A 117,576-nucleotide genomic window follows, 5' to 3' on the forward strand; every position below is an offset into this window, starting at 1 on the left:
TCCTCACCCTTCTGGTTTCCACAGATATATTTTTTAATTTTAACCGCATATAACTACATAGATCAAACTTTCATTAAATCCTTATTTAATCCTTTAAAGGTAAAGGGACCCCTGAGCATTAGGTCCAGTCATGACCGACTCTGGGGTTGCGGTGCTCATCTCACTTTACTGGCCAAGAGAGCCGGCGTACAGCTTCTGGGTCATGTGGCAAGCATGACCAAGCTGCTTCTGGCGAACCAGAGCAGTGCATGGAAACGCCGTTTACCTTCCTTTACCTGTTAAAAGAGACGCGGGTGGCTGTGGGTTAAACCACAGAGCCTAGGACTTGCTGATCAGAAGGTCGGCGGTTCGAATCCCCACAACGGGGTGAGCTCCCATTGCCCGGTCCCAGCTCCTGCCAACCTAGCAGTTCGAAAGCACGTCCAAGTGCAAGTAGATAAATAGGTACCGCTCCGGCGGGAAGGTAAACAGTGTTTCCGTTTCTTTCTTTTTTTGAATTTGCATTTTATTTATTTGTTAACATTATTTTATTACATCGGTAAATGTTGTCATATTACATTACAGGACTTACTATCATTTCCAACATGTATACAAAAAATTATATACAAATTTTATATACCTAGAAAGAAAATGAAACAAAAAAGAGAAAAAACAAAAACAACCCCCCCAAAATCATACACATACCACTAGACTTCCTGTCTTTCCCGTTATATCTTCCTTTTTTTTTACAAATGAATGTACTCTTATTATTGTATATTTCTTTACATCTTATCTAATACATTCCTATATCAATATGCGCTTTTAAGTCTTATTTCTCAACTCAGTCTCACTCCAACGTCAATCAGATGCTAGCATCCGGACCCGGGCTTGCAGCTGTCGCCCCTCTCTTTCCAGACTAGTCCCACGCCTTTGGGGGGGCCTCGCGTGGCGCAACCCGCTTGCAAGGCGACCCCGAGGGGGCGCGCTTGCAGGCTCGGGGCGGCGCGTGTCACCCGAGCCGGGGCGGAGCCCTGCTTGCCCGGCTGCCTGGTGCAATCCGCGCCGCCTGCCGCATCAGCCGGACCGAGGCGGAGCCGCGGCTGCGGGAGTTACATCATCCCCGACGGCGCGGCCAGGAGCCGCAGCGGCCGCGCAGACAAAGGCGCTCGCCGCTCGGGGACGGCGCATTCGCTCGCTGCGCTGCGCCCTCGCCGCTTGCACCATGGAGCGCCGCTGCTGCTGTTGCTCTTAGGCGGGGAGGGACGCAGGATCCCACCCTACCCGCCGCCCCGAGGTGGGGGTCGTCTGGATTGGGTGCTCCCCTCCATTTGGATTCCGCCTACCCTGCAGGATCGTCGGGCAAGGAAGGGAAGAAAAGCACTCCGGAGTTGGGGGGGCGAGAAGGCAAGAGAAGGAGCCCCTCTCCAAAATAAAGACCCGCATACAGGGAACGCCGTCGAGGCCGCCGCCGCCGCCAAAGGTACAGAAGGGTGCTAAGAAGGACGTGTGGGGTGGGTTATTGGCCCCACCTGGATTTCGGGGGGAGGGAGGGCGAGAATCGCTTAGCCCCCGGACCTGATTGCTAGGAACGACCCACAGGGTGGGGATATCTCTGGCGAACCCCTACCGTCTTTGCTGCAACAGGCTAAAAAAGGAGCTCCACTCTGGCCATGCTCAGAGGCACCCTCGGCATCCAAAGCGCCTTTCCTTCAGCGCCAAGGGGCCAAACTGTGTCCCACCAGGGGCACCCAGGCGTTTGGCAATAGGAAGGAAGCATTCTAGGCAAAAGGACTGCAGACCCAGCAGACAGGGCATCCGGGCATAATCCAGGGGTAGAGGAGCTGTTTTGCTTGCAGAAGGACCCAGGTTCAGTGCCAATCATCTCCAGATAGGTCTCTCTACCTGAAACCCAGGAGAGCTGCTGCCAGCCAGTGTGGGAGGTGCTGAGCGAGTCAGGGGTTCTTTAGCCTCGCAGAGGGTTGGACTAGATGCCCTTTGGAGATCCCTTCCAGCTCTACGGCTCTGATTGTGTGACTGGCTGGGAATAAGGCATCTTTGCATATTTGTTCTCGGTTTGAAAAATGAGTCCAAATTGCAACCATTTAATTCACAGGCATAGGATTCCAGCAAGGCTGTTGCTTTCTGTTCCTTATGGGCTGCAACTGCAGAAAGTGGATTGGGGGGCCTGACATGTGGCCCCTGGGCTCAGCTAAGGCCTTTCCTGGAGAACAGCCTCTTGGATCCTGCAGCTGAGGAGCAGCAGCTTTCCTGGGGCTGATTAAATATAGACATCTCCGTCAGTCAGTATCACATCATGGAGTGACTCGCAATGAATCTTCAGACTTCCTCCACAGCAAACAATTGCGGTTGCCTCGGGTGAGGCCAGGCAATTCAGAAAATGTTTGATGCAACAGGCGAGTAAGAGCCTTTAAAAAAAAAGCCGTGCAAATTAGGTCCACAAAAACGATTAGCCAATAAAACCTTTCTTACTAACATACCTGCCTTAGTCATAACCAGCTGTTGCGCAACTAAATGGCATTAGCTTTCCCCTCTCTGGTCGCCTGGGGCGATTCTAAACTAGTCACAGGTGACCAAGTGAGTGGCAGCCTCTTTTAAAGGAGGGTGCCCAGTGCTCAGAGGCCTGACCCAGACCACTTTTCCCCCAAGGCTTCCATGCGGAGTCTGCAGTATCTGATTTGGGTCAGACCAAATCTGTGCATGTGCAGAGTTTCTTTTTGAAATTGGAGCAGGGTGGGGTATCTTTGTAACAAACATAGTTGTGAGTGGGGAAAACAGCTGAGGAACAGCAATGCCCACCTTTCCCCCTCCCCAAAATCTTGTTGCCATGACAGATACTGTGACGGAGCCCATAGGATACAACTGCATGTCGGTCTGGATCAATAATCCAGGAACAGCATTGACACCAGCAACGAAGGACAGAAGTAAAAGATGGTGTGGTGATAAACGGTGTAGCAGCTGCAAAAGGCAAAGGGCACATTGTATGTGAAGATGTGTATGGCTGTGCTGGCTTGGGCTGATGGGATTTGTAGTGCAAAACATCTGGAGGGCACCAGGTTGGGGAAGGTGGGCTTAGAGCTTCCTCCTGGCTGGTCTCTTGTTCCAAATTGCCTCCAGCTGCACCAGGATTGCAGGTGTATTTACCACTGCAAAGCCACACCTGGGAGCTTAGGTTGAAAGCAGCAGCTGACAGGGAAGGGGTTAAATACCCCTCTTCTGCTGCTTTGCCACTCAAAACTGCCCTTTGCAGAAACTGCTGTTTTCCTAGGAAGGGGAAAATTGAGGGCTGGTTTTAAACAATGATAGTTTTCCATAAGGTGGCGTTTGCCCCCTGGAGATTGAGTGGGAATTGGGAAGTCACTGAGCCAAATCTCAGGAACCACGAACTTGGAGGCCTTCAGCAAACCTGGGTCCCCACTTGTAGAATGGAGGTGGTGACATTGGTCTACCCTACAAGACTGTTGTAAAAGTTACTGATATAATGCATGTAACGCACTCTGGGCACTTAGGAAAGGCTGATAGTGGCTGAGTTCCTGGTTCCAGGCTTTCCCAGTGGGGCAATTCATCTAGGTGGATGTCTGGATTTCATAGAATTGCAGCCTTGGAAGGGACCCTACGGGTCATCTAGTCCAACCCGCGGCAATGCAGAAATCTTGAACCCATGATTAGAGTCTCATGCACTACCGACTGACTTAGTGATTTCAGCTACTGATTTGGAATGGAAGTTTTATTTCTTCTGTTACCTGTTGTGTTTGCAATCTTACTGTCCATCTTTATGCTGTTTAATTGCCACAATAATTTTTAAAGAGGGGTGGCATTTTTAATTTATTTTTTGCAAGTGAGTAAATATAAGCAAACCTTTATAACTGTACTTTTAAGGGTGACTATACCCTGTGTGTGTATATACTAAAGCACAGTTCTGGAACTGCACTGAGTTCGTAATACGTGTGAAACAGAAACCAAGGGAGCGGGGGCTTTGAGCATAGACAGAGTGTTTCTTTCCTTGCTTTGTTTTGCAGAGCTCACAGCCTTTTCTCAGGAAATCCAGGTTGGGGAATGCAGAGATCATGTTGCCAAGAGGAAAGGTGTGACCTCAAGGCAACCTTGTTCCTGGGTCAGCAGAGGGGCGGGTGGAGGTTGGAGGACTTGCGCTCTGTTTGCATCATCCACTTATTTTCCTTGCTGATGAGAGCAAGTGAAAGAGAGATAGCTGAAAGCTCCTCCCTGCAGTCTCTGGAGGCATTTGGAGCCTTGAGGCTGGCACGCTCTTCCGCTTGCATACAGCTCTGGAAACCTCTGCTCCCTGTTTCGAAGGCAGTGCTGCAGGCAGCTTGTAGTGACGGAAAGGCAGCCTCCCTTCGCCTCCTGGTTGCACAGGTTGTGCAAATGATGTCCTTTTGCAAATCCTTGCACGTTGCTGTTGTTTAGTCGTGTCCGACTCTTCGTGACCCCCTGGACCAGAACACGCCAGGCACTCCTGTCTTCCACTGCCTCCCGCAGTTTGGTCAAACTCATGCTGGTAGCTTCGAGAACACTGTCCAACCATCTCGTCCTCTGTCGTCCCCTTCTCCTTGTGCCCTCCATCTTTCCCAAAATCAGGGTCTTTTCCAGGGAGTCTTCTCTTCTCGTGAGGCGGCCAAAGTCTTGGAGCCTCAGCTTCAGGATCTGTCCTTCCAGTGAGCACTCAGGGCTGATTTCCTTCAGAATGGATAGGGTTGATCTTCTTGCAGTCCATGGGACTCTCAAGAGTCTCCTCCGGCACCAGAATTCAAAAGCATGAATTCTTCAGCGATCAGCCTTCTTGATGGTCTAGCTCTCACTTCCATACATCACTACTGGGAAAACCATGGCTTTAACTATACAGACCTTTGTCGGGAAGGTGATGTCTCTGCCTTTTAAGATGCTGTCCAGGTTTGTCATTGCTTTTCTCCCAAGAAGCAGGCGTCTTTTAATTTCGTGACTGCTGTCACCATCTGCAGTGATCATGGAGCCCAAGAAAGTAAAATCTCTCGCTGCCTCCATTTCTTCCCCTTCTGTTTGCCAGGAGGTGATGGGCCCAGTGGCCATGATCTTCGATTTTTTGATGTTGAGCTTCAGACCATATTTTGCGCTCTCCTCTTTCACCCTCATTAAAAGGTTCTTTAATTCCTCCTCACTTTCTGCCATCAAGGTTGTGCCCGCATTCAATTATGTTTGTGCAATGGTGCCCTTTTGCAAATCCTTGCACAGGTATCTCCCACCATGCCCGAGCGCCCAGAGGTGTATTGCACCTTGACTTAACCTGGGCAGAAAGAAGAGATGTTCATTTGCTTCTAACTCCTCTCTCAGGTTGATGGCTGCTCCTTTCCTTTGGCAAGCAAGATCAGGGGCTGCTACTGGGAGAGACAGCACACCTTTTCCAGCTTCCCACGTCCTCTATTCTGCAGAGAGGCTTTGGGAACCTATGGAGTTTGCAGGTCTCTGAAGAAGAAGAACCTGCAAGATCAGGCCGCAGGGGGCCCACCTGGTCCACCATTTTGTTCTTGCCAGCCAGCCCAGATGCCCATTATGGAAACCCATAAGCAAGATCGGAGGGCGAGAGCACTCTTTCTTCCAGCAACTGGTATTCGATCCTGGAGGCAGCATATAGCCGCCAAGAGCCCTTTCCTTCATGAATATATACGGTCCTCTTTTATAGCCACCCAGTTTGGTGTCCATCCCTGCCTCCTGTGGCAGGGAGTTCCATAGTTTAACATTGCACTGTGTGAAGAAGTATCTTACTTGTCCTGATTCTTCCACAGGAAGCCTACTTGGATGTCTCCATCCTAGCCCCCAAACTGTGGGGCTGCCTTTCTCCTCCAGCCCCCTTTCCATCAGCCCCCTTCCATCACCTTGGGCTAGCAAGTCAGTGGCAGGACACCTGCTTCGTATGTAAAGGTAAAGGGACCCCTGACCATTAGGTCCAGTCATGGACGACTCTGGGGTTGTGGTGCTCATCTCGCTGCAAGAAGCCAAGTTACAGGGAACTAGGCAAAGGGCCTTCTCGGTGGTGGCACCCGCCCTGTGGAACGCCCTCCCAGCAGATGTCAAAGAGAAGAACAACTACCAAACTTTTAGAAGACATCTGAAGGCAGCTCTGTTTAGGGAAGCTTTTAATGTTTAATAGGTTATTGTATTTTAATATTCTGTTGGAAGCTGCCCAGAGTGGCTGGGGAAGCCCAGCCAGATGGGCGGGGTATAAGTAATAAATTATTATTATTATTATTATTATTATTATTATTGGCCTAGGGAGCCGGTGTACATGTGGCCATCATGACTAAGCTGCTTCTGGTGAACCAGAGCAGCGCACGGAAACGCCGTTTCCTTTCCCGCCGGAGCGGTACCTATTTATCTACTTGCACTTTGACGTGCTTTAGAACTGCTAGGTGGGCAGGAGCAGGGACCGAGCAACGGGAGCTCACCCTGTCACGGGGATTCGAACCGCCAACCTTCTGATCGGCAAGTCCTAGGCTCTGTGGTTTAACCCATAGCTCCACCCATGTCCTGCATCGTATATAGAAGCTTCCAAGTTTCATCCCTGGCATCTCCACGTAGGGGTGGGGGACACTCCTGTCTGGAATTATTATTATTATTATTATTATTATTATTATTATTATTCTAATAATAATTTATTACTTATACCCGCCCATCTGGCTGGGCTTCCCCAGCCACTCTGGGTAGCTCCCAACAGGATATTAAAAACACAATAAAAGAACAAACATTAAAAACTTCCCTAAACAGGGCTGCCTTCAGATGTCTTCTAAAGATAGGATAGCTGCTTATTTCCTTCACATCTGAAGGGAGGGTGTTCCACAGGGCAGGTGCCACTACCAAGAAGGCCCTCTGCCTGGTTTCCTGTAACTTGGCTTCTCGCAGTGAGGGAACCGTCAGAAGGCCCTCGGCGCTGGACCTCAGTGTCCGGGCAGAACGATGGGGGTGGACACGCTCCTTCAGGTATACTGGGCCTTTGAGGCCGTTTAGGGCTTTAAAGGTCAGCACCAATACTTTGAATTGTGCCTGGAAACATACTGGGAGTCAATGAAGGTCTTTCAGGATTGGTGTTATATGGTCTTGGCGGCCGTTCCCAGTCCCTAGTCTAGCTGCCAACACTCTGACCACCTTGCTGTGTGTGATGATTCAATACCCACTCATCCCTGAGGCAAACACCCTCATGCTTCATTGTACATGCAAAACATTGCTCGCCCCATTGTTCTCCCAAGCCATCAGCTTCTGGCACGAGAGGCAGCAATGACAGCTCAGAAACGCTGCCCTCTGATGACTCCTGGGAGCATACAGGGTTGGGTTGGCATGGCTACCTTGGCAGGCTGGCAAATTTCCCTCTGCGGTTTGTGGGTGGACTGCACCCAGCAGTGCTGTTCTTAGCTTTGCATGCCTGGTTTTCTCCCCACACATTGCACAAGTAGCTCCTGCAGAACTCATTGCCACTGGTTATTGTGACGGTCAGTCGCACAGGGAGGGCTGTGTGGGTGGGTGTGCATGCGCCAGGGCCAGATTTAGGTTTGATGAGGCCCTAAGCTACTGAAGGTAATGGGGCCCTTTATATGTCCAGCTGTCCTTCGTCAACAACAAATTGTCACTGGGGTTTTTTGTGTTGGATATATGCTATATGGTCATCTATGGACCTAATAGGTATCTAAAGCCATTTCCACATAACAAATAGGAGCCTACACAACACGAAACACTGTTGCTGTATGTAGGTTTTATTTTGTTTTTTAGCTCATATTTTGGAAATGTACATCCAGTTGGTTTTTTCCTTTAATTTTTTTGGGGGCCCCACGAGAGTGGGGCCCTGAGCTATAGCTTGTTTAGCTCAGGGGTCAGCAAATTTTTTCAGCAGGGGGCCGGTGCATCGTCCCTCAGACCTTGTGGGGGGCCGGACTATTATTTTTTTTGGGGGGGGGAATGAAAGAATTCCTATGCCCCGGACCCCTGCTGAAAGTTTGCTGACCCCTGCTTTAATGTATACTGCTGTCTTCTTCAATGCCCTTTTGTGTAGTTCCAGTGCTTTACCCCCCCCCAAGAAAAGTTTAGGGGTACTCTCATTCCGCCTGAGACTCAGGAAACACGGTGTCAGGAAATGAGGCCGCCATTGGGGGTAGCAACAGAACTGACGATTCACCATGCTAGAGAAGAAACTATTTATTTATTTTCAGTTTCTTCTCCCGTTAGATTCACAAATGTTTATAATTTATACCCCGCCCTTCCCGGTTCATAATAATTTATACCCCGCCCTTCCCGGTTCAGAAAACCGGGCTCAGGGCGGCTAACAACAAATTTAAAACACTTAATTGTAAAAGCAGCATAAAATACGGTATAAAAAACATGCACAACAATAAAATTCAAAAATCAATTTAGGGGGAAAATCCGTCCAATAAACATTAGATGATCACCAGGGCTAGCTGGCTAAATTAGCCCTATTTGGGCCAGCGTGGAGACCAGGGGAGAATTAGCTGCGGGATCCCAGAGTGAATAATCTTCATAAAAAGGGGAGGCGGAGGGAAGGAAGGGGAATAAAAGATCAGGCTAAGTTCAAGTGGAAAGCCAGGTGGAATAGCTCCGTCTTACAGGTCTTGTGGAAGGAGGTTAAATTCTGCAGACCCCTGGTCTCATGGGACAGAGCATTCCACCAGGTCGGAGCCATCACTGAAAAGGCCCTGATCCTGGTGGAGGATAACCTGACTTCCTTAGGGACCTCTTAACTATGGTTATTCATGGACCTTAAGGTCCTCTGCGGGGCAGACCAGGAGAGGCAGTCCCGTAAATACGAGGGCCCTAAGCCACAAACGGGTATGCATACTCCCAGAGAAATAAAGCCCTGGGTCGTTCAGTCAATGTTAAATGAGAAGTAAGGGCGCTGTTAAGAACCTGAGGTTGACACCAAAGGCAGACATCCGCCAGTTCTCATGTCCACATGCTCAGTTTCTAAAGATGGCCTGTTGCTTAGTACCAGACACTGAGGACTAGTACCAGGGCTAGGAATGGATATCTGTTTATTTCATGAAATTTATAACTGCTTGATTGAAAACGAAACCTGAAAAAGACCCTCAAAGTGGTTTACAAAAAAGCACTGTACTGTAGTTTTTCCTTTCTTTCCCTTTCTCTTTTTTTTAGGTCTCTCATTTTCTCGTCTTTTCTTCTTCTTTTTTAGACTTAAGTAGCTGCTTTCCTTAGTATATTATAAAAAGATACTTTGTAACGGGTGTGTATCTTGGTATATCTAAGAATAAGTGTCCGTAAATCAGTTAACAGAGGGGGAAAGTGGGTTACAAAAAAGATAAAAGAATAAAATTATCGATAGGAAAAATTAACATCAGTTTAAGATTTTCCAAAAATTAAAGTAGCAATAGACTAAAAACCAGATTAAAAACTCGCACCAGCTTTCTAAATATCTGGGTGGGCTTGCCTAAACAAAAATGTGCCGAAAAAATTACAGGAATATCAATAGGCAGGTGTAATGGTTCTAGGGGTTGCTCGTGCGTAAGTTGTCGCCACACCTGGCTGGGTTACCTGGGTGAACCCTTTCTGTCCAGACAGCCACCCATCCGTGGCTGTCTCAATCGCTGGCAGAATCCGTCAGTGGGCGTTTCTTGAACTTCTTCCAGCAAAGAAGTTCTTTGATGCCTAGTCTCCTCCTACTCTCCCTGCGCGGAAGTCTTCTGCGCAGGGAGGGTGTGGGCAGCGGAGGACCCGTGCTCTCCCCGCTGGTCTCCGGCGAGGAGTCCTGGAGCCCCCTCGCCGATTCCCCCATCTGCCCCCCTTCTCCACTGGTGCTACGCTGATTTCCTTTCCCAGCAGATGGGCTGCCTCCCTCCCTACTGGGACCCTCTCCGGCATCCCTCCGGAGCCTTCCCTCCGCCTCTGGGTCCGATGGAAGTTCCCTGGCAGCAGGGATTTCCAAAGTTCTGGTGCTGCCACAATAAATGATCAAGTGCAGAATGGGTGTTATTCATTAAGGGGTCTTAGCTCCCTTGGTCACCTAGCTGTGCCCCCTTGAACCTTTTGATTTAACCCCTTGCTCTCCTAACTTTCCCCCTCCAGATGAGTCTGCTTGCGCAGGAGTGCCCTCTGGTCGTTGCATCGCAGAAGAAGCAGCAGCTGGACTTTGATGATGCATCTGAGACCAGCATCCCAGAAGCCAAGCGCCCGCGTCTCAGCCTGCTGCCAAGCCCAAGCCCCTGCCTCCAACCCCTTGTCTCCAGCCCCCTTCCTGCCACAGACCGGGAGTCAAGGATATCCCAGATTGGCTCATATATCCTCCTGGAGGCCACCGAAGGCGGCCGCTGCTACAGGGCTGTGGACAGACACACGGAGGCAGAATACACCTGCAAGGTAGGAAATCTGCTGGAGAAAATGGCGTTTTTTCCTGACCTGTTAATAATAATAATAATTAATAATTAATTTATTGTTTATACCCCGCCCATCTGGCTGGGCTTCCCCAGTCACTCTGGGCAGCTTCCAACAAAATATTAAAATACCATAATACATCAAACATTAAAAGCTTCCCTAAACAGGGCTGCCTTCAGATGTCTTCTAAAAGTCAGAGAGTTGTTTATTTCCTTGACATCTGGTGGGAGGGCGTTCCACAGGGCGGGTGCCACCACCGAGAAGGCCCTCTGCCTGGTTCCCTGTAACTTGGCTTCTCACAGCGAGGGAACCGCCAGAAGGACCTCAGTGTCCGGTCAGAACGATGGGGGTGGAGACTCTTCTTCTTCTTCTTCTTCTTCACCTCACGCAATTGCCTCAAGGCAACGCGCAATAAAATCAGCAGGTGCATTTAAAACAAGATGAAAAACAATATGCAATGGGCACTCATGGAAAAACACTTATCTATCCCGCAGGGAGAACTATTGGGGGGAAAAGGTCTGTGATTGTTTCCAGAAAGTGTAAATAGGGACCTGTTGTATCTATACATTTCTGAGCACAGTTCAAAGTGTTGGTGCTGACCTTTAAAGCCCTAAACGGCCTTGGACCAGTATACCCGAAGGAGCGTCTCCATCCCCATCGTTCAGCCCGGACACATCCTGCCATTTTCAAAATTGCCTCTTTGAGCAAGGCTGTGTGTGTTGGGGAGGGGGATTTTTGTTAACCCTTTGTTGAAAAAGGAAGAGTCCTGTGGCGCTTTAAAGGCAAGCAACTTTATAACGGTGCATAATAGTCATTTGTGGACTAGAGTCTATGAATGATTATGCCAACCTTTGCCCAGCAAGTGCCCTCTATATGTTTTGGATGCACACTGACTGCGGATAATAGGGCACTGGCTTGGCGAAGCTGCCTCATGCCATGGTAAATTTGTGTGTCTTTTATGAAGTGCCACAATATTATTTTCCCCAACGATGCCATTTTTGGCAGAGCTGCTAGCGGCTGAGCAATGCTGACACCTGCTGGCTGAACATGGAATGTCATGCCCGCTTTGAGTTGGCCATTGTTTCTGAAATACTGTACTCCCTTTTCTCCAACTCCCAACCCACCAAGTTTACTTTTTTAGTATGAAAAGAGTTGAGGATTATGTGCTTTTGGAGGAGGCTGTGTTTATGATTTTGTGTGGAGTGCCCTACCTGGGTGGATGGAGCAGCCAAGTAATTTCGTTGTCCCCGAGAGGGGGCATTGACAATAAAGATATTATTATTATTATTATTATTATTATTATTATTATTATTATTATTATTATTATTATGTTCTGTTTGGAAGGAGGGAAGCCCAGCTCCCCTAGAAGCTCCTCTGCCTTAAGCTCACCAAAGACTTTAATTTTTCAACATCAATTTTATTTTCTGTGGCACACCTTTTTCTCTGGGCACGTGGTTTGGGGATTAGTGAACCATGGACAAAATGGCAACAACTCTATTGGTGCAGAACGAAAGGGGAGTCAAATAAAGAAAGGACACACACACACATCCTTTTCTCTAAAGAGTTTTTATTAAACGGAGAATTATTATTTTTCTCCAGTTAGGGCCCAGCAAGATATACTGTACAGAGAAAAAAATGCAAGGTTTTCTGTCGCTGGACAATAAAATAGCTGTTTCTTATTTAATAAAGGCAGTGATTACAAAGTAATGCCAATCGCAGGGCAATGCCATCCATGTCTAATTGAAAGTAAAGCCATAATTCACACTGTCATGTGTGCAATATGCAATATATGAGAGTAGAAGCAACAAAAAGTATCCATTTAAAAACTTCAAAAAGCCAAGAAATACTGATGGGTTAAAAAGTGAAAATTAACAATGGAAAGGAGTGTCTAAACAATAATGACATCTGAAAGAGGGGAACGGATTTTATGCATTAGCATTTTTTTAGTGGAGAGAAAAACAGAAAAACACACTTAACAAGGCTATCCATGTCTACTCTGAAGTAAGTCCCAGTGTGTTCAAGGGGCCCTACTCCTAGGTAGAAGTGAACGATAGCTTTACTTCCAAGCAGACATGGATAGGATTGCGCTGTTAAGAGTGCCCATGGATTTGTCTTTTAAAGCCACCACTGCCTACTGTGGCAGCGAGTTCCACAGGTTAACTGCGCTCTGCTTTTGTGCTTGTTCTGCTCGTTTGCTTCCTTGTAACAATTTGCTCCTTCTTTTTAGGTCTATCCAGCCAAGAGCTACCCAGAGGCGCTGGCCCCTTACGCCGCCCTTCCGGCGCATCCCAACATCGCCCGTGTGGCGGATGTGATTGTCGGGGACCAGAACATTTATGTCTTCTTCCAGCCCGGGAGGGACGACATGCATAACTATGTGCGGCAGTGCAAGCGTCTTCCCGAGCCCGAGGCTGCTGTCCTCTTCCGTCAGATGGCCGAAGCGGTCGCCCACTGCCACCAGCACGGCGTGGTCCTCCGGGACCTCAAACTGCGAAAATTCGTGTTTGCTGACCGAGAAAGGTGAGGAGAGGAGAAGGGGCATCTGTTGACACTTTCCTGCTCACTTGATCAGCTACACTGGACATTATGCGCGTCACGAGCGCATCAGAGGCGCATTTAACTTGGGCGATTTCAACCATAGGCTGGCTGGTGGAAACTGCCGCGAGCAAGCCAGCAGGAAATCACACCGAGAAAGCTGTTTCTTGTTTAATAAAGGCGGCGATTACAAAGTAAAACCAATTGCACGGCAATCCCATCCATGTCTAGTTGAAAGTAAAGCCATAATTCACGTCTACCTGGGAGCTGTGCCCCTTGAAGACAATGGAACTTACTTCTGAATAGACAAGGCTAGGATTGTGTTGTTCAGAATATTCATTTGTGGCTACCCTCCAATTGTAGCAACCCTCCAATTGCTAATGCACAGAATCAGGATATTTCTGGAGTTAACGCTTTATTAGCAAAACAGGATCTGCACAGGAGAGTCAGGCCTAATGAGCACAGCAACTCAGGTCTTGCCGCCATGTACCGGTTGCAGAGACTAAAGGTCCCCACCTCCCCAAAGATTATGTCTCCTCCTCTCCAGGGTGTTTTCCAAGCAATCAGAGACTGCCTGTATATCCTTCCGCTCCTTTGCTCCTCTCACTTCATGCCTCTCCTGGTTCTGGGAGACAGCTTGTTGCAGCAGGAAGGGGAGAAAGCTGTGCCTCTTCACCAGCCAAACTCCTTTCTGCCTCTTGTCTCCCTCATCCCACCCTCCTGCTTCGACTTCTGTCTCGGATTCTGGACTGCTCTCTGCCACAGACTCTCCTCGCTCACTAAGTCCTGTTGTCTCTTCAGCTTTCGACATTTCCTCTTCCATGTCTCCTCCCTCTGACCACTCATCATCGCCCCATCATCCCTCCCGGGCTCTGAGTCTTCCTCCCATGGGGGTTTTCCAGGCAGTTCCTCGTCCAGGAAGTTAACTCCAAGCTAGGCGGAGAGCTTAAAAGGTCTTTTTGCAACAGGTCTGCTTAGGGTTACCCGGTGTGTAAAGAGCTTTTAAGCTCTCTGTAGGCTCTGAGAGTGCTCAGAATGCCCTCCCTCCCTCCCTCCCTTCCTTCCTTCCTTCCTTCCTCCAACCCATTAGCTGCAGGGTGGTTCCAAGGATTTGGATACAATAAATTACCCTGTACATGTAGGACCCTTGGAACTGAACTCCTGCATAAGTAAGATGCAATCGTACTATTCAGTACTCCGGTTTATGGCTGATTGACTGATCCAAATTAAGTGTCCAGAGTTGTTTTTTAAAATGTTTGTGCCATACCTGCCTATATTCCTCCTAAAATGTCTTGTGCTTCTTCCCCAACAGAATCATTCAAATAATTCAGGGGCTGGGGAGGAGAATCCAATTTCTGTAAAAAACCAAGAAAAGGGGGGGTCCATCAGTTACACAACCAAACTGCAGATCTGCTCCCAATCTTGACTGATCCATCCCTATTGCCGAATTCAGCTTTCCCAGTTGCAAAATTAGGGGTGCTTTTCCATTGTACAGTCATACTTCGGGTTGAAGTAGCTTCGGGATGAATATTTTCAGGTTGCGCTCCGCGGTGACCCGGTAGTAACGGAGTGCGTTACTTCTGGGTTTTGCCACTCGCGCATGCACAGACGCTCAAAACTACGCCGTGCACAGAAGCGGCAAAACGCCACCCACACACGTGCAGATGCGCAGTCGCGTCTTACGTTCGCTACAGGATGCGAACGGGGCTCCGGAATGGATCCCGTTCGCATCCCGAGGTACCACTGTATTCCATTGTATTCTGCCTTTGAGTGATTCCTGGCTAACTCTCCCCTTGGATTTCTGCCCAGATCCAAACTGCTACTGGAGAATCTGGAGGACTCGTGTTTGCTGAAAGGTCCCGACGACTCCTTGGAGGACAAGCACGGCTGCCCGGCCTACGTGGGTCCCGAGATCCTCAGCTCCAAGGCGTCCTACTCTGGCAAGGCCGCTGACATCTGGAGCCTGGGTGTGGTGCTCTATACCCTCCTCGTGGGGTGCTACCCCTTCCAAGACACCAAGCCCCTGTCCCTCTTCGGCAAGATCCGCCGCGGGCGCTTTGCCGTCCCCGAAGACCTCTCACCCAAAGCCCGCTGCCTCGTCCGCTGCCTCCTGCGAAAGGACCCATCTGAGAGGCTGACGGCCAGCGGAATCCTGTTGCACCCATGGCTGGCTCCTGGCAGCACCTCCGAGGGCTCGTGGAGCGGTCCCTCCAGAGATCAGGGGCTGGAGCAGGTGGTCCCAGACGTGGGGGGCTTGAGGGAAGTCAAAGCCAAAGAGGAAGAGGACGGAGGCCTGTACAGCTGAGCCGCCAAGGAGAACGAGATGGACAAAAAAGCAACAGGGTGACTCTTGTCTTGACCTGACTAGCCATGAACCATGGGAGGGAGATCCCCTCTCACCCTTCAGTTCCCTCGCTCGGATCGTGCCCCAGAAAGAAGTGTCATCAAGCGAAGGCAACAGTCACATTTGCCAGCAAACTGGGAGGACGGGTGCTTTGACATCCAGGTCAGGGACGATGGCGGGACATCAGCGCCTCCCTCGCGTCGCGGCGCACTCCTCGTTCACATGTGCCAAAGGACCGTTCCGGAACTCTTGATCCCCACCAGCAAAACTCTCCTGCGTTGAGAAAGGGGTGTTTCTCAGCAGCCCTGCGGGACTCCAAAACTAAGGACTGGAGCTCCGAGCCGCTGTTCTCGCAGAATGACTTGTTGGCAAAAGAGGTTCAGGTTGCAAAAGGGTGGATTGATTGCAAGATCAAGGACTGGGAATTTTTGACCAGCTGCCTTGGTCAAAGCACCAGACTGGTTTTTTGTTTTGAACAGAAAGCGGCTGTAAAGACACTCTCTTGCTGCAGTCCGGCTGCCATTTTGGGGAGAAGTCGTTCCCTGTTCCGCAGTGCCGAGCAAAAGTCTGCTTTGCCTGGGGGGGCCCAGATGCCTTGTGAGAGAGGAGGGTAGGGTGCCAGCCTTGGAGGGGAGGGGCTGGGGTCAGCAGCTCCCCCCTTTGACAACTCCTAGAAAACCTGTGGCCTTAAACAACTACACACACCCCCCGCCCAGTTTTCACCACAGTGCCTCCAATTTCTGCCCTTAAAATGAGGTTCCCGGTGGGCCTCGTGGGCCTTAACTTTTTCTCTACTTGAGTTTATCTCAGTACTTGACAGTTTTCGGGGGTGCCTGGGTTGTGCTGTCAGCCCCCAGCCTGAGACCTTCCCCATGGTGCCTTTCCTACTTGCCTCCCCAGGGCTGAAGGAGAAACTAGGTGGGCTGGATCTTAAAAGCCTTGTGAAATCAAATACATGCCTCCGTCTCGCTTTCTTTGTGGGGTGCTACCCCCTCTGGGGTGCCCTGAATATTGCACCACATCTCTAACTTCCATTTTTGAAAAACCAGAACTTCATTCCCACCCCAGTATTCCACGAAACAGTCCATTGCTGGTCGTTTGAACCACAGGGAGGAGGAGAAAGGGTTGCCAACGCTCAAAGTGCGGTCCCTTTGCAGGGGTCTACAGGCTTCTCTTGCCAACATTTGTGGGGGCTGGGACCCCAGCACACCCCTATTGTCTTTGGCTTTCTGCAGGGCACCCATGCTTGAGTGCCTGCATAGATTTTGCTCTCTCTATTTTTTCTTGGGGGTTGGTTGGTGAGGCAACACTGCAAGAGGAAGCATTTCTGACAAAAACAGGCAAAATGTATAGGCATACAGTGGACGCTCGGGTTGTGAACGTGATCCGTGTGGGAGGCACATTCACAACCCACAGAGGCGCATCTACGCACGCGTGGGTTGTGATCCGGCACTTCTGCACATGCGCAAAGCGTGGTTTAGCGCATGCGCAACCGCCGAAACCCGGAAGTAACCCGTTCCGGTACTTCCGGGTTTCGGCGGTCCGTAACCCGAAAAACACAACCTGAAGCATCTGTAACCTGAGGTATGACTGTATATCTCAGGTTCTACAAATCCTCAAGACACACCGACCCCATTCGTTGACAGCTTTCTTTTAAGAGTCACGGCTTTGTCCAAAGAACCCTGGAAGCGGCAGATTCTCTTTGCAGAGCTGCAGTTCTCAGGATTATTGAGGAGTTGCCATGCCAGTGTGGGACAAGAGTATGGTTTGGAGGCTGGGAAAGGTGGTGGTGGGGATCGATAGTGGGCAAACTTCCCCCCTTGCCGACCCACATGTCCCCATTGAAAAGCAACTGCCGCCAGCCTACCCTGTTCCAGAGCAGGATTTGGTGGGGTGGGGGGGTGGTCAGACCTAAAGAGATTCTGCTGCCTTAGCAAGTGCAGTTTCCAAACAGAAACCCCGCAGCCTTGGAGGCTAGGGAGGGTGGCAGGGATCTCTGCACATGGGCAGGAGACTGTCTCCACCCTTCTCTTGAGCTGTTCCAAACAGCCTTAGCACAGCCTTCTCCAAAAACCTGGCACCCTCTCAACATTTTGGGCTCCCGTCGGCACTGGCTGTGGCTGATGGGAACTGGAACCCAAACATTGGGAAGGTGCGAGGTGAGAAAGGGCTGGAGCTAGCCCCACATGCCAGAGGGCCCTGGCACTCTCACCTAGGCGGGCACAAATGTGGTGGGCTGTTTTGCCTGGAGTCAGAAGGGCTGTTGAGCAGGATCCTGACACATACTGCAGGGTCTCTCTCCTCTGCCCCATGCCAGCTCTGTCCTCCCAAGTTGGCGGTGGGAAAACAGGGTGCTGCATTCCCACCCCCCATGATGGAAAGCCAGCTTTTAATCTCTCTGTCTCCCTGGGACCTGAAAGGTCAAGTGTCCCTTAAGACATGGTTGCAGAACTGGTTTTAAGAGACGTTCCTTCTCCTCTGGGAATTGCCCCTCCTGGAAGGGGGCTGGGCACCTCTCACAAGGCTCTCAGCACATCAGAAGAGCCTGCTGGATAGGAACACAGGAAGCCGTCTTACATTGAGTGAGACCATTGGTCCATCCACCTCCATACTGTGTACACTGGCTGGCAGCAGCTCCGAAAGGTTTGAGGCAGCAGTCTCTCATAACCCCACGGGGAGCGAATCTGGGACCTTCTGCATGCAAATTGGGCCAGTGGCCCATCTTAAACCCACACCTTAAAGTGGCCAAGCAAATTTGTTGTTGTTTAGTCGTTTAGTCGTGTCCGACTCTTCGTGACCCCATGGACCAGAGCACGCCAGGCCCTCCTGTCTTCCACTGCCTCCCGCAGTTTGGTCAAACTCATGCTGGTCACTTCGAGAACACTGTCCCACCATCGCGTCCTCTGTCGTCCCCTTCTCCTTGTGCCCTCCATCTTTCCCAGCATCAGAGTCTTTTCCAGGGAGCCTTCTCTTCTCATGAGGTGGCCAAAGTCTTGGAGCCTCAGCTTCAGGATCTGTCCTTCCAGTGAGCACTCAGGGCTGATTTCCTTCAGAATGGAGAGGCTTTGGGAAACCTGCAAGCGGGAGCTGATCATCGCAACAGCAACCTCCCAGCATCCTTTGGGAGGGAGCTTTGACGGTTGAGCTGCCGCAAAATCGGGCGCACGGTTCTGCCCTCGGGGTGACTTTTTGTTTACGCAGGGAGGGCGTGTTGGAACCGGCACGGGCAGATGCCTCGGGCAAAAAAAGCCCAGCTTCTGATCAGCAAACCTTGGATATAAGGGTGAAACTGGGGGAGCTGGAACCCTGCTGGTGCTTTCAGGGGAGAGCGAAAAGGGTCAGTGATTTGGCTCCTTTGGAAATAATTCTCTCTGGTTCACATGCCGCCAAAGATGCTCCAGTTCTGGTTTAGTCCTTCTTGCCTCTACCTCTTCCTTCCCCACCCAGCCGCCCACTCATCCTGCCTTGGTGCAAATGTAGCTTTCATACCTGACCAAATAATGACACTACCGTTGGGAGAGGCCCTCTGTGTTGTTGTTTTTTTTAACAGAGTGAATTTGCCTATTTTTCTGTCTCTCGGAAATTAAAAGATGTATTGATTTGCTGTCGAGAGTATCATTGCAGTTTGATTCCCCTGCAAGGACGGATGTTGCTGGACTCTGGTGCTGTTCTCCCAGGCCAGGCAATTGGCCGGTCTTGGCACCTGCTGGTTTCTTGAGCGATTCTCCATTCCCAGCCTCTTGGGCTGAGAGGAACCTTTCCCAGCACCTGCCAGGACTTGAACATGACCCTTTTCCAGAGGGATGCGTTCCAAGGGTTTGCCAGGCCAGAGGCCAAAGTAGGACAAGGAATGAATGTAGCCTAATTTCTATACACCCCCACCTTTCTATACACACAAGCAAAACATGATCAGAGTTTAAGGATACATTTGACTTGAGCAGAAACAAGGAGGATGTGAAGTGGAGCTGATTGTGGCCTGGGCAAGTGTTAGAAACCAAATGTATAATCTAATCGCCAAATAGCACCTTAAACCTAGGTTGCAGTCGCCACAATGCAATGTCTAGGTGTCGTTTTTTGTTTTTGCAGTGCATTATTATTATTAGTAGTAGTATTATTAATAATAATATTAATTATTATCATTCCACTTTATATTTTAAAGAACAAATCCCACAGCAGTTTACACATTAAACATTAAACACATTAAAACATCAAATAAAACAATCCAGAATAAAACAACTTCAAGATTCAAGGAAAATATTTCAGATCCTTCCTCTTTGGTGACATTTTTGCTTTCTCTAGTCACTAGCCTGGCATCCAAAGATCCCCGTGTGTTTGCAATTGGACCTGCACCAGTCGCAAAACACACCTGGCTAATTTCTAACGCTGGGCCTGGAGGCTGAGGCCTGGAGGGCAGCATTCAGCCCCCAGGCCTGAGGTTAACCCCTTTGATCCCATGTGGCTTTGAAAAGTGAGAAACTGGTCTGCTAGAAGCAAAACAGACTGGCCATAGGTGAGTTTCTATTTACGAGCCTGAGATGAGTACTTCTACTTTTTTGGCTACATTTATCCCTGCACCCCAAGGAACTGTGGGCGACATGTACATACCCAACTCTCTTATCCAGCCTTCCTACAACCTGGTGCCTTCCTGGTATTTGACAGGACAGTTTCAAACCTCTGGAAGTTTGGGACTGAAACTCCATTGTTGTTGTTTAGTCATTTAGTCGTGTCCGACTCTTCGTGACCCCCTGGACCAGAGCACACCAGGCCCTCCTGTCTTCCACTGCCTCCCGCAGTTTGGTCAAACTCATGCTGGTCGCTTCGAGATCACTGTCCAACCATCTCGTCCTCTGTCGTCCCCTTCTCCTTGCACCCTCCATCTTTCCCAACATCAGGGTCTTTTCCAGGGAGTCTTCTCATGAGGTGGCCAAAGTACTGGAGCCTCAGCTTCAGGATCTGTCCTTCCAGTGAGCACTCGGGGCTGATTTCCTTCAGAATGGATAGGTTTGATCTTCTTGCAGTCCATGGGACTCTCTAGAGTCTCCTCCAGCACCAGAATTGAAAAGCGCCCATTCTTCAGCAATCAGCCTTCTTTATGGTCCAGCTCTCACTTCCATACATCACTACAGTGATACCTCCGGTTACATACGCTTCAGGTTACACACGCTTCAGGTTACAGACTCCGCTAACACAGAAATAGTTCCTCGGGTTAAGAACTTTGCTTCACGATGAGAACAGAAATTGTGCTCCGGTGGCAGTGGGAGGCCCCATTAGCTAAAGTGGTGCTTCAGATTAAGAACAGTTTCAGGTTAAGTACGGAGCTCCAGAACGAATTAAGTACTTAACCTGAGGTTCCACTGTACTGGAAAAACCATGGCTTTAACTATATGGACCTTTGTCAGCAAGGTGATGTCTCAGCTTTTTAAGATACTATCTAGGTTTGTCACTGGCAAGCCATTCCAGTATCCCTGCCAAGAAAACTCCATGGACAAAGACAACAGGAAACTCCATTGAATGCTGAGATGCCCAAAGCATCCAGAGAGCACCAGGTTGGCAAAGGCTGTGCTAAGCTGACGTGTTCTTATGTCTCTTATGTCACAGAGAGGTTAGGCTGGCCTCAACTAGAGCCAGGGCTTTCTCGGCCGCGGCTCCAATCTGGTGGAACGCTCTGTCTCAAGAGACTAGGGCCCCGCGGGACCTGACATCTTTCTGCAGGGCCTGCAAGACAGAGCTGTTCCACCAGGCCTTTGGTCAGGGCACAGCCTGACTCCCTCCTCTGGCAACCTGCACAGAATTTTCCTTGATGGTTGCCATTAATTTGATCTTAATTTGATTTTAATTAATTTTATAATGAATGTTTTTAGAATGTTGGCTTATTTTGATTGTTGTTAGCCGCCCTGAGCCCAGCTTTGGCTGGGGGAGGGCGGGATATAAATAAAATTTATTATTATTATTATTATTATTATTATACCCAACAAATACAGAATAGCCTGTCAGAACTTCCTGCCTATCTCTCCCACCCACAGGTTTGAATATAGAAGGGTGGTGTGAAGGAGCAATTCACAAATCTAAATCTGAACCAGGGCTGGGCCCTAGAACCTATTTTCTGTTCCTGGACTGGAAAAAACATGAAGCTGAATTTTCATTTGCTTCTATTCTGGGTAAGGAGGAAGCCCAGTCTGATGCAACTTGAGCTTAAAGGTACAAGTAAAGGACCCATGACAGTTAAGTCCAGTCACAGATGACTCTGGGGTTGCGGCGCTCATCTCGCTTTCAGGCCAAGGGAGCCGGCGTTTGTCCGCAGACAGTTTTTCCAGGTCATGTGGCTAGAACCAGAGCAGCGCACGGAAACACCGTTTTCCTTTCCGCTGGAGTGGTACCTACCGTATTTTTCGCTCTATAAGACGCACCAGACCATAAGACGCACCTAGTTTTTGGAGGAGGAAAACAAGAAAAAAAATATTCTGAATCTCAGAAGCCAGAACAGCAAGAAGGATCGCTGCGCAGCGAAAGCAGCAATCCCTCTTCCTGTTCTGGCTTCTGGGATAGCTGCACAGCCGGCATTCACTCCATAAGACGCACACACATTTCCCCTTACTTTTTAGGAGGGAAAAAGTGAGTCTTATAGAGCAAAAAATACGGTATTTATCTACTTGCACTGCGGTACCTATTTATCTACTTTGAACTGCTAGGTTGGCAGGAGCTGGGACTGAGACTGAGCAACGGAAGCTCACCCCGTCGCAGGGATTCAAACCGTTGACCTTCTGACCTGGGCGTACACAGTTCTAAATTCTGTAGGAGGGAAAGCAGGATTCTGCAAACCATTCACCAATGCACAATTGTACAGTTCCTGCTTTCCTGGAAGAGCTACAGGAGCAAATGACAGAATGCTAGCAAGCAAACTGTGGCCTTTGGGATCTTGAAAGCTGCTGCTCTTGCAAAAGTGCTGTTCTAGATCAGAGGGCTCCCTTGGACAAAAAACAAGGACACCAGCCAGGAATACCAGAGCAAAACAGCAGCCAGTCGGCTTGGTCTTTATTGAAGACTGTCATGACAGGACTCCCACCTGCCACCAGGTGGAACAAGATGGAAGCCCCGAACAAAAGAGCTTCCAAACTTTTATAAGCTGCTAATCCCCATGTTACACCCCCCAAACTACATCACTAATACATCATGGTTACCTCATGAAAGGGGAGGTCTGGTGGCAGTAATCTGAGCATCCTGGACCCTGCCCCATGATTCCCTTTGCCCTCCACCAAACACCCATTAAGCGTAACAAAAGAGATTTTTACATTTCTAGAGAGGTCCTTTTGGAGCAAAGCCACAAAAAACAACCAAGATCTACGTCAGCATATGTGAAGCTTTTAAGCTTTTGTGAGCTCGTGTCTCCTTTACCAGAGGCGTAAATAAAATGTGAGCCAAGGTTGGCAGGTGCAGACATGTAAGCAGTGAGGTTGGAGGGAAATGAAATACAGAAAGGAAAAGGGTGGGGACAATTGGATTAAAGCTTCAATGTATGTGAAATAATCACAGTGGCCACGTATCGCCAAGCAGGTTTGATAAGAACAGAAATTATTTTGCAGCACTTTGGAAGGAACCCACTTCCCTGGAGGTTTTTAAGCAGAGGTTGGATGGGGACCTGCCAGGGGTTCTTGAGCTGTGATTCCTGCATGGCAGGGGGTTAGACTGGATGACCCTTGAGGGTCCCTCCCAACTCCATGATTCTATCAAATATTAACCTAATGAGCATTTAATTAATTATCTCGTTCTTATCCTGGAGGCAGTTGGAGGATGGATGGCAGCTAACAGATTGAGGTTGAATCCTGACAAGACAGAAGTACTGTTTTGGGGGAACAGGGGGCAGGCTGGTGTGGAGGATTCCCTGGTCCTGAATGGGGTAACTGTGCCCCTGAAAGGTGTGCAGCCTGGGAGTCATTCTGGACTCACAGCTGTCCATGGAGGCGCAGGTCAATTCTGTGTCCAGGGCAGCTGTTTACCAGCTCCATCTGGTACGCAGGATGAGACCCTCCCTGCCCGCTGTCTGTCTCACCAGATACAGATAGGTAGCCGTGTTGGTCTGCCATAGTCAAAACAAAAAAATACATGCTCTAGTTATCTCTCGCTTGGACTACTGCAATGCGCTCTATGTGGGGCTACCTTTGAAGGTAACCCGGAAACTGCAACTAATCCAGAATGCGGCAGCTAGACTGGTGACTGGGAGCGGCCGCCGAGACCACATAACACCCGTCTTGAAAGACCTACACTGGCTCCCAGTATGTTTCCAAGCACAATTCAAAGTGTTGGTGCTGACCTTTAAAGCCCTAAACAGCTTTGGTCCAGTATACCTGAAGGAGCGTCTCCACCCCCACCGTTCTGCCCAGACACTGAGGTCCAGTGCTGAGGGCCTTCTGGTGGTTCCCTCGCTGCGAGAAGCCAAGTTACTGGGAACCAGGCAGAGGGCCTTCTCAGTAGTGGCACCAGCCCTGTGGAACGCCCTCCCACCAGATGTCAAAGAGATAAACAACTATCTGACATTTAAAAGACATCTGAAGGCAGCCCTGTTCAGGGAAGTTTTTAATGTGTGACATTTTAATGTATTTTTCATCTTTGTTGGAAGCCACCCAGACAGGTGGGCTGGGTACAAATAAATTATTATTATTGTTGTTGTTGTTGTTGTTGTTGTTTCTATAAGTATTTTTGGCCTTCTGTCGGCTCTTGAAGACACAGCTGTTTAGGCATACATTCCCCACCCGCTCCCTCCTGTGGCAGTGAGTTCCACAGTTTAACCTCCGCCCGGCTCGAAGAAGCGGCGCTTCCTTTTTACCAGCCCCAAATATTCCAACATTCAACCATACTGAATTCTAGTGCTTTGACAGAGGGAGAGAAACATTACCCGCTTTCTCCACATGGCGTAAAATTTGATATCATGTCGCCTCTTAGCTTTTCTCCAAACAAAAAAGCCCTTTCTTCGCAGGGGAGTCGCTCCAGCCCCTCCATCATTTTGGCGACCCATTTCGAACTCCAGAATACAGTGGTGCCTTAATCTGTCCCGGAAGTCTGTTCCAAAACCAAAGCGTTCCAAAACCAAGGCGCGCTTTCCCATAGAAAGTCATGCAAAGCGGATCAATCCGTTCCAGACTTTTAAAAACAACCCCTAAAACAGCAATTTAACATGAATTATACTATCTAATGACCTTGTCCATCTTCTCTTTTGAGATCCTTCCAATTTCTCCCATTGTTTTGGATATATTGTAATACTCCAATAATTTGGCAAGCCACTCTGTTTTTGTCGGTATCAGTGGTGTAGCGTGGGGGGTGCAGGGGGGGCTGGCCGCACCGGGCGCAACATCTGGGGGTTAGGGTTAGGGGGCGCAAATCCACGGGTTTGGGGGGCGCAAATCCACGGGTTAGGGGGCGCAAATTACTTGCCTTGCCCCGGGTGCTGACAATCCATGCTACGCCACTGGTCAGTATAATATCACTTTTCCAATAGACAAGGACTGGAAGGTTTTTAAAGGATACTTGCAAAATTATATTGATAAATCAGAACTCCTATTAGAATAAACAAGTTCTGTTATAAATACTGAAATACTAAATAAGATGGATAACAATGTGTAACAGAAAAAGAAGCAGAAAATTGCTTTAAAAGTATGTGAAAGAAAGTAATAGAAGTGGAAAGAAATTGCAATTTAGTAAATTGGAAGTTTATCACAAGGGTGGGGTGAGGGGTGAGGTGGTGGGAAAATGAAGTATTTGTGGGATTGAGTGTGGGTATGTATGAATATTTTTAAGGATTGTATGAAATGTATGTTTGTATATTCGTAACATGTATGCATTAATGTTGAATTACTTTAATAATAAAAATTTAATATTAAAAAAAATAATTATACTATCTAACGAAACCACTGATCCATAAAATGAAAGCAATAATCAATATACTGTACTGTAAAATAAATAAGACAGTATTGTAGATGCTGAATTTTTTTTTAAAAAAAATTCTTACTTGCTCTGATGATAGTCATTGTTTGGAGGGGGGACTTTTACCCATTTCCGCAGTCACACAATCAATCAATCAATCAATCAGCTGAACTGGGTTCCACACAGTCACAAGAACAAATGAACCGAAAAAAGCCTCAAAAACAAAAACGCAAAATCAATAGCAAAACCAAAAGCTCCAAATACAGTATGATTTCCGAGGGATCCATGCCGTGGAATTTCCAGATCCTTTCTTCCCTGGGGATCCCCGGCGTGGCATTGGCCTGGGCCAGTGACGTCACGGGGGTTCCCTCGGTCCGCGCGCGGGGGCGCCCCTGGGCGGAGGGGGCGTGGGAGGAAGAGGCGGAGGAAAGAGGGGGCGGGACACGTGTCCCCTCGCTCCGCCTCCCCCGCGCCCGCCTTCGCTTTCGCTTTGCCGCCGGCGGCTCCCGTGGATCCGCCCGCAGCAGCGGCTGCCGCCTCGCCGGGGAGGTCAGTGTCGCGCGCGGCCGGTGCGCGCACCCAGATCCCCTTCCAGGGGACACAGAGGGGGGGGGAACCCCCCTTTACCCCCTAGGGGGGCGAGGAGGGAGGGAGGGGAGGGGGGTCCGCAGCAGGGGGTGGGGGAGGGAAGCTTCGAGGGTGCGCTGTCTGTCAATCACGGGGCGTGTTGGGGTGCGGTTGCGCGCGATCCGCTCGGACGGGATGCGCATTTTGCGCGCGCGCGCGCGCAAGGAAGGAAAGATCCGCGTGCGTGCTGCTCCTTCGGGCCGGGAAGCTGCGCTTCTCCCGGGATCTCTGCGGCGGGTCTTACTTCCGTGCAAAGTTGCCTTTTCAGCTCCCATTAAAATCCCATTAAAAGGGATCTTCACTTTAGCTGGATCTTTCTGTTATTATTTTTAAGCTCCGCTTTCCAAAGTTTTTCGCCCCCTTCCACGCTCCCCTGAAGCTTCTCCTTTGGGGGGGGCAGGTCTTCTCGGCCCCGATCCCCGCCGCGGACCCGCCTTTGCCCCTGGCTCCTTACTTTCCACCAAGTAGCCACACCCCTGGCCTACCTTACAAGGCGGTTGTGAGCAAACCCACCGCCAAAGCCCCGGGGTGCCCCTTTCGGCGAGGTTTGCAACGCGGAACGCGCTTACTCGGGAGCAAAAGCCTCGTTGAGCACAACGGGACTTACTTCCGAGTAAACTGCTTAAGAGTAGGATTGCGCTGCCATCTGTTCTTTTGGAGCGCCTGGGGGTTTGAGAGACCATATTTTTGGGGGGTGTCTGAATTTCAGATTTGCGGGTACCCTTTGCCCAGGGGTCCTATGCAGTGGCGTAGCGTGGGTTGTCAGCACCCGGGGCAAGGCAAGTAATTTGCGCCCCCTAACCCGTGGATTTGCGCCCCCTAACCCCAACCCCCAGATGTTGCGCCCAGTGCTGCTGGCCCCCCCTGCACCCCCACGCTACGCCACTGGTCCTCTGCAAGAGTGGGGGGCAGAGAGGCTGCCAGGCTGCGTCTCAGGCAAGCCCTTGCTTATTTCTGTTCTTCACTTTGTCCATGCTCAGGGGCTATTTGGAGAGGAAATCACCTGACGAGGAATGGGGCCATGCAGGAGTCAAGGCCATAGTTTGGGGCTGCCTTGGACTCTCACCCTTGGCCCCCAGTCAGCCAGTTTACCAAACATGCCATTCTACCTCCGGAAATAATATTTGTCACTTAAAAAGACCCACTTAAAAAAACAGAGGCTTTGATGAAATGGCATCAGCCTAGCGGAGCAGAATTTGTGTTTTTATTTCCTGTTTTTCACCCCTTTTGTGGTGCAGTTAAGAAATTTGAGACTCTGGTTAGAATCGGGGCCCTATATTGGCCACTGACTTCAAGATGTGCTAAAACCGCTCCCCTGTTCTAGTTACAGGTAGGTAGCCGTGTTGGTCTGCTGTAGTCGAAACAAAATAAAATAAAAAATAAAAAAAATCCTTCCAGTAGCACCTTAGAGACCAACTAAGTTGGTTATTGGTATGAGCTTTCGTGTGCATGCACACTTCTTCAGATACACTGACACAGAAGTCAGCAGACCCTTATATATAGTGGGAGGGGTATTACTCAGAAGGGTGTGGGAATGGGTGATTGGCTGATAGGTGTGGTAAACCTGTTGATGACTGTTAACAACTGCAATTGGTCTTACGGGAAAAAGCAAGGGGTGATATGGCTAAAAATAACTATATCATGTATAATGAGATATGAATCCAATGTCTCTATTCAGACTAGGTCTCTCCATGGTTTTAAGTTTGATAGGTAAAGAAAGGGACCCCTGACCATTAGGTCCAGTCGTGGCTGACTCTGGGGTTGCGGCACTCATCTCGCTTTATTGGCCGAGGGAGCTGGCGTACAGCTTCCGGGTCATGTGGCCAGCATGACGAAGCCGCTTCTGGCGAACCAGAGCAGCGCACGGAAACGCCGTTTACCTTCCTGCCGGAGCGGGATGCACCAGACTACAAGTCGCACCTAGTTTTTCGAGGAGAAAAACAAGAAAAAAAATATTCTGAATCTCAGAAGCCAGAACAGCAAGAGGGATTGCTGCGCAGTGAAAGCAGCAATCCCTCTTGCTGTTCTGGCTTCTGGGATAGCTGCACAGCCTGCATTCGCTCCATAAGATGCACACACATTTCCCCTTACTTTTTAGGAGGGAAAAAGTGAGTCTTATAGAGCAAAAAATACGGTATTTTTATAGTAAGGTAAAGGTAAAGGGACCGCTGACCATTAGGTCCAGTCGTGGCTGACTCTGGGGTTGCGGCACACATCTCGCTTTATTGGCTGAGGGAGCCGGCGTACAGCTTCCAGGTCATGTGGCCAGCATGACTAAGCTGCTTCTGGCGAACCAGAGCAGTGCACGGAAACGCCGTTTACCTTCCCGCCGGAGCGGTACCTATTTATCTACTTGCACTTTGATGTGCTTTTGAACTGCTAGGTTGGCAGGAGCAGGGACCGAGCAACAGGAGCTCACCCCATCGCGGGGATTCGAACCACTGACCTTCTGATCGGCAAGCCCTAGGCTCTGTGGTTTAAGCCACAGTGTCACCCGCATCCCATTTTTATAGTAGAGTCCAAAAAAATGTATTTCTTGCATAGTTTGGTTCATTGTTAGTTTGATGGTGGGGTGAAGGTCATTGAATGTCTGGTGGAAGGTGTCCAGGGTCTGTTGACCATGTGTCCAGGTAATAAAAATATCGTCAATGTATCGCAGGTGTTTGCCTACCCTCTCTCACCACACCCCACTACTTCTCCTGAAGAGGGTCCCTGGACTTGTGCCCTGGAGTCCTTCTCCAATGGGACCAGCACCCAATCCTTTCATTTTAAACAAAAAGCCGTACTCAAGGCGCACCTTGCAGAAAGCGTGCTATCTGACACACCCACACACCCACACACCCATGAAGCAAAAGCCAGCTTCTTATGTGTGGCACTACAAAGGGGGTCATTGGAAAAGGATCTGAAAGTAAAAGTTGCAATATCTGTGCCCTACGTTATGCAAATCAATGGTGCAACCGCATTTGGAATCCTATGAATGGTTCTGGTCGCCTCGACTCAAAAAGTATATTGTAGAGTTGGAAAAGCTTCAGTCCCAGGCAACGAAGGTGATGGAGCGACTATGAAGCAGTGTGTATAACTGGAGTTGTACGCTGCTTGGATATATTTCCCCCCGTGCAAGAGGCATGCACGTTTCCCAAGCAATCAATAAGTGATTGCATGTGTGAGAGCAGTCAAACTTCAGAGCGCCTCTTATTGCTCAGTCAGTAAATACCAGGAACTTCATGGTGTGTATTTCTTTCTGCCAAAGTTCAAAGTTTATAAAAGCTTCTGGGTTGGCTGGCGAAGGGCGTTAGGTAATTTGGGTGTGTGTATGTGAAGATAAACATTTGATTTCCCAAGCATTAAAAAAACAAATCTACAAAAGAGCCCAAACAAGTACCGCATTTTTCGCTCTATAAGACGCACCAGACCACAAGACGCACCCAGTTTTTCGAGGAGGAAAACAAGAAAAAAAATATTCTGAATCTCAGAAGCCAGAACAGCAAGAGGGATCGCTGCGCAGTGAAAGCAGCAATCCCTCTTGCTGTTCTGGCTTCTGGGATAGCTGCGCAGCCTGCATTCACTCCATAAGACGCACACACATTTCCCCTTACTTTTTAGGAGGGAAAAAGTGAGTCTTATGTAGCAAGAAATACGGTAATTTAAGGCAAAGCAGAATGGGTGGCAGTGGGCTGTAAAACTGTCAGGTATACAAATTTTGGTTGAATCTGCTCGTGATTTTTTTATCTGTGAAAATGAGCAAAACAGGAAGAGCGAAAGGGCTTCCTTTTTTTGAAGAAAGAAAGAAAAGTGATACAAAAGTTACCGAGTGACATTTTCTTGTATCTGTTTGGGTTCTCTCGGCCAAGGAGTGCTGTGTCAGCATGAGGGTTACACAAAACTCTTCCCAGAGCAGTGGCGACCTGTGTAGCACTCAGGCTGCAGTTTATCAGTAGATGTTCAGTGTGTCCTGTTACTTGGGGGAAATTTTGTGTGTGTGTGTGTGTGTGTGTGTGTGTGTATGTGTTGTTTTGGGACTCTTTCATAACCAAGGAATAGTTTCTGCAACTCTTTTTCTCCTCTGCTGCTTGAGGATTTGTTTGCAGGGAGTGGATCATATGACTTATGGCTTGGAGTTGCCAAGGGACCAGGAAAAGAGCAGCTGGCATGTTCATCTGCTCTTATAACCGCAGCAGCAGCTTAATTCGAAAGATTAGCAGGCTAATCTTCACCTGTTATGAACACAATCGCATTCACCTGCTGGTAGTTACATATCCAGTTGCTATTAAGAAAGCGCAGGAGCAGGGCCCAGTGAATAAGTCTTCCCCCCCCCCCAAGTTTAATAATAATAATAATTTTTATTTATACTCCGCCCTCCCCAGCCAAGGCCGGGCTCAGGACGGCTGACAAGCAATAATAAAAACAAGTTGAATGAATACAACTTAAAAACAAGATTAAAATACAACATTAAAATATTTAAACATTAAAATATTAAAATGCAGCCTCATCACAGGAGGAGAAAGGAAAGAGGGGAAGGGGATCAAGTTGATTCCAAGCCAAAGGCCAGGCGGAACAACTCTGTCTTACAGGCCTTGCAGAAAGAAATCAGATCCTGCAGGGCCCTGGTCTTATGAGATAGAGCATTCCACCAGGCCGGGGCCAGTGTTGAAAAGGCCCTGGCTCTGGTTGAGGCTAATCTGACTTCCTTAGGGCCCGGGACCTCTAGGGTTTTGCTGTTTATGGACCTTGAGGCTCTCTGTGGGGCATACCGGGAGAGGCGGTCCCATAAGTACGAGGGTCCTAGGCCGTGATTTTCACAAATTTATAAACAAACATACATACATACATACATACATACATACATCATAATCTTATTAAAACTAATCTTATTAACATTGTTAAGTGACTTCCTCGTATCCTCCCAGTTGAATTTCAGTAAATGTCATTTTAACGGTTTTCCAAATCCAAATTCTTATATAATTAACTTGATCGTTTAACCTATTTTTTTCATATTCATTCAGCATTAAACATACAGTATTAATTCATCATATTACATATTTAAATCCTAAGCCTATCTGGCAAATGTAAGCTTTTTCCAATTAATTTAACTTAACATATTTAACTAAATAGTCATTGAATTTCGTCCATTCTTCCTGATACTACTCCTCCTTCTGGTCACGGACTCTTCCAGTCAGGTCGGTTAGCTCTGAGTAATCCATCATCTTCACCTGCCATTCTTCCACAGTTGGCACTTCTTGCAATTTCCACTTCTTAGCTAGTAAGATTTGCGCAGTGGTTGTGGCATACAAAAATATTTTAACATCTTTCTTGGGCAATTCCATACCTGTTATTCCAAGAAGACAGGCCTCTGGTTTCTTTATAAATGTCTATTTCAACATTTTTTTCAATTCATTATAAATCTTTTCCCAGAAGTCTTTCACCTTGGGGCAGGTCCACCACATGTGATAAAAGGTACCTTCTTTTTCTTTACATTTCCAACATAGGTCATCACAGTTATGCTAGATCTTTGCTAGTTTAACAGGAGTCAAGTACCATCTATACATCGTTTTCATTATATTTTCCTTTAACATTGTACATGCAGTAAACTTGACCCCTTTCTTCCACAATCTTTCCCAATCCTCAAACATTATGTCCTACATCTCTTGCCCAATCAGGGCCCAGTGAATAAGTTGGCAACCCACAGAGGGGTTTCCAAATGTCCAAGTCCTCCACGAGTGTGCACTTCTGCGCACATAGAGAGGCACATGGGAAAGGGCACAGGCTCAGGCATCTGTTCCTGAAGATCTAGGATGCTCCTTGGGAATGTAAAAAGGTGAAATGCTTCTGGGAGATGATATATAATGAGTTGAAAAAAATGTTGAAATATACATTTATAAAGAAACCAGAAGCATTTCTATTGGGCATTGTGGGGAGTGGTATAAATAGAAAGGAATGTAAGCTCTTCTTATATGCAATAACAGTAGCAAGAATATTATTGGCCCAAAAATGGAAGCAAGAAGAGTTACCGTCGATTGAAGAATGGAGGATGAAGTTAATGGACTATGCAGAGTTAGATAAACTAATAGGAAGGATTCGAAACCGGCAAGACCAGAAATTCACGGAAGACTGGAGTAAATTTACGGACTATTTGAAAAGTAATTGTGAAGAACAGATGACGTTTGTAGGGTTGCAAGAAGTTTTATGAGGAGTATTGTAAAAATGGATAAGGGGGAGGATGATTTGTTAAGAGATGTAAAGGCAATAAAAAGTTAAGAAATGCATAAGAAGTGGTGAAAACGGTGGATCATCAGAGGTGCTGATGGAAGTCTAAAAAGATTGTATAAGTGATACGTTTTGTGGTACATTTTATAATTTATATGTTAAAATTAATAAAAAAATATTATAAAAAAAAGATCTAGGATGCTCCCAAGAAGTAAGGAAGCAGAGAGTCCCACAAGCTCCCAGTTTATTTACTGGGTTGATATTGCACCCTTTTCTCCAAGGAGCTAAAGGTGGTGTTCAGGGTTCTCCCTGCCTCCACAACAACCCTGTGAGGTAGGTTAGGCTGAGAAGCTGTGACTGGCCCAAGGTCACCTGGTGAACTTCATGGCTGAGTGGGGATTCGAACCCAGTGTCTCCCAAGTCCTCGTCTGACACACTACCACCACAGTGGTCCTCTGGTGTCTCTGCCTGGGTGGTCCTGTACATATATGCAGCCAGACATCATGCCCAAATCCTCAGCTGGATAGAGCGTGGTGCTTATAATGCCAAGGTTGCAGGTTCAATTCCCTTCTTGCATGGCAGCGGGTTGGACTAGATGACCTCAGGGTCCCCTCCAATTCTGTGATTCTAGGTAATCCCTTCTTGTTGTGAACAAATGCACAGGTTCTGTCTGGCAAGACCTGCGAAGCCTCAAACGTTTCATTATTTCCTCTTTCTTTTTGAACAGCCTCTGAACTTTGTGGCTCTGTGTGTATAATTTTTATTAAGTTTTCTATTTTACGATTTAAAACGTTCATTCAACAACCTTAAAATATCAGTGATTTCCCTTCTTCTCTTTCCATGGTTCATTTTGCGTGGCATAAATCCCTGCATATTTTACATAAACTAAACCATTCAGTATTCCATTAACACATCCATCAAAACTTGTTTACAGTGTTGAATTTATCTTAGTGCTGCCAGCGTTTTCAAGTGTACAGTTTCCCCCCATATAGCAAACATTTCCCAATCTTCTTTAAACGAATGTTCTCCTTGTTCTCTTATTCTATAAGTTATTTCTGCAAGCTGCGCATATTCCATCAGTTTAAGTTGCCATTCTTCTTTGGTTGGGACCTCGCTCGTTTTCCATTTTGGGGCTAACAAAGCACAGGCCGCAGTAGTGGCATACATAAATAACCTTTTTTGACACCTGGGAATTTCCATCTGAATTATCCCCATCAAAAAGGACTTTAGCTTTTTTTAAAAAAAGTACACACACACACACACACACACACACATATCAATTCATTATAAATTATTTCCCAATACTCTTTTACCCTTTTACAGGTCCACCGCAGATGAATTTTGTGGCTCTGGAGGCGATTGGTGAGAGCAGCCTTTATGGATGAGGCAACGAGAAAAGGTGAGGTTGTGTGTGAGAGAGATCTCTTTTCGGGGCTGCTTTCTCAAGGACCTTGTTGCTGTGGGAATGTTCAGGGTGGCAGGAGAGGATATAGAACATCCTTCCTAACGTGCGCTAGCAAGTTTCTTTAGGTAGCAGTTTACATTCCCCTTTTACATGCACAGCAGATAGCTGGTTGCAGGCTTGTGTAAGCCTCTCACTATATATTCGCGGTAAATTCCCTTTAATCCCTCTTAAAAGAATAAAGACATGACAATCTTACTAGTTTACTCACATCAGTTCACGGTTGGATCCCTGAAGGCAGACTTGGTTACAAATATCTACATGTGGATCTACCCCAGCGGTTCTCGACCTGTGGGTCCCCAGATGTTGTTGGACTACAACTCCCATCATCTCTGAGCGCTGGCCTTGCTAGCTAGGCATGATGGGAGTTGTAGTCCAACAACACCTGGGGACCCACGGGTTGAGAACCGCTGATCTAACCCCATATGGGGGAATAATCCCAGTTCTTCTGCCAGCTGAGAAGCTTGCAGGACCATTACTAGCTAAGAAGCTGGTCAAACGACGAAGGAAGTGAAAAAGAGAGAGTGTGTTGCGTGCCTTGTCCTTTTGTTACCTGGACAGGTAAGGTCACGGCCACCTGCTAGTCACATGCAAATGGAAGGATGCTCCAGCCAGGAGGAAACAGGAAGTTTTCGACTGGCTGGACCAAACATTCCCCTGCATGTCCACTCTAGGAAAACAAGGAATGTTGTACTTGACTGCTCCCAGTGGATTACATCCCACAATTGCCTCCTTTTACACCAGAATAAGAGGCACCCTCAGCCCTTTTTCCATGTTAGGACACAGCCTGCAATCCTACTGCAAGGAATGGGAACTGCAGCCCTGCCTGGCTTGACCCAACTAGCTTTAGAGTCATAGAATTGTAGAGCTGAAGGGGAACCCAGAGGTCATCTGGCTCAACCCCCCGCAGGGCAAGAATCCCAAGCAAATCTTTGCGAATGCAGGGGCCCACCAGGAGACTAGGAAAGGGCAACCTCCGCATGTCTAGTAAAGTTGCAAATGCGCTGCCTGAAACCCTGGAGAGCAGCTGCCAGCCAGTGTAGACATTACTGAGATACATGGAAGTATTGCAGAACAACAGGCAAAAGAGAAATGAAGTCCAGTTTACATCCACCGCTAGCACACTATTTTTGCAACAATTTGTTTGTTTCATAAAACTTGCATGCCGCTCGGTTGTAGAAAACCCCCCCCCCCCTCAAAGCAGCTTACCAAAAGATAAAACGATCAAGAAAAATTTACAGCGGTAGGTTGTAAACAGGTTAAGTGACATATTGCAAAATATAGATATTCCGGGGACTGGATTATTTTATTATTATGCTGTGTATTCTGTTTTTATGGCTATGCTGAGTAAATTACACTGGAACCTTGGTTCTCAAACGCTTTGGTATTTGAACATTTCGGCTCCCGAACACCGAAAAGCCAGAAGTAAGTGTTCGGTTTTCGAATATTTCTCGGGAGCCGAATGTCCGATGCGGTTGTCAGCTATCGTTTCTGGGGTGCCTGCGCCAATTGGAAGCCACGCCTTGGTTTTTGAACGTTTCGGAAGTCGAACGGACTTCTGGAACAGATCACGTTCGAGAACCAAGGTACCGCTGTATGTTCTCCATGTTGTACACTGCCCTGAGATCTTTGGATAAAGGCAGCATCTAAATTGGATAAATCATTTTGCACATGTGTGCACATAAATGCGCACTAACCCCTGCCAAAACAGCAGTTGCTCCCCATCTGGAGAGTCCCTTCCTGTCATTTTGCAAATTGTCCTTGACACCTCACTAGCGGAGAAGCCACGAACTCACCAATTCATTAAATCTCCGTTGCAATTTGCAACACCCCCTGGCTTCTGCGGGCGAGTTTGCCGCCACGACTTAGAATCATAGAATCATAGAATAGAATCATAGAGTTGGAAGAGACCACAAGGGCCATCGAGTCCAACCCCCTGCCAAGCAGGAAACACCATCAGAGCACTCCTGATATATGGTTGTCAAGCCTCTGCTTAAAGACCTCCAAAGAAGGAGACTCCACCACACTTCTTGGCAGCAAATTCCACTGTCAAACAGCTCTTACTGTCAGGAAGTTCTTCCTAATGTTGAGGTGGAATCTTCTTTCTTGTAGTTTGGATCCATTGCTCCGTGTCCGCTTCTCTGGAGCAGCAGAAAACAACCTTTCTCCCTCCTCTATGTGACATCCTTTTATATATTTGAACATGGCTATCATATCACCTGGGACGCAGGTGGCGCTGTGGGTTAAAGCCTCAGCGCCTAGGACTTGCCGATTGAAAGGTCGGCGGTTCGAATCCCTGCGGCGGGGTGCGCTCCCGCTGCTCGGTCCCAGCGCCTGCCAACCTAGCAGTTCGAAAGCACCTCCGGGTGCAAGTAGATAAATAGGGACCGCTTACCAGCGGGAAGGTAAACGGCGTTTCCGTGTGCGGCTCTGGCTCGCCAGAGCAGCGATGTCACGCTGGCCACGTGACCCGGAAGTGTGTCCGGACAGCGCTGGCCCCTGGCCTCTTAAGTGAGATGGGCGCACAACCCCAGAGTCTGTCAAGACTGGCCCGTACGGGCAGGGGTACCTTTACCTTTACCTTTATCATATCACCCCTTAACCTCCTCTTCTCCAGGCTAAACATGCCCAGCTCCCTTAGCCGTTCCTCATAAGGCATCATTTCCAGGCCTTTGACCATTTTGGTTGCCCTCCTCTGGACACGTTCCAGTTTGTCAGTGTCCTTCTTGAACTGTGGTGCCCAGAACTGGACACAGTACTCCAGGTGAGGTCTGACCAGAGCAGAATACAGTGGCACTATTACTTCCCTTGATCTAGATGCTATACTCCTATTGATGCAGCCCAGAATTGCATTGGCTTTTTTAGCTGCCGCGTCACACTTGGGCCTACCCAACCCGTTTCTCGTTCTCAGCGGAACAGCAGGCCCTGAAGCTGGCGGAAGCCATCAGCGGAGGGGACGAGGGGGCAGCCCAGGAGTGTGCCGCCTGGCTGGCCCAGCGCCGTGCCCCCGTCGTGGTGCAGCTACAGCAGGACGCCTACCCCACGCAAGACATCAGGTGACGGATTACGCCACAAAAAGGCCAGCGAATAGCTGAGAGCAATCGTCAACGGGTAGAGATGGCAGTTCCATAGAGCAGGGGCAGGGGGGATGCTTTTGGGGGGCCGTATTCACTTCCGGGCAGCCTTCCAAGGGCCGCATGGTGGGCAGGGATGGCAGCGAAACTGGGCAGAGCAACAGATGTAGTTTTTCACCTTTGTACACTCCTCTTAGGGACGCGGGTGGCGCTGTGGGTTAAACCACAGAGCCTAGGGCTTGCTGATCAGAAGGTTGGCGGTTCGAATCCCCGCCACGGGGTGAGCTCCCGTTGCTCGGTCCCAGCTCCTGCCGACCTAGCAGTTCAAAAGCACGTCAAAGTGCAAGTAGATAAATAGGTACCGCTCTGGCAGGAAGGTAAACGGCATTTCCGTGCGCTGCTCTGGTTCGCCAGAAGCGGCTTAGTCATGCTGGCCACATGACCCAGAAGCTGTACACCGGCTCCCTCGGCCAATAAAGTGAGATGAGCGCCGCAACCCCAGAGTCGTCCGTGATTGGACCTAATAGTCAGGGGTCCCTTTACCTTTTTGCACTCCTCTAGTTTCTACACACCCTTGCAAACCCTTCATTCTCTATCCATCTGGGAAGGAGGTGTGGCCTAGGAAAGGTATTGAGGGCCTGATAAAGAGGGCTGGAGGGCCAGAGCTTTCACACTCCTGCCATAGCAAAAAGCAGCATGGTTGTCTCTGGAGTTTCTGAAAGGAGGTTTCTGAAAGGAGGATTGGGCAGACACAATTTGGGGACAGGGAATAATAGATCATTTCCTTTCTTCTCCCAGGCTGTGGGTGGGCGTGGAAGATGCCCAGATGAGCACCGTCCCCATTTACCTGAAAGTCCAGCCTTGCATGACGTTGGCATCCCTCAAAGACATGGTAATGGGCTGATAAGGCCAAGGCTGCAGGTTTGAATCCCGCATGGGACACCCTGCAATGTTTATGTGACGACTATGACAAACATTGGATATCACCTGTATAATAAAATATTGGCTAACTGAAGGAGCTGCTTAAACTTTTGGATAAGTGAGAAGCATGGAAAACAACAGCACTGTTTTTGTTGAGCAGAAAAGCAAGCTTTTTAAATTTATTTATAATTTTTGTTAAATTTTGTTTTACAATTTAAAATACTCATTTTTACATCCTTAAGATATCAGTGGCTTCCCTTCTTCTCTTTCCATGATTCATTTTACATATAAATCCCTGTATATTTTACAGAAACTATCCCATTCAGTATTCCATTATTACATCCATCAAAACTTATTTACACCGTTGAATTGATCTAAATGTTGCCAGCGTTTTCAGCTATAGTTATTTCCCATGTACAGTGGAACCTCGGGTTACGTACCGTCCTCCTCACGCATGCTTCAGGTTACAAGCTCTGCTAACCCAGAAGTAGATGCTCCTGGTTGCGAACTTTGCACTGGAATGCGAGCGGAAGTTGCGCGCCAGTGGTGCAGCACGAACGGGAGGTGCCATTAGAGAAAGTGCGCTTCATGTTAAGAACGGTTTCGGGTTACAAACGGACCTCCGGAACGAATTACAGTGGTGCCTCAGGTTAAGCACCACTTTAGCTAATGGGGCCTCCTGCTGCTGCTGCGCCACCGGAGCGCGATTTCTGTTCTCATCCTGAAGCAAAGTTCTTAACCTGAGGTACTATTTCTGGATTAGTGGAGTCTGTAACCTGAAGCGTATGTAACCCGAGGTACCACTGTAAGTTCATAACTGGAGGTACCACTGTATTCAATAAATGTTTTCCAATCTTCTCTGAATGTATGTTCTTGTTCTTCTCTTATTCTATATGTTAAGTCTGCAGGCTGCACATATTCCGTCAACTTAAGTAGCCATTCTTCTTTGGTTGGAACCTCACTCGTTTTCCATTTTGGGGCTAACAAAAAACGGGCTGCAGTAGTGGCATACGTAAATAATCTTTTTTGACACCTGAGAATTTCATTCTGAATTATCCCCAACAGAAAGGACTTTTCTGTTTTTTGGGGGAAAGTACTTTCGAACATTTTTTTCAGTTCATTATGGATTAATTCCCAATACAGTGGTACCTCTGGTTGCGAATGGGATCCATTCTGGAGCCCCATTCGCAACATGAGCAGAACGCAACCCGCATCTGTGCGGGTCACGATTTGCTGCTTCTGCGCATGCGCGTGACGTCATTTTGAGCATCTGCGCATGTGTGCGCGGCGAAACCCGGAAGTAACCCTTTCTGGGACACAGCCTGAAAAGACGTAACCTCAACCGAAGATATTAAAGAGGTATGACTGTACTCTTTTTCAAGTCCACCACCTATGAAAGAACGTTCCCTCTGCCTCTTTGCATCTCCAGCACTTAATTCTGTCTTGTACATCTTAGCAAGCCTACTTGGAGTTAAATGCCATCTGTAAATCACTTTCAAGTAATTCAAAGCAAGCTTTTGAGTAGCACAGAAGTCCTCATCGGGTATACTTTTTCCTTTTTAAAAAAATAATAATAATTTTGTATTAGTTTTTTTTAAAAAATAGCATATTCAACAGTAATTAAACATACTTTTACATCTTATACAGTTTTTGTTTGACTTCCATCGATCACATCTGAAATTTTTCCAATCTATCACTTAATACACATTTCTTACTTTCACTATAACATTTAAGTCTCATAACTAATATCTCTATTCTTTCTCTACTTTGCAATGTTTCATACATTTCTCCTTACAAAACTTCTTGTAGTCCTACTAGCGTAATTTGTTCATTACAGTTGCTCTTCAAATAGCCCGTATATTTCTTCCAATCTTCTGTGAATCTCTGGTTCTGCGGGTTTCAAATCCTTCGTGTCATTTTATCTAATTCTGTGTAGTCCATTAATTTTGTCTGCTATTCTTCTTTCGTCGGAATTTCTTCTTGCTTCCATTTCTGGGCTAATGATACTCTTGCTGGGTATATTTTTCCATTTGGTTTAGCACACCTAGCTGTTCCAGACAAACCGTTTGTGACTTCCTTGATTTGCGAGGCTTTGGGGCTCTGAAATTGTCTCTTCTTCCCCTCTCACCTGGCCCAGGTGTTCCTCCACTACGGCTTTCCCCCCAGCATCCAGAAGTGGGTGATGGGGCAGAGGCTTCCGCGAGACCATGAGACTCTTCACTACCACGGCATCCAGAAGGACGGTGACGCAGTTTACCTGTACCTTCTCTCTGCCAGGGCAGCCAAGCTGAGCAAAGACGCCTTGCAGCGGGACCACGAACGCAGGCAGCTGGAAGGTGAGCAATCAGTGCGGAGAGCATCACTCTCCTGCAAGCGTGATGGGCGATGCTGGGCTGGGGCTCCTGTGTTAGGTTTCTGTTTATGCCACTGTGCAGTTTTTGGAGTCACAAGACTCTGTTTACATTCCAGACTGTTGGAAGTCTCACGGGAGACGGATGTTGATGTTACTAGTTTCCTGTTTCTTTGTCCCAATTGTTCACTGACTCTCACAGAGAGCAGGTGCATATTCTTTTCTGTCCTGCATAGTTAGAAACAAAGTAGCAATGTAGCTCATATTTCTCAGCTCCTTCTGCTGTTTTTATACTCCGCGTGATGAGGGAACGTGCCTGAAGCCTCATTAAAGGCTTAGGTCGTTAATCACCATCAGAGGATTCCTTGATGGATTCCGAAGTACGACGTGGGGGAGAGCCGATTCAGCTCGGTCGTACGCAACCTTTGACATCCTGCTAGGAGGAGGTGGTACCCTAGAAGGTGCCAGATACCAAACAGGTTCACGTGGAAGATGGAGCCAGCTTGTTTTCTGCTGCTCCAGAGAGTAGGACCCAAACCAGTGGAGTCAAACATCAAGAGAGACTGACTGAAGACTTTTCTGACAGCAAAGGGATCTGTGCCAGGACTTGGTCCTGCCAGCAGGGTGGCAAAGAGACATGCCATCATTGCCCTTCCATTGTAAAGCTTTGTATTGTGATGTTTTGAATTACAGTGATAAGGTAAAGGTAAAGGAACCCCTGAACATTAGGTCCAGTCGTGGCTGACTCTGGGGTTGCGGCGCTCATCTCGCTTTACTGGCCGAGGGAGCCGGCGTACAGCTTCCGGGTCATGTGGCCAGCATGACTAAGTCGCTTCTGGCGAACCAGAGCAGCACACGGAAACACCGTTTACCTTCCCGCTGGAGCGGTACCTATTTATCTACTTGCACTTTGATGTGCTTTTGAACTGCTAGGTTGGCAGGAGCAGGGACCCAGCAACAGGAGCTCACCCCGTTGTGGGGATTTGAACCGCCAACCATCTGATCGGCAAATCCTAGGCTCTGTGGTTTAACCCACAGCGCCACCTGTGTCCCTATTACAGTGGTACCTTGGGTTAAGTACTTAATTCGTTCCAGAGGTCCGTTCTTAACCTGAGACTGTTCTTAACCTGAAGCACCACTTTAGGTAATGGGGCCTCCTGCTGCTGCCGCGCCGCCGGAGCACGATTTCTGTTCTCATCCTGAAGCAAAGTTCTTAACCTGAGGTACTATTTCTGGTTTAGCAGAGTCTGTAACCTGAAGCGTATGTAACCCGAGGTACCACTGTATTGCTGTAAGCCGGTTTTGGGTGCAGCTCAGAAGCAGCATATAAGTAAACTCGATTGAGCAATCAGTCAATCAATCAATCAATCAATCAATCAATCACTCAATCACTCAATCAGTCAAAGCTGTTCCAGAGTGGTTTTGGTCCTGATTTTCTGGCGATGTGCTGGTCCGCACAGCTGAGCAAGACCCATGTGCGACTTTCTTCTTTGCGTAGCTGACTTCTCAAAGGGAGGAATGCCTCTTTCAGGGTAAGAAGGCAGGGGCTTCTAGTTTCTTTCAGACCTGCCAACCTGGCGTCCTCCGAACTACCTGCCCTCAACCCAGCCAGCGCACCTGCCAGGAAGGCAGCCCCAGACACCCAAAGTCTGCTCCCAGACCCACCAGGGAGGATCTCCTTGAAAATCATTTTCTTTTTTTCCTTTCTAAAATTTTTACTTAATTTTAATTAGCAAAGATCTATCATACAGGTGATAACTTATGTTGGAAATGCAAAGAAAAGGAGGGTACCTTTTTCCTTATGTGGTGGGCATGTCCTAAGGTGAAAGACTTCTGGGGGAAAATTTAGAATGAGTTGAAAAAGATGTTGAAATATACTTTTATTAAAAAACCAGAAGCCTTTCAACTTGGAATAACAGTTTTCGAATTGCCCAAGAAAGATGTTAGATTGTTTTTGTATGCCGCAACTGCAGCAAGAATCTTGTTAGCTAAATACTGGAACTTACAAGAAATTCCAACAGTGGAGGAATGGCAAATGAAGATGATGGATTTTCTGGAGCTGGCAGACCTGACCGGTAGAATCCACGAACAGAAGGAGGAGGAATACCAAGAAGAATGGAAGAAATTTAAGGACTATTTAGCAAAATATTCTAAGATAACATAATTAGCATCATTTGTGAGTACCAAATTGGCTTAGGAGTTAAATGTTTCAAATTTAATAATAACATGGATACAAGTGAATAGGATAAGAAAGAAAGATGTTAATTGACTAAGGTAAATTGATTGGAAATTAGTATTGGAAAATTGCTACAATGAGATATATGGAAACACAGCTAGAGGGATTCAAGGAAGTCATTTAACAATGGTAATAAAAATAGGATAAATGTTTGTTTGTTTGTTTTTATATAGTAATGTTTTTTCTTTTTTGTTTATGTTTGTAAGAAATTTGGAAAACCAATAAAAAAATTTGGAAAAAGAAAAGAAAATAATTTCCTTTTCCTTTTGGTCTAGAGCTAGGCATTCGCGAGGGTGTGTTGGTTCCACGGGGGACGTCAGAAGCGGCAGCCTTGACGTCAGTGGACCCCTCGGGCGCCCCGAGCCTCCAAGAGGAGAAGAGGGGCACCGCGTCACCTCTGCCCGCCGTGCCCCCACCGGTAATGGATTGCGAGGGGGCGGGCGACGCAGGTAGAGATGCTCTTTTCCCTCCGTGATGCTCCCATCCTCCTCCTTTTTCTCTCCTGCGCGGGGTGCCACCTAGGTCGGCTGGGAATGCCCAACTTGCACCTTCGTCAACAAGCCCACCAGGCCCGGCTGCGAGATGTGCTGCGCTGAGCGCCCCAAGGGATACATCCTGCCGGAAGGGTACCAGCCGGACGTGGAGGAGCTGCAGCGGTTGCAGAAGGAAGAGGAAGCCACGCGGCAGTATGAGCAGGTGACTGGCTGTTGGGAGGGCGGGGCAGCCAGGAGTGACCATGTAGATCGGGGTGTGTGTGTGTGTGCTTTGAACCTTTTTACTGACTTATTTACCTGTTGCTTTCGTCTCCCACCTTTATCTCTTGAGTGGCTCAAGGTTCTTTTTTTAAAATAATTTTTTTATTAAGTAATTCAACAAAACATATTACAATGGTTCCTTGGGTTACATACGCTTCAGGTTACAGACTCCGCTAACCCAGAAATAGTACCTCGGGTTAAGAACTTTGCTTCAGGATGAGAACAGAAATCGCACGACGGCAGCAGCGGGAGGCCCCATTAGCTAAAGTGGTGCTTCAGGTTAAGAACAGTTTCAGGTTAAGAACGGACCTCCGGAACAAATTAAGTACTTAACCCGAGGTACCACTGTATCTTAAAACATATCATCCTTAATTTCCCCCTCATTTCCCCCCTCCCTCCCATAAACACCCCTCCCTCCCTGCCCCCCCAACTTCCCTCAGTTCCAATCCCTGATTTCTCTAAAGATGCTATTCTCTGCATGTTACAGAATTGTTAAGGTAAAAGGACCCCTGACCATTAGGTCCAGTCGTGACCGATTCGAACCCTGGTCTCTCCCAGGCTTTGGCCTGACTCTCTGACAACTACGGTACCTTGCTCTCTCTAGCCTCAAGGGCCACATTCTCTTCCAGGCAACCTCCCATGAGCCACATATCGGTTTCATGCTCATTTTCTTATGAATACTTTGCGCCAGCTTACATAAACCCTTTATATGGACTAGGACCCTCGTACCTACGGGACCGCCTCTCCTGGAATGTCCCACAGAGAAATTTACGGTCTGCAAATAAAAACATCCTGAAGATCCCAGGCCACAGAGATGTTAGGCTGGCCTCAACTAGAGCCAGGGCTTTCTCGGCCGCGGCTCCAATCTGGTGGAACGCTCTGTCACAAGAGACTAGGGCTCTGTGGGACCTGACATCTTTCCGCAGGGCCTGCAAGACAGAGCTGTTCCACCAGGCCTTTGGTCAGGGCGCAGCCTGACTCCCTCCTCTGGCAATCTGCACAGAATTTTCCTTGATGGTTGCCATCAATTTGATTTTAATTAATTTTATAATGAATTATTTTAGAATGTTGGATTATTTTGATTGTTGTTAGCCGCCCTGAGCCCAGCTTCGGCTGGGGAGGGCAGGATATAAATAAAATTTATTATTATTATTATTATTAGAAATTGATGCACTAGTGGCCTATAAATGGGAGACGGCCACCTCTTGTCCACATGTGGTTCTTGGTGCAAAAGGAAGCCGCCTTAATATTTCTTATTCATGGCAGAAAATTAGCTTCATTTTTGTTTTTGTTTTTCAAAATATTTTTTATTAACAATTTCAACAAACAAAATTTCAAGTCATATCATATTCATTGTTTCCCCCCACCAACCATCAAACCCTCCCCTCCAGAGACTTCCCTCAGCCCCTCTCTCTGATTTCTCAGCACATATTATTCTCTGCATGAATAAACATACACAAATTTATTCGTTGATAACATGATAGATAATGTAAGGATATGTACAAGTTTATAACATGCAGAAAATTAGCTTTATAAAGTTCCCCCCAGGATTCTGTTACATCACTTCCAATACATTTACCATATTTATCGCTCTATAAGACGCACCAGACCACAAGACGCACCTAGTTTTTGGAGGAGGAAAACAAGAAAAAAAATATTCTGAGTCTCAGAAGCCAGAACAGCAAGAGGGATTGCTGCGCAGCGAAAGCAGCAATCCCTCTTACTGTTCTGGCTTCTGGGATAGCTGCGCAGCCTGCATTCGCTCCATAAGACGCACACACATTTCCCCTTACTTTTTAGGAGGGAAAAAGTGAGTCTTATAGAGCAAAAAATACGGTAATCTATTGCGGGCAGATCTTAAAGTCTGTCTTGTCTCTTAGCCGATCTTGCAATTCAGTTGGCACGTTCAGACACGCTCAGATTCTGAATCAGTTTTATGGATTGTCAATCTGGACATTTTGCCAAATGCACCAATCTCTCCAATGTTTCTCTGTCTCTCTCTCTCTCTTTTTATGTAGGCTAAGGAGCAGAAGAAACAGAAAAACTACCAGCGGCTGCTGCAGCTGGATGGGCAGAGTTTGGTGCCATCGGACGAGGCCCTGGAGTGCCCCATCTGCTTCTTGGCCCTGCAGCCCGGCGAAGGGGTGACCTTGCGGGAATGCTTGCATTCCTTCTGCAAGTAAGTAAGCAATCCAGTAATAATAATAATAATTTATTACTTATACCCCACCCATCAGGCTGGGTTTCCCCAGCCACACTAAGCGGCTTCCGACAGAATATTAAAAACCCGATAAAACATCAAACATGAAAAACTTCCCTAAACAGGGCTGCCTTCAGATGTCTTCTAAACACCAGATAGTTGTTTATTTCCTTGACATATGACGGCCGGCGCCACCACCGAGAAAGCCCTGTGCCTGGTTCCATGTAACCTTGCTTCTCGCAGGGAGGGAACCACCAGAAGGCCCTCGGAGCTGGACCTCAGTGTCTGGGCAGAACGATGGAGGTGGAGACACTCCTTCAGATACACTGGACCGAGGCTGTTTAGGGCTTTAAAGGTCAGCACCAACCCTTTGAATTGTGCTCAGAATGCGCTGGGAGCCAATGCAGGTCTTTCAGGACTGGTGTTATGTGGTCTCGGCAGCCGCTCCCAGTCACCAGTCTAGCTGCCGCATTCTGGATTAGTTGCAGTTTCCGGGTCACCTTCAAAGCTGGGATGGAACGGCTTCCCTAAGAAGAGGAGAATAAATGGGAATTTTCCCCAAGTGGAGAGAAGTGAAGAGTAGAGTCCCCTATCCCCTACGGATCTGTATTCGAACCTGGACTCTTCGTCAAACGATCTCTGGGTGGTTCATAAGATAAAAACATGGGATAAAAGCACAAATAAATTGTGAAAGCAAGCAATGAAACAATAACTCCCACAAAACATTTAAAAGGGCATTGAGTGCTCTCCCCAGGGAAGTGCAGCTGGTACATTCATTATACACCTTTAGGTGCCAGGCAAAAATGTACTTCTGTAGCCAAGCTTTTGGCTGATTGATATCCAATGCCCTTTTAAAATGTGTTTTTTTTTTGGGGGGGGTTATTGGGTTATTCTTGCTTTTTTATTACAGTCATAACTTGGGTTACAGACGCTTTGGGTTGCGCACTGCGCCGAACCCGAAAGTACCGGAACGGGTTACTTGCGGGTTTCTGCGTTCGTGCATGTGCAGAAGCACTAAATCACAACCTGCACGTGCGCAGATGCAGCGCTGTGGGTTGCGAACGCTGCGGGTTGTGAACGTGCCTCCTGCACAGATCACATTCGCAACCCGAGCGTCCATTGTATTATTTTTATGTATTTTGTGGGGTTTTTTGTATTGTGATTTTATGTTGAGCGCTGATAATAACAATGTCAATGTTTTTGCCTGGCACCTAAAATCTAAATAGTGAAGGTGCCAGTCAAGCCTCCCTGGGGAGAGCATTCCACAGATGGGGAGCCACTGCAGAGAAGGCCCTGTTCCCGTGTTGCCACCCTTGGGACCTCTTGTGGAGGAGGTGCACAAATAAGAGCCTCAGATGATGATCTTAGGGTCATATGGGGAGAGGCGGCCCTTGAGATATTGCGGTCCTGAGCCGTTTAAGGCTTTGTAGCTCAAACCCAGCGCTTTGAATTGGGCCTGGAAACTCATTGCCAACCAGTGCAGTTGAGCCAGAATGGATGCAATATGCACAAACCTCCTTGTCCCATTGAGTAGCCTGGCTGCTGAATTCTGCACCGGCCGATGTTTCCGAACCTCTAATTCCCATGTGACGTGTGTGTCCCCTTCACCCCCCCCCCAATAATTTCTCCCTCCAGGGACTGCTTGAGAGGAACCATCCTCAACAGCCAGGAGCCCGAAGTGCGCTGCCCCTACATTGATGAGAAATACTCCTGCCCGGGGCAGTTGCTGGAACGGGAGGTCAAAGCGGTAGGCCTGTTAAAATGTCTGTTTTGTACACACACACACAGGATGTGGGTGGCGCTGTGGGTTAAACCACAGAGCCTAGGACTTGCTGATCAGAAGGTCGGCGGTTCGAATCCCCGCGACAGAGTGAGCTCCCGTTGCTCGGTCCCTGCTCCTGCCAACCTAGCAGTTCGAAAGCACATCAAAGTGCAAGTAGATAAATAGGTACCGCTCCAGCGGGAAGGAAAACAGCGTTTCTGTGCGCTGCTCTGGTTTGCCAGAAGCGGCTTAGTCATGCTGGCCACATGACCCGGAAGCTGTACACCGGCTCTCTCGGCCGCAACCCCAGAGTCGGCCACAACTGGACCTGATGGTCAGGGGTCCCTTTACCTTATACACACACACACCGGATTTCCTGCAAGGAGCTCAGGATAGTGTATGTGTTTCTTTCCGTCCCTCTCCCCAATTTTATCCTCACAACAACCTTTTGAGGTAGGCTAGGTTGACAGTGAGAGAGTGACTGGTCTCTCTAATGTTCACCAAATGAGCTTCATGGGGAGGGGCGCTGAACTCCTTGGTTCAACACTCCTAACCCAGTGTGCCACATGGATGCTCTCACAAATTGTTTCTGGCTGATTATCATAGAATCAAAGAATTGTCAAGTTGGAAGGGACTCTGAGGGTCATCTATTCCAATCCCCTGCAATGCAGGAATCATCATAATATAATAATAATTTATTATTGATACCCCGCCCATCTGGCTGGGTTTCCCCAGCCACTCTGGGCGGCTTCCAACAGAATATTAAAAACACAATAAAACAACAAACATTGAATAGGGTTGCCTTCAGATTTATTCTAAAAGTCAGATAGTTGTTTATTTCCTTGACATCTGATGGGAGGGCGTTCCGCAGGGCTGGTGCCACCACCAAGAAGGCCCTCTGCCTGGTTCCCTGTAACCTCATTTCTCAGCACCGTGCTCTAACCAACTGAACTACATATCAGATTGATTGATGCCCCATTTAGAGCTTGCAACATTCTTGATTTTGGAATGTTGTATTATTTTATTGTTGTTAGCCGCCCTGAGCCCGGCTTCGGCTGGGGAGGGTGGGATATAAATAAAAATTTATTATTATTATTAACCCTGCTATCTAAGCTCGGCAGCTCTTGCAAAATCCTGGGTTCCACGGGTAACATTATTCTCACTCAATACTTGCGGAGGCAGATCCCCTGACTTAAAACAGCATGATTAGGCAGCTGGGGCAATTTGCTTCCCCTTTGAGGGTCTCCTCTGATGTTGTTTTTCCCATTTGATCTCCAGCTCCTGAGCAAAGACGAGTACCAGCGTTTCTTGGACCTGGGAGTCTCGGTTGCCGAAAACCGCAGCCGCTCCAGCTACCACTGCAAAACCACGGACTGCCGGGGCTGGTGCTTCTACGAGGATGACGTGAACGAGTTCCCGTGCCCTGTGTGTGAGAGGGTGAACTGCCTGCTTTGCCAGGTGAGATGTTGGTTACGCTAGAAATTTAGCTTGCGGGCGGGGAAGGGAAGACCGTTCCACAGCTGGGAGATGGCAAACGTGGTTGGAGCTCAGGATCGGTGGGCTGGATCCTGCCTTTGGCTGTCCCTTGCTGGTGGAAGGCTAGTCACCTGATGTCATGATGACATCAGGTGACAACTTCAGAGGGGCCAATCAGCCAAGCTCTTTTGAAGGTGTGCTGTCGGTGTCAATCAGCTGTCAATCTCCTTATTGTTTTAGTCTTCCTGTTTCCCCCCTTTACAAGTTTGCTATCTTTACCTCCCCCCTCCCAGGCAGCCTCCTTTATGTCTAGCATCCCTTATCTCTCTCCTGATCGGCAAACGATCAGCAGCTTTGTTTCAACACCCACTTCCCTCTTTCAAAAAAAAAAAAAGCCCTATCTGCTTCGGCCTCAGAGACCACGCATTCGCGCCATAAGACGCACAGACATTTCCCCTTACTTTTTAGGAAGAAAAAAGTGTGTCTTATGGAGCGAGAAATATGGTAATCTTCAGTGCTGAAGAGCCAAGTGGTCCCCGGATGAATATTGATACTTGGGGTAGAATATTCAGATAAGACCCTTCCTAGAACAAAAATACTGAGACGCGGGTGGCGCTGTGGGTTAAACCACAGAGCCTAGGACTTGCTGATCAGAAGGTCGGCGGTTCGAATCCCCGTGATGGGGTTAGCGCCCGTTGCTCGGTCCCTGCTCCTGCCAAATTAGCAGTTCGAAAGCACGTCAAAGTGCAAGTAGATAAATAGGTACCACTCCGGTGGGAAGGTAAATGGCATTTCCGTGCGCTTCTCTGGTTTCACCAGAAGTGGCTTAGTCATGCTGGCCACATGACCCGGAAGCTGTATGTCGGCTCCCTCAGCCAATAAAGCGAGATGAGCGCCACAACCCTAGAGTCGTCCGTGACTGGACCTGATGGTCAGGGGTCCCTTTACCTTTAGAATAAAAATAGAACAATCAACCATTTCCTGCTCATTGGTGGTATCCGGAATCTGCCATTTTCAGCAGATGCCTAGGTCAGCTTGATAAGAAGCTACTGAGTACATGACATCATTCCTGGGGCACCCTACAAGTGTTTGCAAACCATCTGGGGGAAGGAGACAGGAGGTCAGGATCCCAACCACATGTCTCATCTGCAGGCTATTCACGAAAACATGAACTGCAAGGAGTATCAGGATGATCTCCAGATCCGAGCACAGAATGACCAGGCTGCGCAGCAGACCACACAGATGTTGCTGGTGAGAAATGGTGGCTGAGGGGCTTTGAAAGGGGGAGGGAGAGGGTTATCCCCCAAGTTCAGGCCCACACAGTATATTAGCAGTCCTCCGCCCCCCGGTTCATGAAGTAGCTGGGAAAGAGAGCTGTTAGCTTGTTCATTTTACCTGCAAAAAATGTTGGCAGCTCCAACTTTAAGGAAAAAAACAGCAGGGTGGTAAACAGCGCAAAGTCAGCAATGAAAAATTCACGAAATGCATGCAAAAATGTATCATGAATCTTAAAATACGGTGAGATTAATTGGAAGTCAGTTTTAAATTTATTATCTATAAGTTTTATAATTGTGTTCAGTATCAGGAGCGTATACAGTGGTACCTCGGGTTAAGTACTTAATTCATTCCGGAGGTCCGTTCTTAACCTGAAACTGTTCTTAACCTGAAGCACCACTTTAGCTAATGGGTCCTCCTGCTGCCGCCGGAGCACGATTTCTGTTCTCATCCTGAAGCACTATTTCTGGGTTAGCGGAGTCTGTAACCTGAAGCGTCTGTAACCTGAAGTGTATGTAACCCGAGGTACCACTGTATGATGATAATTATATTAATCTTCTTGTATCTTATGGTGTGGTTGTTTGTTTGATTTTTCCGTTATTTGTTTGTTTGATTGATTGTATGTTTGTTTACTTGTATGTACATTTGTTTTCTCATAAATGTATTTATTTTATACACACACACACACACACACACACATATATATATGCATGTATGTATGTATATAACACGAATCAGTAGATCAGCTTGATGTATTCATGTATTCATAAGATTTCCTACCCACCCAGGATGGGTTCCAACAGTAGAATATACAATTCCAACCTCCCCCCCCCGATAAAACCATTGCAGTTATCAAACATTCAAAACCGTTCAAAATGGAAGAGAGCAGTGAATTCAGCAAAAGAGGTGGCTCTCACAAACCCCCTCAGTTGTGAAAGGGCAAAGTAAAGAGCGTGGCTTCACTGTATGGCAAAAGCTGTGCAGGGGCTCAGGGTGCCTCTGTGGGGAGGGAGTTCCACGACTTAGGGGCTGCTGCAGAGAAGGCTCTGTCCCAGCCTGTCCCTTCTGAGAGGGGCCGGGTGACCAAGAGAGCCCCCCCACCCCCCACGTAGCTTAACACCTGAGAAGTCTGTAGTGATGGAGACACCTTTGGTTATTTGGGGGGCAAAGTTGCTCAGGGCCTTAAAAACATGAGCTCCTTGAATTGGGCCCGGACATCAAGACGATTCCATCACCCTTCAGGGCAGGGAAAGCCTGGTGATCTGGTTTGCACATGCATGCTGATCCCAGCTGATTTGCAGCATGCACATATCGTTTTGGAAGAGTTTGGGGATTTCTATGCCCCACGGAGAGCCTCAAGGTCCATAAATAGCAACACCCTAGAGGTCCCAGAGCCCTAAGGAAGTCAGACTAGCCTCAACCAGAGCCAGGGCCTTTTCAACACTGGCCCCGGCCTGGTGGAACACTCTGCCTCATGAGACCAGGGCCCTGCGGGATCTGATTTCTTTCCGCAGGGCCTGTAAGACAGAGTTGTCCCGCCTGGCCTTTGGCTTGGAATCAACTTGATCCCCTTCCCCTCTTTCCTTTTTCCTTTCTCCTTCTGTGATGGAACTCCTACCTGGGGACTTCCCTGGCTTTTTTCTGGCCCAATCTGGATGGTTGGCCTTGGTGAAGACTTGACGTTTCCATCCCCCAAAAAGTTTTTGATTTGAGTTCCTACTGAAATGAGGCTGCATTTTAATGTTGTGTTTTAATCTTGTTGTTAAGTTGTAGTTCAATCAATTGTTTTTATATCGGGTGTTAGCAGCCCTGAGCCCGGTCTTGGCTGGGGAGGGCTGGTTATAAATAAAATTTATTATTATTATTATTATTTCTAGACCCATCCATGCAACAACCACCCACCCTGGGAGTGTGAATAGTCCAGTTCTGGCACAGTCTGCACCATGCAGTCACCTGCCATCACCCCCTTGCCCCTGTCCCTGCCCTCTCTGTTGGAAGAGGCAAACCTAAACATGCTTTCTCTTTCAGAACATGGTTCAGAAAGGGGAGGCCATGCACTGCCCCACATGCAAGATTATCGTGCAGAAGAAAGACGGCTGTGACTGGATCCGATGCACTGTCTGCCACACGGAGATCTGCTGGGTGACTAAAGGGCCGCGGTGGGGGCCTGCGGTATGTGTTGATCAAGCGCGTGGCAGAGAGCGGATTCTCTTCTAACGGTGTGTGGTGGGCTCTGGGGTCCTTTAAGACCCCCAACACATTCACGGATTTGGCTTTGAAAGATTCCATCCGCTTGGATGGGCATGGGCTGTGCGACAGCAGGAACCTCAACTGCAATCGTTGTCAACCTTTGCGCGTGCCGGCTGGGGCTGATGGGAGTTGTACTCCAAAACACCTGGACTACAACATCTGGTTGTTTAGGTGCTGAGGACCGTGGTGAGGACTTGCAGGCTGCAAGAGCAGAGTTGAAGGTGTTGCAACAGATAAGCTCTTCCCAAGAAACTGGTTGACTGTTGAAGCTTAATATTAATAATAATTACAGTGGACGCTCAGGTTGCAAGCGTGATCCATGCGGGATGCACGTTCGCAACCCGCACCATTCGCAACCTGCGTCTGTGCATCTGTGCACACGCAGGTTGCGATTCGGCGCTTATACGCAAAGCGCGATTTAGCACTTCTGCGCATGCGCGACCGCCAAAACCCGGAAGTAACCCGTTCCAGTACTTCCAGATTTCGGCAGTCCGCAACCCAAAAAAACGCAACCTGAATCGTCTGTAACCTGAGGTATGACTTTATTATTATTATTATTATTATTATTATTATTATTATTATTATTATTATTTCAACCTGCCCATCTGGCTGGGTTTCCCCAGCCACTCTTGGTGGCTTCCAACAGAAAGTTAAAAACAAATTACAACATCAGTCATTAAAAACTTCCCTAAACAGGGCTGCCTTCAGATGTCTTCTAAAAGTCTGATAGTTGTTTATTTCCTTGACATCTGATGGGAGGGCGTTCCACAGGGTGGGAGCCACTACTGAGAAGGCCCTCTGCCTGGTTCCCTGTAACCTCACTTCTCGCAATGAGGGAACCGCCAGAAGGCCCTCAGCACTGGACCTCAGTGTCTGGGCAGAACGGTGGGAGTGGAGACGCTCCTTCAGGTATACTGGGCCGAGGCCATTTAGGGCTTTAAAGGTCATCACCAACCCTTTGAATTGTGCTCGGAAACGTACTGGCAGCCAATGTAGGTCTTTCAAGGCTGGTGTTATGTGGTCTCGGCGGCCGCTTCAATCCAAGCTTTGTAAGAATGTAAGACAAATTCTACTGGATCGGACAAAAAGTCCAGCCTAGTCCAGCATCTAGTACCCACAGTGGCCAACCAGATGCCTTCAAGAAGTTACTGCCTTGCGTGGGAGTTAGGCTAGGTGACATACTTTCAGAAGGTAAAAATTTCCAAGAGCAGCTTATGTGCTTTATAATCATATATGGGTTTACCACACTAAATGTTGCCCAGTCTCAAAAACAATAGCAAATCTGAATTCCTCAAACCCAAAAAACATATTTTGCACTGAAGTTATTTGCAATCATTTAAGTTTCATTCCTGAAATGGCATGCCCTAATTCTGTAGTTCTCTGTCTTTTCGGTTTTTGAAGTTGTGTGGCTTGATTGTGCAGGTGTGGGAAAGCCGAGATGGGAAACTTCCAGTTAATGAGAGGAGAGGGCTGGCGATGGCCCAGGGCTGTTCCACAGCCCTGATGTTGCAGACCAAGAATCCTGTCCAGCCACCCTAGCCCAAGGGATGCAATCAGGTGTCTTTTGAGAGAACTGTGTGGCTGGGAACGGCTTCTGGTCTTGCGTACGATGAGGCCTGCTGTGTTCACCTTTGAACCAAAGGACTGTTGGAACTGCTCTGGCGTGCAAAACTGTTGCATGAAGCATATCCAAAATATCAAGATGTCCAAGCCCCTTGCAGTGCAGGAATAGCAGAAGTCTCTGCATCCCAATGTGCTCTACTGAGCTAGGCCCCTTCATTCCTTCTCTCCTACTTTCCCTGACCCAAATAAGAGAATCCAGATGGAAAACTAGGGGGGGAAATTCCAATTTTTTATTGATTTTCCAATTAAAAAAACAAAACATAAATCATTACCTTATTTAAACCAATCTTAGTATCATTGTTAAGTGACTTCCTCGTATCCCCCTGGTTGAATTTCAATATATATCTTTTTAAACGATTTTCCAAAACCAATCTTCTCTTAAAATTAACTTAATCACTTAACCTCTTTCTTTCTATCCAATTCTGCATTTAAACATATTAATTCATCACATTCCATATTTAAATCCTAAGCCTATCTGGTATTTGCAAGCTTTCCAATTTAAATTATCTTCACATATTTAGCTAAGTAGCCTTTAAATTTCCTCCATTCCTCCCGATAGTCCTCCTCCTTCTGGTCACGGACTCTTCCAGTCAAGTCGGCTAGCTCCGAAAAGGAAAACTAGAATATTGACTACAGGGTGACAATGCACAAATAAGTAGGGTGGGTTTTTTTAACTTCGAAGGAAGCAATTTCCCACATAATCGCGTGAAGGAGAATTTCGAAAGTAGCAATCCTACAGGAGGTTTCCTCCCATTTCTCCCCATTTTCCTGTCTGGCAATTTCCTGACCCGCTTTGTTTTTGGACCCTGACCTTTCCTGTGCAGGAAGACCTACATTGTCCTTGCACTCTCATCAGGACCCTCCCATCGCTTCCTCCGTCTCCAGCCCTGTGAGATAATCTCTTCCTTATGTACCCGCCGTCTGCCCACTGTTTCAATGCTTTCTGTCTCCTCCTCCTTCCCCCGCAGGGTTCTGGCGATACCAGCGGGGGCTGCCGCTGCAAGCTGAACGGAGCCCCCTGCCACCCCAACTGTCAGAACTGCCATTAAACAAGAGGGGGGGAGAACTCTGAACTTCTGGAAGAAGAGGCTGTCTCGCTTCAGGGGAATGGAAGTCCGGAGCGAACGTCAAGCTGAGCTCTGGGACAGCCTGGGCTTTTGGAGTGGCTCTGGCACAGCGAAGTTCAAGACTCACAGGCTCAGCTCATGCGCCATAGAGAAGACGACTTGCTTCCCATATATGTGGGGCTGGGCAAAAGGATTGAGTGGAAATGCTGGTCTCTTACTGGGTTTGAGGGCAGGCTGGACTTCTTACTGTAGTCCTCGTGCAGACAGGCTTCTTGCAATGTCCGTGGAGAGATGCTGTTTTTGCTCCTTTCTCTACAACCAGTTTTTCCTGCTTCCCTTCCCTATGGCAGCATTGCATTCTGCGTCCTTCCAAGGCTGTAGGAGCAGAGGCTGTTCTTGCCAAGCTGCAGGTGCTTAGCTAAGCTCTGACCCCTATCCCAGATGGGGCGTTGCCCTATGGGGCATTAGAACCAGGCTTGTCGGCACTGAGTTCCACTACAAAATATGCTGGGTTTTGTGTACAATTTTTACTTGATTTGCCCTAATAAAAGTTATTTATAAACCTGTCGCTGCGTTTTCCCCCCGCAGGTAGTTGAACTGCAATAGTAACTTGTATTGCTCAGGACCGGGTTAGTGAGGCTTTGTTTCTGGGGTTTAGCAGTCCAGTGTCCCCAGATTCCTTCAGCCTAACTTAGTTCACAGGCTTGATAAAAGCGTAAAATGGATTATCATCCATCCTGGGGGCACAGAATTAAGGCAGGTGCAGAATTAAAAAAGAAGGCGGCTGGATTGATTTCAAACACAAAGGGTTTTCTTTTTGCTCCGGGTTTGGGGAATTGGAGTATTTCCTTTCTCTTTCTTTTGCTTTCATTGTGGGAAGGAAGAACTGCTTCCATAAAATTAAGAAACTGCTAGGAGATAAGGTGTTAAAATGCACCCACCAGTCAACCTTGTCTTGCTGTTGGGCATTTGCTGATTCCCAGCCATGTAAATGTTTGGTCTGGGGCAATTTAAAAACCTTTGACTGCAAACCTGGAAAGAAAAGCTGAAGTGCTCCCATCAGCGCTGTTCTAAAACAGCTATTTTTGAAAGACCACCTTTGTGTGGGCAGATGATCACATTCCAGATCTTTCTCTCCTGCCTTAACAGCTCTGAAGAACCTTTTGCTCGCTGCCCAGGCTTCCTCTTTAGCCTTGCTCAGCCTCCTCCTGGCTGGAGAGATTGCCCAAGGCTTTTCTAGAGGAAAAGCCTGCAAGAACCGCACTTGGGGGCTTTTCCTGCCTGCCTCCCCCTCCCCTGCATTCGCTCCATAGGACGCACAGACTTTTCCCCTTAGTTTTTAAGATGGAAAAACTGCGTCCTATGGTGCGAAAAATACGGTAATTCTTAAACATCATGTGAGTCAGACAAGCAATGGATCCCGCTGACTGACGGTGGAGTATTTAAGGCATCTGACCGGCTGCTGCTAAGAAAGGGGTAGCAGACTTTTTAAAAAGCAGGCCTGCCTCCAGGCAGAGATTGTTCAAAGCAGCTGCTTCTTGGGGCAGCCTTATTATACATCGCAGGGTCAACCCCATGAAAAGCAGATGACTTGTTCCGTCACATGCAGAAGCCGTTTCAAGCAAGCTCATTTGGAGAACGCCGCCTGTGGGATCAGGCCAAAGGGGACTCCCCTAATTCAGCATCGTGTTCTTGTGGTGGCCAAACAGATGCATAAAGGAAGCTCAGAGGGGACAACAGTGCTCTCCCCAGGAACTGGTATTACATACCAGAGGGTAAAGGTAAAGGGACCCCCGACCATTAGGTCCAGTTGTGGCCGACTCTGGGGTTGCGGCGCTCATCTTGCTTTATTGGCTGAGGGAGCCGGCATACAGCTTCCGGGTCATGTGGCCAGAATGACTAAGCCGCTTCTGGCGAACCAGAGCAGCGCACGGAAACGCTGTTTACCTTCCCGCTGGAGCGGTACCTATTTATCTACTTGCACTTGACGTGCTTTCGGACTGCTAGGTTGGCAGGAGCAGGGACCGAGCAACGGGAGCTCACCCCGTCGCGGGGATTTGAACCGCCGACCTTCTGATCGGCAAGTCTTAGGCTCTGTGGTTTAACCCACAGCGCCACCCGCGTTGCATATACCAGAGACTAGCAAGCAGCTATAACAAGTCAAAATGGGTCAGGGAAGAGGAGGAAAACGCAGTGCTGCAAACGCATCAGTTTAGTAAGTGGGTATAGTGTTTATTTGGTTGTTGGGTTTTTGTTTTTACACAATTACAAGCCTTGTACAAATCTGCATTTTACATACATATGTATAATCTTTATACAGAGTAGTAACTTCATCAGAGAACGCTTATGCACGGTAAAGAAACAACCGATTTCCCCACGGAAGGTGGCTTAGAGTTGGCGGGCATCTCCCTGGCCATGATTTTAACCCAGGACGTCTGGCGTGGCAGCAGCTGTTTCTTCTTCCAGCTGCCTCTCCCCTTCAGAAAGTGCTCCTTTTTTGACACACCTGTTGCCATATCTATGGTGGGTTGGCAACAGGGAGGCCTGCATGAGTCGTGAAGGAGCACCAACCAAGGTAGCCTGCTAGCCTATGCAAAGTGGCCCGGCTGGGTGTCACTTAAACCTCCTGGTTTTGCTACTGGTCTGCAACTGCATAGACCAGCAGGCTGCCCTACAAGCCTGGCTAGTTGCAAAAATGCAACAGGCTGCTCAGTGGTTTCCTAGTGTTAGCAGGCAGGCTACAGTAATGGCTCAGTCCCCAAAGTCCAAGGGACAATCTGCTTTAGGGAACCTGGCAAAACTGTGGCGTGTCACCAAATGCGTTCATGGTGGCCACCTGCTTCGGCACGAGTTCCAACAGTTACCGCAAGCAGAGTCAGCGGCTTTGCAGGAGACACAAAGGCAGAGTTATGTGGCTGTCAAATTCACCAGCCTGCAGCAACGCACAGCAGAGGGAAGAGACAGCCTGGGGCTTAACTCTTGTCTCTGCACAGCTAAAAGGATGGAGATAAAAGGTTAGTTCCACCTCTCGTGGCTTCACATACATGATGGTCTTCCATGTGGTTTATTCTTGATGCATGGGCTTCTCCCTTCATTGCAGTCAATGGAGAGCAAAGTGTTTGCACTCACTTGTACTGCTCTTCCCTCTGGGATAATAAGGGTCAGTTTATACTTTCAGCTAAATCAAGTGGCAAAGCTTGCCTTACAGTTATCACTCCCGGCTTCAGGCGGTGGTCATGTCCTCCCCGAAGGCAGAAAAAAAAGCATGTGGGGGTGGGTGGGGAAAAACTAGGCTGAACCCTTTCCCCTGACAGGCTAGTTTTCAACACACAGAGAATATTATCTTGCATAATGAGAGCATTCAAACCTGAAGTGCTGCAGTCTCACTTTACTAGCAGATTCCGCCAATTGTAATCAGCTGGTTTTGTGTGCTTTCAGCTTAAAAAGCTGGTGAATGCTGATCATGAAACAAAGCTTCCCCTCGCCACCGCTGCACGAAGTTTCGTTTCCGCAGATTCTAGACCTGCTGAAATTTGGGGGTTTTAATACATATCTATATCTGGTGGTAGATCAAGTGAGAGGGAGAGGAAATGACTCTTCCATTTTAATAAACCAGAAGTCAGCCCATCATTGCCACAAGGAGCAGAGGGAAGAGGGTGCCTGTCTTAAACCTTTTTCTGCATTCTGCTGCCCGAATAACATGGAACAGCTTCAGGCCAAGGCTGCATCCAGCCTTGTTCAGGCTGCAGATGCAGCTTCCACAGGTCTCATATACACCTCAAATGGAAAGTGTCAGAACCTGCTAGGAAACAGTTTCCTGCTAAGGCAAAAAGAAAACCCACAAGGGATAAGTAGGCCTCCTTCTAAGTCTTCCTCTTTTAGCCTTGATTTTCATAAAGTGCTTAGTAAAATAACGCTTCACGTGTTTCTTCCATCCCACACCATCCGGTAACGAAAAGCCCCAGCCCTTGCGGCAGGTGTCAATCATTCAACCCCTGCTCTTTCAGAGGCACGCTACGACCCACACTGTGGCCACTTGAGAAAGGTGCGGCCAATGTGGATATTTCAAGTACTGCACTCCCAACTTCCTCAGGGATGATGGGAGCTGTAGTTTAACATCTGGATAGCACTGCATTGGCAACCGGGGACTAAGATGGCACTTTCCCTTCTCTGCTGTTCACTGTTGCTGGTGGGACATCCTGGTATCCCCATGCCCACGGCTTGCTGATATCACAAGGCCCGCAACCAATGGGTGGCAGATTGATTTGCCTCCCACCAAAGCTGAAGGGCACTGCCCCACTGCAGAAGAAAAGCTCCCCCCCCCCCAAAAAAAGACACCAATAGCTGAATGACTTGGCTGCAGGAAGCACAATCCAAATAGAGAGGCAGCAATGTGTCCTTCTGGGGTCAGTTCTCGGCTTGGTGAGAGGATTCTCCCAGCAGGCAAAACAGGGAAAAGGAGGTATCTCTGTTTTTCTGCCCCCTGTCTTTCCGGTGACTGCAAATCCCAATGCACAGCAAAACCCAGCACTCTTAAAAGCAAAACAAATGCATGCACTGGTTAGCTCTAGGCCTTGCTACCGTGTCGTTAAGGGCTCCAGGCACTGTGGCGTCCTCTGGGAGCTGCTCCTTTTGAACGGCCAAGTCTGCTCATCTTCCAGGGGAGAGGGAGCAACTTGGGCTTCCGTCGCTGTTGGAATGAGTTCATCGCAGCAGATCGCAAAAGGCCGCAGGTCCCAAGTGCTCTGCTGTCCGCTTCAATGTGACAAAGTTGGCGAACGCAGCATGACCATCAGCCTCAGGGCTGCCAGTTTGACCAAGCAGTTGGATCCTTGGTTTTGACTTTCCTTCGCCCTCCACAGTAATGCTTGGCCGACTGAGAAGGTAGTTTTACAGGTGACTGAATACATAATTGCCATCAGGGAAAAAGGACTCAGCTGTGTAAATTAGGTAAGGACACTTGTGAGGGTTTATTAGCAGAGGAAGGAGGTAGAGGAGCATGGGGGGTTTATCGATGGAGTGCCTGGGACTTTGGATTGAGTGGACAGTTTCTGGAAAACCCTTTGTGCATGACAATACGTCTATTTCTGTTAGTGGCTCAGATCTTTTAAAGCACTTTTCTCCTCACATCGACCACGTTGGTCCTGCAGCAGGGCAAAATTTCACAACAGGAAGATCTCTCCCTTAACGGAAAGATCATTAACGGAAACTGCTGCTATTGATTTTGCAAGATGGTAGCAACAGAAAAAACTCTGAAAGCCATAATGGACCATGTTCCAAGGAGTAATTCATCATGCGCCAGATGCAGAATTTCCTACTGGGGCCTGGCTGAGAGAAATAGCTGTGCTGTGGGTGGCTGGGTGACAGCTACATGGTCTCCAAGATGAAACATGTTCACATGCTTGCAACCCCTGCTGCAGGCTTCGCGTTTGAGAGAGAGATAACGTGAGTCAATCTGCTACAGACCTCAAAAGCAAAAACAAGCAGATTCCCAGTGTTTTAACTTGTCGGAAGCTGCCCCTTCAGTTCCACATCTAGGAATGCAGGCAACTAAATAGGTGAGAGGGAAAGGAAGGGAGGACACCTCTGAACGGTTGGGCCCAGACTCATCTCCCCTCACCCTATCTCAGTTAATATTGCAGAACCAGCACTGTCCCTGAAAATACTCTTCTGTTTCTTTCTCTCCCCTTTTGCCAAAGACCCGGAGGGAAGAATTGAACTTCTGCTCAAGTGCTACACAGCATACAGGCCCATGAACAGGGCAGGAAGCACAGCAAAAAATGAGGTTCTTTAGCCTTGTAGCAGCCAAGGCAGCCACTTCCCTTGTTCCGAAAGAGGTTCCCCAGAGGCTCTGGATGCTCAGGGAGGCGAAGAAGAGGAGGTGAGAACAAGATGACTGCAGGTCCAGGCCTGGGTGGCTTGAATTAGTAAGGCAGGTTGCAGGAGGGGGGGAGGGAAGAGAGCAGGGGCTTCCAAAACCCAATTTGCCTTCTGCAGACATGGCTGCCTATGCCTGGTGTACCAAGCAGGAGACGGTAAGCAGGGAACTTCCTCCTCGACTCTCAGGGGAATATCTGGAGTTCGAATTTGGGTGCCCACTCGAGCGCGCTCTTCACCACAGCCAAAGCTGCCGCGCCCAGTGCCACCGTCAGCCCCATGACTGCCAGCTTGACAAAGCGGTTGGTCCTTGGTTTGGTTGCCAAGAGCAACTTTGCCCGCTCCTCCGCTCGGAGCCGCTCTCTGAAGCGCTGCCGGAGAACCATGTCGGGCCGCTGCTGGGCCGAAGCCAGCTCAAAGTCTTTGAAGGTGGAAGCAGCCGTCCTGTAGGGGAAGAAGGAAACAGAGGCAGGGCAGGTCATTCCAAGCAGCCAGGCAGGATATGGTTCTCCTGCTGTGGAGGAGGAGGAGAAGAGTTCGGATTTGATATCCGCCTTATCACTACCCAAAGGAGTCTCAAAGCTGCCAACATTCTCCTTTCCCTTCCTCCCCCACAACAAACACTCTGTGAGGTGAGTGGGGCTGAGAGACTTCAGAGAAGTGTGACTAGCCCAAGGTCACCCAGCAGCTCCATGTGGAGGAGCGGAGACGCGAACCCGGTTCCCCAGATTATGAGTCTACCGTTCTTAACCACTACACCACACTGGCTCAGGGTATCACAATAAGTGTGGAAAGCACCCCCAAAGTTTGTTGTGTTTTCCGGATCTTGGAAACTAGCAACTTTACCATGAGTTAAAATTCTCAAGTTTGGTTCTCTTAAAAGGATATGGGCAGGAAGCTCACTTCCTAGGGATCAGTCCACCTCAGACAATGGAATGGAAGAGCAGCTCAGAGTTGCCTGAACTCCTGAACTGACCTTGCTTGCTGAACTCACATGGACACCTAGAAACAAGCAGCCAGCCCCATTCTGTCTACACAGGCAACATCTGAGACCCACAGCCAGCGGGCGATCAAACCAGCCTGCAGCTGTTATCAGAGCCAGGAGACGGCACTTGTAGAAACCTTGAGTGACCTTATCTTACACAACAGGCAAAAGGGACAACGGATATTTGAGATGCTCAGAAGAGGATAGTGGAGCTCTCACACGCTCTTTATCTTTCAGGGCCGCTGTTTGGGTTTGTTGCTCCTTTTTTTCTGCTACAGGAGACGACATAAGCAGCTACCGAATGAAAACTCAACTGCTGAAAGGGCAAGCTACTTTTCTCAAACTGAAGTTTTAAAGGCAGAGAGTGGGTTGCTTTTTTGGAGGAGAAATCTCTGCTTCTTTCTGAATTCCTAGTGCGGCCAGCATGTGCAGAAACTGCCTTTATGACTGCTGGACCCACTACTGGTCTCGCCCTATCCCCCAGAGCCATGAAGGGGAAGTCCCTAACTCACTGAGGGTTTGAGATCCATCTGCTGCCCTCACCTGGTTTAGCTGGCCGGTCGAAGCCGTTCCCGGGGTGTGGCCGCTGTCAAATGCTGACAGCTTCTAGGAGCCTCGTGTGAGCGGAGCGCATGGTGGGGACCCAAGGTGGACAAACGACCCCATGAGGAATATGCTGTGCTACATCTCCACTAACGCCCCAACTAAAGGCTCTCATTACCCACCTTTCAGCTTGCTGCTGAGCAGCCTCCCGGGCAAGTTCCGATGGTGGAAACTGAACGAAGAGGTCTCCAGCTCGACTGATCAGGGTCTCGTACGGAAGGTCTTGTGGGATCTGCGATAAAAGATGGTGGACGGAGGCCATGTCACACTCGCAGGCGAGAACCTCCGGTGCGCGATGGAGCACGATCTGCAGAGAAGCAAGCAGCAACTCGGCTTAGGTGGCGGACAGCGCCAATGCTTCCCTGTCACAGGGCTACTGCTGCCAAGGGTTCAAAAGGTCCCTGCCACCTGTGATCTCGTGTGACAAGAGTTTCAAAAAGCATGGGGGAAATGCAGAGGATACTTCACAAAACAGTGCCCTAAAATACATACCTGGACTTGTTTCGATTAATGTCTGCAGGAGACTTTGTGGATATTTAAGTTATAATTAGAAAAATCTTAATAATTATTCCTAAAGGAAACAGCTTATAAGAAGTAAATAAGGAGGCCAGATACAGGATAAAGGAAGCCTTTTATTTGGTTGTTTGTATTGTTGTATGTTATGCTCATTGTATGTTATGTTCACGTTTAATGAGGGTGGATTTCTGTATTGGGGGGGTGGGGGTTTATGTTATGTTGTAAATAAAATTCCAATTTTTTAAAAAAGGAAAAAGTCCCTGCCAAAGCAGCTGCAAGGAGGGTTCCACTCTATACCCTTTGGAAATAGCAAGTGATATGCAGTCCATGTGTCTCCCTTATAATTTTGCTGCATTGCAGGGGGGTTGGACTAGATGCCCCTTGGGGTCTCTTCCAACTCTAAAAATTATATGATTCCACGAACTGTGGCAAGTCAAAATTACCTCCAGGCAACCAGATGCAGCCCTTGTGCTACTGCTGAATGTGAGAGCTGCCAGGAGAAAGAGAACGAGAGCACAAGCACGCATGGCTCCACAGCAGCAGCTTGCCCTAGACTTTATGGATAGGTCCCAAGTAATGATCCATCGTCCTCTGACAAACAGCAGCCTTGCTCTCCAACATGCAGAATAATTCCCATCCCTATGGTATGGACTAATGGCAACGTTTTCTGTGAAACTCATCTGCCCAAGCACAGCAAAACTGATGATGATGATGATGGTAATAATAATAATAATAATAATAATAATAATAATAATATGCTCTAGTTATCACCCGCTTGGACTACTGCAATGCGCTCTACGTGGGGCTACCTTTGAAGGTGATCTGGAAACTGCAAGAATGCGGCAGCTAGACTGGTGACTGGGAGTGGCCCCTGAGACCACATAACACCAGTCATGAAAGACCTACAATGGCTCCCAGTACATTTCTGAGCACAATTCAAAGTGTTGGTGATGACCTTTAAAGCCCTAAATGACCTTGGTCCAATATCCCTGAAGGAGCATCTCCACCCCCACCGTTCAGCCCGGACACTGAGATCCAGCGCCGAGGGCCTTCTGGCGGTTCCATCGCTGCAAGAAGTGAGGTTACAGGGAACCAGACAGAGGGACTTCTCGGTAGTGGCGCCCACCCTGTGGAACGCCCTCCCTTCAGATGTGAAGGAAATAAGCAGCTATCCTATCTTTAAAAGACATCTGAAGGCAGCCCTGTTCAGGGAAGTTTTTAATATTTAATGCTGTATTGTTTTTAACACTCGATTGGGAGCCGCCCAGAGTGGCTGGGGAAACTCAGCCAGATGGGTGGGGTATAAATAAGAAATTATTATTATAATAGCTTAACGCAAGGAGGAGAAGCCAATACTCTCTGCTACAGACTCAAGCTTGTTTTCTTGATGGAAGGTTTGCAACTGGAACTCTGTGCTGAAGGCAAAGAAGCCGCTAAGCAGCAAAGCTGTCTCTTGCAGCTCTATGCACCTGGGGCGGGAAGCAAAAAGCACAGCCTGGTTTGGTTCATGTTCCACTGCTGAAGTGAGCGACACCTACCACTGCTGCAAAGTAGATTGGCATTAGCGGGTGGCATGCCAGGAAGAAGTCGTACAACCGCACGACGTGTCTGAAGTCAGACAGCACGTGTCCAAACCAGGTGATCAGCCAGCTGAGAGCAAAAATGGTCCCCACTTCAGCTCTGTGCAAAAAAGGAAGAGGAACAAAGAAACAAAGGGGTCAAGGTAAAGCATCCCGTTTGCTCAACCCCTTCCCCCCAGGTTGCAAATTGCAGCTGCTGGGATGGCTGTTCTCCACATGATATGGCATGGGATTCAGCAGGAATTCAGGAAGGGACAAGCTATCAAAAGAGGCTTGTGACATCTTCTTCCTTGGAGGTTGCCAAGACTGAACAGGTGGCTGCCTGTCAGAAATGCTTTTGGATTTTCCACCTCAAGGTCGCTTCCAATTCTATTTCTCAGAGCATACAAAAGAATATGGACACTGAAGGCCTAGAAGCCACTAACTGCATCACCAAATTCTCCAAGTTTTGCATCTCGAGAGGGGTGCTGAAAAAGGCACTGCTCAGTCATGCTAGGCAGCAGTAAGGGAGGACTTCCTAGAGTTAACCTTCAATTGCATGCATTTTTAATATTTTTTTAAAAAAGGAAAGTGCAGCAATTCCACTTACCTCTGCATGAAGTCATGCAATTCTGGGTTCACCTGGTCTATAATGGGCATCAGGTAGTTTAAGATGTGCTTGGTGTTGTCCATTGTCGGGTCCATAAAATCCCTGCCAGGCAAAGCAGGTCTGGTCAGCCAAGTCTTGAGGCAGTGTGAAGCAAACACTCTCTTGTTTATCACAGACGGCAAACGGTGCAAAGCAGACCACAAGCCAAGAGATACCCAAATGCCCCGGGAAGTGGGAATAGGAGACGGGATACTTTCTGGTTCCAACAACCAGAGGCTCACTCACAGTAAGCGGCCGGCAAGTGTACAAACTTGAACACAAGAGAGGCTGTTGCAATGGAGAAACACAAGTGACCATGCAGGTCCATTTTTTTTTATTTTAGAAAAGGAAAGTCACCAGGACTCCAGCAGAAAAACATGCAGAGACCCTGAAGGCGTGGGTCCAAAGTCATGGGCTTGCTTTTGGAAAACAACAACACACTTTATGTTCTTGAGAAAACTATGTTCACAAGGGGCTTGGTGCACTGTGAATGCCACAATTGCTTCGACACAGATTGAAAGTAGATGCTGGGTTCAGAAACTGGCCATTGCCACTAGCCACTAACGTTTCTGCAAAAACTAGCTTCAGGAAAGTCTGGCAAGGGCTGGTCCTGAGAAGAATCTGGGGAAAACAACCCTCTCTCCCCCCCAGGCTCTGTAGATTTAACACACTCCTTCAACCTTTGCCTCAACTTCTAGTTAGTATTTAGAAAGGGTGTGAAAGTGATTTCTCTGCAGGAGGCTGGCCACGCTTTGTCTGGGACTGGAATACTTAACTCTCACAGCTGCCCAGTCCCTCCCAATGCAAACAAGATAACAATGGATGGAAATTGGGAAAGAGCAGCAGCAAAGCATCAGGCATTCATCAGCCTCCCTTATAATTGCACCTGCCATCCCACAGTACAGTGAAATACATTTTTTCTTTGTCCTCTTTTAAGACTGTTATATTGTACATATTGCAACACTGTTTGTATTGCAGTTATAATAAGATCAGATTAGATTATGTCCTCTTACATCTACCCAGAAGATTTTAATCCATCCAGTCTGCTCTCCAGTCCCTTCCCCACTGCGCTTTTTCACTGAGTTGGGCAGAACTACCACTGCCTAATCAAAGTGCAGCAGAACGTTTTCTAATCTACATCAAGAAGCAACAGCAAAAGCAACACAATGCCGATTCCTGGGCAGACTAGTTCCGGGAACTTTAGGTAGCACAGTCCTAGAACAACGAGGAAGGGTGCAATGTCTATAGCAAAGGACCTGGGTTTCAACCATCTCTATTACAGAAGCCCAGTGGAAGAGCAGGAAGGAGATGTTGAATCTTTGGGTGGGATTCACCCAACAAACCCATCAGTGGAAGCCTCTGCAAGGGCTTTTGCTTGCACTATGGGGCTTCCCTCCCCTTGCCCACCCTAACTTTGGCCCTGGAGTGGGTGGCAGAAACCCCAGAACAGCACAAGGGGGGAAGGAGGAGTCATTCCATCTGGCAACCTAATATGCTTGCACAGATGGAACGTTTGTAATAGCACAATGTTGAAACCTAACCTTTAATTTTTTTAATAAACCTGGGTGACATGCAGAGAATGTGGTTCAGAGAGGAGGGGAATTAGACTTCCCTCTCCAGAAGGGCCTGCATGTCCCTCCTCTAACTGAGCAAGCTAACAGTCAGCAGTTGGGGGACGTTTAACCCTCATTGAGAGGCTGCAAACCCAAACAACGGGAAGTAGAAAGGAATACAGGCACTAGGCAGCTCCACTCAAGAACCAACCCCAACTCCCTTAGCGGGAGGCTGATGCACAGTACAAAGGCTTTAAGACCCACTGTGGCAGGAAATACACTCAATGGGAAGGGCCAGAGCTTAGCGTTAGAGAACATGTTTTGCATGCAAAAAAGTCCCAGGTTCAATTCCTGGCATTTGCAGGTAAGGCTGGGCATGTTCCCTGCCTGAAAGCATAGAGAGCAGCTATCAGTGAAGGCAACACCAAGCTAGGTAGACCTATGGTCTGATTCAATATAAGGGAGCTTCTTATGTAAATCCCATTGGATGTGCTCAGAGCAGGGGTAGGCAAACTAAGGCCCGGGGGCTGGATGCAGCCCAATCACCTTCTCAATCCGGCCCGCGGATGGTTCGGGAATCAGTGTGTTTTTACATGAGTAGAATGTGTCCTTTTATTTAAAATGCATCTCTGGGTTATTTGTGAGGCATAGGAATTCGTTTTGGTTTTTTGTTTTTCAAAATATAGTCCGGTCCCCCACAAGGTCTGAGGGACAGTGGACCGGCCCGCTGCTGAAAAAGGTTGCTGACCCCTGGCTCAGAGAGAGAAAGTTGGAGATTTGGGGGTTCCAAGGTAAGGAGCAACTTGAGCATCCTCGTTTTCACTGTGTGGACTTTTCTTCCTGGCTCACTCCTTGTTAAAGGTAGAGGCACCATTCTGCAGCAGGGACCTAACAGCCACCGCTAACCTATTCCTGGAACCCAGGTGGGTCGCCATGTGAATTCGCCACTGTGCAGCAACCCGGGAGCCTGCTCCATGACTCCTTTCTGGCTCCGCAGTCCGGGGTGCTCTCTAACGCAGACAAGAGTACCTGAGGTGATGGGTTGAAAGCTTTTCCACGAGGGCCGTTGCCAGTCTCTCTCCAACCACAAGCAGAAATGTGACCACGATGTCGTGGTAGCCTTGGTAGTAGTGAAGCTGTGGGTTGCGCTGCAAGACCTGCAGGATGCTGTCAATCAGCTCTTCCTGCAGCCCCTCCCTCTGCTCATCTGGCATCCCTGCAAGGAGAGCAACAAGAAGGGTTCGGAGAGTTGGCAGCTGAGAACATCCACCAGACAACATCCTGCATCTCAGTGACATGAGTTACCGTATTTTTCGTCCTATAGGACGCTCCGTCCCATAGGACGCACCTAGGTTTTTTGGGGGGAAATAAAGGGGGAAAAAATCCCTTTATTTCCCCCACAAAACCAGGTGGGGGAAACCAAACCAGGTCGAGGAACAGTGGGATGGCAGCGCTGTGCCTCCTTGCTGTCCCCTGAGCTTGTGGGGCTGGCCGATGTCTGTCCGGCATGCAGGGCGCGCCGGGCGGCAGGCTGCTATCTGCAGCGTGGGGAGCCCTGCGGGGAACTTCTGCAGGACTCCAACACACTGCGGATGTCTGCCCGGCGCGAGGGGTGCTCTGCTTCAGGGCACCTGTCGCGCCGGGTGGCAGGCTGCTATCCGCAGCCTAGACAGCCCTGCGGGAACTCCCGCAGGGCTGCCTAGGCTGCGGATGTGTTCCTGAAGCATGGAGAGCGAGAGGAGTCGTGCACACTGACCCCTCTCGCTCTCCAAGCTTCAGCGAAAGCCTGCATTCACCCCATAGGACGCACCCCGATTTCCCCTTCATTTTTGGAGGGGGGAAAGTGCGTCCTATAGGGCGAAAAATATGGTACTTCAGCTGCCTGTCTCTCTTGTCTCCTGCCAGCTGAAGGCAACACACATAGATCCAAAGGCAGAATCATTAAGGGATTCCTGGATTTAACAACAGGGGTTAATTATCTCCTCAGCCCCATGACCTTATTGTGCATACAGTGTGCAGTCCCGCATGGCCAAACACAATAGCAGACGCTCAGTAAGTCTGCACTACAAGTATAAAGCAGTTAACCAGCCACTGTATCCCTGCAAGAAAACCTGGTAATAGTAGTTTTACAGCATCTCTACCTGAAGGTGGACCTCCCTTGGTTCAAGCAATAAATCTGATTTCCCAGGCAATTTATCTCTTATTTTAATCCCAAGTCTCGCAGCTTCATTAAATATCAAAATATCACTGGTGCTCAGAGGGAGACTCAGTATTTGGTTCCTTCAGCTGGATCTTCAGGAACTTAGGCGGCAGCAGGACTTGGAGGAAAAAGATCCTGCTGTGATCTTGAAGAGCTGCCGTCAAAGACACTCAGGACCTGGGCGAGATGGACCTATGACATTACTTGGCACAAGGCAAGGTCATATTTTCATGTGTTTAGCTGGCTTGAGACAGTTTAAAATGCAACACCCTTCAATTGGCTAATTGTTCCAGTGCAAAAGAAGGGAGTAGTTTACATTTGTGCTGTCAGGCTCCAAACTTTTCAGCTACAAATATACTGGGTTGATATTCTGCAAACATGAGCACCCTCTGGTAGTACACAGGACCCTTCCTAGCACAATGAAATACAGCAGGATTCTCAGTGGCACACAGAAGTGGAAGCTGCATCTTCCTCTGCACGGAGAAGTTCTCTCTGAACTGGATCTGCTGGCAAAGTGACTCAGCTTAGCACATTAAGAGTCACCAGCTCTTTCACTTCAGGCTGAAGAATACCATGGTCTGAGGCAAGCAACAGCTAAATGAAGAATACAGCAGCATCACCCATTGGTGGGGAGTGAAAACACAAGCGCAGATAAAGAAACAGAGGACCTCCCTCAAGACTCACTTATTCTGGGCCACTGGGGTGTTGCTAGGGCAACAATATCGCAAGCAGCATGTCTAAGCTATCAACTTAAACTAGTTCAGGCATCATGGTTTTCTACTAGGGGTAGATGGTTCAGTCTATTCCCAGCTCATGCCAACTTTCCATGTATTTATTCCTAAAGTTACCTGTGAATTTCTTAAAGCAAAATATGTGTGGAAATCTATAACTAAATTAATATTTCAATGTACGTTTTGCTGCAAAACACTATGTCATTGCATACATTTCATAAACACTTCTTTTCTGAGGCAAGAAAATCAGAGAAGTGTGAAATCCCAAAGGATGATTGTGCTCCAATCTGCATATAAGTGTGGGAGGTGTAAATTAGGTCATTTCACTAGAAATGCAGGCCAAATGAAATTCTCTGTCATCTCTACTTTCAACCCAAGGGATTTCTGCAGAGACCCCACAGCTGGAAGCAGAGAGAGCTTCTTGTACCTGGAGGAAAGCGTCGGAGAGATCGCCTCACATCCAGCAACACTTGCTGGTAATCTTTGTTGTCCTCCCGGAGTTCCTCACCTAGGAGGGATAGAAGAGTGTCACAAATCCACAGCAGTCACAAAAGGAGGACCAGCCCCAAGGAACTAAGGAGGGAAGTGTGTTTAACACAGCCATAAAAACAGAAACTGAATACCTGTTAACAAGTACTCATCAATGTTCAAAACATGGTTTGATCTATGCAATGGGACACTAACAGCACAGGTTCTGAGCACCAGGGAAACATCTGTGTCTCTTAAGGGTAGCACATATTGCAATGCCATCTGAACAGGCTTCTCTTCACCTGCTAATTGCACCAGAGAGAACCAGCTGCACTTCCAAATGGATTTGCTGTCATTTGTGGGGGCTGCATCTAAAAGGAGTTTTACTGGATTCCTGGATTTATTTATTTTTATTCTAAAACCATTCCTGGATCTGCTTTTTAATAGCATTAAATATGCAAGAGGGTGAAGCCACGGAACAACTCTGTGTGAATACTAAAAGCCAAATTAATGGAAGAGAGCTCTCCAATTACATAAAAAAATAAATACTGTAAAACCAAAATGCAAACTGTGCTTTGTCTGAGTAATTAACCCCACACTCAAGCTCAAAGGTTCCCAGAGTCTTTCCCCAGATTGCAAGAGTTATGTGGCTTCACCTGGCGGAGGTGGCAGGTCCTCTGTGTTCACATTAAGCAGCTTTGGCCACACCCTGCAGCGGATCTCATCCATCAGCAGCCCCCCTTCGCTGATAGCCATGCGCCTGAGGGCAGCTACATCCACAGGCTCGCTGCTCAGGGCCTGGTAGATCTCTGCTTCTTTCCTTTTTTTCTTGGAATCACAGTCTGCGAGAGAAACAAAAAACAAATTCAAACCAGCCTTAACAGCAGTTTCGCCTGCTAATGATTGTGGCCTCAAAAGGGGACAGTAATTTATTTACAAGATGGGAAAAGTGAGGCGCTAGATCACACTGGCCAACCCACCAAATCAGTCTTAAGGGCAGGGTGTTTTCTGCAGTGTAGTCAATAAACTTGTTTAAGAAGAAACCAAAGAGTTGACTGAAAGGCAATGGTGACACAACAAACATCAGATGGGCCAATGCAAATGTCGCAGGCTAGTAACTTTGTGATCTCTTTGCTGACACTCTGCTGTTTCGTTATGGAATCTTTAGCTTAATGCTCTGAAAGTCAGAACTGCTCAAGCGCCATATAGGACACTTTCCCTTTCAGTTTAGTATTGTACACAATTTGGTATTGTACATTCAAAAGATCTGACCGTCAGTCACTGTGAGACTCTCCATCACAACAGAATCACATCAGAAAGTGTTGCATCACAGAAAGCTTTTTTCACACCAACATAGACACGTAGCCTCATTCCAATGAATCACAAACTAAGCAACACTTGCATCAGTAGCACTTGGTATACTTGACTGTTGCTAAAAACTAGCCAATTTGTTTTTAATGCAAAGGTTAATAATAGTTAATTATTAATTTTATTATTTATACCCCACCCACCTGGCTGGGCTGCCAGCAGTAATAAGGCAAGCACAAAGCAAGCACGTGATCCAGTATAACCTTTTAAGGATATCTGACTGTTATGCAAAGCAGCAGGCTAAATGCATTGGGCACAATACAACAAGCTCCCAAAGATCTAAACCTTTTGCAGTTTCATTGTGAACACTGCTACACATCTGGATCAGAGCCACCAGAAAAAGCTGGTGATAATCAGCTGCTTTGTTTTATATTCATATATACTTCTCCAGTGCAAGAAGGAAAGTGGGGGAGGGGTGGTGGTGGTGTGCAGCAACAACCTCAGGGAGCCAAATATGTGGAAGCATGACCAGTTTGCATTTAAAAGCCTCTTTCATAAGTCTCTGTTTGTGCAATTTGCATCCATAACACCCACTCTTAGAATTCAGATGGGAGCTGATTTGAAGGGCTCTAACTTGGCAAGGCAACTTGTCACTCTGGATAGTTTTGCAAGACAGCAAATGACCCAAAAGGAGGGCACCAAAAACCCTCTCACACACCCCCAATTACACAACCCCCTGCAGTTTGCAACAGTGCCTTTAAAACTTTGCTATGCAGTGTGTAACTCTTCTGCATTTCCAGCCACATACAGAGGGTTGTTTTGGCAGGAAATTTCATGAGTGCTCACTTTCTACACAACACAATGCTGGAACTTGGAAAGCTACATGCCACTTGACAGAAATCATCCCAAAATAAGCAAGACGAGCAAACAGGAGGAGGATTTCTTTCTACTTGACTCACAGTCTAAATAAAAGTTGACCCTGGTTTCTTTCTCTTTCACAATATCCTCCTTATTGCTAATTTGCACAGGTGTCATTACAGTGGAATGGAAGGTCCTCTGTGCTCTGGTTCCCAAGGACGGCAGTAGCCGAGACAACACTGTTTTGCACACACATGACTTTAGTGAAGAAGTATGAGTGGAATAAAATGCTGTTTCTCCCCCAAAAGAAGCCCCACAGGAAACAGTGAAATGGATTGCATACATGCAGGAGGGGTGGAGAGTGGCTCCTCCATACATGCAGGAGGGTGGCTTAAAACTTATCTGTCTAAAAGGAATACGGTAATTCAGTTAGGTGTGGGATATTTTTCCTTATGAGGGCCATATTGCTTCTAGGGCAGTGGTAGGTGGGGCCAGAAGCAAATGTAGGTGCAGCAAAGAATCCTAATTTTGCTTTTGTACAGGAAGCTTTTTCTATGCATATCCCTCTCAATCAGAGTTTAACAGCACATTCTAGCCAGACAAAAAGGAGGCTGCAAAGCAGGGCTGGTGAAGGGTGTGTATCCTGGGGAAAGTCCTATGGTATTATATGTTGCATATCTTTTTTCTGCTGCAAGTTGTTTGGAGACCTTCAGGCGACAAGTGTCTAATAAGTACAATAAATGAAATGAATGAATGAAAGGTAGAAACGGCTGCACCTGGCTCCTGAGCTCGCGTTCCCCACTTCTAGGTTAGCTCTTAGACCAAGAGCTTTCCAGCCCTCACCCAGGCAGCTGCTGCGTTTCAATTTCTTTTACTGCTAATTTTAATCATTTGTAAATTTGCTTTTATTCCAACATTTCTTGTAAACTGCTTACAGGTTTTACAATAAAACGGTACCTAAATTTTGTTAAAGGGACACGGGTGGCACTGTGGGTTAACCACAGAGCCTAGGACTTGCCGATTGGTTCGAATCCCCGCGATGGGATGAGCTCCCGTTATCGGTCCCTGCTCCTGCCAACCTAGCAGTTCGGAAGCACACCAGTGCAAGTAGATAAATAGGTACCGCTCCAGCGTGTTTCCGTGCGCTGCTCTGGTTCGCCAGAAGCGGCTTAGCCCTGCTGGCCACATGACCCGGAAGCTTTACGCCGGCTCCCTCGGCCAATAAAGCGAGATGAGCGCTGCAACCCCAGAGTCGGTCACGACTGGACCTAATGGTCAGGGGTCCCTTTACCTTTTTAAAATTTTGTTAAGTGAAAGTATGTGCATATCAGAAAGAGAGAGAACACCTTCTCTGCTGTATCCCTGCAGATGGATCCTAACCCTCTTGAGAGAAGCCCGCCCACCTACTTCACTTTTGCACTGGAAGCGAAATGGTATGAACACACACCTGTCTTAGCACTGCGGGGGGGGGGGGAGAGCAGCTTCCTCCCACCCATAGCTGTCAACCTTCCCTTTTTTTTGCGGGAAATTCCCTTATTTCAGTGCCGCTTCCCGCTGCTCTCCTGGATTGTTATATATCCCGTAGACTGTCTCCGGGACAGGTGAGGCTGCTGATCCCTTATTTTCAAATCTGAAAGTTGACAGCTATGCTCCCACCCCCATTCAAGGGGCCTCCCACTGCAGTGCTTTGGAATAATCTGCCTCCCCCCAAAATAAATAAATAAATAAATAAAGTACATAGGGAACCAGATGGTGGGAGTCGCAGTTGCTTCACCTGTTCGACTTCTGCCTGCACTTCTGAGAAGCGAGGGGAGAAAGCGTCACCCGTCGCCCCGCCCACCCCCGGAACGGCCCCCTCCGATTGGCTCCTGTCTCCTGAGCGAGGGGGACGGGGCGTGGCCTCCTCTCCGCCCCGCCCCTTCTCCCTCAGGGCCGCGTCGCCCCTCAGCGGAGCGAAGGCCTCCCTTTCCCCCCTCAGGCGCCCGGCTGTCGAGTCGGCCGAGGGCCTCGCACCCCCGCCGGCCGAGCGGCCCGCGTACCTCGCCTCCCGTTGTCGTGCGGCGGCGGCGGCCTCCGGAGGGCCATGGTCTCTGGGCGCCTCCGAGGAGCATCCCGGCCGGGCCTCTCCGGCTTCGTGTCTCTTTTTCCCCTCTTCCCTTACTCCTCCCTCCCGAGGCTCCGCCCACTTCTCGCTTCTTGCCCGCCTCGGCTGGCGCCTGCCAATAACGTCACCGCCAACCGCCGCGCCTCGAGCGCACGCCGGAGAGGAGTAAACAGCGCCCGCCGCGCATGCGTCGCACCCGCTTTCCTCTTCCTGCTCCGTTTCTGCGCTCGATAGCGCAGCGGCTTTACCATAGATGTCGCAGGGAAAGGCTAGAGCGGCACGCAAAGGGAATTTCTGGGTTCGGAGGTTGAACATAGAGATAGAAAGTGTAGGGGAGCAAGCGCTGTCTTTTATGGGTAAGCTGCCAACCAAAGAGCCTTTTAGCTCTGCCCATTTTATAATGTGCTGGCACACAATTAAAGAACCACAATGGCCACCTAATGTGTCCACAGCTGGATAGCATGTGATCTTGTGTTTGTTTTTTATTTGACACATTCTGTGCTGATCAGAAAAATCCGAATTAAATCGGGGGCCGGTGGATGAGGACAACGTCACGTGGATGATCAGAAAAATATGCAGGAGATACATGAAATCTAAATTGCCTAAGAAACCGTGCCTTAAGGACTGAGCACCCTGTGATTACCTAATCTTACATACATGCTGCTGCTAAACCCAACCAAGAACGTGAGGAAACATTTGCTCGTAGTGGATGAATGGAAAGTATCAGGAGAGACTGCATCAGATAATTCATCTGTAAAGTATGCCCTGGATGGGCATGCATGAAGAGATGGAGGAGGAATTTGCCCTTTGCTGGAGCAGATGGGTGGGTTTGATGTCTATGCATGGCCAAGTTGTGGTCAACTCACTTTCAAGTGAATAACTCAAAACATGCCTGTATTGCAGTTGGTGAGTGTGTGTCCAGAGGGTACCTGCTGCTCCACTTTTGAGCTTTGTTCTGGTTGTATTTAACTGTAAAATAAATATAAATAACAGTACTCTTTAAAAAACGTGCGGCACCTGTTTCTTACACCTGTTTCTTGTCCATCTAGCCCAGTATTGACAACTCTGACTGGCACATAGCTGTCAACTGTCCCTTATTTGGTGGGAAACTCCCTTATCCCAGCGCCGTGTCCCGCTGCTGTCCCTTATTGATGATGTCCCTTAAATTTCCCAGGTTTCATGCTCGCCCAGCTCAGGAGGGAAGCAGCGGCTCGGGGTCCTCCGCCACGAGAGAGAAAGCGTGCTGGCGCCGTCCTGGCGCAAGGAGTTCCATCGGCCCTTCCCCACCCGAGAGAGGCTCTTGTCCACGCCGCCCGGAGGCGGCAGCTGAGGAGGCGGCCTGAGGGAGGAGGAAGAGGAGGGGATAGGGAGGGACGCATAAGGGTGGTGCTTCAGTGGCTGCCGCGATGTTGCAACCAGTGGCGTAGCGTGGGGGGTGCAGGGGGGGCCGGCCGCACCGGGTGCAACATCTGGGGGTTAGGGGGCACAAATCCACGGGTTAGGGGGCGCAAATTACTTGCCTTGCCCCGGGTGCTGACAACCCACGCTACGCCACTGGCTGCAACCACCTCATGCTGGATTTACAGCATGTGTCAATCCTACCAATGTATGTAACTCTTTACAATAGCAAAATCCCTTATTTTGGCTGCTGATCCCTTATTTTCGAGGCTGCTGGTCCCTTATTTTCAAATCTGTAAGTTGACAGCTGTGGACTGGCAGCAGCTCAACAGGCTCGCACGTTGAGTTCTGAGCGCTTCCATGCTACTGCTGTTTTGGGGGTGGGATTCAATCGCATGCAGGCAAACCCAGGTTGCGCAACCAGTGTCGCTCTGCGCCACGAACCCGAAGTTTTGCAAGGAAGAAAGTGACCGGCAAATTCCCTGTAAAGCGCCCTCGACTCGCCTCCTTGCCATGGATGCCCGTTATCGAAACAGCGAACGTCGCCATTTGCGCAGCCGCGCCGGCAGGGGGCGCTCTGAGAGCTTAAAAAAAAAAAATCGTTCGTTTCCACCCGGTACGGTTTGAGCGTTGCCACGAGCGAGGCGGAACGAAAGGCTTCCCTCGCCCAGAGGGCGGAAGTGAGGCAGGAAGCGGGAAGCTGAGCTGCGGCAGCCGGGCCGGAGCGCTTTGGCGGTTGCACCGGGGCAAGATGGCGGATCGGGAGGAGGCGCTGAGGGAGTTCGTGGCCGTGACCGGGGCCGAGGAGGAGCGAGCGCGCTTCTTCCTGGAGTCGGCGGGCGGGGATCTGCAGGTAACCCTCGGCCGGGGAGGGGGCGCCCCCTCGCTTCCCGGGGGGGGGAGAAAGAGCAGCAGCGCCTCTCCCCCTTTCTCCTCCCAACACCCGAATGGGCCGCCTGGACTCTCTCCCTTCTCTCCTCTCCTCTCCTCCCCCCTTTTCTCATCTCCTCCCACCTGCCCTCCCTCTTCCCCTCCTCTCCCTCCTTTCCCCCTCCCCCTCTCTCCTGCCCCCACCCCCATTTCCTCTCCCCCCACCACTCCCCTCCCCCTTTTCCTCTCTCCTGCCCTCCCTCTTTCCCCTCCCCACCATCTTCCCCGCCCCCTTTTCTTCTCCCCCTCCCACCTGCCCTCCCTCTTTCCCCCTACCCCCTTCCCGCCTCTCCCTCTCTCCTGCCCCCTCTTTTCCTCTCCCCTCTCACCACTGTCCTCCCCCTTTCCCCCTCCCCATCTTCCCCCGCCCCCTTTTCCTCTCCCCCTCCCACCTGCCCTCTCTCTTTTCCCTTCCCCCCTCCTTCCCTCTTTTCCTCCCCTCCCCCTCTCTCCTGTCCCCACCCCCCATTTCCTCTCCCCCTCACCACTCCCCTCCCCCTTTCCTCTCTCCTGCCCTCCCCACCACCTGCCCTCTCCCCCTGCCCTCCTCCCTCTTTTCTCCCCCCATTCTCCCTCCACCACTTGCCCCATGTCCCTCCGCACACAGCAGGACTGCCGTGGACAATGGGTCCTAGTACAGAAATACTCCCCTCCCCCTGTAGCCCCCCTCCTGTGGTCCCTCCCCCCACCTTCCTTGGCCTCTAGGACTGCCTTTCTTTCCTCCCTCCCTCCACGCAGCACTGCCTAATCTGTGGAACTCGCCTCTGCAGGAGGCAGGCAGCTGTGCCCACCAGCCTGGATGGCTTGGGAAAGAGGACCGGAGGAATCCATAGTCGCTGGAAAGTGTGGGAGGGTTGCTCTTGTGATAAGAGTCCCACCTTCAGGTTTTGCAAAAAAAAAAAGGGGGGGCATCTCTTTGGCCTCTGTGAGAACAGGATCCTGGGTTTTGCAAAAAAAAAAAAGGGGGGGCATCTCTTTGGCCTCTGTGAGAACAGGATCCTGGGCCAGATGGGCCATTGGTTCTGATCTTCTGATCTAGCAGGCTCTTCTTATGTTCTTGGTTTGTTAAGGGTAACTTATCAGCTGAGAGCTGATAGGAGACACCCGTTCCCAGAGTGATTTAACAATCCATTCCTCTTTACTGGGGTGCTGGATTAGATGGGCTCTATTTGGTCTGACCCAGCAGGCTCTTAAGTTCTCCTTCTTTCTCCTTCATCCTCTTCTTCATGACACATCTTTCTTCTTCCCCCATACAAAACTTTATTCTCCCATACGATATCTTCCTTCTTGCAGCAGAGTCGTTCCCTCCTTCACACCCAAGGGTCAAGACTTTTGAGTGTGTAAAATATTACCTTATACTTTTGGCTTAGCTTAACCTTTGCTAACCTAGTGCCCTCCATATGGTTTGGGCTATGATTGCCATCAGTGTTGTGCCTGATGGGAGTTGTAGTGCAGTTGTAGTTCAGAAATTCTGGATGGCACTAGATTGTTGAAGGCTGGCTTAGCTCTTGCCAGTGGGCTCCATTCTGCTAAAGAAGCCAGTGTTTTTTGACTTGCTTTGCAGTAGGATGGAGAGAAGACTTCATTGATGCCCCTTTGTAGCCTGTTATCATTGCTCTTTCTTCACTTTTTTAGAATGCTAGCTGGAAGTTGCAAGTAAATTTCTATCCCTTTTTTTAAAAAAAGTTCATCTTCCAGAATCCAGGTACCTTAACCAGTAGCTCCCAAATAGTGGGTCAGAAGGACCCAAGGAAAAAATATTACATTAATGAAAGAAATAAAAGGCATTAGCGGAAAAGCTCTTCCTTTAACTGTTGGAGGAGGAGGCTGATTTTTAGTTATCCTACTAAATAGTCACGTAATCTTGCGTTAGCCACAGCTGGAGATGTAATACTTTGATCAGCTTGACACCAATGGCAGCTAGGCAACTTGTGCTTCAGGTTGAACTGGTTTCCCACCTACAGCACTTTGGCTTCCAAGAAGATCCAGACTGTTCCAATTATGAAGGTGCCGCAGGCTGAGAAAGTCACAGGCTAACTGCCGGCATACTGTTTCAAACACCCATTCTGGATCTTCCATATATTTTAGCAAGATTATAAATTTGACATTTATAGCACAGAACAGTCTTGATTATGACCCCATAAACTTCAGTTTGCCCATTGGCATCCGTGTTCCACTACACTGTTTGAACCCTGGGATTGGCAGGGTATTTGCCCAGAAGGAATGGCCTCTGATGAACAGGCACCTGGTGTTTTTCAGCAAAACTGTAATAATTTGGCACTTAATGGAGAACAGTTCCAAGTGTCTCTCTGAAAGGAGCTCTCTTTCCAATGCTTTAGGGCTACTTGGCATGTTACAGCAGGTGAATGACAATTTCCCTTGCATGAACATGTTGCCAGGTAGGAATTCTGTGTGGTGGTGCCATGTTCCCGTATTGCATGGTGTCTTGGAATACATTACCATATTTTTCGCTCTATAAGACACACTTTTCCCCTCCTAAAAAGCAAGAGGAAATGTGTGTGCATCTTATGGAGCGAATGCAGGCGGGAGGCTCTGCTCAGCGCTCCCCTTAAAGAGCCGTGTGGAGCATGTGTGCAGCTCTTGGGGGCTTTTTCCTGAGGAGGGAGAAGAGCTGCCCTTCTCCCTCCTCAGGGAGAAGCCCCCAAGAGCCGCACGCACGCTCTTTAAAGGGAGCACGGCTCTTGGGGGAGCCTTCTGCCTTAGCCGCGCGCAGCCTCTTCCAGGCAGGGGGAGCCTTCATCCCCTTCCCTGGGAGAGGCTGAGCAGCTATCCCATAAGGCAGGACAGCAGGCAGGATTGCCGCACAGCGATCCCGCTTGCTGTCCTGGCTTCTGCCTTAGCTGCACACAGCCTCTTCCGGGCAGGGGGAGCCTTCACCCCCCTGCCTGGGAGAGGATGCGCACGGCTATCCCATATGCCTGGACAGCAGGAGGCTATCCCAGAGGCCAGATCCCTCTTGCTGTTCTGGCTTCTGGGATTCAGAATATTTGTTTGTTTGTTTTCCTCCTCCAAAAACTAGGTGCGTCTTACGGTCTGGTGCGTCTTAAAGAGCGAAAAATACAGTATATTTTAAGCAGATTCAATACTTGCTGGCTGGGGCTGATGGGAATTGCAGTCCAAACCAAAGCAGCAGTGAGAAGGTTGGAGAGCACCACAAACCTACCCAGGCCAAGGGAGTTTTCTGTACTTCCCCACCTACCTGGCGTGGTATATGGTACAGAAGTCGTCACAAGGTTATTGACAGTTGTCTTCTCTCCCTCTTGGGTGGCACTAAGCAATGGAGCTCGCTCTCAAAAACAGCTGTGTGTCCCTCCTTTCAGATTGCCCTGGCCAGTTTCTATGAAGATGGAGGTGACGAAGACATCATCACGCTCCCACAGCCAGCTCCCAGCTCTGTTACCCGAGGCACTGCACCCAGGTGAGATCAAACGGGCTCATCTTTGAGCATTTCTAGATTGCGAGCTGGTGTGCAACTGCCAGAACTTCCTTCCCACAGAGGAACCCTGGGAAGTGTAACTTGCTGGGGAGGCCATGAGAACATCCTGTTGGGGATCTCTAGTGTTCGTGGAACTCCAGTTCCCACCTGCACTGCACTCTGGGTCTGTTGGGCAATGGGGGTAAGCCCACAATGTGTAATTTAGGCATGCCTCTCAAGTCCTTTTTATTCTTGGGGAGGTTTCAGCATGGCAAAAAGGGTTGCAAAAACAGGTCCCTTTTGTGTTGGAGCAGAGGAAGAAACAGCAGTGCTCTCTCCTTGTGTGCATGTGTTTTGTGGAATATTTTCTACTTTGCCACTATGGCTACAGCCTTCCCCAACTTGGTGCCCACCAGATGCTGAGGCTGCTATATTGGATGTGCTGCAGCTTAGTGGGGCACATATTCTGACATGCAGAAGGCCCCAGATTTAGTCCTATGCATCCCCAGTTAACAGGATCTAATCTGCTGAGCCTGTGCTCAGTGGGCCAACACTTTTCTCTTGGGAATGACTCATCACCACCCTGCTTAGAAGGGATTGCATTGTGGGGATTTAAAAAAAATAAATATTACTGCCACATGATTTGGTTTGCTGCTGTTACGATTTGCATCCTCATCGTGTCAAATATTGTGTGTTAAACTGGGCGGAGGGAGGAATGGGATCGTGGAAACTGGTTTTCCAGTGCTTCTCACAAAAAGATATGGCGTGGACTCAGGTGCAGAAAGCAGACCAAACAGCAACATTTTGGGCTATCAGCCTGACCTGCTTTCACATTTCTGCTTAGTCATGCAGTCACTGAGAGAGAGAGTTAGAGCATGCTCAGTTGCCCCCTCTCTAGTCTAGGTGTATTGTGAATTTCACATTCTTGAGGAAAGAGAGAACGAGGTAAGGGAATACATTAGTATCCACCATGAGTCTTTGGAGCATACCGGGCCATCTGCTAGAGTTGGGTGATACCTGGTTTTCAATTTCTTAATATATCGCCAGCTAAACATCACAATATGCTGATATATCACAAAGTCTGAAATAAGGATGGAGCCATGTAGAGGCATTGGCTGGCTTCACAGCTTTTCGCTCGTTGTGATTTGTGCATAGCACACACACAAACACATATTGTAATTTGCAATATATTGCTAGTTCAGAAATTGTGAAACCATTATCATGATACGGACTTGAAACTGGTTTTGAGCAATACATCGCCCAGCACTAACACATGTCATGATTTGCGATATATTGCCAGATTAAAAAACTATGAAACTGGTACCACAATATGGTCTTCAGACTGGTTTTGGGTGCTATATTGATATATCACCCAGCCCTACCATCTGCCTGCAGATTTCGGATTGTCTTCGGACGTTTTGACTTTCAGGAGTGCATAGAATGCCTTGAAAGTGCAGTGCAAATTGGGGTGGGGTGGTTCAGCTCCCCAACTACAAACTCAGGAAGATGATGCTTGCTAGAGGATGATGGTCCCTTGCATGGTGAGCAAAATTGTGGCTCCTGGTCTGTCCACCTAAAACCAGTTCCCAACCCTCTGCCACACTATGCCAAGGAGCAGAGTGTGAGGAGGCCAGGGCGCCACATGGCCCTATGCATGGAAATGTGGATCCCCAGGGTGCCACCAGCCTCCGTGAAGCTGCCAGTTGTGTCCTGCTGAGTCAGTGTGGTGTAGTGGTTAAGAGCGATAGACTCGTAATCTGGGGAACCGGATTCGTGTCTCTGCTCCTCCACATGCAGCTGCTGGGTGACCTTGGGCCAGTGGGGCTGAGAGACTTCTTTGAAGTCTCTCAGCCCCACTCACCTCACAGAGTGTTTGTTGTGGGGGAGGAAGGGAAAGGAGAATGTTAGCCGCTTTGAGACTCCTGAAGGGGAGTGATAAAGCGGGATATCGAATCCAAACTCTTCCTCTGGCAGGCAGGATGCCCTGCTGGCGTCTCTGGCTCTCATGGAAGTTGTGCTGTGGAGGGAGAGAGTGGGCGGCCTGGCTGGATGCTTAGAATCATAGAATCTTAGAGTTGGAAGGGACCCAACGGTCATCTAGTCCAACCCCGTGCACTTGGAAGTGTGCGATGCTGGCTGCGGCCTGGGGGTGAGTGTGATACGTTGCCTGCCCTTAAATTCTGAAATCGCTCCTGCGATTTGAACTTTAAACCACTTTCGTGCAACGTACCCCCTTTACTTCCCCCAGAAATGCAAAGTGCCCCTAAGGGTACTTGGGATTGTTAGGGTTTTTATTCACCCGTGCTGCTCAGCAAGTAGCACTAGGTTGTTTATAATATCATGTGAGTGTCTGAGAGCGTGAGACAGGAAGTCTCAATACTGTTGGAGAGTTTAGTTTCACTTCTGTGTGTGATGCTGTTCTGTACTGCTGCTGAGAGAACACAGACATGTTGATGGGTTCTTTGTATATAGACTGTAAATAAAGTAGTTTAGAGCTACTGATTGTCTCTTTCTTCTGCTATGAGATGCTTATTGGACTGAGGAAGATTTACAGCCAGAGAGTGACCACCGGTGAGACACCCCGGTGTCTTGGGAAGGTGGTGGCCTTCCCGGGCATTTTTCCAACAAGGATAAGAGCAAAACCTGCCCTCCTGTCGATGGGGTGGTGGGATAGCCTGTACTGGCAGGAATCCATTAGGTCATAGCAAAAAAAATGTGCTGTACTCCTTTGCTGCGGGTCATTAGTCCTTGCAAGATGGAAGATCATCCCTTATACCACACTGTCCTTAACAACGTTTGGCATTTTAGTAATCAGTTGTCATAAACATGGAGATGCAAAGGCCTGGGAGGAAACACCCGGGAAAAAATGCGGGAGGGGTACCAGGGAAAATTTGGGGGATCCCAGTTTTTCCAGATTGTTGTACTAACTAGACCAGGGTCAGCAACCTTTTTCAGCCGTGGGCCCGTCCAGCGTCCCTCAGACCATGTGGTGGGCCGGATTATATTTTTTGGGGGGGAAATGATCAAATTCCTATGTCCCACAAATAACCCAGAGATGCATTTTAAATAAAAGCATATATTCTACTCATGTAAAAACACCAGGCAGGCCCCACAAATAACCCAGAGATGCATTTTAAATAAAAGGACACATTCTACTCATGTAAAAACACGCTGATTCCCGGACCGTCCGCAGGCTGGATTGAGAAGGCAATTGGGCCGCATCCAGCCCACGGGCCTTAGGTTGCCTACCCCTGAACTAGACCATCACATCTCTAGCAAGCTGCTCTGTATTAAAAAATTGTAGCAGGAACCCTCCCCCACCCCAATCATTCTGTTTGTATAAACTTCACACTCACACACTACATACGCCACATTTCTGTTATAAATTCATAGAAAATCAACCATACATTGGATTTGCACTGTTCCATTTTTATTTTTACTCCATATGACAAGAACTAACAAAGGGGGGTGATTTAGTCCTGGTCAGCCAAATCCCTTCACTGTCTCAGCACATAAACAGGAGCCCTGCCCATGCCAACCCTGATGATCCCAGACAGAAGACAATCAAGATCACAAAGAACCTGCATATGGGAGTGGATTCAAACAAAGGACACTGATCAGATCTTCCCTCAGGGGGCAGGAAACTGCAAAATCCCCTTTGTCTCCTAGAAATTCCTGGAAGGGGAGGGGGAAAGGAGGAACCAGCCAGGTGACAAGACACTCAAGTTACCACCAACTCCTCCCTCAGCCCCTCCTTTCTGTAATATATGCCTCCCTCAACCCCTCCTTTCTGTAATGTATGCATGATGTTTCTGGGGGTGGGCTTGATCTAGAGGAGGGGAATTTCAAAAGTTTTTATAAGACCTTGCACACTATTCTTCGGGGTTTTTCCTCTCTCCTGCACGTGAGGGGAATACCCTGTTGCAACAGTTCAATAAAGGCCAAGCCTACAGGCTGCTGTTTTGCTCCAAGTTATCCTGGTTGGTGTCTTTGTTTTGTCCAAGGGAGCCCTCGGATTTTTCCTGCAACAGTTGTTCCCCCCTTCGGAGATAAGATTGCAAAGGTGGTTACTTTGCAATCCTTTTCTCCGCACAATTTAAGGTGGTAAATATTAACCTGCTATTCTCCGTCCCAGATGCGTGTGTCCATGTGAACTTGAAAGGGACTTGGATGTCATGCTTCTTAAGGATATTTGTATAGAAATATAATGGTGTAACAGTGCACATAGTTAGACATAGGATATCACGTAAAATTAAAATTTTGTTGCTCAGTTACTTGTGGTATTTTAGCACCTTGGAATAAATATTTCCCTCAATAGTGGCATATGCTTTACATTTAGCAGGAAGGTCCACTAATGACTGAAAAATGCAGTTTGCTTTGCCCCCCACCATTTTTGTGTTCTCAGGTGTCAAAGTAGTTCTTCTGTGGTCTCACACCGGCCTGGTGTAACAGTAGTAGCAATCCCTGGTGAATCCCCTTAGGGCTTTCATATTAACCATGTTGCCTGGCACTCACCCCAGCTGGCACAGGTTTGGGCACGTCAGGAGAGATATGTCCTTGCCTGGCCATTCCATGGGATTTTATTATTATTGGCTATGGTCTTGCAATCATGGGAAGTTGCTGACTTGCACTTCAAGGACCAAAAAGCTACTTGCAGCCTGGATACACTTGCCCAATTCAAACTGAGTCCAATTTGAATTTATCTTGCCCCATGGTTCTCAACTTTTCAAACCAATCTGTTAAAAGAAAACCATTCTTAAAAGGGCACTTGTCCAAATAAGTCAATTTAACTCTATAAGGGATTATTCCTGCTAAACCAAAGCATATCCACCTTCATGTATCTTAGAAGCTTCTCCTTGGTAAAGTGAGTTTTTTTAGCACATTTTTAAAATGGGTAGGGAAGTTGGCAGAGTGCCAGGTGAAACAACTAAATGTGGTTATAAATTTATCTAATTCTAGACATTGGACTACATAATAGCCTGATCTGTAAAAAAAGCATAAAATGTATGAGAATCCTCCACTGGGGTGTAAGGAATAAGACATTAAACATAGAAACAATTATACACAAAAATAGCCACAAATAGCCCCCCCATTTGTGGAAATAACACACTGTCAGACACATTTCAACATTCCTACACAATAACACATAATACAAAACAAACTAATTAAGTATCAGTTACATATCTTGAGACAATTGTGATATATATATATATATATATATATATATATATATATATATATATATTACGCATGTATCTTGAGGTTCAAAAGTCAGAAAATGTCCTTGTAATTCCAAATGTCCTTGTAATTCAACTCCACCCCCCTTTGTCAGCCCCACTTCCCCGGCAGTCTATATCCTTTGAAAGAGATAGCTGTGGCCATATTGAAAACTTTGATGTCTTCTGTTGTGGTGGCCAAGGTTTTCATTGGATCTGTAGTAACACACTTGTAGAAGTGATATCCTGTAAGGGCAGGGTGGACTTAAAAGACACAGTTAAAATAATAATAAAACACACACATACAATGACCTATGAGGAACCAAAAATAAATAAATGCTAAGACACACAATATTTAAGAAACCTGAAGTAACCTGTTTTGGCATTCTAATGTCCCAAATGAAAATAAAAGAGTGTTTCTTGATGTGACAACATCAGTCAGAATGTTAATAGCAAAATACTGGGAAATGACTTAATACCAAGAAAATGAATGGCAATTTAAAGTTGTGCAAGTACCTTGAAGTAGCCAAAATGATAGAATTAATAAGAAATGATCAGGCAAAGGGTAAACAAATACCATTCCACAAACAATGTTAGGTTGTGCTTCGCTTAATTTCGTAGACATCATGGAAAAACTGATTAAATAAATGAAAAGAGATTATTTGTAACTTAAAGCGTCAAAGGCACGAAGAGATGGAAGTCACAAATACAGCAGAGATTCAGACATGTTTCACAGAACAGGAAAGAAAGTTGCTGTGGGAGAAAAGAAGGGACAAAAACCTTTGTTATTGGGGTTCACATATCCTGTTAAAAGGGAAAAAATTATTTCATGTGAGAAGCCTGTCAGGAAATGCTGTTCCTAAAATGCACACAAAGTCTGTGATTTAAATCCCTTGGGGGGGGAGTGCTTTGAAATTTACCTGTGAAAAGAATTTGGCATGTTAATCATGTTAGGATTTGAAACTTGGCACACCTTTTGTCTTGCGAAGCCCCTGGAGCAAAGGACACATTAAGGGTGATTTCCCTCAGTGGCTCCAAGTTTTACATAAGGAAATTAGGATAAATTTCCCCCTTCAGCCCAAGCTCCTCTCACTCCCTACAGTTCCCCCTCCTTCCTCTCTCTATCTCTCTCCCCCCCTTTGTTGCTGCTTTTAGCCTCTGTGCATGTGCAGAGTTCATATCTCAGCAAACCTTTTATACTATTGAAAATCTTGAAACCTTTGGCTAAATTACCATTTGAAGGGTAAGGAGTAGATTTAAAAAATACTGTTAGATTTTTTTAAAAAAAACTAAAAAAGAGAAACTGAGCAATTAAAGTATTCAATAAAGTTAGCAATTGTAGCCCAAGCAAAAAGGACTGCTTCCTTTATGTACAGGAAAGGGCTATCATTTTGTGTGATTTCCCTCTGGTCATTCACGGAACAATGCCACGCCCTTATATATGGGGGAAAAAAATGGCCAGAGAGTCAGAATTTATAGGATTTTTTTAACATTCTCAGTCATTTCAGCCTTACCATTTGCAGACAAATTTTTTTCTGCCCTTTATTTACAGGATAAATGGTCAAGACTCATATGTATTTTATGTGCTTAAACTTTGAATTGACTTTGAAGTTTGATTTTTTTTTAATAGTAGAGAAAATGATACACTGTAATCACTCAAATGCTTGAAATTACCAGTTTTGCTTCAAAACATCACGGATTTTACCTCTCACCTTTTTTAAGAAAAACAAAGAGCAAAGTTGGGCTGAATTTCAACTCATCACATGCTTGCAGACACATGGCCCTCCACACAGCCACAAATTGGGAGAGCTAAAAGGGACCCTTGGGTCATCTAGTCGAACCCTAAATACAGTGTTCATAGCAAGATTTCAAAGCAAGATTTGCACTACCAAAAGGACATATACATTTAAATACAGATTTTCAACTGGGAAAGGAAACATTTATGCTCCTATCATGTACTAAGGAAGAGGAAAATAAAAGTACCCAACTTTACACAGAACCCTTTTAGCAGATCTTGAGATAGTTTGAGTGAATTTGCTTCCTTCAAGTTCCTAGAGAAATTATCTTTAAAGGAAGATTGAAGTGAACATTTTTCCTAAGAGGGAGAGGATCTCTTATAAAACATAGTTAAAACAGCCATAGATTTGATTTAAAAGGAATACAAAATTGACAGTTTGTTTTTTTTTGGTTTTTTTTTTTTCATGAACTTGCAGAGGAATAGTAAGGCTAATCTATGCCCCCCCCTGCAGTTTCCTTTGAAGGAAGCTTACTTGGGAGTAAATTTACCTGGCCCAGAAGTAAGAAGGAGAAGGGAAAAAAAAACCCTGAAAGTGACAGAATGAAACAAGGGGGCATTTTCTAAGAAAAGAGGCCAGGAAGTCTTATAGAGACTGATATCAGGACTGGACTCAGACAATTTTGCTGGCTATGGAAGTCTCTACATTTAATACCAATTTTAATACCAATTTTCTTAGAAAGAACACATTTTCATAGGCAGATGCTTAATGAAATACATACACTGCATTTTAGCTTGAGAGAGCAGTTGGCTCTACTAGGCTTTTGCAGCAGAAACATTAGTTTCTTCACAGCACATTTCAAAATACTGGAAAAAAAATACTGGAACACGGATATAAACTCATAAACTCAAATGTTGCAACATAACATTATCTACCATCAACTTAAAATCATACTCCTCACTCAAGCTACTCGGAGGAAGACTCCTTTGAGCCTCTCTCAAAGAACAAACATTTGCACACTTCATTCTAATGATTTTTTTTTTCAAAGAAAAAATATTTATTTATTTTTTGTCTTGTTTAAGATTGATAAGGCCCAACATGGCTTCCTTAGATTTAAAATTTTTGAAGCAAGCTTGCAATTTAAAACTATGTGCATTTAAGAACAGTCTGTGGATGCCGGAGCCAACGTAAACACAAACACTTTTAATATTCCAAATCTTTTAGTACATCTCTTATCCTTTTTTTATTTTCAAGAGAAAACTAAGATCCCTAATGTGTGGGCTCTCAGGCTGGGCTGCTATTATATCTACTGCCTTCTGAGCACCATTAAATTTACGGTTTCATGTTCTAGCTTTAGGTTATAGTTTAACACCACAAATTTGGTGTGTTCAGCTCTCCCTAAGGGTTCAAACCCTGATTTTGTTGAAGGATTCCTGGGGTGGCCACTGTGCCCTGGGTTCCAGGTGGTGGGCCTAAGCCACCCACTAAAAGTTACAATGGTCTCGTACTTTGTACTTGGAAAGACCATTTTGCCCCTTTATTTTATTTATTTATTTTTTTTTCAGTTGGAGATGACAAGCTGGAGGCGCATATTAGAATCCTCTCTGGGGCAAAAAGGCTTCATGGAAGCCTTGTTGCCAGGAGGAGTCCAGCTAGGGTGTTTAGTGAGCTCCCATTCTCTCATATGTTATTATTAGGCTTTTTCTTTTCTTTTCATTAACGAAGTACGCTAAAGACAGAAAGAGTGGACGCACACACACAAGGGAGGAGGGGCAATGGGAAAGAAAGGGGGGACAGAAAAGGATCCTTTCAGTACTCAAAGTACCCTTGACTAACACAATTCCTATTTATCTATAAACCACGAATTAATTTCTGGAAATCTCAAACCTGAACCTGAAACAAAACCACGGGTCTCTGCCCGGAACCTCAAACCACGGGTCTCTCTCTCTACCCGGAATTCCTTTACCTCAGCGCTGCTTCCTACGAGTGAGCTCAAACGTCTGCCACGGGACACCTTGGCCCGTCTGCCACGGGACACCTTGGCCCGAGAAAGTTCCAACCACGGGACACCTTGGCCCGTCTGCCACGGGACACCTTGGCCCGAGAAAGTTCCTGCATATATATAATCCTAGTGTGGGGCCCCAATTCCCCCCTCTACCCTCCACGACAGCCTCCTGCCTAGCCATTGAGGCTAAGTTCGGAACCCCTACTGGACGCTTGCGCAGTGCAATGCCAGATTAAGGCCCGAGAAAATGAAGGTTTGGAAAGGAAACAAACAACCTTGCGTTCTGACGTACCCGGGTCATCCCTAACAAAGGTCGCCAGGCAGCAGGGGCAGCTTTGTTTGCATTTTAGATGAGACAGGAGAGAGGGAGAGAAAGGCTTGGATGGGCGCCCCTGGACGACTCCGAGAGGGGAACGTCAGAGAAAGACAGTAAGAGCCACGCTTTCCCGGACTCAATTCCAAGACGGAAAACGGGGGAGAAAAGGGATAGAGAGATTAAGGCGTCCCTAGACGACTCCGAGAGGTAACGCCGGAAAACAGTAAAAGGTGCCACAATTTCCCCGGTCACACTCCGCGTAAGAAATTGAGGGGAGAGAAAGAGAAAGGTTTTGGCGTACCCAGACGACTCCGAGAGGTAAGCGCCAGACAGTAAAGTTCCACGATCTCCCTGGCCACTTTCCGAAGGGGAGAATCGGGTTAGAAAAGGGCAAAGTTAGAGCGCACCCGGCCGACTCCGAGGGGCTACGCCAGAAATAAAAGAAGGAAAGTCTGGCTGTCGTGGGGACACTGCTTCTCCACCCCCCTCCCAATGTATTTACTTCAAACCATACTCACGTTCGAAGATGTCCCCCGCGGATCCCGGGATCCTTTTCTTTTTTAGCCGGCTTGACCTCGCCTTTGCTCCCCTGGTTGGGCTTTTGGTGACGATTGATTACCGCCCGCAAAGAGGAGGCAGGGAGAGGAAGAAGGATCCCTGGGCTAAGGTTGCCCAGTGGCGCCCGATCCCCTCTGTCTCCCCTCTCACCTCTGCAGGAGAACCAAGTGTCCCTGAGAATGGTCGCCAACTGTTGCAGGAAAAATCCGAGGGCTCCCTTGGACAAAACAAAGACACCAACCAGGATAACTTGGAGCAAAACAGCAGCCTGTAGGCTTGGCCTTTATTGAACTGTTGCAACAGGGTATTCCCCTCACGTGCAGGAGAGAGGAAAAACCCCGAAGAATAGTGTGCAAGGTCTTATAAAAACTTTTGAAATTCCCCTCCTCTAGATCAAGCCCACCCCCAGAAACATCATGCATACATTACAGAAAGGAGGGGTTGAGGGAGGCATATATTACAGAAAGGAGGGGCTGAGGGAGGAGTTGGTGGTAACTTGAGTGTCTTGTCACCTGGCTGGTTCCTCCTTTCCCCCTCCCCTTCCAGGAATTTCTAGGAGACAAAGGGGATTTTGCAGTTTCCTGCCCCCTGAGGGAAGATCTGATCAGTGTCCTTTGTTTGAATCCACTCCCATATGCAGGTTCTTTGTGATCTTGATTGTCTTCTGTCTGGGATCATCAGGGTTGGCATGGGCAGGGCTCCTGTTTATGTGCTGAGACAGTGAAGGGATTTGGCTGACCAGGACTAAATCACCCCCCTTTGTTAGTTCTTGTCATATGGAGTAAAAATAAAAATGGAACAGTGCAAATCCAATGTATGGTTGATTTTCTATGAATTTATAACAGAAATGTGGCGTATGTAGTGTGTGAGTGTGAAGTTTATACAAACAGAATGATTGGGGTGGGGGAGGGTTCCTGCTACAAATATATCCTTTGGGCACCTGGTTGGCCTTCCACGTCCTGTCGTTCTGTGCTCCCAGTTAATGCTCAGCGCTGCTGGTGCTGCCGTTGCATCAGAGCGATGTGGGGCGGACTCATGTTGTGTCTCCTTTTGTCTCGCCAGTGACCACAGGGTGACGTCATTCCGAGACCTTGTCCATGCTCAGGAGGAGGAGGAAGAGGAGGAGGAAGGACAAAGGTTTGTTGCCGTTTGAATGCCTGACTTCCCCTGATTTATCGGGTAGGGAGGAGTTGGGGTGGAAAAAGTCCCTCTGGAAATGTTTTTTTGCAGGCCCAGGCTGCTATGGAAATGTCTGCATTGGGCGGGGGGGGGGGGGGCTCTCTGTTGAGGCAGCTGTTGGGAGTCCTGCTTTTGAGGGCATGACCTCCCCTGCCATTGTTTGAAGCACTTTCATTCCAGAATCTTGCATAGTAAGTGGTTGCGGCTCTTTCTTCCTAGGGGGAGGAGCAGGCGAGTGTATTGTTACCCTGACATGAACAGGGCTGTGTTTGCTCTGTGCCAATAGATAAATAGAAACTCTCCGCAGGGCCTAAGTCTGTGGCTTGTATGAATTGCACACCTTTCTTTCTTTCTCCCTTTCTTTCTCCCTCCCTTCCTTCCTTCCTTCCTTCCTTCCTTCCTTCCTTCCTTCCTTTCTTTCTTTCTTTCTTTCTTTCTTTCTTTCTTTCTTTCTTTCTTTCTTTCTTTCTTTCTTTTTGAATAGCTTGTTCTTCTATTTGTGCAATTTATCCAGGTATTGCTAGTTATAAGGAAGAGCGGAGACAGCTTTGCGGGGCATTGCAGCCTCTGGGGCTCTTGATCAGCTCCCCTTTTTTGACTTCTCACTGCGCATTGACCACACAATTTCAAGTATATCTTATTTATTTATGTCATGAAATTCATACGCTGCTTGACTGTAAAAAACAACATTAAAGCAGTCTACAAAAAACCATAAGGCAAAATTATCAGTAAGGAAAAATAACAATAAAAAGGCTTTCGGAAAATTAAAACAACAGTAGTCTTAAATGCAGATTAAAACTTGCATCAACTATCTTGGTAACGTGAGGTTCTGCAGTCACAGCACATTCTCAGCCATGGACATATCTGAGAATCCCTGTGATGTGTATGTTAAGAAATGTACGGCTCCCACAGTAAAGCAATGAAAGGGAGGCACAATCCAGAGCATTACAAGAGCCCTCACAGATCAGACACACTGAGTTATTTAAACTACTGTGCTACACATCATAGGCAGAGTCAGTAAGGGAAATGTGGGCGTTGGTGCACATAAAGCCAATTCATAATTTTCAGGATTGTTTTGTAGCAGAATGAATGAATGAAGAAAGCATTTACAGAAAGTTTAAAGAAGGGTTTCCCAGGGTCTCCAGCTGTTTTTGGACTACAATTCCCATCATCCTTGACCACTGGTCCTGCTAGCTAGGGATGATGGGAGTTGTACTCCAAAAACAGCTGGAGACCCATGTCTGGGAGTGTTCAAAGCTCTTGACATACCTAGTCCTATAAGGTTGGTGTGTGTGAAGCTGAGAGAGTTCCCTTGCGCAAGTGGAAATCCTTGCAATGACAGGATGTGCAAACTGGAAACCACCCAAAGCTCCTAAATTGTCTCATGCCCAGGGAACTCCTTTTGCCAAGGCTGCCTTTCTGTGTGTGGCCGATGATTTATATACCGTAGATTCTGGCATATAAGAAGACTTTTTAACCCTGGAAAAGAGGTTAAAAAGTCAGGGGTCATCTTATACGCCGGGTATGGGTGGCGGGTGGCGGGCTCTGCACTGGGAGAAAGCTTTCTTCCGGCACGGAGCGGAGCCCGCCGCCCGCTGCTGCTGCCGCCCAGCGTGTAAGACTGGGCTTATAAGACGAACCCCCAAATTGCAGCTGCCAAATTAGAGGGTCGTCTAATACGCCCAGTCGCCTAATACGCCGGAATCTACGGTAATCAAGAGGAGGCTGCTGGTAAATCTGAAGGGTCACACGGGCAGATTGGATAAAACGGTGTTGGCCAACCTATTGGGCAGGTGTGCCTGAAGTTCAATCCACAAGTGCTGTGCAAGCTGGCATTATATCATACCTGCAGCCTGTTCTCCCTCCACTTCTGGAGGCCAATTGCTAAGAATCGCAGGTGGGGAGAGTTGCTTTTGCACTGAGGTCCTGCTTCTGGCCAGCTCCCTGTTGGGGCATCTGATTGGCCACCGTAGGAACAGGATGTGGCACTTAGCTGCAGGGTTCTTGGCCTTGCCTCTGTTGTCCGCTCAGCCAGGCCAGCAGAACAGTGAAGAAAGGCCGTCTGGAGCAGAGACCTGACTCAGGGGTGGGGAACCTGCAGCCTTCCAAACTTTGTTAGACTCCCAACTGCCAGCAGAATGGCCAGCGGTCAGGGTTGAGAGGAGTTGCAGTCCAGCATCCGATGGGCCACAGATTCCCCCTCCTCAGCCTCACATCTGTGCATAGCTGTCAACTTTTCCCTTTTCTGGTGAGGAATCCTATTCGGAATAAGGGAATTTCCCTTTTAAAAAAGGAAAACGTTGACAGCTATGCATCTGTGCATCAGGTCCTCCTGCTAGTGTTCACCTGATCCACAAACATTACTGCCCGTGCCACTCTGGCCCCAATGCTGAAAGCCAGCCAGCCAGAGAGTAAGAAATGCAAATGTGTATTTTTTTATTTCCTTCTTACAACCTGTTTCTTAGGCTACCATTGGGGTGAGTGTGTGCGCACGCACTTAAGCCAGTGTGAGAACAGGACTTGCTTTGGCTACAGGAGAGAGTTGAAATTATTATTGTTATTATTATTATTATTATTAAAATTTCCATACTGCCCTTCACCTGAAGATCACAGAGTGGTTTACAATATAAAAACACAAAAATACATACTATAATAGCAAACAAAAGCAATAATACAGGGGTACCTCTGGTTGTGAACGGGATCCGTTCTGGAGGCCCGTTCACAACCTGAAAAGAATGCAACCCGTGTCTGCGCATGCACGGTTTGCGATTCACCACTTCTGCACATGCACGTGATGTCATTTTGCGAGCGGCGAAACCCAGAAGGAACCCATTCCGGTACTTCCAGGTCGCTGCAGTACACAACCTGAAAACGCGCAACCTGAAGGAAACGTAACATGAAGTATGACTGTACTCCACTACACACACACACACACACACACACACACAATTTAATGGGTCAAAGATTGTTTTAATTAGCCAAAGGCCCGGCATAAGAGGAATGTTTTTGCCTGGCATCGAAAGATATGTGACAAAATTAGCAAATATGTTTGAGCACAGATATGCACACGTGCCCCAGCTTTCAATGGGTCTTCAGTGGAGAGGTGTAATCTTGGGGGCCTGTTGTCTCTTCAGATTTTACGCTGGGGGCTCTGAGCGAAGCGGGCAGCAGATTGTTGGTCCTCCGAGGAAGAAGAGCCCCAATGAGCTGGTTGAGGACTTGTTCCGAGGGGCCAAAGAGCACGGAGCTGTGGCTGTCGACAGAGCAGCCAAGAGCCCTGGGGAAGGCAGCAGGCCAAAAGTGAGCACACCCAGGGGGGATTCTGTTGAGACAAAATGTGCAGAAGGGGTCGTGTAAAGCGAGGCTGTGCTTGGCGCAGAAGTGAGACAGGTGGGAGGGACTTGAATGAGGCCAAATCCTTTCAGAAAGCAGCGTGGATGAAGGCATGGGAATGCGAGGAGGCAAGGAGCAGTAAGGACTGATAGTCAGGGAGGTGGAGCATAAAGCAGGGAGGAGTGTTGGAGGAGAAGTGGGGAAAAGTGAGGGCTGGAAGCTTCAAGTAGATGCAGAGAGCAAGAAGGGGCCAGTGTGGACTCTCAGGGAAGGGAGATAAAGCAATCTCCAGGGCTTGAGAAAGATGGACCTAGCTGAGACATTCTCGTCGCACTGAAAGTAGCTGACAGCAGCATCTTCTCTCTTAAAGGCAGCTGCAGCCAGTCTCCTGTAGCCCGTTCCCTGTGGATGTTGTTCATGCAGAACTGCTTCCCTCCCCAAAAAAACTCACCCTAAAAGGAGGGCTGGCAAAATCCCACTCGGCATTACATGCCTAAATGCTTGATTCAGACGCTTGCTGATCTGAACACTTCTGCTTTCCCTGCACAAAACCATTGTTTAGTGGGGAAATGATAATGGCGCATTGGGTTTAATTAAAGGACGATGGATTAAGTTAGATACTGACATGGGTTGTGTGTGTGTCAGCCCTCCAACTATCTGGCCTGCCCATCCTTGGAATTTTTAGCGGAGGGGAAGCGAGAAGTATTTGCCAGGGCTGCCGAATGGAGGTTGAGATCGGAGGTGACCCATCTGCCTTTTTCCTGCTTTTTCCAGGCCTCACAGTTCCTTTCTCTCTCGCAGCCCTTTGCAGGTGGAGGGTACCGCCTGGGAGCTGCTCCCGAGGAGGAGTCTGCTTATGTTGCCCCAGAGATGAGGCAGAACGCTGCCCAGGATGTGAGTATTGCTAGGAGTAGGACTAGAGGCAGTGAGATCTGGCCAGATCCCTATTTCTCAAATCCAGGGTTCAGTTCCTGCCTTTCTTTCTCTGGACAGATATCTCTAGGATCAGAGATCTAGGAAAGGCCTCACTCTGCCCCCGAGCCCGTAGAGAGCTGCTGCTGCTGCTCAGCATAGATCAGGCATGTCCAAAGTCTGTTTCGGGGGGCCTAATCCGGCCCACTGGTCGGTTCAATCTGGGCCCTGTGGCAGTTTATTTCCTGGGGTAAAACCCTCAAAAAACACTCAAAAACTTCAACCCTAAAAAAAAAGCTCAACTTTGGGGTAAAATCATGAAAAAGCTCAACAACTTCAAACTTCAATCCTAAAAAAAAGTAAATAACTTTGGTCAGCCCTCACAGCCCTTCACTTCATCAAATCTCGCAGTCTTTGAAAAAAGTTTCGACACCACTGGCATAGATACAGTGGTACCTCACAAGACAAAATTAATTCGTTCTGCGAGTTTCTTCGTCTTGCGGATTTTTCGTCTTGCGAAGCACAGATGCACCCTGGTATTAACGGTTGTAAGAAAAAGGAAACAAACTCACAAGACGTTTCGTCTTGCGAAGCAAGCCCATAGGGAAAATCGTCTTGCGAAGCAACTCAAAAAACGAAAAACTATTTCGTCTTGCGAGTTTTTCGTCTTACGAGGCATTCGTCTTGCGAGGTACCACTGTAATACGGAACCAGTTTTTTTTTTTTTTTGCCAACCAGGCTCCTTATTTTTTTTTTTTTTAAATATTTTTATTGGTTTTTACACATATTAATAACAATACAAAACAAACAGAAACATCAAAGACAAACAACAAAAATTGACTTCCCCATGCCTTCCCTTCGCCACATCCTTATTTTACCATTTTTTCGAGCAACTCATCAATCAGACTTTGATTAAATCCCTTTTGAGTTTCCTTACAATTTAAGATTTACAGCTATAGTTCTTTGTTTCCTACCCCTTAACATCTTATCAGTCCACAATTTTACAATAATTTTTTAGATATACTTTAAATTTCCCCCAGTCCTCCTCCACTGTCTCTTTCCTCTGGTCACGGATTCTGCCGGTCATCTCTGCCAGTCCCATGTATTCAATCACCTTCGATTGCCATTCTTCCAGAGTAGGTAATTCTTGCATCTTCCAATACTTTGCCAACAGGATTCTTGCTGCTGTAGTTGCATACATAAAAAATGTCCTATCCTTCTTTGACACCAATTGGCCGACCATGCCCAAGAGAAAAGCCTCCGGTTTCTTTACAAATGTCCACTTAAGGACTTTCTTAATTTCATTATAGATCATTTCCCAGTAGGCCTTAATCTTTGGGCAGGTCCACCAAAGATGATAGAAGGTACCTTCAGCCTCATTACATTTCCAACATTTATTATTGGGCAGATGGTAGATCTTTGCAAGTTTGACTGGGGTCATGTACCACCTATAGATCATTTTCATTATATTCTCTTTCAAGGCATTACATGCCGTAAATTTAACACCGGTGGTCCATAACTGTTCCCAGTCATCAAACATAATGTCATGGCCGATATCCTGTGCCCATTTAATCATAGCTGATTTCACTGTTTCATCCTGTGTATTCCATTTCAGCAGCAAATTATACATTTTAGATAGGTTTTTAGTATTGGATTCTAGCAATTCTATTTCTAGCTTTGACCTCTCCTTCTGAAAACCAAGTTTCCTGTCCTGCTTAAACACCTCATTTATCTGACGGTAGTGTAGCCAATCTCGTACTTTGTGCTTTAGCTTCTCAAAACTTTGCAGCTTCAGTCTTTCACCATCATATTCTAAAATTTCAGAATACTTAGGCCAATTAGAGTCCATGTTAATTTTTTTCACTGCTTTCGCTTCCATTGGTGACAACCACCTGGGGGTTTTACTTTCCAATAAATCCTTATATCTATTCCAAACATTATACAATGCTTTCCTAACAATATGGTTCTTAAAACTTTTATACACCTTTACCTTGTCATACCACAAATATGCATGCCAACCAAAACTATTGTCATATCCTTCCAGATCAAGAATGTCTGTGTCTTCAAGAAGTAGCCATTGCTTCAGCCAGCAAAAAGCTGCTGATTCATAATAGAGTCTTAAGTCTGGCAGGGCAAAGCCCCCTCTATCTTTTGCATCAGTTAAAATCTTAAATTTTATTCTGGGCTTTTTGCCCTGCCAGACAAATTTAGATATGTCTTTCTGCCACCTCTTGAAACAGTCCATTTTGTCTAGAATCTGCAATGTCTGAAATAAAAACAACATTCTTGGCAATACATTCATCTTAATGACAGCGATTCGGCCTAACAAGGAAAGTTTCAGCCTAGACCATATATCTAGATCTTTCTTAACTTCTGTCCAGTATTTTTCATAGTTGTCTTTAAATAAATTCACATTTTTTGATGTCAAGTTTACCCCCAGGTACTTAACCTTTTTTTCTATTTCCAACCCAGTTTCACTTTGAAACCTATCTTTCTCCTCTTTTGTTAGATTTTTTTCCAGCACCTTTGTTTTCTGTTTGTTCAATTTAAATCCTGCGACCTGGCCGAATATCTCCATTAATTCTAGAACTCTTTTGGTACTAGCTTCTGGCTGTTGCAAAGTTAACACTAAATCATCTGCAAATGCCCTTAACTTATATTGTTTAGATCCGACCTGTATTCCTTTTACTAGCTGGTCCTTCCTAATCATGTTTAATAAAACCTCCAGGACCGATATAAACAGTAAAGGGGATATAGGGCATCCCTGTCGTGTACCTTTCTCTATTGGTATTTCATCCATTACCACATTGTTCACAATTAATTTCGCTCTTTGTTCAGAGTATATTGCACCTATACCGTTTTCAAACCCTTGGCCTACCCCCATCCCATGGAGATTCTTCTTCATAAATTTCCAAGATATGTTGTCAAAGGCCTTCTCCGCGTCCACAAAGATCAGAACTGCCTTTCTATTAATGTCCACCTCTAGCATCTCCAAAATGTCTATAATGTTCCTCACATTTTCTGACATATGTCTCCCTGGGAGAAAGCCTGTTTGGTTCTTATGAATCTCCTCCATCAAAACTCTCTTAAATCTTTTTGCTAAAACGTCTGCAAAGATTTTATAATCCACGTTCAAGAGTGATATAGGGCGGTAGTTTTTAACTTGGTGTTTCTCAGTTTCTGTCTTCGGTATAAGTGAGATAAATGCATCTTTCCACGATTCGGGAGCCTTTTTCCCCTCTAATATCTGGTTGCATACTTCCTTCAATGGCTGTATTAGCCATTCTTTAAGATCTTTGTAGTATTTTGCAGTCAAACCATCTGGTCCTGGTGATTTCCCCAATTTCGTATTCTGGATGGCACCCTCTATTTCTTGTTCTGTAATTTTTTCATTCAAAATCCTTTTATTTTGTTCTGAAATCTTTGATAGTCCATGTTTTTTAACAAAGTCCTCTATTTCTTGTTCATTTGTAGGCCCATGTGCATAAAGTTTTTTGAAGAAACTTTGAAAACAGTTGCTTATTTCATTTGGTTTGTTGATAATTTTCCCATCTATTTCCAGGGATGTCACCGTGTTCAACTTTTGCCTCTTTTTCAATTGCCATGACAGCAGTTTCCCGCATTTATCTGCCGATTCAAATGTCCTTTGTCTCATTTGCTTTATCTTCCATTCTATTTCCTGATTCATCAGTTCCATGTATTGCGTCTGGTGGTATTTTATTTCTCTTAAAATCTCATGAGATTTCGGTTTGGATCTCAATTTCTTTTCTCCTTCCTTTATCTGGTTCAGAATCTTTTCCTTCCTCTCATTTTGTTTCTTCCTTTTTATAGAATTTTGCTGAATTAGGAATCCACGCATCACGGCCTTGCTTGCGTCCCATACTATTCTTTTTTCCACCTCCGTTCTCAAATTTATCTCAAAGTAATCCTTCAATGTTTTTTGGGCCTTTTGGTAAATTTCTTCGTCTCTAAGTAGGGTGTCATTCATTCTCCATCTGAAGGTTCCAGCCGTTGTTAATTTCATTTCCATCTTGACTGCGTTATGGTCGGAGCAGGTTTTTGTGCAGATTTCTGTTTTTTTCACTCTTGGTGCCAGACTGTTAGAAATCCAAATTTGATCAATTCTAGTCCAGGTCATTTTTGCTTCCGAGAAAAAGGTACCCTCTCTTTCCAGAGGGTTCCTAGTTCTCCAAATATCAATCAAGTCCATGGTGTCAGTGAGTTCGAAAAAGGTCTTTGGTAGTCTCCCATCTTTAGAAATTACTTGTCTTTGTGCCTTGTCCATGTTTGTGGAGACAACTCCATTGAAGTCTCCCATCATTATAATTTTGAAGTCCATAAAGTCCATTAGGGTCTCATGCAACTTCTTGAAGAACTCTGCCTTCCCCTCATTGGGTGCATAAACTCCAACAATTAAGATTTTTTCTCCTTGAATTTGAATTTCTACTGCCAGGTATCTTCCTTCATCATCTTTAAAGATCATTTTTGGTTCCCATTTTTCCTTGGCATAAATCACCACCCCTCTTTTCTTAACTTTGTCCGAGGAAACAAATTCCAGTCCTAATCTCTTATTTATCAAAAGTTTCCTGTGTATCCTGGCAATATGGGTTTCTTGCAAACAAATTATATCTAAATGTTCTTTCTTTAGTATATGAAAAACTTGATCTCTTTTTCGGGGATGGTTTAGACCATTACAGTTCCAACTCAGAAGTTGCAGGGACATTTTTATTATTGGGTACTTTTCCCACCCACTGCTCCAAGTTCTTGTTCCTCGTCCGTCGGTGCTTGGTTCAATCCAAACGATAGGTTGGTAATGTCCAGTGTTCCCCCCTCTACAGTTCCTTTCTGAAAGTCCTCAAGGTTTCTCTCCAAGAAGTGTTCTTTATCTTGAATTGTTTTTATTTTGATTTTCTTCCCTTTGAAGTTAAAGGACAATCCTTGTGGGAATTCCCACCTGAATTGAATGTTGTTTTGTTTTAAAATTCCGACTAAGTCTTTAAATTGTGTTCTCACCTCCAAAAAGTATCTGGGAATATCTTTGAAGATCTGTATCTGGGAATTTTTGATCACCAATGCCTTCTGGAAATGTAGGTTCAATATTTTATCTCTCTCTTCCTTGGATCTAAAAGTTATTAGGCAATCCCTTGGCTTCTTGCCTTGCTTTCTTCCAATCCGGAAGGCGGTAGTTATTGTAAATTCCTCTTCCTCTTCTCCCAACTCTTCACTCCAAAATTCTTGAAACTTATCTGTAAGAAATTCCCCAAGCTTGTCCTCCTCCTCCTCAGGTACCAGTCTCAATTTCAAGTTCTTGCCTTTCCTCTCGAGTTCCATAAGGGCCAGGGCTTCATCATGCTCATGTACCTTCCTTGCAATAGGGACAAATTTCCCTTTGGTTTCCTCGGCCGTGGTCCTCGCGTTTTCAGCTATTTTCCTCGTCTCTGCACTTTCTTGAATTAATCGATTTATAGAATCTGTATTAGTCGATATAATTGTCGTATTCAAATCCAATCTTGTTGTCAATTCCGTCAGTTTTTTGGAATTCTCTGTAGATTGCCTAGTAAGCGATTCTAAAGATTCATTTATCTTGAGTAGAGCCTGTGTCATGGAATCCATTGATACCGTTGTTGTTCTGTCCTGTGTTGCTGTTGCTCCTGTCAAGGAGCCTCTTTTCTTTTGAGCCTGAGCCTGTTTTGCCTTTGATCTTGTTGATATTTCATCCAGTGGGCCGCTCATATCTCAAGGTCGTTCTCACAGGAACAGTTGCAGCTGGAAAATCCCACTGTTTATATCTCAATGCAACAGTCTCTCTTTTAAGCCTCTAGAGGGAGTACATTATATCCAATGCGGAAACAAAGAAACAGGGAAAGAAACAGCCATGCAAAGTTCCAAAAGCGAAAGTCCAAATACAAACCCTGCTTTTTGCAGTTTAAAAGTTACAGTTTTGTCCGCCAAAGTCCCGTTATTTTATATCAGATAAATCTTACTTTGTATCCTCAAATCAAATTTGACAGCTCACTTCAGGCGCTCACTTCCCCGGCAGCCTGGCCAGAGTATCGACAGTGGAAGGTTTTCCGTTCAAGTTTCCCTTCTTAAGCAGATAAAATTAAGCCAAATTTCTTCCCCCCCTCTCCTGCTCGTTGGGGGGGGAGGTCCTCTTCCGATGTCAGGATCAACCAATTTGAATAACATAGAAACGTCCCTTTAAACACAGCTTGCTCTTTTCGTTGCTCAGTCAATCATGTAGCTCCGGGGGGCAGACTTCCTTATTTTTTGCCTCTCCCGTTTTCAGCCAAGTCTTCTCAAATTTTAAAGTCCCGTTCCCTTTATTTATTGTTCTTACTCACGGGTATTGTTTCCAATCGGTAGTTTCAGGAAGGAATTGACGCTCTCCGTCAATGGCGACGCGGCTTCGCTCCGTGAGCTGGGTTGCGATCCTCAGCACCGCGCTCACACCCGATGCCGCTCCGGAGCCTTTAAAAAGGCTCTTTCGCGATACCGGGGGGCGCAAAGGTGCCCACCGAATCTCCTTGTTCACAGGCTTCAGCGCCTGTGATTTTAGGGGTCCCCCGCTCGCCGTAGCGGGTCAGACCCGAACTCACGGAGCAGTCCTGCTTCGGAGCTCCGAAGCAAGGACCGCCATTAACGCTGGCGCCGACCGGAAGTCAACCAGGCTCCTTCTGGGTGCATCAAACTATAGCTCCCACCAACTCCAGCCAGCATGGGTCTAATGGGAGTTGTAGTCCAAAACACCTGGCAGGAACGAGATTGGCAGAGCCGAAACAGACCAATGACCTGTCTAGATATAAGGCAGCTTCATATGTCCAACCACACATTGCATACAAGGATATATGTTAGTGATTAAGTTTTAATTTATATATTTTTAAACAGTTGCTATATTTGTATTAGGGACACAGGTGGCGCTGTGGGTTAAAGCCTCAGCGCCTAGGACTTGCTGATCGAAAGGTCGGCGGTTCGAATCCCTGCTGCGGGGTGCGCTCCCGCTGCTCGGTCCCAGCGCCTGCCAACCTAGCAGTTCGAAAGCACCTCCGGGTGCAAGTAGATAAATAGGGACCGCTTACCAGCGGGAAGGTAAACGGCGTTTCCGTGTGCAGCTCTGGCTCCCCAGAGCAGCGATGTCACACTGGCCATGTGACCCGGAAGTGTCTCCGGACAGCGCTGGCCCCTGGCCTCTTAAGTGAGATGGGCGCACAACCCCAGAGTCTGTCAAGACTGGCCCGTACGGGCAGGGGTACCTTTACCTTTACCTTATATTTGTATTGTCCCTGCTATACCTAACTGCAAATCCAAATGTATCACTATCGTGTTTTATGACTTCCTTGATATTGTATGTGGGCTGGAACTGGTCTGTGACCAAAATAATAAATTCATCATCATATAAAACCCCTGGCACCGGCTGCTTCAGAGGAGAGAGGGTGGATCGGAGCTGCGAGGTTGTGAAAGGTGGGTGTCTGAGACCCTTTCTCTTCCCGCTGCTCCGAATAGCTCCATCAAGCTGCTTTCTGCCCTGCAGGGCTCCGTGTGTGTTGAGCCCAAGACAGGTGGGGTGAGTTGAAGCCATTTGCACGTGGCCGAGAAAGGGTTCCACATCCATCTCCCTTGCTAGCTCTCTCCTCCAGCAACATTGCAAAGGGACCAGGTTAGAGAAGGCTGGCTTCCAGGGCAGCAGCTCTGGCAGGGCAAGAAGGATGAGGAGGGTTGCAATTTCTGCAGCCTGGCATGGCAACCTTACTCCCTGGTTTGAACAGGCGCAGATGTGCAGCAGCGTGGCTTCCTGGGAGAGGCACCCTGCAGATGGTGGAAAGACTTTTGATTTTACAGGTGCACGTGGTCCTGAAGCTGTGGAAGAGTGGGTTCAGCCTGGACAGCGGAGAACTGAGGAGCTACCAAGACCCATCCAACTCCCAGTTCCTGGAATCCATCCGCAGAGGGTAAGGGCAGGGCTCTGGGATGTGGGCCAGTGTTTGGTAACTGGCTGCACCAGACATCTAATTCCCTGGGATGCTGGACTCTGCAGAACGCTCCATCTTACCACAGAGAAAGGTAAGGCTGGCTGGTCCTTTTTCTTGAGTTGCCTCCCTCTGTTTTCCCTTGTCAGGGAGGTTCCTGTGGAGCTTCGCCGGTTGGCCCGTGGCGGACAGGTCAACTTGGACTTGGAGGACCACCGCGACGAGGATTTCACAAAACCCAGAGGTGCCTTCAGGGCTTTCACCGGGGAAGGACAGAAACTGGGCAGGTGAGGAGCCAGCATTTGAGCATTTCCTTCTTGCCTCTTTTCTCTTTTGCAAAAAGGCCCGGCTGCCTCTAGTCTTCATTGAGAGAAGAACCCAAGTAAAGGTTCAAAAGGAAATTAAAGCACAGTAAGGCATTAAAAACTTCCCCATGCAAGGCTGCCTTCAGGTAATGATGATAATAGTAATTATTATGTATAATAAGTGCTATGGAACCTTGGTTGTCGAACATAATCCGTTCCAGAAGACCGTTCGACTTCCAAAACGTTCAACAACCAAAGGGCTGTCAGCAGTTTCTATGGTGAAAATTGAAAAACACGCCATTCGGCTTCTGAGGTGTGTTCAAAAAACGGAAGCAATTACTTCCGGGTTTTCGGCATTCAGGTTCTGAAACGTTCTGCTTCCGAGACGCTCGAAAACCAAGGTTCCACTGTATTAATATTATTAGTACACCGCCCATCTGGCTGGGTTTCCCCAGACACTCTGTGCGGCATCCAGCAGAATAGTAAAAATACAATAATTCATCAAACATTAAAAAATTCTCCCTAAAGAGGGCTGCCTTCAGATGCCTTCTAAAAGTCTTGTAGTTGTTCTTCTCTTTGACATCTGGTGGGAGGGTGTTCTACAGGGCGGGTGCCACTACCGAGAAGGCCCTCTGCCTGGTTCCCTGTAGCTTCATTTCTCACAGTGAGGGAACTGCCAGAAGGCCCTCAGAGCTGGACCTCAGTGTCCGGGCTGAACGATGGGGGTGGAGATGCTCCTTCAGGTATACTGGGCTGAGACCATTTAGGTCTTTAAAAGGTCAGCACCAACACTTTGAATTGTGCTTGGAAACCTACTGGGAGCCAGTGTAGGTCTTTTAGAACCAGTGCTGTATGGCCCCGGCGGCTGCTCCCAGTCACCAGTCATGTACATCATTCCTCCTTCCTTCTCCTGCAGCAATTCTGCTGCCCTTGCTTTAATAGTAAAATCTCAAATTCTATAAATATTCAAATAAGGCCAAACTGCCTAGTTTCTCTCTGCTTGTCCAGTCTGCTTGTAATATGATCTGGAATGTTGAATTTAGTAGTGAACGGCCTAAGCGCTGCATTGCAAGCTGGGCATCAGCTGTGAAGGCTTGTGCCAGAAATACACCAGGTCAGGAAGGGAGTGATATGATCCCATTTTAGATTCCTGTTGCTCTGTCTTCTTGGCAGAAATTGCTTCCTCATCCCTCTTTGCTGGATAGTCTGCTGCATGCTGCTGTTAACCAGGCCAGCAACTTCTGATCCTGAAAATTGCAGGGGTGAATGTTGCAGTTAGCAAAGTTATATGCGGAACCAGGTGCCTAATGCACATTTCTTTTACTTTGGAATTTTGCCCACCTGTCCTCAAGGCAGCGTTTGAAATACTTCGCTGATTAAGGTTGCCATGCAGTCCAAATATAACATGGAGTAAAGCCCCGCCGAAACAAGTTGGCTGACTTCCAAGTAAATGCATTTTGGCACTTCTCCCACAGCAAACTGCAATTGTTTCCAGCTTTCAGTGGCTAACTGCACTTTTCAGTGGTTAGAATGTTTGCGGACGTTGTTAACATAGTTGTAGCTTAGCTTCCTGGGGTGGGAGGTGTTGCGGTTGCGACTTGCCCTTGGAGTGCAAGATTTATTCTCCAGAGTAGAATTAGGCGGAGAGTTCGCACGCCGTCCAGAAAGCCCAGTTATTTGAACCTTCACCTTCTGTGTGCAAACCCCAACAATTCTGCCTGCAAACAGCCCAGTTGTCTTCTTGGCTTGTTCTTCCCCCACGGCCCTTGTTTTTTGTTTGGTTTTGTTTTTAATTAAATTTCTATATTGCCATTCATCCAATGATCACATTTTTTTAAACTGTAGATAAATAGTATGGCTGTGGATGCTGATGTTGAAGAACACAATTCCCCCCCTTTTAAAAAATGGTTTTTATTAAAAGACTTTCTTGGGTAGCAAAAGTACATACATCGTCTCTATTTTCAGATCATTTTTCCAAGTCCTTTATACAGATCAGTTATATTCGATGTGAGACATTAATGTTGTATATGGTATAAGCTTGGGGGGAAAGAGGTGGGGAGATGGGGGGGCTGAGGGGAGTAGTAAACTTTCATTCTTTTCCATAGTGTATGTGCAAGGTGTTTGTGTCAGCGTCCTGTGGGTAGGTTTGATAGACACAGTTTCTTTTTAAATTCATCCTATATCCTCTGTTTCATTACAAAGATTCTTGCACAAGCAAAGGAAGTGCTGGGCCAGATTTTGGTCCAGTCCCGTGGCTCTCTTAGAGTACAGTAGTACCTCTGGTTGCGAACGGGATCCATTCTGGAGGCCCCTTCGCAACATGAAACGAACGCAACCCGCAGTGGCATATCTGCGCACACACGGGTTGTGATTTGCCGCTTCTGCGCATGCACGTGACACCATTTTGCGCTTCTATGTCAGTGGCGAAACCCAAAAGTAACCCTTTCCGGTACTTCCGGGTCACCGCAGGACGTAACCTGAAAGAACATAACATGAAGCGGACATAACATGAAGTATGACTGTAGTTTCACCTGGTTCATAAATGGTTTTGACCAGTTGCGTTTTGCTTGGGTCTCCGAACCCAAATTTCAAAGGTTGATAAGTCTTCTGAAGCTGCTCCTTTATGTCCATCGAGTAACTGTGTACAGTCGCCAGGTTTATTGTCGGAGGGGGGTTTGCGTCCGTCTTGCCCAAACCTGCCACCTGCTCCACAGTTCCAACCTTTCCTCCCTCCTCCTTCCTCAGCACTGCCCCCCAGGTGATGGGCGCAGGCTCCCCGTCACAGCAAGCCGAAAACGAAGCCAAAGCCAGCTCCTCCATCACCATCGACGAGTCAGAGCCCACCACCAGCATCCAGATCCGGCTGGCGGACGGGGGGCGGCTGGTCCAGAAATTCAACCACAGTCACAGGTACCGGGGCAGAGCTTGCTGCCAAAGGGAGTTACAATTATGGGAACTTGGCTGGCGTTAGTGGGTGGGTGGGAAGCCGGAAGAGGTCCAACGCTGTGATGGCTTGTGAATGCTCTTCGCAAGAAATGCCTCTGCTCACTCAGAGATACATATATACAGCCTTTATTTTACATATGTACAGGCAGCACATTACAATCATGCATCTGAATCCTCCGGCTCAGATTCTGGGAGTGGCTTATGCCGGCTCCTTCTCCAACAGAAAAGGCGGGGAGGTTTCACGTGATGCCTCTCCACGCCCCCTCCTCTTTAACCCTCTCCTTTCCCTGGCGGACGGAACAGGCATTGTCTCACTGTCTGTGCCAGAACTTCCTGAGCGGTGTTGAGGCTCTGGTTCAACATCTGAGAGCCGTCCTGCCTCCTGGCTTTCTCCTCTTTCCTCAATCATCACTTCCTGCCCCCCTCCCTCTGCCTGTTCCTGCTCCTCCCCTGAATTCTCTGGCAATACCATGACAAACGCATCTCGGTTTTTTTGCAGGATCCGTGATGTCCGACTCTTCATAGCGGATGCCAGGCCTGCCATGGCTGCCACAAGCTTTGTCCTCATGACCACTTTCCCCAACAAAGAGCTGACAGATGAGGACCAGACCCTGAAGGAAGCCAACCTACTGAACGCTGTCATCGTCCAGAGGTTAATATAAGGGAACCTGCCCGATGGCTGCCTGCCCAGGCCCTATAGCCTCCTACGGGGCAACTCTCCGGGCGGGAAGGGCAGCCTCACGGCCGCCTCATAGTGCTGGGTTCGAAGCTCTTGCGTTGGACTCTTTAGTTGCGTTTCCCACTGTTTTGTTTTCTTTGTGCTGATCCATGGACTTTAAAAATAATAATAATAATAATAATAATTAAAACCAAACACAAACTTTTTCAAAGGAGCAGCAGCTACCTGTTGTGCCTGCCACACACACACACCCTGGATCACTTATGGGGCAGAAAGGAGAGGTAAGGCTCAAAGGCATGACTTCCTCCCTCCATTCCAGCTCCAGGGGGGGTAGCAGCTACAGGATCCGTCGGTGTATTAAATAAAGTGGACCCCCAAACCGGGGGCCTCTCTTCTGTGTTGCCAACCAAGTCTGTAGGGTATTTCTGTCTTGCATATGGGTAAAAGCTGTGGGCATTAGAAGGAATCCAGACCTTCCCTCCTCAAATAATCTAGCGTCCCATCTGTAGCACAATCTTGCCATCTACTCTTCTGTTCCTCCAGGCTCCCTCATAGCACCTCAAAGAGCAGAGAGGTCCCTTCACAGTGTCTTTCCGCCCATGTCCTGAAAACGAGCCACTCTTAAGTGAGGGGTCTCCGAGTGCAGAGCCTGGGATGGGTGGCCCTTGGGGTTTTCCCCCTCCTTCCAGCGGGCTCATAAAAAAAGGAGGCCCACATTTTGATCAGGCTTTGAAGCCTCTTACGGAAGGGTTTGGCTTGGAGTGTGTGACTTCATACTTCCTGAAGATCAGCACGGCTGCAATCTGTCACTCATCTCAGTTTTGGATCCAGGGGTGTCCTCCCCATCTTCTGTTTTTTTAAAGAAAATAATTCGTCAGCTGCCTCCCACTGTCCCTCATTCTGTCTCATCTGCCTTTGTTCTTTCTCAGGTCTTTCTTAGGAAGGTCTCTCCTTTGATAACACAGCAGTTTTTGCCTTTCTGGGTCCCTCCAGCTGATCCAAAACATCTGGTTGGCCCCAGGTAGGCAAAGGCTGTGACACCGAGTGTCCCAGGAAACTCACTAAATTTCTCCTCAATGGAAAGGGGCGCTTGCGGGAAAGTTTGACGCAGGACGAATACCTCCATGCCTGCAAGCCTGCTCTCAGCTCTGCTCCTCAGTTGTGGGCTGTGCTTGAGCTCACATCCGCTGCATTGTCCCTCCTCTGTCAGGTGACGGAGAGCAGCCTCGCCACGGGAGCAGGGCTTGAGTAAAAAGAAGGCTTGGATCCAGGCCGGTCTGTCCTGCCGGCCACTTGGGTATCGGTTATCCTGCACCGGAGAGTTCAGACATGGGCATTCCCTACCTGCCACCCCTCATGGCTAAATGAATCCACACCGGATGTTGACAGTGAATTCTGTAAATTATTGTGACAAGTGTGTGAGCATTAAAAATCCAAACTGAACCCGGGACGACGTTTGCTCCTTTCTGTCGCAGTGTGGAATAGGCTCCGGTTTTGCAGCCAGCGTCTGTGAGGATGGGGGTTGGCGCAGGCAGCAGGGAGCTCAGCTTGCTTAGCAACGTGTAGCCCAGGGGTCAGCAAAGCATGCGTGGGTCAGTTCACTGCCGCGGAGCTCCCTCCATGGGCCAGATGCGTGAGTGTACATGCCTGCGATTTCCGGCATGTGTGTCTGTGCAGACGTGGTTTCTGGCGCTGCGGAAGCAAGTCTCCCTGCCGCACTATGCCGGTTTAGCGCAGCACGGGCAGCTCAGTTTGGGGGCACCTCGTGGGCCAGTAAAATGACCCCCGTGGGCCGTTTGTGGCCCATGGGCCTTAGGTTGCTGACCCCTGGTCTAGCCCCCGCCCGCCACACTTGGAGCTGTGCTACTCGGCTGCGGTTGTGGGATCACAGTCCCTCTAGGTAGAATGGGTTGCAGTCTTTGCAAGGGAGTCGTTACAAGAGGCAGGAACATTCAAAAACCCCATTTCTGCTTCCAGAGTGGTAGGACACCGCTTTGCCGCTGCTGCTGCAGTGGTGGTCCAGGCCTGAGTTTCAGCAGGTGCAATAATCTTACAGGTCGGGATTCCTGCACAGGCAAATGTCCCCATTCACTTCATTGGGTGGGGGGCTGCCCAGGGTACAGGGTGGGGCAGTTTGGCAGTGGACGTTTCGTACGTATGGGGGCTGACTTCAGGATCTGACTTCAGAAGAGAGTCGTCTGTTGGCTGGTTCCCTAGCTCAGTGAAGTGCTTGGCAGCCCTTGGTTGTCGCACTGGTTATTTTATCATTTGTTAAATTTACATACTGTCCTTCATCTGAAGATCTTGGTGTGTTTCACAAGATGAAAATGCAGCATAAAAGCACAAAATATCGTATTTTTCACTCTATAAGACGCACCTAGTTTTTGGAGGAGGAAAGCAAGAAAAAAAATATTCTGAATCTCAGAAGCCAGAACAGCAAGAGGGATCGCTGCGCAGTGAAAGCAGAAATCCCTCTTGCTGTTCTGGATTCTGGGATAGCTGCGCAGCCTGCATTCACTCCATAAGACGCACACACATTTCCCCTTACTTCTTAGGAAGGAAAAAGTGAGTCTTATAGAGCAAAAAATACGGTAAATAGCTCAAAACAAAACAACGACCCCAACCCACTTGCGAACACATTTAAAAGGCTGTGGAATATTAATCAGCCCAAGGCCTGGTTGAAGAGAAACGTTTTTGCCTGGTGCATAAAGCTGTATAATGAAGTCACCAGGCAAGTGTATCTGGGGAGAGCATCCCATAAACAGGGAGCCACTGCAGATAAGGCCCTGTTTTTGTGTTGCCGCTCTCCGGACCTCATAGAGAACGGCCTCAGATGATGAGGACTGGTGCAATGCACTTGTGGAATTTGAATAAAGAAGTTCTCGGTTCACCGTTGCCCTAACTCAGTAGTGTTACTTAAGTCTCTTTCTCAACCGAGATGTCAAAATGTCAGGAGGAGGAGGAGGGAAAATGTTGAAATCAAGTTAACAGGTGCTCCACATACACTTCCCACTATAATAATCTACAGCATGGTTCACCTGTGCCTGTTTTTTAGGCAGGCAGCCGTGGTCAGGTGTATTTTGCTTGGCTGTCTGCATTCCGTACTTCCTCCGAGGAGCTCAGGCTGGTGCAGATGGGCTCTCCTCACTCCCTTTTGTGGGGATAAGATGAGGAGAAGGAAAATCATGTACACCACCTAGAGCTCCTCAGGGGTGGGGTAAAGGTAAAGGGACCCCTGATGGTTAGGTCCAGTCGTGGCCGACTCGGGGGTTGCGGCGCTCATCTCACTTTACTGGCCGAGGGAGCCAGTGTACAGCTTCCGGGTCATGTGGCCACCATGACTAAGCCGCTTCTGACGAACCAGAGCAGCGCACGGAAACGCCGTTTACCTTCCCGCCGGAGTGGTACCTATTTATCTACTTGCACTTTAACATGCTTTTGAACTGCTAGGTGGGCAGGAGCAGGGACTGAGCAACGGGAGCTCACCCCGTTGCGGGGATTCGAACCGCCGACCTTCTGATCGGCAAGTCCTAGGCTCTGTGGTTTAACCCACAGTGCCACCCGTATCCCTTAGGGGTGGGGTAGGCAGGATATATAACTGCACCAAGTCAATATATTACATTGAACAAAAGGCAGATGAAATTAACGGTTTAAAAACAAGTCCGGTAATTATGTGCCTGGAGAGTTTTCGGCAGGTCATTGCCTAATGGCAACAGGGGGTTCCAAAGTGTTTGAGCTGCCGCCCTGAGAGGGATCAGTTTCTCACCAATGTGGCAGATGGAACAGCTTGAATGGGCCCTTGCAGGTAATGAGGGATTGCAGTTCCCTGTTTCTGCCCAAGGGTGGCGCTGGCGCACTGAGGCAGGACTTGAGCAAAGGTGGAATTGCAAGAAGGTTTTGCCAAGTTTTTTTTTAAGATGCTGCTCTCTGCTTCCCTTGCAAACAAATCTCGATGCCGCCTCTGTGTTTCAAGAGGGCTGTTCTTTCCACATTTGGGGCTCCTCCCCCCCCCCCCCCAGTAATGTGTGATTATGGAGAATATTCCCAAGACGGATAGAAACGTTGGTGGGTGGGAGGTGCACCAATCTCCACCAGTTGCTGGAAGTGGAAGAGTGCCACTATAAGAAGAACATTTAAGAAGCAGGAAGGAGAGGAGGAAGGGAGTGAAACCAAGACCGTTTCACGACAGCCTGGTCTTAAATGCATTTATTCCAGAAATGGGCTGATGTTCTCCCACTCGACAGAAGCTCTGAGCACGCCATACTCTCCTGGAAACAGCCTTGCTTGTGCAACTATGGAAACGGGAGCAGCATTTGGATTTCCAAAAGTGCAAAACCCACGTTTTATTTAGAGCGTGTTTTGAACTTTCACGATTCTTGCAAACAAAAGGGGGGCGGGCGGATATTTAGGTGTGGCTCTCCTGCTGACCCCCACCCGGTCTTTACACTGTCCTTAATCCGAAATCGTTGCATCTAAAAGCAATGCCAAAATGTAAGTCTCGGGCAGCACTTGTAAAATGCTAACCTTTAAAAATCAAATGTCGGAGACATAATAATTTTGGCCTTTGGATGCTTAGTGGGTTCCAACACGCTACCATTTTTGTAATTATATTTAATTGATTTTAAAGTCTGGTTTAAGGGAGTGCAGTCTCGAGAACATTGGACCATTAAAATAAGGGGGGCTGGTTGAGAACCTTTTTTCATCTTTGTAATGCAATAAATTGGATTAGCCACCATTCTCTGGGGAACTTGGAAAATCCCTCTTTTGCACCTTGCTATGTATTTTAAAGTGGGGATGCGGGTGGCGCTGTGGGTTAAACCACAGGGCCTAGGACTTGCCGATCAGAAGGTCGGCGGTTCGAATCCCCGCGACGGGGTGAGCTCCCATTGCTCAGTCCCTGCTCCTGCCAACCTAGCAGTTCGTAAGCACCTCAAAGTGCAAGTAGATAAATAGGTACCACTCCGGCAGGAAGGTAAATGGTGTTTCCGTGCGCTGCTCTGGTTTGCCAGAAGCGGCTTAGTCCTGCTGGCCACATGATCCGGAAGCTGTATGCCGGCTCCCTTGGCCAATAAAGCGAGATGAGCGCCGCAACCCCAGAGTCGGCCACGACTGGACCTAATGGTCAGGGGTCCCTTTACCTTTACCTATGTATTTTAAAAACCTGGGTAGTAATAGAGGGGTTTCAGGCACTTCAAGGCTGATGTTATTTTGGGGTTATTTTCTACCACATGCCTTCAAGCTGTGGAATTAAAAGTGTTCTTTCGCAGCAAACAAAAGGTGTTATTGAGCCGCTAACAAGCTCATCCCCAAACCTGGACTTTTCTGCCATAAGAAAATTGACCGGAAAATGTGGGGTGGCACTTGGTTTGACACAACGTTGTGTAACCTCTCTGCAAACGGATCAGGGTGAATGCTCAGTAAGTGAGTATCCTGGAAGTAACCTCAGATTTTCCAAACAAAATCTGGTCTGGTTTACCCAAAGAAGCATGTGAGGTGGTAAACATAGGGACCACAGCAGCCATCTAGTCCGACCCCCAGCAATGCAGGAATCTCAGCTAAAGCATCCATGACAGATGGTCATCCAACCTATACTTAAAAACCTCCAAGGAAGGAGAGCCCACAGCCTCCCAAGGGAGACCATTCCACTGAAACAGCTGTTACCCTCAGAAAATTCCTGTTTAGTCAGAATCTCCTTTCTTGTAACTTGAAGACATTGTTTTGAGTCCTACCCTACAGAGCTGGAGAAAACAAGCTTGCTCCATGCGACAGCCTGTGAGATATTTGAGGATGGCTCTCAGAACTCCTAGAATCATAGAATAGAATCATAGAGTTGGAAGAGACCACAAGGGCCATCGAGTCCAACCCCCTGCCAAGCAGGAAACACCATCAGAGCACTCCTGACATATGGTTGTCAAGCCTCCGCTTAAAGACCTCCAAAGAAGGAGACTCCACCACACTCCTTGGCAGCAAATTCCACTGTTGAACAGCTCTTACTGTCAGGAAGTTCTTCCTAATGTTTAGGTGGAATCTTCTTTCTTGTAGTTTGGATCCATTGCTCTGTGTCCGCTTCTCTGGAGCAGCAGAAAACAACCTTTCTCCCTCCTCTATGTGACATCCTTTTATATATTTGAACATGGCTATCATATCACCCGTTAACCTCCTCTTCTCCAGGCTAAACATGCCCAGCTCCCTAAGCCGTTCCTCATAAGGCATCGTTTCCAGGCCTCGTTTCCATCGTTTCCTTCCTCTCAGTCTCTATTTTCCAGAAGAAGAAGAAGAAGAGTTTTGGATTTGATATCCCTGTTTATCACTATCCAAAGGAGTCTCAAAGCGGATAACAATCTCCTTTCCCTTCCTCCCCCACAACAAACACTCCGTGAGGCAAGTGGGGCTGAGAGACTTCAGAGAAGTGTTACTAGCCCAAGGTCACCCAGCAGCTGCATGTGGAGGAGCGGGGAAGCGAACCCGGTTCACCAGATTACGAGGCTACCACTCTTAACCACTACACCACACTGGCTCTCTTTCCAAGCTAAACATACGCAGCTCCTCAACTATTCCTCATAAGTCTTGGCTTCCAGACCCTTGATCATCTTGGTTGCCCTCCTTTGCACACCTTCCAGCTTGTCAACCTCCTTCCTAAATTGTGGCACCCAGAACTGGACACAGTATTCCAGGTGTGGTCTGACCAAGGCAGAATACAGTGGTACTGTTGCTTTCCTTGATCTGGACTTCTGTCGTTGAGGCCTAGAATAGCATTCTCTTTTTTTGCTGCTGCATCACACTGTCGACTCATGTTCAGCTTGTGGTCTCCTAAGCCCCCTAGATCACATGTGAAACATGGACCACTTATAAACACCATCTCCAACTCCTCAAAAGATTCCGTCAACGGTGTCTCTGAAGAATTTTACACATCACTTGGGAAGACAGGCGAACTAATATCAGTGTACTGGAGGAAGCAAAGATCACCAGTGTTGAAGCAATGATTCTTCAACATCAGCATCGTTGGACTGGTCATGTTGTGCGGATGCCGGATGATCGTCTTCCAAAGCAACGACTCTATTCCGAACTTTGAAATGGAAAGCACAATGCTGGTGGTCAACAAAAGAGGTTTAAAGGCTGTCTCAAGGCAAATCTTAAAAAGTGTAGTATACACACTGACAACTAGGAAACAGTGGCCTGCGAGCGCTCCAGTTGGAGAACAGCCTTTACCAAAGGTGTCCTGGGCTTTGAAAACACTCGAACTCAGGACAAAAACGGAGAAACGTGCTAAGAGGAAGGCACACTTGGCAAATCCATACCAGGATCAACTCCCGCCCAGAAACCAATGTCCCCATTGTGGAAGGACGTGTGGATCCAGAATTGGCCTCCACAGTCACGTACGGACTCACTGCCAAGATCGTGTTCACGGAAGACAATCTTACTCGGTGACGAGGGATCACCAAAGAAGAAGAAGATTGCATGTACTGCTAGCAAGCCCTCATCTAATATTTGTGCATCTGGTTCTTCCTGCTTAAGTGCAGAATGTATGTCTGGATTGTACCACTTCAGCTGATTGCTGGTTAATGGAGAGGAGCACCCTCCTCAATTGCCTCTGCACATGGACTGGCTGACAACCCCCTGGAATAAGCCTGCTGGGAAGAAGGACTTTTGCCAAACCTTCCTGGTGTTTTAGTTTTCTAGATGGGCTGTTTGGAGGCCGTCCGAAGTGGAGCACAGGCCAGTCTCTGTTTTGCTGCCCGCTGTTTACGAGAGTGAGTCCTCGCTCTCCCTGGCCTCGACCTCGGAGGTGAAATCCCAAGGAAGGGCATCTTCCAGGAGCTCTGGAGCCAGACCCGTTGCTGGAGTTTGCCGGGAGGAAGTGTGCAAAACAGGGCTGCCAACCTCTGAGGAAACCAAAGCGCTGAAGGGCGGGGAAGAGCTGGCACTCCGTGCTCCGTTATCTGATTTGGATGCAAGTTCAAATCCTGGCATCTCTGGGAAAGGCTGGGCACATCCCCAGGAGAGCTGCTGCCAGTCAGTGGTAGACAATACTGAGCTGGATGGACCTGCAAGTCTGACTCATAGAATCGTAGGACTGTAGAGTTGGGACCCCCAAAGGACATCTAGTCCAACCCCCTGCAATGCAGGAATCTCCAAAGGGAGTCCGTTCCACTGTTGAACAGCTCTTACTGTCAGGTTCAGTATAAGGCAACTTCTATATATATATATATATATATATATTTGCTTTCGTAGATTTTCACGGGTACAGGAATGCAGGTTTTGGTGTCCTCGGGTGTCTTCCCGTGTAAAAGTTGGGGTGTCTAGGCGACGTTTCGACGAGGTCTCACTCGTCATCTTCAGGCTGGTGCTTTCGGCTTCTTGTTACTGGAACAGAGCAGGATCTCAGTGTTTGAGTTCCTATAAATACTGTTGAGGGGGTGTGGTGTATAGCCTCCAATGTTCTGGGCAGAGAGGAAGTTCCCAGGCTAGTGTGCCTTTTCTTCTTTTGTTCCTTAATTACTTGAGGGATATCTTGAGTGATTTCTTGAGTGATATCCTGAGTACCACTTAGGTGGGTCATTAGGTGTGGATTAGTTGCTAAAGTCTTTGTGTCTTGACCTCTTGAACTTTGTGAAGAGTTTTTCTGAGAAGATGGCTGTACTGCACTTAGTTGTGCTCTGGCTTGGCTTCGTGTATAGGGGCGAGCTGTGGTTTTGTGGCCTGTGTCAGCCAGATCTGTGTAGGGATTGCAGGGGGGTGCAGCATCCGGAGGTGCCACCATGGTTTGGCTACTGGATGGTGTCTGTAATTTATCTGTGGAGAGGGTCTGGGTTTGGATTATTCACCACAAGAGAATAATCATGGAAGCCATCGAGATAGAGAAACACCCTCACAACATGAACAAGCGTGACGACACATCCCGCTTGCCAGACATCTGGAAATTAGCCCTCCCCACAAAAACTGACACCAGATCCAGAGGCACACAGAACGCTATCACCAATCAACCACACCAGACCCAAACCCAGACCCTCTCCACAGATAAATTACAGACACCATCCAGTAGCCAAACCATGGTGGCACCTCCGGATGCTGCACCCCCCTGCAATCCCTACACAGATCTGGCTGACACAGGCCACAAAACCACAGCTCGCCCCTATACACGAAGCCAAGCCAGAGCACAACTAAGTGCAGTACAGCCATCTTCTCAGAAAAACTCTTCACAAAGTTCAAGAGGTCAAGACACAAAGACTTTAGCAACTAATCCACACCTAATGACCCACCTAAGTGGTACTCAGGATATCACTCAAGAAATCACTCAAGATATCCCTCAAGTAATTAAGGAACAAAAGAAGAAAAGGCACACTAGCCTGGGAACTTCCTCTCTGCCCAGAACATTGGAGGCTATACACCACACCCCCTCAACAGTATTTATAGGAACTCAAACACTGAGATCCTGCTCTGTTCCAGTAACAAGAAGCCGAAAGCACCAGCCTGAAGATGACGAGTGAGACCTCGTCGAAACGTCGCCTAGACACCCCAACTTTTACACGGGAAGACACCCGAGGACACCAAAACCTGCATATATATATATATATATATATATATATATATATATATATATATATATATATAAGTTTTTTAACATATTTTCAGCAGTAATTAAACATATTTTTACGTCTTATTCAAATTTTTTTGACTTCCATCAGTCCTCTCTGAAAATGTTCCAGTCTAATCTCTTAGTGTGCATTTCTTATTTTCCCTATTAAATTTCAAACTCATAACCAATATCTCTGTCTTTTTCTACTTTGTAACACTTCGTATGTTTCTCCTTACAAAACTTCTTGTAGTCCTTCTAGCGTAATTTGTTGGTTACAGATACATGTCTTGCTCTGTGCTAGACTTCGGGGCTCCCCTGGAAAGCTATTGGGGAAGCAAGATCTATGGGGCTGTTGATGCTGCAAGCCCCGCCACCCTATGCGCAGGTGGCGTTTATGTGCACATCAAACCATATCGCCTAAAGACACTGCAGTCTTCGCTGACCTTCAGTCCAAGGAAACTGAACCCTGGGAAAGCGCACGACCCCTTGAAGTCTCTCACCACCCAGAGATTGGGGTATCGTGTAGCCGTGTGGAACGGCTGCGAGGTTTGTTTGCTTTTTGAACTGTTTTGGATGAGTGGCAGGTACTAACCGGCTTTTCCAAAGTTCAGTGCCAAGAATGCCAGCAGCTCACAGGCTTGGGCTGTTTCGGTTGGCATCACAACCTCAGCTAGCTGGCGGCTTCCCTGCCTCTCAACGACCTCAGCGAAACTGTTTAATTAATCCTTCACTGGTGCAATTCCACTGCTGCATTCTTGAGCCATGATCTACCTTGGAGGCTGAGTTTTTTCTTTTTCTTTTAAATCCTTTCTCCCTTAACTGCAAGACATCCTTGGCTCCAACTCCAATAAATATTGAAATTCGGTCGGGGAGGAACATCTTGTTCCTTTTTCTTTTTTTTGTACACCCTATTAAAATGCACAAGAGATGGGATAGTGAACGGTTAAGATCCCATGCACTTACTCTGGAGTAAGCCCCGTTAGTGGGATTCACTTCCAAATAAAGCTGTATAAGAAGGCTTTTCATGACACCTGAGATGTGTGTTTTCATAGCCCACCCTATTCTTAAAATAATAGAACTGTAGAGTTCTGGGTCCTGGGGCTTCCCTGGAACTGCCTGAGTTTTTATTTATAGAGACATTAATACCCCTCCTTTTTCCTTGACAGGGACTCAAAGCTGTTTACAGATTAAATAAGAACGGCTAAAAGCATGGGGG

At 47.6% G+C, this 117,576-nt stretch overlaps 4 protein-coding genes across 9 annotated transcripts; 3 read left to right on the forward strand and 1 right to left on the reverse strand.

Moving 5' to 3' along the window:
- The first annotated feature begins 1,325 nt into the window (after positions 1 to 1,325).
- TRIB3 (tribbles pseudokinase 3) lies at positions 1,326 to 18,863 on the forward strand. Its single transcript, XM_081917200.1, has 4 exons — positions 1,326 to 1,459; positions 10,075 to 10,365; positions 12,608 to 12,900; positions 14,725 to 18,863. The coding sequence occupies exons 2-4, from the start codon at positions 10,075 to 10,077 to the stop codon at positions 15,218 to 15,220; spliced, it is 1,080 nt and encodes a 359-aa protein (XP_081773326.1). The 5' UTR covers positions 1,326 to 1,459; the 3' UTR covers positions 15,221 to 18,863.
- Positions 18,864 to 25,642: 6,779 nt separating this feature from the next.
- RBCK1 (RANBP2-type and C3HC4-type zinc finger containing 1) lies at positions 25,643 to 55,018 on the forward strand. 4 transcript variants are annotated; one of them, XM_081916990.1, is made up of 13 exons: positions 25,643 to 25,723; positions 33,329 to 33,409; positions 36,333 to 36,523; positions 37,340 to 37,433; positions 39,600 to 39,798; positions 42,324 to 42,466; positions 42,571 to 42,744; positions 44,822 to 44,982; positions 46,639 to 46,750; positions 48,044 to 48,223; positions 49,394 to 49,492; positions 51,545 to 51,688; positions 54,358 to 55,018. In XM_081916990.1, the coding sequence occupies exons 2-13, from the start codon at positions 33,383 to 33,385 to the stop codon at positions 54,436 to 54,438; spliced, it is 1,605 nt and encodes a 534-aa protein (XP_081773116.1). In that variant the 5' UTR covers positions 25,643 to 25,723; positions 33,329 to 33,382; the 3' UTR covers positions 54,439 to 55,018. The 4 variants fall into 4 exon arrangements, with proteins under 4 accessions (XP_081773116.1, XP_081773118.1, XP_081773117.1 ...); XM_081916992.1 differs by having other exon boundaries at positions 33,329 to 33,404; positions 36,379 to 36,523; XM_081916991.1 differs by lacking the exon at positions 25,643 to 25,723 and adding an exon at positions 27,040 to 27,131.
- A 1,648-nt stretch (positions 55,019 to 56,666) lies between these two features.
- TBC1D20 (TBC1 domain family member 20) lies at positions 56,667 to 74,014 on the reverse strand. 2 transcript variants are annotated; one of them, XM_081917147.1, is made up of 8 exons: positions 73,803 to 74,014; positions 70,254 to 70,439; positions 69,557 to 69,637; positions 67,228 to 67,414; positions 64,607 to 64,708; positions 63,976 to 64,117; positions 62,044 to 62,153; positions 56,667 to 60,777 (listed from the first exon to the last, which is right to left on the reverse strand). In XM_081917147.1, the coding sequence occupies exons 1-8, from the start codon at positions 73,846 to 73,848 to the stop codon at positions 60,519 to 60,521; spliced, it is 1,113 nt and encodes a 370-aa protein (XP_081773273.1). In that variant the 5' UTR covers positions 73,849 to 74,014; the 3' UTR covers positions 56,667 to 60,518. The 2 variants fall into 2 exon arrangements, with proteins under 2 accessions (XP_081773273.1, XP_081773272.1); XM_081917146.1 differs by having other exon boundaries at positions 62,044 to 62,228; positions 73,803 to 73,999.
- A 1,945-nt stretch (positions 74,015 to 75,959) lies between these two features.
- NSFL1C (NSFL1 cofactor) lies at positions 75,960 to 107,478 on the forward strand. 2 transcript variants are annotated; one of them, XM_081917168.1, is made up of 9 exons: positions 75,960 to 76,118; positions 79,537 to 79,634; positions 90,525 to 90,599; positions 93,776 to 93,941; positions 94,749 to 94,868; positions 102,726 to 102,835; positions 103,003 to 103,140; positions 105,904 to 106,068; positions 106,604 to 107,478. In XM_081917168.1, the coding sequence occupies exons 1-9, from the start codon at positions 76,017 to 76,019 to the stop codon at positions 106,764 to 106,766; spliced, it is 1,137 nt and encodes a 378-aa protein (XP_081773294.1). In that variant the 5' UTR covers positions 75,960 to 76,016; the 3' UTR covers positions 106,767 to 107,478. The 2 variants fall into 2 exon arrangements, with proteins under 2 accessions (XP_081773294.1, XP_081773295.1); XM_081917169.1 differs by having other exon boundaries at positions 94,776 to 94,868.
- The last annotated feature ends 10,098 nt before the right edge of the window (positions 107,479 to 117,576 follow it).

Source organism: Podarcis melisellensis (genome assembly GCF_964234715.1).
Source record: "Podarcis melisellensis genome assembly, chromosome: 6".
NCBI lineage: Eukaryota > Metazoa > Chordata > Lepidosauria > Squamata > Lacertidae > Podarcis > Podarcis melisellensis.

Coding starts and splice junctions, on each gene's coding strand:
- TRIB3 (XM_081917200.1), top strand. CDS start 10,075: ATGAGTCTGCTTGCGCAGGAGTGCCCTCTGGTCGTTGCATCGCAGAAG. Junction 10,366..12,607: donor AGGCAGAATACACCTGCAAG/GTAGGAAATCTG, acceptor CCTTCTTTTTAG/GTCTATCCAGCCAAGAGCTA. Junction 12,901..14,724: donor GTGTTTGCTGACCGAGAAAG/GTGAGGAGAGGA, acceptor ATTTCTGCCCAG/ATCCAAACTGCTACTGGAGA.
- RBCK1 (XM_081916990.1), top strand. CDS start 33,383: ATGGATGAGGCAACGAGAAAAGGTGAG. Junction 39,799..42,323: donor CGAACGCAGGCAGCTGGAAG/GTGAGCAATCAG, acceptor CTTTTGGTCTAG/AGCTAGGCATTCGCGAGGGT. Junction 48,224..49,393: donor TGAACTGCCTGCTTTGCCAG/GTGAGATGTTGG, acceptor TCTCATCTGCAG/GCTATTCACGAAAACATGAA.
- TBC1D20 (XM_081917146.1), bottom strand. CDS start 73,848: ATGGCCCTCCGGAGGCCGCCGCCGCCGCACGACAACGGGAGGCGAG. Junction 70,440..73,802: donor GCACGACAACGGGAGGCGAG/GTACGCGGGCCG, acceptor TTTCTCTCGCAG/ACTGTGATTCCAAGAAAAAA. Junction 62,229..63,975: donor CAATCTACTTTGCAGCAGTG/GTAGGTGTCGCT, acceptor GCTTCTCTGCAG/ATCGTGCTCCATCGCGCACC.
- NSFL1C (XM_081917168.1), top strand. CDS start 76,017: ATGGCGGATCGGGAGGAGGCGCTGAGGGAGTTCGTGGCCGTGACCGGG. Junction 90,600..93,775: donor GAGGAGGAGGAAGGACAAAG/GTTTGTTGCCGT, acceptor TTGTCTCTTCAG/ATTTTACGCTGGGGGCTCTG. Junction 93,942..94,748: donor GGGAAGGCAGCAGGCCAAAA/GTGAGCACACCC, acceptor TGCTTTTTCCAG/GCCTCACAGTTCCTTTCTCT.